At 41.2% G+C, this 137,817-nt stretch overlaps 3 protein-coding genes across 3 annotated transcripts; 1 reads left to right on the top strand and 2 right to left on the bottom strand.

The window, feature by feature from the left end:
- Positions 1-15,555: 15,555 nt before the first annotated feature.
- GPR119 (G protein-coupled receptor 119) lies at positions 15,556-16,563 on the bottom strand. The gene has a single exon (XM_044235655.1). The coding sequence runs from the start codon at positions 16,561-16,563 to the stop codon at positions 15,556-15,558; it is 1,008 nt and encodes a 335-aa protein (XP_044091590.1).
- A 19,275-nt stretch (positions 16,564-35,838) lies between these two features.
- On the top strand, positions 35,839-46,474 carry RBMX2 (RNA binding motif protein X-linked 2). The gene is made up of 6 exons (XM_044234986.1): positions 35,839-35,963; positions 36,162-36,277; positions 37,394-37,445; positions 42,878-43,007; positions 44,811-44,988; positions 45,431-46,474. Exons 1-6 carry the CDS (start codon positions 35,959-35,961, stop codon positions 45,937-45,939), a joined length of 990 nt encoding a protein of 329 aa, XP_044090921.1. The 5' UTR covers positions 35,839-35,958; the 3' UTR covers positions 45,940-46,474.
- A 10,246-nt stretch (positions 46,475-56,720) lies between these two features.
- On the bottom strand, positions 56,721-125,242 carry LOC122896730 (fibrous sheath-interacting protein 2-like). The gene is made up of 23 exons (XM_044234778.1): positions 124,947-125,242; positions 124,466-124,591; positions 121,741-121,902; positions 120,946-121,035; positions 120,440-120,579; positions 119,187-119,328; positions 118,177-118,287; positions 117,630-117,750; positions 110,300-110,365; positions 106,618-106,718; positions 104,203-104,257; positions 102,993-103,084; positions 101,006-101,066; positions 97,715-97,751; positions 92,554-92,587; positions 80,914-89,758; positions 70,406-79,776; positions 66,951-67,442; positions 65,808-65,908; positions 64,651-64,697; positions 61,669-61,712; positions 58,643-58,709; positions 56,721-56,894 (listed from the first exon to the last, which is right to left on the bottom strand). Exons 1-23 carry the CDS (start codon positions 125,061-125,063, stop codon positions 56,749-56,751), a joined length of 20,568 nt encoding a protein of 6,855 aa, XP_044090713.1. The 5' UTR covers positions 125,064-125,242; the 3' UTR covers positions 56,721-56,748.
- Positions 125,243-137,817: the final 12,575 nt, after the last annotated feature.

Below are 137,817 nucleotides of genomic sequence, written 5' to 3'. Positions count from 1 at the left end.
TGCATTCAAATATTTGTGGATGGAGCTAGATGGTATTGGTTATTATGCTAAATGAAATAAGTCAGTCAGAGATAATTATCATATGATCTCACTCATATGTGGAATTTAAGAAACACAACAGAGGATCATAGGGAAAGGGAGGGAAAAATAAAGGTGAAATCATAGAGGGAGAGAAACCATAAGAAACTCTTAATCATAGGAAACATACTCATAGGTAGAATATAAGAAATGCAGAGGACCATAGGATAAGAGGGGGGAAAACTGAATGGGAAGTCATCAGAGAGGGAGACAAGCCATGAGAGACTCTTAACTCTAGGAAACAAACTGAGAGTTGTTGGAGGGGAGGTGGTAGGGAATGGGGTAATTGGGTGATGGGCATTAAGGAGGGTATGTGATAGGATGAGCACTGGGTGTTACATGCAACTGACAAATTACTGAACACTACATCTGAGTCTAATGTACTATATGTTGGCTAACTGAATTTAAATTAAAAAATTTTAAAAATTTTAAAAATCATAGGAAACAAACAGGGTTGCTGTAGAGGAGGGCTGCTGGATGGGGTAGCTGGGTAGTGGACATTGGGGAGGACGTGTGATGTTGTGAGCGCTGGGTATTATATAAGACTGCTGAATCGCTGAACTCTACCTCTGAAACTGGTAATGCACTGTATGTTAATTAATTAAATTTAAATTAAAAAATTAAAAAGTATTTGTGGAATGACTAGTTTAGCTCTTCATCTTTATCCATTCATTGATTCGTTCAACAAACATTTATTGTGTGTCCTAGTTGCTGACAATATAAAAGTAAGTTAAGAGATAGTCTCTGTTTTCAAGCTTGCATTATAGGAGAAAGAGATATGTAAGTAGATAATTGTAGGGGGTACTGAGTACTATGTGAAAGATGAACAAAGTGCTAGAAACAGAGAAGGGAGCAGCCAGTTACCTAGGGGATTGGCCTAAGGCTTCATAGCAGAGATGGCATTTGAGGTAAATAGCAGATGTTTCCATGTGGATAAGGCAGGGAAGGACATTTCAGGTGGGGAAATAGGGGAAAGTTCAGTGTAGCTAAAATGTAGAGCAGTGGTTTTCAAATGCTGCATGAGGCAGAATCTTCTGGAGATCTTGTGAAAATGTAGATTTTTACATTCCATTGCCTGAGATCCTAACCTTATTTGGCGCAAAGGCATTTGCTTTCATCAAAAGTACTTGATACAGGTAGTCTTTGGACTACACTTTGGGAACTTGTACAGAACTGTGGGCTGGCATGAAATGAAACACGAATAGTGTGACCAAAAGGGTCAGATTATGAGGGATCTGTATATGCACTAGTAAAGAGTTTGACTTTTTTATCCTGGAGTTGAAGGATAGGCAAAGTTTAAAATAGGGGAATAATATAACCAACCTTTAATTTTTAGGAAGATAACCCTATTGTGGAGGGTAGCCTAGAGGGGAGCAGCCCAAAAAAGGTTAAGACCCACTGAAACTACTCCTTTTTATGTACAGATAGATAAAATATGGTCCACAAAAATGAAGACAATTTGTCCTAAGTCACACAACTGGGTTGTGGCAGATTGAGACCAGCACACTTCTCAGATTTCTTCTGTTTCATTCTACCGCTCCATAGTGCTTTCTTAACTGTCAGTCTAAAACTACCTTTTTAAAAATAATTTTAATAGACTTTATTTTTTAAGAGAAGTCTCAGGTTCACAGCAAAATTGTGTGGAAGGTACAGAGATTTCCTGTGTACCCTTACCCCTACATAATGCACAGCTTCCCCCCATTGAAATTCATCACCAGAGTGATTCATTTATTACAGTTAGCGAATCTACAATGCATGTTATTATCACCCCAAAACCATCATGTACATTAGGATTCACTCTTGGGGTTGTGCATTCTGTGGGTTTTGACAAACATATGACATATTTCCACCATTATAGTATCATACAGAATCATTTCACTGCCCAAAAAGTCCTCTGTGCTCTGCCTATTCATCCTTCCCTCCCCCCTAACCCCTGTGGTCCACGGATCCTTTTATTATCTCTATGTTTTTGCCTTTTCCAGAGTGTCATACAGTTGGTATGTAGCCTTTTCAGATTGGCTTTTTCACTCAGTAATATGCACTTAAGTTTTTGTCTTTTCATGCCATGTCTTTTCATGGCTTGATAGTTCATTTTCTTTTTCTTTTCTTTTGGAGGTACCACAGTGTATTTATCCATTTACCTACTAAAACATGTCTTGGTTGCTTCCAAGTTTTGGCAATTATGAACAAAGCTGCTATAAATAAATATTCATGTGCAAGTTTTTGTGTGGATACAAGTATCAGTCATTTGGGTAAAAACCAAGGAGTACAATTGCTGGATGGTATTATAAGAGTTAAGTTTAGTTTTGTAAGAAACTGCCAAACTGTCTTCCAATAGTAGCTGTACTATTTTGCATTCCCACCAACAATGAACGAGAGTTCCTCTTTCTCCACATCCTTGCCAGCTTTTGGTGGTGTCAGTGTTTTTGATTTTGACCATTTTTTATAGGTGGGTAGTGGTATCTCATTGTTGTTATTTTTTCCTCTGTCAATTGTCACTTTAAAAAGTTTTTAACTTTAATTTCAGGAGAGTTGACATATAGTGTTATATTAGTTTTGGGTGTACAATACAGTAACTCAGCAATTCTATACATTCCTCATTACTCATATGATAAGTGTACTCTTACCCCCCTTCACCTAATCCACCCATTCCGCCACCTCCCCTCTGGTAACCATCGGTATGTTCTCTAGTTAAGAGTCAGTTCCTTGGTTTGTCTCTTTGTTTTTTATTTTGTTCATTTGTTTAGTTTCTTAAATTTCACATACGAGTGGAATCATATGGTGTTTGTCTTTCTCTGACTGACTGATTTCACTTGGCATTATACTTTCTAGCTCCGTCCATGTTGTTGCAAATGGAAAAATTTCATTCTTTTTTATGGCTGAATAATATTCCATTGCGTATATATACTTTTTAAGACTACCATACTGGTCAGATACTCTACTCATTCCTGAATAGATGAGCAAAATGGAAGCCATTTTTTCACAAGGGTATAGACTGAAAGGTATATTGGAAATTGGTTTTCTATTTACCTCAGCTTAAATGTTATTCCTGTGGGAAAACCTTACATTGATTTTCTGTCTACCAATCTAAATAACTTTCTTCTTTATAATTTCTTATATCACATATTTATAACTACATACTATTATTTGAGTTATTATTTAATATCAGCATCTCCCATTAGTCTATAAGCTCCATTAAAATAGGGATACTTTCCTTCTCTAGAAGGAAAGGAAAAGTGAATTGGTGGAAATCAGAGGGGGAGATGCAGCATGAGAGACTGTGGACTCTGAGAAACAAACTGAGGGTTTTGGAAGGGAGGGGAGTGGGGGGATGGGCAAGCCTGGTGGTGGGTATTAAGGAAGGCATGTATTGCATGGAGCACTGGGTGTGGTGCATAAACAATCCTGGAACACTGAAAAAAATAAAATAAAAAAATAAATAGGGATTCTGCTGGTTTTGTTTATTGCTGTGTTCTCCATGACTAGCACTGTTATACATATTTGGTAAATATTTGTTAAATGAAAAAATGAATTTATCTGTATGAAAAGATCTGATAAAATGCCCAAAACATGGCAAAAATTAAACAAATACTGTGGGATTTAAATGGAATGAAATGACGTTTTGAATTACTAGATAAGGATGGGATGATAAAGAGTAGGTTATTTTTTTAAGATTTTATTTATTTGACAGACAGAGATCACAAGTAGGCAGAGAGACAGGCAGAGAGAGAGGAGGAGCAGGCTTTCTGCTGAGCAGAGAACCCGATGTGGGACTTGATCCCAGGACCCTGAGATCATGACCTGAGCCGAAGGCAGAGGCTTTAACCCACTGAGCCACCCAGGCGCCCCAAAGAGTAGGTTATTAAGGGTAAATAGAGGTGTTTGGGGAGGGAGATGCACCTAATCTTTTATTTATTATTGTTATTGTTATTTTATATAGTAAAGTAGGCTCCACTACCCAGTGGGGAGCCCAACACAGGGCTGGAACTCATGACCCTGAGATCAAGACCTTAGCTGAGATCAAGGGTTGGATACTTAACCCACTGAGCCACCCAGGTGCCCTAATATACCTAATCTTTTTCAGTGATTATCTGCTCATTCATTAAACATATATCCCTGCCTCATAGAGCTTATTGTGTACAGAAGGGAGACATAACAGAAAGATTAATGAGTAAAATATATAGTTTATTGGATGGTGATAAATCATTTATAGAAAAATGAAGCAAGGGAGGAGGAATATTGGGCAAGGTCACATACAGAGAAAGCCAAATTTAAGTCTATAGAGGGGGTGAGAAAAGGAGCCAATCTAGGGTTAAGGCAAATACACAGGCTCTGAGGTGATAGTCTACAGAGAGTCTGATGACTCATGCAAGAAGTAATGGTGTCTTGGATGAGGGTAGCAAAAGTGGAGGCTGTGAGAAGTGGTTGAAATTCATATATTTTGGAGAAGAGCAAATAATGACCCACTAGGGCATGGGACACGGGTTGTAAGAGAGAAAGTGAGCAGTGGTAAGGATTACTCCAAGGCCTGGGTCTCTAGAAGGGCAGTATTTTTTAAAAAAATATTTTATTTATTTATTTGACAGCACAAGCAGGGGGAGGGAGAAGCAAGCTCCCTACTGAGCAAGAAGTCCAGTGCAGGACTCCATCTTAGGACCCTGGGATCATGACCTGAGCCGAGGGCAGACACCCAACTGACTGAGCCACCCAGGTGCCCCTAGAAGGGCAGTATTGCTGTAAAGACGGAGAAGGCTCTGGAAGAAACAGGTTGTTTTTGCTTTGGTCAGAAAAGTACTAATTTTGTCTTGTACATGTTAAGTTTGAAGTGCCTACTAGATTTTAATACAGATGTGGAGTAGGCAGTGAAACATTGAATTGTGGAGTTCAGGGGAGAGGTATGGGCCAGGGATGTACATTTGGAAATCATCAGCATATAGGTGGTGCTTTCATGATAATGAAATCACCAAGAGAGTGTCAGTAGCAAGAGAAGAGGTCCAAGAACTGAACGTGGGCCGGTCTAGCATAAAACAGTTTGGGGAGGACATCACAGAGGACACTGGTGATGACTAACAACCAGTCTGAAGTATATTAAAAAAAACAGTATTTTCATGGTAGAGAACAAGTAAAGGGGCAGGAAGGGCCAATTATTTTCAATGTAAAATTTGAAGAAAAAGTTTGCAGCTGATGATCTCTTTATCCAAATTACCAAAGCTTTAAAGATTGATGCCTTTATAGTAGTCATAATCTCAGGTAGGTAATTCAAATTGAAGAACTTGATTTGTTATTTTTATTTTAGGTGTATTATCCTATCCTATTCTTAGTCATGGATTAATGCAGTATCTGTTCAGTTAACAAGTATGATGAATAGAGTATTTTGACTGAAGACTACAGTGAAACTATAATGAAACAGGGTACTACAGTAAGGGTGCCTCAGAGTTATTAAGGGTCTAACAGTTACTAAGAGCATTTGAAGGGGATTATTTTACATGTATGAAGAATTCAGTGTTTCACAAAAATATTCACCATAGGCTTCCTTTAAGTAACAGCTCCCCATTGTATATTTGAATTGCCATTTTTGATTGAAAAATAACTTTTTAGGGATGTAACAGGTGTGAAAAAGACCCACCAGTGTCTTTTGAAGGTAGACTGATAAGGGAAATATTTGAGTTAGTGAGTACAAGGAAACAGTCTTTAAAGGGACTAAGGACTGGATGAAAACCCTTTTTCAAAAAACAAAATAAGACAAACTCTTTGTACTGTCAGTTCAATTTATGTGTAAACCTGAAACTCTTCCTTTTTTTAAAAAAAGATTTTATTGATTTATTTGACAGAGAGTGAGATCACAAGTACGCAGAGAGGCAGGCAGAGAGAGAGGGAAGCGGGCTCCTGCTGAGCAGAGAGCCTGATGCAGGGCTTGATCCCAGGACCCTGAGATCATGACCAGAGCCGAAGGCAGTGGCTTTAACCTACTGAGCCACCCAGGCACCCCAAGACTTTGTTTTTTTAGAACAGTTTCAGTTTTCAGATTGAGCCCTGCGTCAGGTTTTCTGCTCGGTGGGGAGCCTGCCTCCCCCAACCCTCTCTCCCTGCCTCTCTGCCTACTTGTGATTTCTGTCTGTCAAATAAATCAATAAAATCTTAAAAAAAAAACCAAAAAACCAAAGTCTACTGGGGCACCTGGGTGGCTCAGTTGGTTAACTGTCTACCTTTGGCTCAGGTCATGATCCCTGGGATGGAGTCCTACATCGGGCTCCCTGCTCAGCAGAGAGTCTGCTTCTCTTCCTTTCTCTGCTTTTCCCTTCCTGCTCATGGTCTCTCTCAAAAAAATAATAATAATAAATAAATAGTCTTTAAAATCAATAAAAAACAAATTATTTTTTCAAAAATGCTAGAATGAAAGAGTGTAGCACAAAGATGAGCAGGCACCCCTAATTTGAAGGAGAAATAATGCTTTTCCTAGGTAAAAAGCCCAACATATCAAAAAGAAAGCCAGACAATAACAGGAGTTGGCGAGGATGTGAAGAAATTGGAACCTCGTACATTGCAGGAGAGGTTATAAAATGGCATAGCCCTTTTGGAAGACAGTTGGGCACATCCTCAAGTTAGACATAGGTTACCATTAGACCCAGTAATTCTGTACCCAAAAGAATTGAAAACAGGGACTCAGATACATGTACATGTTCATTGCAGCATTTTTCATAATAATGTAAAGATGGAAACAACCCAAACATCTATCAACTGATGAATGGATAAACAAAATGTGGTATATCCATACAATGGCATATTCAGCAGTAAAGAGGTGTATGAAGGGCTGACACATTGCTACAACATGACAGAACCTTGAAAACATGTTAAATGCAAGAAGTCAGACACGAAACTCCACCTGTTGTATGATCCCCGTTTTATTTATTTTTAAAGATTTTATTTATTAGAGAGACAGAGCCCATGGTGGGGAATGGGGAGGAGCAGAAGGAGAGGGAGAAGTAGATTCCCCACTGAGCAGGGAACCCAATGCAGAGCTCAGTCCTCAGACCCGGGGATCACAACCTGAGCCAAAGGCAGACACTTAACCAACTGAGCTACTCCTGTACAATTCCAGTTTGGTTTTTTAAAATAATTTTTAAAATTTTTAAATAAACATATAATGTATTATTAGCCCCAGGGATACAGGTCTGTGAATCATCAGATTTACACACTTCACAGCACTCACCATAGCACATACCCTCCCAATGTCCATAACCCCACCACCCTCTCCCTACCCCGCTCCCCCCCACTCCCAACAACCCTCAGTTTGTTTTGTGAGATTAAGAGTATCTTATGGTTTGTCTCCCTCCTGATCCCATCTTGTTTCATTTATTGTTTTCCTACCCCCTAAACTCCCCACATTGCATCTCTACTTCCTCATATCGGGGATGATCCCAGTTTTAAATAGAATGTCCAGAACAGGCAAATTTATAAAGATAGAAAGTAAATTAGTGATTGCCTAGGGCTGGGAGAATTGGGGAGGATGACAATGGGTACAAGGTTTCATTTTGGGATGCAATGATCTAATATTAGATTATGGTTGATGGTTGCACAACTCTAAATATACTAGGAAACATTGAATTGTACGCTTTGAACAGGTGATCTTTATGGTATGTAAATTACATCTCAATAAAATTTTTTAAAAACCTAGCATGTGGTTTAGCTTGATTAGGATGGCCAGTGAGGAATTTCAATGAAGCTGTTTGGTAACAAAATAAAGATTTATTCATATTAACTCCAGAGGATCACGTGGGTATTTTCCTTTAGAATGAGCAAATCCATTGTGTTACCAGCAACCTGAAGATCAAACCACTGACATTTCTGACCCCAGGTTTGAAGAGAGAAAATGATGGGCAAAATCTGTAAGCTGAAAGATGAAAAACTTTCAAATTTTTTCCCTTTCTTTTGAGAGGCTAAAGCATGAGGCAACTCAGATGATAATAGCTAATACTTATATGGCTTTTATTATGTCAGATACTGTTCTAAGTGTATCATGTTTATAAAACTGTTTACATTCTTTCAGACACTCCAGGAGGTAGATACTATTCTTATTTTTAGATGAGAAACGGAGGTACAGAAAGGTAGAATACTTTGTTCCTAGGAAATGACAGACCCAGGATCCTAACCTGGGCAGTCTGGCTCATGAGCCATGCTTGTAGTCACTATGCTAGAGGTGTACCGATTCAGCCTAGTCCAGGGTCACTTAAAGTTTATGGAAGGTGAGCAGTAAAAAATATTGATTTCATTAATGCCCCTATCTTTATAGCACCCTGGGAGAAAGAAGGTCAGTAGTTGTTGTGGTGGGTCACTCTTTGACACTTCATTGTAACACTGGCTTTAAATTATTTTCTTGGAGACCTGTAACTGCAATTATGTAATTTTCCTCTTATTCTCTACTTTCTACTTCCCTCTCTTTTCTCTCTTGGCCTTTCTTCTCTACAACTTCCTTCCTTGTGAACCCACCCCTTCTTTCTCCAGTCTAAGCACAGTTCACCATACACACAGGAACATGTTTTTGTTGTATGTTGTACTGTTGATTGAAGAACTTATAATTATTGATACAGATTTCACTAGTTTGGAATGGAACAATTTGCACATGGGGCTAGACTTCTCACCCTCTCTTCTCTAATGCAAACAAGTGTGGTGTTAGGCTTATAAACAGATTTATGGGAGGAATTATTAAACTTACCGAAAACCTGATTATAAATACTTATTTTCTATTTACTAAAGTATATCACTTAAGGGGTAATATTTTTTGCTAGCCCAGCATCTTCAGGATATTGCATGTAAGTTAAAGTCATAAAATTGCTTTTTTAAAAAACAAATATCTTCTCATAGTAACTACTCCGTATTAATTCCTGAGATTTCACTAGAGGATTTTTTTTTTCCTCTAATAACTTCCTCAGTGTCAGAATTCAGTTGTATTTTGGGCTGAGCCAAAGTCACTGTAGACACTCTTTTTGCATCCTTGTCTTTCCTATTTATTTAGCAAATAAGAAAAACAATTTAATGCATCATTGTTTAAGATGAGTAAGAGAGGGGCTCTTGGGTGGCTCAGTCACTTAAACGTCTGCCTTCGGCCCAGGTTCCTGCATTAGGTTCCCTGCTCAGCAGGGAGCCTGCTTCTCCTTCTCCCTCTGACACTCCCCCTACTTGTGCTCTCTCTGTGTCAAATAAATAAAAATAAAACCTTAAAAAAATACTAAGGGACCTGGTAATCTTAAAGTAGTAGTTGGAATTTTGGATTATGAAATAATCCACACTTGAAATAACCTCATAACCATTTGGATATAATTTCTTGGTTTAGTTTTCTGACTTCTTTAAAATTTTTGAGAGAGAGAGAGAAAGAGAGAGCATGCCAGTAAAGGGGGTGGGAGGCAGAGGGAGAAGGAGAGAAAGACTCTCAAACAGGCTCCACACCCAGTGCAGAGCCCAATGCAAGGCTTGATCTCGTGACTACCAAAATGAAGAGTTGGGTGCTCAATTATTTGAGCCACCCAGGTGCTCCCCAGTTGTCTTACTTTTTAAACCACTTCCGAGATGACATGACACCAGTTTGCTTTTCTATAGAAAGTGCTTTAGTATCTGTTGAATGGCTCAGTGGGCAAATGTGCAAAAATATTATGAGTGGTAAAAGCACGGTGAACAGTTTTATAAGACAGTGTGGCATTTTATTGGGCCAACGACTGTTACCTCAGCATGTTTATCAGTTTTTTAGTGCCTTAATGTCAACATGACCCAGACAGAAATGGAACTGAATAATGGATTTATTATAGTAAATAGGAAATATGATTCAATCGGATTTTTGGGCAACATGCACCAAATAAAAATAAACCTAAGCAAATAAAGAGACCCTCCTCAGGCTCTTGGTCTTACATGACTTTGGTCCTCTCCAGTGTGCTGGAATAAATGGATCCTGCCTGCCCTATTGTGTAGGAGGCATTTTAAAGAACCAGGAATTGCTTTGCACATTAAAACAGACTCTGAGGGGCACCTGGGTGGCTCCGTGGGTTAAGCAGCTGCCTTCGGCTCAGGTCATGATCTCAGGGTCCTGGGATCGAGTCCCACATCGGGCTCTCTGCTCAGCGGGGAGCCTGCTTCCCTCTCTTTCTCTCTTTCTCTCTCTGCCTGCCTCTCTGCCTACTTGTGATCTTTCTCTGTCAAATAAATAAATAAAATCTTAAAAAAAAAAAAAAAACAACAGACTCTGAGACCCTTAACAGCTGCATTGGTTGTTTCTAGGACTCCTCCTGAGAGGGCTCTTTGAGCCCAGCAGCTGATTATGGTCTCAACAGCTTGTAAATCCATGAACATATGGCTGGGTAGTAGCATGTTAAGCTCATGCACTTTACACTGCAGGGTTGATCCATTAGGTGGAGCACATCTTCCCTTTCAGCAACTCAGCAAAATTATGGCTTTAAGGCTTCAAGTGCATCACGACGGTTCTCCTGGCTCCATGTGATTATGTTTTCATATTCTCATGCCTACTTAGCGTTTTATGGTGTTGCACAAAGCAACTAACTCAGAAAATTTGAAGAGTGAAAGCACACTGAAATTGATACCTGGATACTACACAGTGTCATATTGATGATGCAGTTTAAGAGTTATTCTTCAACTGCTGTGTCCCGCTAGTCCAGATTTCTAAATGTGCAGATTAACTCTAGCAGTAGGACAGATCAGTAAGCTTCTGTTTGTTAAAAAGAAGCAGCAACAACAGCAACTGGTTAACTCTCTGGTATGGTATATGCCTTCAGGAAGCCATGTACGTTTATTTCTTTGAGATCTTCATATCAGTGTGGTCTTTTCATTCATGGCTCGCTCTTGACTTCTCTTAGCAAATATCCTAGGCAAACTTTACACTTTAAGAAGTGCCAGCAAAAATACGAATCAAAATTCTTATATATGTTTAGTGCTCCTTGACCTAGTAATACTTCTTTGTAGGATTTATCCTAAGAAATTAAACAGATGTGTCAAAGATTTATACACAAAGGTATTTATAGTGGTATTATAACAGTGAGATATTGGAAATAAATATACAACTATAGGGGAGTGGTTAGAATATTATATACTCATATGTTGAAATAACATGCAACCATTACTAGTCATGGTTTTTAAAAATTTATTTATTTTAGAGAGAGTGAACATCAGGAGGGGCAAAGGGAGAGAAACTCCTCTCTGAGCTCAAAGAGGAACACGGGGCTCAATTTCAAGACTCTCAGATCTTGATCTGAGCTGAAACCAAGAGTTGGGTGCTTAACTAGCTGCACCACCCAGGGGCTCCACAAGTCATGATTTTGAAGAAAAGTTAATTACATAGGAAAATTTGCACAATATAACATTAAGTGAAGAAAGCACATAGAGAATAATGGTGATCATCTCTAGATGGTACAGTTATCGGTACCTTTATGATTTTCTGTATTTTCTAAAAATTTCTGAAATGAACGAAAATTATTTTTATAATCAAAAAGGAATAATGAACCTCATATATATACATATATTACATATCTCTGAAAGAAATCCCAGCAAAGCTGGGGCAATTTTAGCACCTAGCTCTTAAAAAATGTTTGCAGAGTAGGTAGACCGGTGGACAGGTGAATGAATGAATAACAGTTGACACTTGCAGGTAACATTAACAAGTTTATATGACTGTAGAAATAACAAATGAAGATTTGTTAATTAAAAGGAGAAGATTTCAGACCAGTTTGAAGGATGGCATAGGAGGTACTGAAGGAGTCACAAATTAAGCACGTGGCGGATGGAATTGTGGTCTGGCCTTGGGTCCATTGCTGCTCTTGTTGCCTAGCTATCAATGCCATGTTTCCTCTTATTCTGTGTGTGCCCTTAAAATATATCTCCTGCCTGCTATTTTCATTTGTTTCTATTCAGTTTGGCCACTGACTGAGCAAGTGTGAATGAAATCAAAGTCATGAGTTCATTTTCCATTTGAATCAGTAAATACTTTTCCATATGGGGAGAAGATATCCTAAGGCCAACTCAAAGAGATGGGCTTTTTAGACAAGTGGGAGCATTTGGTAGATCAGGGCAACCAGCCTATAACTCTTGTGAGACCACTCAAAATGCCCCCGAACAGAGGGTTGTGCGTTCTTATGTTCTTGAGAGTGGTACTCTGAAACAGGTGTGCTGTGCATAATGTCAGCTATCCAGAGAAGTAGTAGAAAACTTAGTCATATCACAGTTTTTATAACCAATTCACAAGCTCTTTATGGTAATTATAAATGAGACTGATTGACCTATATTCTATCCTTCAAGGTTGTAATATCTTTTGGCTATTTTGATCAAATTGCTAAACAGGATCTGGTTTCTTTGCAAGTTCACCAGGAGACAATATCAAATGCATGAATGAAATCTAAATGTTTTCTCCCCAACACATTCCTTTATCTCTGCTGGGGCCTGTGTCAAAGAGCATTGCATAGCGTTCTGTATCTCTGCTCTTGGTGGCTTATTAAATACTGTGTCCATAACAAGAGTTACTCTTAAACCCCAGTGTGTGATAATAGTGCCTTGTTTGTATCTGCTGTTTCTTGATCCTGCTCAGGTATTACATTTGCTATTTGTCTTTTTCAACCGGAGTCCTCTTTCATCACTCATTATCAAAAACATTCAGGAGTTAAGGAATTCAGTTTGGAGCCCAAGTGTCCTTGTCCTGGAGGCCATAATATCTATAGATAGGACAGACTCCCTAAATTGGTCAGCTGAATATTTTATTCTCCAGGATTTTTTTTATTCTTCAGGATTTTTAAGGATGAGGAAGAGAACATTCTCTGAGTACTAAATATCTGCTGTAGTTTAGGCATTTTCCCATACATTATCCAAGCTAATCCTTTCTAAAACCATATAAGGTAGGCATTATTACCCCAGTTTTGCAAATGAGGAAACTGTAGCTTTGACAGTTTAAACAACTGAATCATAATTTAAACACTGGTCTATTGGACTTTAAAGCCTGTGAGTTTTCTACTCAACATATTGCCTCCCAGGGACAGCACGGTTTCTTACACTGAACCTAACAACACAGCAGTCATCTAGCTTCCCCTCAGCTCCTGCCTTTCTCCTGTAACTAATTTCCATTCCACGTTGCTTGTGTTACCTTGGCAAGATCAGTCTTTTGCAGCAAGGCTAGGAAATTAAGCTTTGAACCACCAGTAAGGAGGAAGCCAGCTTCCCATCTTGTCCCCAAACCCAGTTGCTATTTGTGTTTTACATAGTTCCCAGTAACTCCTGACCCAACCCAAGAGAGTGCCTTATTGCTGGCATAAATGACACTTGCTGGGTGCTCAGCACTTCAGAGTGCATTGGGTTGCATCAGCCACTTGAAAGCCAAAAAGTTCTCCAGTTGTAGGAGCATAAAGCCTGCTGTGGTGAAGGCACATATGATCCTCCTCTGGGCCGGAGTGGTAAACAGAGCAACTGCAAAAAAATGTCTACCAAAGGAGAGTTGGTGTGTATTAGAATAGGTCAGTGAGCAGCCGGCCATTTGTGCTGAAGATAGAGGGTGAAAATAGAAGGGAATTTTCCGGAATGTGGAAATGGAAAGGAAGGATCATTAACCTCCAAACAACTGAGGGTAGCCAGGTGGGAGTTAATCCAAGACTGAAGGGGAATTAAAACCCAAGTGCAAGATATCATGGTGTGGTGCCATCCTGCGGAGAGGAGGATGGCCAGATTTTGTGCTCGTTCCGAACATTATAGTTTCAGATTTAAATGAAAAATGAATTTCTTGGGCCTCTTGGCATTGACCTGTACACACTGAATTCAAATGCATCCTCAGGCCATCAGTTTAGACATATCAAGGGGTTAACCTTCCAAGGTTATTTTGGCACCAAATCCCAGACAGATTTAATCCATTCTCTCTTGGTTTCTTCTTGCCTTCTTCGGTTGTCCACTCAGCAGCTTTCTAGGAGATAATCTAGTTGAGGGCCTTAAGAGGCAAACTTTCTAGGAATCTATGTGGAGACCAGGAGATTAAGAAGGGGTTACAGGGAAGCTCAGGGAGACTGACGATATTTCCTAGGTTTCTTCCCTACTCTGCTCTTGAATTGCTGCTGCTAGGGTTGCCTAGAGGGAGCTTGGACATAATTTCTGGCTGCCAACAGTCATTTTCTATACCCACAGAAAGCAGGAGGAGACACTGCTTCCTCAGCTGGTCTCCTGGGATATGTTGGAGGCATCCTTCTGTGCCACTGAGTTTCTTAGGAAAATGAGGATTTAAGAAGGTCAAGCTCAGGGGCGCCTGGGTGGCTCAGTGGGTTAAGCCGCTGCCTTCGGCTCAGGTCATGATCTCAGGGTCCTGGGATCGAGCCCCGCATCGGGCTCTCTGCTCAGCAGCGAGCTTGCTTCCCTCTCTCTCTCTGCCTGCCTCTCTGTCTACTTGTGATCTTTCTCTGTCAAATAACTAAATAAAATCTTAAAAAAAAAAAAAGAAGGTCAAGCTCAGAGGAGAAAATTGAGTCCGAGCTGTGGAGAGCTTAGCAGTGCCTTTCTTCGTACTGACCCCTTTTGCCTCTTTCTTCCCTTTGAGTATCTCAGAATTGGTGGTTCAGTATTGTTATCAGCAAGTAAGAAACAACTGAGGGGAAGGGTACCACAGTTACAAAAGTGGTGCATTGGGAGGGGTAGTAGCAGAAATCACCACAAGATTGGCTATTTCCGAAGAAACAATGTTTTGAACACCATGAAGTATAAAAGAAGAGCGGCTGTAGATTCTAATTCAGGTTCCTACATGTTAGGCAAACTTACCACCTAAAAAGTCTGATTCACATCAGGGAGGGCAGGACTAATCACTTTATTATAATCAGTCACTATAGTAACCACCTCGTTTCTCTAGAACTGTGCTATCCGCTATGGTAGCTACTAGCCTGTCACTACTGAGCTTTAGAAATCAGACTAGTTTGGTTGGAGATGTTCTGTAAAGGTAAAATACACATCAGATTCAGAGATTTAGCATGAAAAACACAGTGTAGTAATTTTATATCAATTACATACTGAAATATTTTAGATACATTGGGTTAAATGAAACATTAACATAAATTTTGCCTAGTTTTTTTTCTTTACCTTTTTAACATATAGTTACTTGAACATTTAAAATGATATATTACTTGCATGATATTTCTATAGGATAGTGCTGCTCTAGTGCATTCAAAACTAGGATTTGATTTTTTTAACATCATTTCAGTAGTACATTTCGTTAAGTAAGTATACCTGTACAGGAGAAACAGCGTCATTGCGAAAGAAAGATTGGGAGGAATAGAGATTTGCAGATGAGGAAATGGATTACAGAAAAAAGTCAGCACCCTACCTCAGTTCCTCTCAGTCTGGGGTGAGGGGTGGCCAGCTGCCTGAAGCAAGTACTCATTCCCCTAGCTCCATCTGATTTCCTAGCTGGGGTGCAGAGAGGGGAGGGAGCAGGCACTTAGAAAACTCCCTGCCCTTACCATCTTAGCCATCGAGCTCTGAGAGGGAGATAATGGCGATAGGATAGGAAGTTTCCCTGGGCCCCTTCGGACCACCATATCTGGCTGAGAGAAAAAGGAGACACGAGGCGAGCCCCTTCTTCACTCCCAGGGCCATCTGGTAGAGCTGCTGTCGCACCTCCTTCTGCCAATAGGCGTAGATGAGTGGGTTGAGCAGGGAGTTGCCCACACCGAGCAGCCACAGGTACCGTTCTAGCACCAGGTAGAGGTAGCACTTCTGGCAGGCCGCCTGCACAATGCCAGTGATAAGGAAGGGGGTCCAGGACAGAGTGAAGCTCCCAATGAGAACAGCCACAGTGCGGACGGCTTTGAAGTCGCTGGGATTCCGTGGAGGCCGGTATGCCCCGCTCATGGCTCCTGCGTGTTCCATCTTTCGGATCTGCTGGCTGTGCACGGAGGCAATCTTGAGCATGTCACAGTAGAAGAAGACAAAGAGGAGCAGGGCTGGGAAGAAGCCAGCGCAGGAGAGGGTCAGCACAAAGCGTGGGTGAAACACAGCGAAGAAGCTGCAGGTGCCGTGGTAGGTAGTCTGCCGGAATGTGGGGACTCCCAGGGGGAGGAAGCCAATGAAGTAAGACACCGACCACAGCCCGGCAAGGCAGGCCCCAGCCACGAACCCATTCATGATCTGGAAGTAGCGGAGGGGCTGCTTGATGGCAAGGTACCTGTCTAAGGCAATCAGCATGACCGTGAGGACAGAGGCAGCGGCGGAAGAAGTAACAAATGCCATCCGAAGGCTGCACAGGGTCTTCTGTGTGGGCTGAGCTGGGCTGGAGAGCTGGTCTGTGACTAGGCCAGAGATGGCCACACCAAGCAAGGTGTCAGCCACCGCCAGATTCAAGGTGAAGCAGAGACCGACACCATCATTCTTGTGGATCAGCAACAGTACAGCTGCGGCCACTAGCACATTGACAGCAATAATGAGGGAGGCGAGGACAGCAAGGATCACTCCAAATGGCAAAGATGACTCCATGTCTTGAAGTGGCAGGATTTCCACTTACCGGGGCATGCTGTCTCTCCAGCTCCAGTTCTCACGGGCTGGGGGAGGAAGAGTGTTGTTCAGAGCCACAGCTAAGCCCTGGCTGCCACTGGCCGTCCGCGCTGGCAGCTTGCCATCTGTGAGATCCTGCCAGTCCCTACGAATCTCACTCTTTCAGTCCTCAGCCTCTTGCCTCTCCCGCTGTCTGAAGGCAACAATCCCAGTGCGGACCTCCCCCTGGACCCTGAGCTAGTCCCTCCCCCTCCAACACCCGAGTTACTAGACAACTCCCAAGTACCTGGTGCATACTGTCTCCCCAGGCTCTCTCCCTTCGTTGATGCTTCAAGGACTTTTTTGGAGGGACTGGGTCACTCATCAGGTCTCCTGTCTGGCAGAAGATATGCTTGACTCTAATCACACTTGTTCTTTCTCCATAGTTTGATATTAAACTTCCACTTCTTCTTTTCCTAAGCCTCAAGGACCAGCTTAACAGCTAATCTCGGCTTAATGAAGCATTTACTTAATAACGAATTCTCAGTCACTACTATTACTGCTTTCAATCAAGCAGGATGGCCATAATCAGCTGAAGTGGGAAGTGAGGGCAGGCAGGCAATTTCAGGGCCCAGCATGCTTTCAGGGGAGTTACCACACATTTAAGCTGTTTGTTTGTTTGTCTGCCTGTTTTAATCTTTTGTTTCCTAACACCCCAGATTCGAATTCTCTCAAATAGCATGTGCTGTTCCCCCTCTTTCTCATCCCTCAGAACTCAGCTGATTCAGGAAGGCAGGAAAACAAAAGGAGAGAATTGCTAATAGTAGTTATTAAGTTTATTATTTTTTTATTATGTTAGTTACCATACTTTATTCTGTTTAGAATAGATCCCACTCCCCATCTAAAGCTGCTCTCCGGGGATGCCTGGATGGCTCATTCAATTAAACATCTGGCTTTGGCTTAGGTCATGATCCCAGAGTCCCGGGATGGGCTCCCTGCTCAGGGGAGCCTGCTTCTCCCTCCGCCTGCCACTGCCCCTGCTTGTGTGCTCTTACTCTCACCGACAAATAAATAAATAAATAAAATCTTATTTAAAAAAAGCTGCTGTATGTTGTGTATACTCATTGAAGACATGTCTCTGATCACAAGTAGTGGCTGCCAGCCTTGCCCTTCTTGATCCTGTAGACCCAGTGTCTGAGACATGAGAAGAAGAGGTGGGCTGCATTCTGGAAAGCGTCTGTTCGCGTGTTTGGTTGTGGAATTTTCCATTTTCCATTGCGGATAGCGTTAGGCTGGAGGGTGGCAGTGTTGCTGAAGCAAGTGAGATGTGCTTAGGGCTCGGTGCTGTGTCGGTCACTCCTATTTTAGGTTGTATATCCATTTGTTCGGGTACATTAGAACTAACCTTTTGCCTGCCACTCTTGGATACCAAGAAGAGAGGGGTGGGGAGAAGAGTGGTTTGAAGTGTATTTACTCTGTTCAGGTGAGAGCACAAATGGGAAAGGTTAGTGTTTTAAGTGAGGGAGTGGAGAGCAAGGTACAGAGTTGGAGGCAAATATTATATTCCAGGATGTTTTGACAGTCTGAGAGGGCCTCTGACAGATGTCTCATCTACAAAGGAGCAGAAGGGCCATGGTATGGGGGCTCAGTATCCCAGCTGCAAGTCTGAGAACAGTTGTTCTTTGGTAGCCTGCCACCGCCCCCCCCACCCTGTTTGGAAGCTGACTTTAGTTGCTTGGTACCTGGCCTGATACTATGCTTGGATTGAAGGCTGTGCTCTTGTTTCTTTAGCACTTGAGTCCATGAGTCATTTTGAAGCCCATGCTCAAACTGGAGAGTGTGTCAGAATCCCATGAAGGGGGATGTGCACGTTTGTGCCCACATTCTTGGGCCTCACGTAGAGTTTTGGATTATTTATGGCTCAGGTGGGTCTGAGAATCTGGATTTCTTTTTAAAATTAACATATAATGTATTATTTGTTTCAGGGGCACAGGTCTGTGATTCATCAGTCTTACACAATTCACTGTGCTCACCATAGCACCTCCCACCCCCCCGACCCCTCCAGCAACCCTCAGTTTGTTTCCTGAAATTAAGATTCTCTTAGGGTTTGTTTCCCTCTCTGGTATCATCTTGTTTCATTTCCCCCTTCCTTCCCCTATGATCCTCTGTCTTGTTTCTCAGATTCCTCATATCAGTGAGATCATATAGTAATTGTCTTTCTCTGTTTGACTTATTTCACTCAGCATAATACCCTCTAGTTCTATCCATGTTGTTGCAAATGGCAAGATTTCAATTTTTTGATGGCTGCATAATACTCTATTGTGTATATATATACACCAAATCTTCTTTATCCATTCATCTGTTGATGGATATCTAAACTCTTTCCATTGTTTGGCTCTTATGGACATTGCTGCTATAAACATCGGGATGCCCCTCTCCCTTTGGGCCACTACATTTGTATTGTTGGGGTAAATACCCAGTGGTACAATTGCTAGGTCGTAAGACTGCTCTATTTTCAACTTTTTGAGGAACCTCCCTACTGTTTTCCAGAGTAGCTGCACCAGCTTGCATTACCCCCAACAGTGTAGGAGAGTTCCCCTTTCTCCACATCCTCACCAACATCTGTCATTTTCTGACTGGTTAGTTTTAGCCATTCTGACTCAAGTGAGGTGGTATCTCATTGTGCTTTTGATTTGTAATTTTCTGATGCTGAGTAATATTGAGCATTTTTTCATGTGTCTGTTGGACATTTGGATGTCTTCTTTGCAGAAATGTCTGTTCTTGTCTTCTGCTCATTTCTTGATGGGATTGTTTGTTCTTTGGGTGTTGAGTTTGATAAGTTCTTTATAGACTTTGAATACTAGCCTTTTATCTAATACATCATTTGCAAATATCTTCTCCCATTCTCTTGGTTGTCTTTTGGTTTTGTTGACTGTTTCCTTTGCTGTGCAAAAACTTTTGATCTTGATGAAGTCCCAATAGTTCATTTTTGTCCTTGCTTCCCTTGCCTTTGGCAATGTGTCTAGGGATACAGTTGTGTTTTAATTTGTTTCCGTGAATTTTAATTCTTCCTTAATTTCCTGGTTGACCCATTCGTTCTTTAGTAGGATTCTCTTTAGCCTCCTAAATTTGAGTTCTTTCCAATTTTCCTCTTGTGATTGAGTTCTAGTTTCAAAGCATTGTGATCCAAAAATATGCAGGGAATGATCCCAATCTTTTAGTACCTGATTTGAAACCTGATTTGTGACCCAGGATGTGATCTATTCTGGAGAATGTTCCATGTGCACTAGAGAAGAATGTGTATTCTGTTCCTTTGGGATGGAATGTTCTGAATATCTGTGATGTCCATCTTGTCCACTGTGTCATTTAAGGCCTTTATTCCCTTGTTGATCTTTTGCAGATGATCCGTCCATTTCAGTGAGGGGGGAGTTAATGTCCCCTACTTATTGTATTATTGTTGATGTGTTTCTTTGATTTTGTTATTTTTTTAAGGTTTTATTTATTTATTTGACAGAGAGAGATCACAAGTAGGCATAGAGGCAGGCAGAGAGAGAGAGAGGAGGAAGCAGGCTCTCTGCCGAGCAGAGAGCCTGATGAGGGACTCGATCCCAGAACCCTGAGATCATGACCTGAGCCGAAGGCAGCAGCTTAACCCACTGAGCCACCCAGGTGCCCCTCTTTGATTTTGTTATTAACTGGTTTATATAATTGGCTGTTTCCATGTTAGGGGCATAGATATTTAAAATTGTTAGATCTTCTTGTTGGATAGACCCCTTAAGTATGATATAGTGTCCTTCCTCATTTCTTATTATAGTCTTTGGCTTAAAATCTAACTTTTCTGGTATAAGGATTGCCACTCCAGCTTTCTTTTGATGTCCATTAGCATGGTAAATTGTTTTCCATCCCCTCATTTTAAATCTAGAGGTGTCTTTGGATATAAAATGAGTGTCTGGCAGACAGCATATTGGTGGGTCTTGTTTTTTTTTTAATCCAGTCTGATACCCTGTGTCTTTTGATTGGGGCATTTAGCCCATTTACATTCAGGATAACTATTGAAAGATATGAATTTAGTGTCTTTGTATTGTCTGTAAGGTGACTGTTACTATATATTGTCTTGTTCCTTTCTGGTCTATATCCTTGTAGGCTCTCTCTTTGCTTGGAGGACCCCTTTCAATATTTCCTGTAGGGCTGGTTTGCTGTTTATGAATTCTTTTAGTTTTTGTTTGTCCCGGAAGTTTTTTATTTTATCTCTCCTTCTATTTTCAGTGATAGCCTAGATGATATAGTATTCTTGGCTGCATATTTTTCTCATTTAGTACTCTGAATATATCATGCCAGTCCTTTCTGGCCTACCAGGTCTTTATGAATAGGTCTGCTGCCAATCTAAAGTTTGTACTATTGTAGGTTACAAACCTCTTGTCCCGAGCTGCTTTCAGGATTTTCTCTTTGTCTCTGAGACTTCTAAGTTTTACTATTAGATGATGGGTGTTGACCTCTTTTTATTTTGAGGGTGGTTCTCTGTGCCTCCAGGATCTTGATGCCTGTTTCCTTCCCCAAATTAGGCAAGTTCTCTGCTATAATTTGTTCCAATATACCTTCTGCCCCTCTCTCTCTTTCTTCTTCTTCTTCTTCTGGGATACCAATTATTCTAATTTTGTTTCATTTTATGGTATCACTTATCTCTTCAATTCTCCCTTCACAATCCAATAGTTGTTTATCTCTCTTTTTCTCAGCTTCTTTATTCGCCATCATTTGGTCTTCTGTATCACTAATTCTCTCTTCTACCTCATTTGTCCTAGCAATTAGAGCCTCCATTTTTTATTGAACCTCATTAATAGCCTTTTTGATTTTGACTTGGTTAGATTTAAGTTCTTTTATTTTTCCAGAAAGGGATTCTTGAGTATCCTCTATGCGTTTTTCAAGCCCAGCTAGTATCTTTATAATCAGCATTCTGAACGCTAGTTCCAACATCTTACTAATGTCCATATTGATTAGGTCCCTGGCAGTCAGTACTGCCTTTTGTTCTGTTTTTTGAGGTGAGTTTTTTTTTTCATTTTGTCATTTTGTCCAGAGAAGAATAGATGAATGAGAGGACAAAATGTTAAAAGTGTAACAATGACCCCCGAAAAATAGACACTAAACAAATCGGAAGAGACCTTAAACCAGGGAGAAAAGAAAGGAAAAAAAAGAATATGAGCAGGCTGGTGAATAGAACAGAGCCACACACTAGATTTTGGGTGTTATTTTGGTCTGTTAGAAGAAACTGCCTCCCAAAATTTTAAAGAAAGAAATATATATATATATATATATATACACACACACACAAAAATAAAGGTAAATGGGATAGAATATGACTATAAAGATAGAAACTTTAAAAGATTTTTAAAAAGGAACTGATGGGGCGCCTGGGTGGCTCAGCAGGTTAAAGCCTCTGCCTTTGACTCAGGTCATGATCTCAGGGTCCTGGGATTGAGCCCCGCATTGGGCTCTCTGCTCAGCAGGGAGCCTGCTTCCTCCTCTCTCTCTGCCTGCTTGTGATCTCTGTCTGTCAAATAAATAAACAAAATCTTTTAAAAAAAGGAGTCGATAAGAAGTTGGCTGAAAAGAAAGAAAAAAATTAAAAGAAACAAACAAAAGAAACAAGCCATACACTAGATCATTAGATTTAAGGTATATTTTGGTCTGTTAGAAGAAACTGTATCCCAAAATTTTAAAGAAAGGAATACTTACATATGTACAAAAAATAAGGTTAAATACAATGAAGGGATAGACTATGACTGTAAAAAAGAAAATTTAAAAAGATTTTTAAAAAGGTATTGAGAAGATAAGATTTTGGTTGAAAAAGGAAAGAAGAAAAAAATCAAAAAAAAAAAAAGAAGGAAAATTTTTAAAATTAACTTTGAAAGACCAAAGAATCATCGGGAATAAGCCATGAATTCTATGTGTTTTATTCCCCTAGCACTGGAATTTTTTTAAAAAATTTATTTATTTATTTGACAGAGAGAGAGAGAGAGAGATAACAAGTAGGCAGAGAGGCAGGCAGAGGGAGAGAGGAAGGGAAGCAGGCTCCCTGCTGGGCAGAGAGCCCGATGTGGGACTCGATCCCAGGACCCTGAGATCATGACCTGAGCCGAAGGCAGTGGCTTAACCCACTGAGCCACCCAGGCGCCCCACTAGCACTGGAATTTTGCAGTTCTCATTGATCGGTAAACTTGGTCTTGCCTTGATGTTCTTGCTGATCTTCTGGGGAAGGGGGCCTATTGTAGTAATTCTGAAATGTCTTTGCCTGAGGAGGAATTGCACTGCCCTTGCCAGGGTCCAGGCTAAGTAATCTGCTTGGGTTTGCTCTTAGTAACTTTTGTTCCCTGAAAGCTTTCTGTACAGCTTTGGAAGATAAGAATGAAAATGGCAGCCTCCCAATATCTGGCCCTGGAGGAGCTGAGAAATGGGGGTCCCACTCCTTAGTGTACCTTCAGAAAAAAGCAGTCAATCACTCCCATCTCTATGGTCTCTGGCTGTACTCTGTTCACCCAGCCTGTGACTGAACATTTCTATCTCTGGCACATGGACCTATTTGGAGTCTCCAAACCCAGCAGATTCCTGCAGCATACTCCCACGTCACTCCTCCCAGTAGAGGAAGGGGAGGCTCGTAGGATCCACTACTTTGAAGAACAGTGGCCCAACTGTACCATGGATCTCAGTTTATGGCAACCCTGAGCTGGGAGCGCACTCCTCAACTCTGTCTTTGCAGGCAGCTTTCCTGCTCTGACACTTGGGAGCTCTACCGCACTCAGGCACCCCCGGTCTTCCTGTGTCACTGAGGGTCCTGAGACCACACTATCCTAGTGGCGGTTCCGCCGCCCACTTAGCCACTGGAGTGATGTCCCTCTGTGGACCAGACCTCTTAAAGTTCTGATTTTGTGCTCTGCTGCTCTCTCACTTGCCAGAAGCCCGCTGATGGAGGCTCCCTCTTCCCACTGTCTATCTTCCCGTATATTGCCTTGGGTTCCACTTCTCCGCATGTCCTACTTTCCAGAAAGTGGTCGCTTTTCTGTTCCTAGAATTGCTATTTTCTTTGATCTCCTGTTGAATTTGTAAGTGTTCAGGATGCTTTGATAACTATCAAGCTGAATTCCTGGGACCAGATGAAATTTAGGTCTCCTACTCCTCTGCAGTCTTGCTCCCAGTTTAAGAATCTGCATTTCTAACAAGCTCCCAGGTGATGTTGATGCTGATTCGGGGACCCCATTTGAGAATGACTGCTCTAGTGAAATGGTTCTTAATCTTAGCTGTGCTGTGGAATTACTTGGGGATTCTGAAAATATGGATGTTTGGGTCATATACCAAGAGCTTCTGATATCATTAGTTTGGGGTGTGACCTATGCATCTGGAGTTTAGAAATCTCCTCATGTGATTCTAATATTCAGCCAGTGATGAGAACTGCTGTTCAATGGTAGAAGCACAGGTGGCTGCAGTCAGGAAATCTGGGGGCCAGCCCAGCACTATCTCTGACTTTGCTTGGACAAATGACTTCACCTCTCTGACTTAGCACTGGCTTCCTTATGTGGTAACATGGGGACAATAATTCCGATGTCATAGCATTGCAGGGATGAAAATATGAGGTAAGATGGATAATTTGTAACTAATCTTGATACTCAACATGGGGTTGAACTCACAACCCTGAGACCAAGAGTCCCATGCTCCACGGACTGAGCCAGCCTGGTACCCCTGAAGTATAATGGATATTAAAAGGCTTCATGAACTGTAAAATGTTACACATGTATCTTTATGGAGTGTCTTCTAGCCTCTTGCTAATCAAAGTGTGTTTCAGATCAGGAGCACTGGTATGACCTGTGAGCTTGGAGAAATGCAGAATCCTAGGCCCTGCCCAAGACCTACAGAAGCAGAGTCTGCCTTGGAGCAAGATCCCCAGGTGATCTATGTACACATTCAAGTTGTCCTTTCCTCCCTCCTACTTTCAGGTGCTTGGTTACATGAGTTAACTATTCTGCTTCACTGTCACAAACTTAGTGGCTTAAACCACATAAATATACTATCTTACCATTCTTGAGGTCAGAAGTCTGAAACAGGGCTTACAGGGCTCAAATCAAGGTGCCGGCAGGGCTGGATTCCTTTGGGAGGCTCCAGGGGAAAATAGTTTCCTTGCCTTGCCTTTTTCTGCTTTTAGAGGCTGCCTGCATGCTTTGGCCTATGGCACATCACTCCAACCTCTGTTTCCATAGTCACATCTCCTCTGATCCTCCTACCTCCTTCTTTTAAGGAACCTTGTAATTGTATCGAGTCTACCTAGATAATCCATGATATCCTCCACGTGTCAAGATCCTTAACTCAGTCACATTTGCAACGTGACTTTTGCTAGGTAAGGTAAAAAATATTCACAGGTTCTGGGGATTAGGACATGTACATCTTTGGAGGAGCATTTTTCTGCCTACCACACCAGTCTTCTCTGCTGTTCATGTCTTCTCTATCCATCCCTGAAAGATGCTCTTCCTTTGCTATGTCCTAGACATTTATTTGTTTTAGCTGTCAGCACTCTCTTGTTTTCTGTCTTGTCCTCTCAGGCACCCACAAGCTGATTTAAACTAATCTCAGCAGCTTTGGAGAATAGTGAACTCCCTGCCATTGGAAGTATGCAAGCAGAGCCTGAATGCTCACCTGTCTGGAGGGCAATAGAGGGAATTCTCTTGGTGGTGCAAAACATCTGCAAAATGTTGTTATTCCCACTGAGTTGGCTTTCAGTCCCTATGCAACCTGTTTTTGAAGGGGCCCCTGGGAATCCTTACCCCCCTTAGGCCCCTCCCTTCATTCTTAGCTTTCCCCACCTCTGCATCCTCCTTGAGCTTTTCTGTCTCTTTTCTCACACTATCACATGGACTCAGCTATTTGTCCTATGGCTGTGCCCATGCCAGAGGATCAACACCACAGAGAACACGGTTCCTTCCTGGAAGCTTGGTGGTCCAGTCCTCATGGTCCTGAGGCTGAGGGTTCTCAGAGTCTACAGAGTGGAGCACTGACGAGGTAAACAAGCTGGGGTTGACAAAGGGGAGGAAGGTGAAGGATGAGAGGGCTTATTCTCTGGTCAAACTGTCCCATAACCAATGAATTAAATGGTCATAGTGGGTTATAGTGGGCTTTCACCAAGGATGCAGCGGGGTGCTTCATCTACCCTGAGGGCACGGGACCGAGAACCAGAGCCTTCACCTGGAGTGGGAGTGGAGGAGGAACCAGGCTTCAGGAGAGGTCGCCTTCAGAGCTGGGCCTCTGGGAGAGGAGCTCTGGGAAGATACCTGATTCCTTGTTGTGCGTAGACCAGCCATTTGCCTCTATGGTTTAGCTGCATCTAGCCCAAGGACAAAGGCAGCAGTGACATTTAATATCTCTTCATGAATGACTAGACTGGACCTCCATTGCTATTAGATATTATGCAGTGGTATGAAAAGAATGGGATAGACTTGTGTGTCCTAACACAGACCCCCCAAAGCATATTGTTGATTGAAAATCAAGTCACACATCAGTATGTAGAATCTGGACCTACTTATGAAAATAAAACCCCACACCTCAGTTTTGTGTGTGTGAAAAAATGCATAGAAATCAGAGTCAATGCACGTTAACAGAGAGGGAATAACTGAGGAGAGGACAGGGGTTGGGGGTGGTGTTCAGAGAGTGACTGTCACATTGACTTTGAATACTTCTGACTTGTTATATATTTTCACAGCGAGTACCTATTTATATAATTTCAAAAGGAAAAAAACCTCCTCAACCTCCTCCCCATTCCAGCTCAGGAACCACTTTGCCAAGGCCCTTTGCAGACCACACAAAAATGTATGTGGCACACACATACCTTTTATCTACGAATATATGTAGTTACGTATTTGCTTTTTTTTTTAAAGATTTTATTTATTTATTTGACAGAGAGAAATCACAAGTAGGCAGAGAGGCAGGCAGAGAGAGAGAGAGAGGGAAGCAGGCTCCCCGCTGAGCAGAGAGCCCGATGCGGGACTCGATCCCAGGACCCTGAGATCATGACCTGAGCCGAAGGCAGCAGCTTAACCCACTGAGCCACCCAGGCGCCCCGTTATGTATTTGCTTTTGCTCATATTGTTACTTGCCTGTGCTATAGCTGTAGAATGAGGTGTGTGTGTGTGTGTGTGTAGATTGGGAGAAATGGTATGGTAAAACAGGGTGGGAACATCAGTACTTGAGGCTTTAGTGTCTTCTTAGAATGGGAGACACTTTGAGGAAACAGCCTTAGATTTCTCGGACTTCGGAGCCTTCTTATAGCAGTGATACCAGCTAACATTTATGGGGCCTTTATTTTTTTAATATTTTATTTATTTATCTACAAGAGAGAGCAGGGGGGAAAGCAAAGGGAGAGAGACAAGCAGGCTCTGCTCTTAGCACAGAGCCAGATGCACGGCTCGATGCCACGATCCTGAGATCATGTCTGGAGCTGAAATCAAGAGTGAATCGGATGCTCAACTGACTGTGCCATCCAGGCACCCCTTATGGGGCCTTTAAATGCTGAGTCTGTCCTAAATATACAATGTATTCTCCTTTTATCCTCACAAAACTTCTGTAAGGTAGGTACTAGTAATATCTTGATTTTACAGATGGGAAAACCAAGTCCTGCAGAGGGTGACTTATTTGCCCAAGGCTGCACAGTTCATAAGCAGCAGGTGTTGAAAACAGGTCAGAAGCCTGAGTGGAACAGCCACCAAGAATTTGTCTTGGTTCTTATCAGCCGTAGAGACTACATGTTGTCCCCTTTTCTTGCAAGTTTGTGTCTCTGTGCCTTTGCCCATCCTATGACCTCTGGCCTTCAAGCTGACAAGTCTATGCTTTGGGTTTCTCCACTGGGGCTTGAGCTGAACTTAAGCAGAAGACCCTTCCCTCTTTTTTGGTCAGCAAAGTCCAGTGATTGTGGAAAATGAGGATTAATTTTTACCCTAAGCCCAGTGAAATCTAGGACTCTGGACTCACATATACCTCTCCATTTATCTTCCCACTCCTGCTTTCTGTTCTTGCTAGTGCCTCTTTCATTTAGCACTTTATTATCTTTCTTCTTTAAAGATTTTATTTATTTATTTGAGAGAGAGAGAAAGCATAATGGGGTAGGGGCAGAGGGAGAGGAAGGAACAGATTCCCCACCGAGCAGGGAGACTGATGCAGGACTCCATCTCAGGACCCTGGGGATCATGACCTGAGCTGAAGGCAGATGCTTAACTGACTGAGCCACCCGGGTGCCTCCACTGTGATGCTTTGATGTGAAACTGATTTTGGACTTCTGACCTTGAGTACTGTAAGGTAATAAATTCATTTTTTATCCTTTATTATTTTTATTAACATATAATGTATTATTTGCCCCAGGAGTACAGGTCTGTGAATCATCGGGCTTACACACTTCACAGCGCTCACCATATCACGTACCGTCCCCAGTGTCCGTAACCCGGCCCCCCTCTCCCTACCCTCCTTCCCCCAGCAACCCTCAGTTTGTTTTGTCAGATAGAGTCTCTTATGGTTTGTCTCCCTCCCGATCCCATCTTGTTTCATTTTTTTCCTTCCCTGCCCCCCCCCAAATCCTCACATTCATGATGTTTTAAGCAATAGGTTTTGTGGTGATTTGTTATATATTGCTATATATTTGTTATATAGAAAACTCATACATTGAACTAAAGGGTTAATATGAGGAGACAGTTTGAAAACTGAGTCCTGGCTATATTGCTGTTTGGCAGTGCCTGATGCCTGAAAGAGATTTGGCTGTGATATGATTTTGAAGGTTTTTACTTATCAGGAAAGAGCATCTCAGGGCACCTGGGTGGCTCAGTGCATTAAAGCCTCTGCCTTCAGCTCAGGTCATGATCTCAGGGTCCTGGGATTGAGCTCTGCATCAGGCTCTCTGCTCAGCAGGAAGCCTGCTTCCTCCTCTCTCTCTGCCTGCCTCTCTGCCTACTTGTGATCTCTGTATGTCAAATAAATAAATGAATGAATGAATGAATGAATGAATGATCCTTCTAGGCACTTCTGGGTTGGTCTGATCTTGTTGCATCTTAGCTATGCCTTCATGCAGGCCAGAGGGGCATGGCAAGTACAGAGATGTTTTCATTCGCCACCCAGGGCTCAGAAGTTTCTTGCCGCTTTTATTTATTTATATTGTTGGGACTAGAGCATGGAAAACCTTCCCTCCCCCTGCAGATTAGGAGTTGGGTAATGAGGTACCAATAGTTTTGGTTCATTCCCATGGCTTATGCAGTGGGGGTGGGGTGAAGGGAGAAAGTATATATTCAATTAACATTTCTTGCGTTTTTCATTGAAAGTCTTTATTGAAGGTTATTCAGGGTGTTCTTCAAGAAAGACTGCACTCCAGGGGCCATTCTAGCGTGGTTTTATATTGCAGCCCTCTGGCTCTCAGATGGCCATTTCCAGCTTCTTTCCGAGGAAGATCTGAGGGTAAGATTTGGGGGTTGCAGAAGGGGTGGAGGGATTGTAACAATGGCCGGGGGTATTTGGAATTTAAGGAGATTATTATTAATGTTAGTAATACCTTTAACACACACACTTTCCGTGCATGAACTCCTTTAATCCTCATAATATGCCCCTGAGGTGATATTATCACCAATGCGCATAGAAGTTAATCGAAGCTAATTAAATCCCCTGAAGTTCCATGGCTAGCATGTGATGGAACTGGGATTTGAACCCAGGCCTGCCAAGCCTTGGAGTTTATATTTATCTAACCACGCCAGCTGGTCTCTCTAGAATTGTAATGTTGTCACACAAATGTAAGTTACTGACCAGAGGCAGAGTGAAAGCTTTATGGCATCACCCTATGGTTTGCAAACTTATGCCCAGCCTCGTGACAGATGCCAGCATCCACTTTGCACAGGAGGAATGCAGCCAGCCTACCTCCAGTGTCACTGGGCCTTGAGCCAGGACATAGCCCTGTCCCGTGTCTCTGAGAGCTTTGCCTGCTTCTCAGTTTGTCCCTCTGATCACCCATCTGCTCTGGTCTCTACAAACATGTGTCTCAGTTGTCTGGCTTCTTTGCCGCGTGGCCACCTACCCCTTTCCCTAATCTGTGGACTGTTTCCTACCCTCTGGATCAGTGTTTTGTGGCACTCCTGCTAACTGGCTTCTTCCCCTTGGTCTCAATATGTCATCCTATGATGTAGCTCAACAACAGAACACCCTAGAAGAAGTCTACCTCAAAACAGTGAGAATCACTGAGAGGGGAGTAAAAGCTGATAATGCAAGGAATATTTTGGAGACTGTAGGGTAGGACACTCACTAGTCATTGGCTTGGAGATCAACCTGCTTCAGTGCCACTGTGATGATGTTTTAGGAACTCCTGCTCTAGGTAGGCTCCTGTCATCCCTCAGAATTCCTTTTGTATTCAGCTCTAGCTCCTTAAGCCCACCTCTACTCCTCATCCCACCTGGTCTAATAACTCTCTTCAGTTCAGTTCTGCTCGCATGGTCCTTAGGCCTGTAGGCCAACGGGGACTTAACATCGTGCATTTAGAGTAAATGTGATTTGTCATTATAGGTGGGCTCCTATGGGAATCAGAGCCATCTACTGCCCCAGCAATTTCTTCTTTACTCTTTTCCTTCTTCCATGAAACTGGATTCTGTTTTTAAAGTCAGCTCATCATATCCCTTAGCCACTTCTGGATTTCACGTTGCTTGAGGTTTGGAAAGCCACTGATTTGGCCTGGGCACTGGAGAAAAGTAGAACAACAACAAGCAAGTGATAAAAGGACATCTGCTATATATCTTCTAGAAGGCATGTTCACCCCGGAAGTGACTTGGCCTTACTTCCTCAAGAGTCTGGGATTCTCTGTCTAGCTCATCAAGATTATACCTAAGAGTCAGATGCTGGGAGCAAGCAGCTGTGCTGAGCCTTGGGGGTGGGGGCGGGGGAGCCAGCAAGGCTGTGATGTGCTTCCAGTTGATCAATATCTGACTCACATAGCTCATGCCAGTTCTGCAACTGTTCTTGCTAAGCTTCGCAAACTGCTTTGAATTATGTATGGATGACAGTGTTCACAGATAATGCTTAAATGCTCGAACGCAGTGGTCCTTAGCTGTTGTTTTCTGAACCATGGAACCATTTTGGAATCTGTTGGAAGCTATGGACCTTCTCCTTAAAAATATACATGTTCCTGTAACAAACACATCATACAAACAAATGCAGCGTCCTTATACACTCCATGAAGCCCATGTTGGATTCAGGTTAATATCCCCAGAAGAGATAGTAAGATGGTGTTAACAGAACCCATCATTTCTTATTCTCTGTTCCTCCAGGCAACCTATAATTAAGGATCAGACATTGTTTTGGACCAGATGAAATAAGTAGGCATAAACATTGAAAACTTTTTTTTTCTCTTTTTAAAATTTATTTATTTATTTTAAAAGATTCTATTTATTTATTTGACAGAGAGAGAGAGCACAAGCAGGGGGAAAGGCTGAGGGAGAAGGAGAAGCAGGCTCCCCACAGAGCAGAGGAAGCCCCATGTGGGACTCGATCCCAGGACTCTGGGACCATGACCTGAGCCAAAGGCAGTGGCTTAACCAGCTGAGCCACCCAGGTGCACCAAAATGAAAACTTAAAGGTGCTTCCACCGTGAGAACTTTTCTGCAGTGCTTGACAGCACTGGTCACCTTTTGCTCTCTTCTTGAATCCTACTTTCCCCAGCTGCTTCATCTTCATCTGTCCTCCTCCCCCTTGGTCTCCATTGTTGGCTCCTTGGGTACTTTAGACTCAACAATTTGCCAACCAAATTCATCTGTTTTCTCCCACACCAGTCTTCCTCTCTGCCTTTCAACTGTCCCCTGCCTTGCTGCAGCTTTCGTTGACACTCTGTTTTCCACTCCCACTGACCCCCCAGCAGTCAGAATTAATTGATTCTTCTACTGGTTCCAATGACATTTCACTCACACCTTCATTTTGACCCTCATCCTTTTGTATTCTGTTTATTCACATATGCAACTATCTGGCAACTTTGTGAGCTGTTCAAAGGCAAGAATTAGGTCTTGTGGTCTTGTTTACTTTAGTATCCTCAGTATCCAGCCCAGCACCTGAGCTCTCATAAACCTAGGATATGCCTTTCTTTTGGCGTCATCTGTGTTCTTTATGTTTTAAAATATATTTTTTTTAGCTTAAAAAATACCAGCATGGGCCACCCTCTTCTTAGCTGCTCCCTGAGGCAAACCACCATCATCTCTTGCCTGAATTATTGCAAAGCTTCCTAGTCTCCCTGACTCTACCTACTCTCCTCAACCCCACAGTTTGCAGCCAAGGTCATTCTGCTAAAATGTAAGCCAGATCAGAATCCTTTGTTGGCCTCTCACCTCACATTGAGTCAAATCTAAAGTTGCTACTCAACGTGTCCCTGCCTGATCTCTTCCTCTTACCCCCACCTATCCTATGCATAGTGGCTAAGGATGCAGACATTAGAGCCATACCACATGGATTCAAATCCTTGGTCTACCATTAACCAGCTGTGTGACACCAGGCAAATGACTTGGCCTCTCTGTGCCCCAATTTCCTCATCTGCAACATGGAATAATAGTATCTACCACATAGGATTGTTGTGAGAAATAATTGTGTTAATATATGGAAAGTACCTAGAACAGTATCTGGTACATGGTGGGTACAGAATCAGATTTTGTTAAATAAACAAAAATCTGTCATTCTCTTTCTTGCTTGCTCCTCTCTAGCCACTTGGGCCTCTTTATTGTTTCCCAAACACACTCCTGTCTCAGGACCTTTATACTTACTGTCCACTCTGCCTGAACATTCCTCTTCCAAACACCCCTATGGCTTGCTCCCCATTTTCTTCCAGGTCTCTATCTCCATGTCACCTTTTAAGAGAGGATTTCTTTGACCCATCACCTTTTTAAAATAGCAAAACTTTGTCACTCTCTGTCCCTAACCCCTCATAGCACTTTTCAATGTTGGATGTGTATTTATATGTTTATTTTCCTTCTTCCCCAAGAATGTAAACTTCATGAGGAAAGGAACTCTCCTTGTCTTGTTTATTATTATAACCCTAGCACCTAGAACAGTGTCTAGCATGTAACAGTTGCTCAATAAATATTTGTTGAATGAATAAGAGACAAAAGTGAGAAGAAAAAAGGTCATGATTCTCTGCCAAGATAACATGGCAATAAATAATCTAAGTGATCGGACACCTAGGTGGCTCAGTTGGTTAAGCATGTGCCATTAGCACAGGTCATGATCCCAGCGTCCTGGGGTCAAGCCCTGTGTTGGGGCTCTCTGCTCAGAAGGGAGCCTGCTTCTCCCTCTTTCCCTCTCCCTCTGCCTGTCGCTCCCCCTACTTGTGCTCTCTCTGTCAAATAAAATAAATAAAATCTTTAAAAGAATAAGAATACAAAATGTAAGTGATATCTGGATAAAGGGAAGAAAATTCTAATAGTATAGAAAGAAAAAAAGGGAAAGTAAAAGCCTCTCTTTTCCTTTCCTCATCTGCTTCCCTAAAGGTAACCATAGCTCTCTGTGTTTTCAATTTCATTAACCAATAGTTGTATTGGTTGCTTGCTATGCGTGCAGAAAAGTGTTTGAGGTGCTGAGGGCTTAAAAAGGAAGAACCTTTATTTTTCAGGATCTCGTACTCTTTCTGGGGAGATAACATGAAAGAGTTGTGATGTGCTGCAGAGTTCAGAAGTGGGAACCACCTCTGTGGACTGATGAGGTCAGGGTATTTCCTGCTTGAGAGATGCCTGGATGGGAGTTTGGAGCTTGGGCAGGTTTCAGAGAGAGAAGAGCAGCCTAGGGTGGTGGGGATTTCCCATCAGGGTGTCTAGGTTGGATAATGAAAGGAGCCCCTGAGGAAATGGATAGAAGTGAAGCCTGGCTGAAGTTGAGGCTTTGTGTTGGGGAGCAGTGGGAGGAAAGACTGGAAAATAGGGGACAAGACAGTTCTACAAGTACTGAAAGACTAGAAGCATGTGGTAATGAAACAGAACTGTAGGGGCGCCTAGGTGGCTCAGTCAGTTAAGCATCTGCCTTCAGCTTATAGCATGATCCTGGGGCCTGGGATCGAGGCTCACATCTGGCTCCCAGGTCAGTGGGGAGCCTGCTTCTCCCTCTGCCCCTCCCCCGCCATTCATGTTCTGTCTCTCACTCTCTCTCTCTCAAATAAATAAATAAATTAAAATAAAAGAAACAGAATTGTTACTGGATGAGATGAATTTTATAGACATTCCAGTAGCACAATTATTAGGACTTGGTATTGGATAGATATCTTTGGGTAAGGAATAGGGAAGACTGAAATATGAAACCCCTGTTTTGTACCTGGACAACCAGGAAAATCGTGATAGCATTACTTGAAATAGGGAAGTGAGGAGGGAAAGTTGTTTTGGGATGTGCTATGGTGGGAAGTGAAGAGATGAAATTGGCTGGACATATTGCTTAGCCTTACCTTGAATGTGAGGATTGCCTTTGGCTTCCTTAGCATTGGCCAGATAATCTAGACCTGAGCTCTCCGTACAGTGCCTGCTAGATCCATGTTACTGGTGGAGATCACTAATAGCCACCTTGAATAGCAAACCTTGGTCCTCCTCTCAGATACTAAAGTTCAAAGAGTTCCCTGGATCCTCATCCCCTTTCCACTTAGACTGGTGGAAATCTCTAGGCATCATCTTACCTACCAATTCCTACCAATTGGAAGCACATTGATGGAGATGTCCCAGGTAACCTGGGATGGTTTTCAGTTCTCCCAGGTTCAGAATATCTCTGCTGAACCCACTAGCTAGGTAGCAGTCTTCCCATGTCCTCCACCAGCCAACTAAACTGTCCTTGCCTTTGGTTGGTCTTAATCTCCTCTTTTGCTTCAGCTTCCTTTTGAAACTTCCTATTTCTCTTATTTTACAGTTGCCTGAAGAATCCAGCCAGATAATGCTTACTAGTTTACCACTTTGCAGTGTCTACTTCAGTCCTACAGCTAAGCAACCTAAGATTCCCAGAAGCAGATAAAACCTGTATGCAATATGTCACTGTTTAGTTTTATTTGCCAAGTTAATTCCACAAAGTTAATGAATAGCTGGGTTGGACTGGGAGAGGGGCAAAAACAGAATGAATGAAGAGAAACTGTCACTAGTGGGGAGTCTTCTGGTTTTCAGCAGGACATGGGTAGATGTTGAGTCATTGAGGGTACAGTAGTCCTCATCACCATCATTATCATCAAAGTACTTTATGAAGTGCCTAATTCCTGGGGCTCTGAGCTAGGCTTACACAGAGAACTACACAGCTCTGGAACTTCACTTTTAGACCATGCATGGTCTGATACCAGTTATTGATGATGACACATACACTATGGATTCATAACTTCAGTATGGCTTAAATCACACATTATATGCCACCATCTCTTCTCTATAGGAGGTTTCCTGGTTATTTTAGGAGTGAAGTCTACCAAGCAAATATATCTTGTCTCCTCAATGATATTATTTAGTTCCCTTGGGCAGAGAACCTCACCTTACATTCCTGTCTGCAGACATGCCATACAGGACACATACAGATGCTCAGTAAGGACTGATTAAATCAACCAGACCTGATAGATAGAGGCAGAGTACCTCCTTTGAATCTCAGTTTCTTCCTCTGTAAAATGAGGAGGGTTAATTGTATGTATAGATTCTATGAGGGTGGTTGTGAGGATGGAGGGCCAGTACATGTGAATTGCTTAGCACACAATCTAGCATCTGCTCAATTATTAGCTTTTTCACTATTTCTGCCTCCTGCTTAAGTAGGAGCGAGACAATGGAAAAGGGTGGGTGAGGGTAACAGCGCTTAACACAAGTCTGGGTATTCAACGCAGTCTATGGAGGCACAATGGTCAGTTGCCTATGCATTTGAATTTGAGAAAGAAAAAGATTTACCCTCTCACATATCTTCTTATCCCTGAACAGGAATGCTTTGATGGATGTGTGTGTGCGTGAGCAGTTGGCTGGGACTGAAGCCCGAGTAGGGATTTGCATCGAGAGCAAAGGCTGGGGCTAAAGTCGCCATAACGGGCACCCTTTTTCAGGCTTTATTCAGCAAACATTTATAGGGAGCCCAATCAATACCACGCGTAGTCCAGCCGCTGAGGGTCCTGTAATAAACCCGGCTGACACCCGTGTCCCCGCTTCACAGAGGGACGAACCGAGGGACTAGACAAAAACCTCCCGGGAGTGCAAAACCCGCCGAGGAAGGAAAATGCTTTCCCGCGCTAGTGCGTAGGAGCCACGCCCCGGCGCAGCCAAGCTCTTCCGGCGCGACGCGAGCTCCGCGGAGTCCAATGGGAGCGTTTCGCTGGGGCCGCGCAGGCGCGGTGCAGACTCTCCCGGAAGTCAGTGTCTCGGTGCTGAGCGCGAACTTGAGAAGATGAAGTAAGGCCTCAGTTTACCTCTGAAGAAGTAGGGACGGGCCGCGGGAGGTGGCCCACCAGGACTTGGGTGGTAGAGCGTCTGCCGGGCCGAGGGGCAGGAGAGGTGCAGAGACTGGAAAATTAGTCCCTTAGTTTTGCTCTCCCTTACCTCTGGCCAGGCCGCTCTTAATGTCCGTTTTTCTGCCCGCCCCCCCCGCAGTCCTTTAACTAAAGTGAAGCTGATCAACGAACTGAATGAGCGTGAGGTCCAGCTTGGGGTGGCAGATAAGGTGTCCTGGCACTCCGAGTACAAGGACAGCGCCTGGATCTTCCTGGGTGAGGTCCACATCTTTTTCCCGCGCTGCTCCTCTCCTGGCCTGCTTCCTAACCTTTCGGCATTCCCGCCTTTCATTCCTCCCAGCATTCATCACGCACTTTTATTTCCTTCTGCTGGCTGCCCCGTAAATCCGTTTTCCGTATCTCTTTTCTCTCCCATTTCTAGTTTGCTTCCCCTGTCACGTCAGTTTCCATGATAGTAACCCTTTGCCATTCACTGTGGTAACAGTCTTGCCACTTGGTTTATTGGTTTCAGAGACCATTGTTATACCGCGTCCCCCTATTACACATCTAGGAAACTGGGATGCAGGGAAGTTAATGGACTTCCTTAAGACCACATGGCTAATAAGTGGGACAGCCAGAACTATGGGATTCTAGAACTCATGGTCTTAGGCACGATCCTGTATGATTTCTAGTCCCCTGCCCTTTCCCCTGCCCTCAGAATTCATTTTCCTCATCTAATTAGCTCCTGCCTTCTGTCCATGGCCATATTGTTATATCTATATTCACTTTGTGTCACTGCCAGTAATATGACGGTTTGTTTAAAGAAGTTATTGCACCAGATATTGTGCTAAGCACTTATACTCATTGTTTTATTTAATTCTTACAACAGTTCTGTGAAGTAAATACTAAAGTCCCCATTTTATCGATGAGGAAGGAGAGATTTGCAGGGGAATTTATGTCCTGTGAAATGCTGAAAGTTGTCTATAAGGACAATTAAGAATTTTAAAATCCCTAGTCTATGTGAGGTGGGGTTAATATTTTCATATTTAAACTGATTTTTGGATCTTAGCTGTGAATTTTTGGGTAAAGAGCAGGTGTGTTCGAGATATGTTTGTGGAAGTAGAGTTTTATGCCAGAAACTATCTGCTTTGTCCCTAAGATTTTGGGTGTGAGGAGTATTTGGTTAGTGGTGACACCGACTTTTCCACAGTTAATCACTCCTTTTGCTGCACTAGTACTGCACTTTATATATGCTTCTGTCGTATCATCAGACTAAATTCTTTGAGAGCGGACTCTCTGGCTTACTCTTCTTTGCACCCGCCAGTGCTGGGCCTAGTGCATGGTATGCTTGTAGACACTTGGTAAATGTTAAATGTGGTTTTTTTCTTCTAGGAGGGCTTCCTTATGAACTGACTGAAGGGGACATCATCTGTGTGTTCTCGCAGTAAGTCCTTTTTCATTTCCTGCCTTCTAGGTCATCAGAGTATGCTTCCATAATGCATTTTGTGGCATCACACAAAATCCATTTATTTTATTCTAAGCTAACTGGCCTCCCTGCATGGGGAGGGCTGGAGCTTCTCCTTCTAGTCTAGATCAGCCCCAGGACATGGTTGTAGAACTCTTCCAGTGTGGGAAATCCAAGAAGTTGGATGATTTAGGAGGCTGTCTTGGGATTCGGGTCTATTTTTACTGCTTTTTCAGTGAAGCTTGTTCAGCCTGGGCCTACACTGGAACAGACTGGAACTCACAGGGCTCCTTGGGCTCCTTGGGCTCCTTGGGCTCCTGCAAACTAAGGGTAATCCAGGATCACAGGGCCCTCTGGCCTACATCTGTGTGGTATTGTAGGATTAGGGCAAAGCACAGAGAAATGGGAGAAAAAGCAAAAAGATTTAGTCAGTAGTTTGTTTTCTTAGTTTATAGATGAGTGTAAGGTTAATGAGCAGAGCCATTATCTCTTTACCTGGAAGCTGAGAATTACAGGCTGATTAGGAACAAGAATGACAAGGTGAACCTTATTTTCTTCGTTCTGCTGTGAGATGAAAGCCGCAGCATTGGGTGGGAGGGCTATTGAGGAACAAGAATGACAAGGTGAACCTTATTTTCTTCGTTCTGCTGTGAGATGAAAGCCGCAGCATTGGGTGGGAGAGCATCTTGGCAGCTTGCACTAGTAGTGGCAGCTGGTAGGAGAGGGGCTAGGCACAACCCAGAGCTACACAGAATGGTTAGATAGTCCATAAGGCCAGAGGGGCCCTGAGGGCAGAGGACTGTTGTAGAAAAGTTGGACAGCATGTACAGGCAGAGGACTGGGGTAGAAGGGTTTGGGGAAGCAAACAGCCAGCACACCATGGGAGAGACCTTGCCGTGGCAGGGGATGGTTGGGCTGTCCAATAGGAAAAGGACCCTTACTGGTTGGGCAGCATGTGGGGGAGAGGGCCGTTGGGGAGAAATTGGGCAGCACACATGAGAAGGCCATGGGAGAGGACCTCAGCAGCCCATACTGGCAAAGCACCCGGAAAGGGACAGAGGCTGTTTCCTCCTACTTTTGGGGAGCTGGAAGTTCACAGCAGGTGCAACCTGTAACTTCCACCCCTTATGATACCTCTGCCTGGTCCACCCTTCCATCTAGGGGGTGTATTTGTCTTACTTGCATTGAGTGATGATCAGCTGGTGTGTTTGTCTATTTTGGCTGTACACATCGCTCTCCATGAAGGTTGCCTTTGCCATTGGTAACAGTAGTTTTAAAAAAAAAATTTCCGATTATCAAGGTAATGTATAATCATTATAGAACATTTGGAAAAAGGAAAAGCATGAAGAAGAAATTAGAATGTACTTTAAAGAAAAACTGTTAACATTTTGGTGTATTTCTTTATCATCTTTTTTTAAATGTTGGGCATTATTTGCTGTTATAAATTGTATTGCAGTATACATTGTAGTACATACATCCTTTTTATGCATTCCTGATAATTCCCATAGTGAAATTACTAGATCAGTATGTTAACATTTTTATTTTTTATTTTATTTTTTAAAGATTTTATTTATTTTATTTATTTGACAGATCACAAATAGGCAGAGAGGCAGGCAGAGAGAGAGGGGGGAAGCAGGTTCCCCGCCTAGCAGAGAGCCTGATGCAGGGCCCAATTCCAGGACCCTGGGATCATGACCTGAGCCGAAGGCAGAGGCTTTAACCCACTGAGCCACCCAGGCGCCCCGTGTTAGCATTTTTAAGATGTTTTATAAGTATAGCCAAATGGCTCTCTGAGAAGGTTGTACCAGTTTCTACTCTCACTAGAGTGTAGTGAGAGTACTCTTTATTGAATCCTAATTGACAGTGGCTATTTAAAAAAATATATTTGTCATATGGTTTCTCATTATGAGTTTACTTTCCCTCTAATCAGTGAGGTAAAACATCTTTTATAGATTTACATGCCATGGTTTCTCATTTATTTTAAGTTGTCTTTTCTTGTTTGTTTTCTTCTATTTCTTTCTATTCTTGCTTGTTTTCTTCTGTTGGTGTGTTCCTCATTTTCTTAGTGATTTTACAAAAGCTCTTAATGCTTTTAACTCTGTTATACCACTTGTCATGTATTGTGGTACTGTGGACTTACTTTACTTAATTTGATGTATTATACTACATTATCATCATTATTATTTCTTGATGTTCAAATTGGCATGATTTGGTCTGTAGGGGTCCTTTTCAATGAGTTCCTATATTATCTTTTCTTTTACTTTTTATTTTGAAATAATTTCAGGTTTAAAATAGGAAAGTTATAAAGTAGCATAAAGAATACCTGTTTCCCCTTCGCTTAGATTCCCCAGATATTAACATTTTACTACATTTGCTTTGTTGTTATTTCTCCCCATGTGTATTTGTTATTTTGTTCTGAACCATTTGAGAGTTAGTTGCAGACATGATGCCCATTTATCCCTAAATTCTTCAATATGTATTTCCCCCCACAACAAGGGCATTCTCTTGTTTAACCTCAGTATGGGGACCAAATTCAGGAAGTTAACACTGATACAATATTATTATCTAATCCACAGACTTTATTCAGCTTCACCAGTTGTCTTGATGATCTTCTTTATAGCGAAAGGAAAAAAAAACTGCTTTGTGGTCCTTTATCTGCGATAAGAGTTGTAAAGATTTTCTCGAATTTTGTATTTGTCTTTTGATTTTGTTGTGATTTTTTTCTTGCTGTGCAAAATTTAAAAAAATTTTATTCATGTGTTTAAATTATATGGTAAAATTGATTTTTTTAGGGAGTGTACAGTCCTGTGAGCTTTAATACGTGTATAGATTTGTGTAGTCACCCCCATAGTTAGGATGAATAACAATTCCATCATCCCCAAAACTCCTTTGTGCTGACCCTGTATAGTCCCACACTCTAGTGTTTTATATGGTCAGATTTATCAGGGTTTTTTTTATTGCTTCTGGATTTTGAGTCATAATTAGATAGTATATCTCCCCACCCGCCCATCTGTGTTCCCTTCTAGTACTTGCATATTTTCATTTTTATGAATTGAAATATCCGATCCATTTAGAGTTAATTCTGATGTATAGTATGAGACACAGATCCAATTTCATGGTTTTTTTTTTTTAGTAGCTCTCCAGTTGTCCCAACATTTATAAAAACATTCATATTTTCTCCCAGCAAATTGGGATGTCACCCTTATCATATTACTAATTTTTCTATATATACTTGAATCTCTTTCATGGCTTTCTCTTCTGTTCTGTTGGTCTGTCTGTCTCTTCATGTGCCAGTAGCACACTAGTTATTCATAGCATTTTAATATCCGGGAGAGTTACTCCTCAGTGTTCTTTTTTTAAAGATTTTCCATCTACTCTTACATGTTCATTTTTCCATGAGAACTTTAGAATCAATGGATCCAGCTCCAGGAAAGTGATACACAACTTGTACTACATTAAATTTCAATATTAACTTGGGGGAAGATGTTGCTGTCTTTATGATGTTGAGTCATCCTACCTAAAAACAAAGGATGTCTTTATATTTGTTTAAAACTATGTGTGTCTTTCAGTTTTAAAAAAATTTTTCTCTATATAGACTTTGTACATTGCTTGTTGTTAAGTTTATTTCTAAGTATTTTATCTTTTTTTGTTGCTAATACAAATGGGGTTTCTCTTTGTTCATATCTTCTGATTATTGTTTGTAAGAAAGTGATTTATTTTTTTTAACTTTATATCCTGTTACCTTACGGAATTATTATACTGCTTGTTTTTGTCATCGATTCTCTTGAGTTTTCTATACATATATAAATATATACATAAATAAATCTTCAAATAGAATGAAAAAGCTTACTTTTTCATTTTTTACATTTGTTTTCTCCTGTCTAATTGCACTGGCCTGTACCTACAGTATTAAACAGTGTTAAATAGCTCCTGTCCTTAGTTGAATCAGCCCCAATACGGGTTTCCCCCGCTATCTGAAGGTAGAGTGTTCCGTGAAAGCTTTCTAAGCTACAGTGGCATAAAGTGATGAAGCAGTTACCATATCATAAAAGTGAAAATCCTCTTCAGCTTTCTTTCGGTTAGTGAAAACAGGTACTAATGTAGGTCTTTTGTAAAAGTGAAGGCATAAAGTGAACATTCAGGTAGCGGGGGAAACCTGTATTTTCTGTTAGGGAAGGTGCTACATAGCTGGCCAGGCTGTATGTATGTGAACATGTTATTAAGTAGCCATCAATTCTTATTTTATTTATGACTTTTTTATGACTGTTTTACTTTTTAGCTTATGAATCTTTCACTTACCTGGAATTTAATTCTGTATAAGGAGTAAGGTAGAGCTTTTTTCTTTTTTTCCATTACTTTGTGCTTTTATCTTTATTAACTCCCATTGGCTTTCCTTCGATTTGTTTTCTTTTACATTCATTCTGCCTTTTTAACAGTAAAATTCCTAAAGGTCACAGATTTTTCTGATTGTGATTTTAGTTGCATCCTGTAAGTTCGGTATATATTCTTCTCATTTTTGTTGTTTTTTAAGTAGTCTGCCATTGATTTTTTTTTCTTTATTTCGCTTTCATCCATTTGTTAGCTAGGTTTCAAGTTAGCTAGTAGCATATTTTTTTATATCCATGGGGAGTCTGCTTCTCCCTCTGACCTTCTCCTTGCTCATGCTCTCTCTCACTGTCTCTCCCTCAAATAAATGAATAAAATCTTTAAAAAAAATATGATTTCTAGCTGTACTACATTGTGATTGGAGAACATGTTCTGTTCTGTTTTTGGACATTATTGAGGTTTATTCTGTAACCAATTTTAATACATGTTTCGTGGATTCTTGAGAAGAAATTGTCCTGTTTTTGTAAGATTCAAATATATGTATCCAGTAGTCTGACATTAATATTTATTAACAACATAATTGTTACATTGTTATGTTTATTTATATTTATGATATATAATTATATATTGATATTAATTCCTTTGACCTTATTTTTGTCAACTTTATGTGTTATAAACTTAAGTGGCATGTTAAAATATCTCATTACTTTTGTTATTAGTTTCTCCTTTTATCTTTAATAGTTTCTTTAATTAAATTTTTGACTTGTGAACTTATGCGTAAGGTTTCATGACATATCTTTGTAATATATTAGGACCCTTTTCAGTGTAAAAGAGCTCTCTTAGTCCCATTTAAATATTTTTTGGCCTTGAATTCATCTTTGATCTTAATACTACCACCCATAATTTTTGTAATTGGGTGTTCCTGCTCTGTCTTTGTCTAATTTTAATTTTTAACCTTTTTATGTTATCTTGTTCTAGATGTGTCTCCTATACAGATTATATTATCTGAATTTTGTTTTGTCATTCAATCTGGACGTTTTTGCATTTTAAATCAATAGTGTCTTACTCTTTTATAAAATAAATAGATATGGGGAGATTGTTAACATTAATCTGGTGCGGGACAAGAAGACTGGGAAATCCAAAGGATTCTGTTTCCTTTGCTATGAAGACCAGAGGAGCACAATTCTGGCTGTTGACAATTTTAATGGGATCAAGGTGAGTGTGTTCACTAAACAGGATTTGGCTGGACTTTTCCTGCATGTAAGGGTTCAGTTTAATTTCCCACCTGATTGCCACAGGTACAAGGACAGTACTGGTCACCTGGGTGTCTTGAGAGGGTTGCCGAGGTGCGGGGACATACGGACCAGGAAATGATCCCAGGAAATAATTTCCCCAGCATACGACCCTGCTAACGCTTGTTCCTTTTCCTCATATTCATCTTCCCAGGAGCATAGCTATCATGCCCCCCAACTCCCGGCCAAGCCTCTGGCTTCACACCTTTCCGTTCTCATACCCACTCTCATCTCTGATGTACTGGGCAACAAAAAGACTAGCAAATGCTGCTCTTCCGTGCTGTGCTCTATTGGGATTTGGGGCTCTCGTGGCTTCATGCTCTAAGACAGAGCTTTGTGGGTCTGTCCTATATCTCCACTGACTTCACATTACTGGGCCCTGGAAATTCTCTAGTTAAAAGTGTGATGACAGATTCTACAAAAGGAACTCATTCTGAAGTTGTTTCTCCTCTGTTCCCTCTCCACCCCTGGCCTGAGAGAAGGTGATGGGCAGGTCAGGCCTGTCGGTGCTCTACCTGGTCCCTGTGCTTATTTAGGAAAAGCACTGCAGTTGGATAAGCACTGTCATTGGTTGGGGGGTTGACCTTTGACCTGGAGAGTTTGTCACTGATTGCACCAGTGTGGAACAGCTGGAGACTCTAGGACAGGGTGGAACAAGGTACTAGGCTTAATTTTTAAGAGAGCCAGCAGTCAAATGGAGTCACCAGAAAAGGGAGGTTTTCAAAAATGTTTTCAGAAGGGGAATAGGAAAAATGACTGACTGCTCAGGCTTAAAGGTAAGAATAAAAATCTGCTCTTGTGTGGGAACAATAAAAGCCGGACTTTTAACATTTTGGATGATTTTCCCTATAGAATAGGTCTGTATCTGCCTGAAGTTTTTAAAGATTTTATTTATTTATTAGAGAGAGAGAGACAGAAGGAGCTGGGGAAGGGGCAGAGGGAGAGGGAAAAGCAGACCCCCTACTGAGCAGGGAGCCTGCCGTGGGGCTCGGGGACCATGACTTGAGCCTATGGCAGACACTCAGCTGACTGAGCCCCCCAGGGGCCCTGCCTGGATGTTTTTGAAGTGAGGGAGGGGGTAATATTTTGTTGTTCACCCAGAGAGTTCTGATTCACAGCAAAAATATCAGTGTGAGCCGTTCCAGTATGGTGGGAGTAGAGCCAGGTGTGAGGGCTTAAGAAGAAAGATCTCTTTCCCTTCCCAGCTATTGGTCTGCCTTGGCCGCATCCTAATTGCTGTATCAAGAAAACAGCTGCATCACTGCACTTGATTTCAGGAATTCGTTCTAGCTGCCAGGCCACCTCATGTCTTACTGTGAATTAATGTTACAGACTCCGGGTAATTCATTGTTCATGCACGTAAATTCTCAGTTTCCCCTTGGGCCAGTACTGCCCAGCCTTTTTTCACTTAACGGCACATGTAGAACATGAAGGCTATTGTGTGGCACACTGGGGTAGACTGTGAGGTACAAGACTGCCTGGTACAAGAGCCTCAGGGACTCCAGCTGCCCCAGGCCCCAGCTGGCTGCCCCAAGGGCTGAGGAAATTATTACCTAGGTCTGTGTGCTGTGACACACCAGTTGGGCAGGTCTGCTTTAGAGATTTCCCCAGCAACAGAATTAGCAGGAAGGTAAAGGGTGTGGTTCAAAGGTATGGCGTTCTGCAACTGGGTTAAAGAGCTCAATGGGAGGGCCATCTCTGCTGAAGCATTGCCTGTCTGTCTTAGATCAAAGGACGAACTATTCGAGTGGATCACGTGTCTAACTATCGAGCTCCTAAGGACTCAGAAGAAACAGATGATGTGACCAAAGAACTCCAGGAGAAGGGCTGTGGCGCTCGCACCCCCTCAGTGAGTTCAGCTGAGGGTTCTGAAGATGACAAACCCACAAAAAAACACAAAAAAGGTAAAGCGTTAAGACCCAAGAGAAGATTCTGGGTAGTCTTAGTGTTTGTTCTTCCCAGCGTTCACTGAGAGTTGATAATCAGTTCTTAAGTATGAAGGGAAAAGGTATGGGAAATCTTACTTTAATTGGGAAAGTGGAAAGACTAATATTACAGGCTGAATTCTGTCTCCTCAAATTCGTATGCTGAAGTGCTAATCCCTCAGTACCTCCGAATGCGACTGTATTTGGAGGCAGCATCTTTAAGACGGTAATTAAGGGTGAGAATTGCCTTATACAGCAACTTGACATGTCAAGGGGGACAGCCATCCAAGTTGGCTTCTCAGAGACACGTTCTGGAAGTGTAGAGTGTGACTGCCTCACACGGGTGCCAACAGGCTTTCCTTGTGCACACCCTCACTCTCCTCCATCTTCCTCTTACTCGTTGTGCCCCTTTTTCCTCCAGACAAAAAGGAAAAAAAGAGAAGAAAGAAAGACAAAGAGAAGACTGACCGGGAGGTACAGGCAGAGCAGCCACCCTCCTCTTCACCACCCAGAAACAAGATGGTAAAGGAAGAGGATGACCCCGACTCTAAAAAGCACAGCAGCAAGAACTCCGAGAAGGGCCGGAAGTCAGAGCTCAGAGAGCTGCGAAAGCACCACCCCAGCCCGCCCGAGGTCAGGGCCACCTGCCGCGGTGGCGGTGGCGCGGAGGACCGAGAGAGGGAGCTGAAGAAAGAGAAGGTGAAGCCTGAACCTAAGTCCTCAATCAAGAAGGAAGAGAGAGAAGAAAAGAACAGAGATAGAGACAGAGTTCGAAGCTCAGACACATGTTCCAGCCGGCCCAGTGGGCGATCTGAGGGGCGGAGTCAGAGAAGTAGAAGTAGGAGCCGAGAGAGGTCGAGCAGGCAGAAGAGGGCCCGGCACTCCCGGGACCCGGAGTCCTCCAACCCCAGTGACCGCAGGCACCACTGAAGCCGCGGCCTGTCCCGCTGCCCGGTAGAACTGGAAATGAACGTGCGGTTTTAGGTGCGGTCATGTTCAGTTAGGCTTTTACTGTTACTGTACGTAAACTCTCCGAGGCTGCTTTCTTCCAATCCCTTGAGTACTAGAGTCACCGAGAGCTGTAGCTTTAACAGCCACAGAGCCTGGAGTTTTGAGTAAACTTCTTGTTCCTGGGAAATTGCTCAGTACTTACCAGACGAGGTATCCTAGATTTGGTTTCATAAATGTGTCCCTTGAATTTACGACCCCCGTTCATGATGAAATTGCTAGGAAAGGGGGAAATACCAAGCAGTTCTAGAATTCTAGTCTTTGTGCTAGAGGTGTGGGTGGCCTTTCCATGGGCAGGTACAGCCATAGCATGGAGAAGGGTGGTTTGACGAGGTCTGGACAACTTGATATGAATGCAACAGTGATTCTTAACACCAGGCCGCTCCCTCTGCTCCCCACCCTCCTTTAAAATTTTTTTTAAAAATGTCTCTTTTTTTAACATCCACGCACCTCCTTGCTATTTATTTATTTATTTATTTAATTTTATCAAGGTGAAATTCACATAACATCAAATTAACCATTTTAAAGGGAACAATTCAGTGGCATTTAGTACATTCATGGTGCACCAAACCGCCACCCCTGTGTAGTTGTAAAACCTTGCCACCACCCCAGAATGAAACCCTGTGCCCATAAAGCAGTTACTCTCCATTCTCTCCTCCTCATCCCTGTCGACTACCAATCTGCTTTCTGTTTCTGTGGAACTACCTATTTTGGACATTTTATTTAAGTGGAATCATACAACTTACGGGCTTTTGTGTCTGGGGTCACTTGTGTGTTTTTGAGGTTCATCCATGTTGTAGTATGGGTCAGTACTTTGTTCCTTTTTATTTTTTTAAAGATTTTAGAAAATTTATTTGTGAGAGAGAGCACACATAGGGGGAGTGGTAGGCAGAGGGAGAGGGAGAAGCAGGCTTCACGCTAAACAAGAATCGATCCCAGGATCCTGGGATCATGACCTGAGCTGAAGACAGACGCCTAATCAACTGAGCCACCCAGATGTCCCAATACTTTGTTCCTTTTTATGTCTGAATAATATCCCACTGTATGGATAGACCGCATTTGGTTTATCCATTCCTCAGTGGATGGTCATTTGGGTTTGTTTATGCCTTTTGGCTAGCCAGCTCCCTTTCCACGTTTGTGACATACCAGCCTACCTATGGGCCAAGTTTCCTTTTCAAGTAGCCGTCCTTGCTGAGATAGGAATGTTTTGTCAGCTTATTGCACATCTCTCTGGTCTCCTTGGCAGTTTTTTTCTCATCTGGAGAATCTTGTCCTTTTATTTTATCGATCAGTCCCTTAGGAGTTAGGTAGGAATTAGTTCCCAGGACCTTGGCACCACTGCTGAATCACTAAAATGGAACTTCTGACCCTTCAGAACAAAGGAACAGAGCTTTAGTGAGCACATTAAATTAGTTGACCTCCTATCTTAGTTTGAATCCAAGGTTAGATGTGTGAGAGATTATTTTTTAGGAGAAAGTGCCCATGAAAGAAGATGGGAAAGGAGGTTGGAAGAGTCTGGGAAAGCAGTCAGACTCCGATAGAGGACTAACCTTTGGAGAAGTGGGAAGGCAGGAAGGAAGGTTGGGGAGGAAAAGTCTCAGACTGCTGTGGAGTTCTGAGAATGTGTCAGCAAGACCAATGATACAGTGAGTCCTTGAGCCAAAGCACCTGTCAGGAGGAGTCCCACTAGATCCGCCTGGGGAAGCAGGAGTCCTTGGTGTTGGGCCTTCATCAGCCGTGTGGCACTGTGTTTATGTGTCCATTGTGCTGGTTTTGTGGTAACCACTGACAAAGGACCTGGCTCAGTCATTTTGTCTGCTGGGCAGTTTAGTGCTTCTTCCATAGTGGATGCCCTGATGGCTGTTAGCATGGGATACAGAAATGTTCACACTCTGCCTCCTCCCGCATTTCAGTCCGCTGTCTTTACACCAGCCCTCCTGGTCTCTGATCTTCAGCCCTGGTCCTTCCAGTCTCCCAATGAGATGGCCAGGCCATTGGCCACTGCCCAGGAGTCTGTATATATCCAATGAATATTCTCACTTTAGGCCCGTTCTTTTACACCAAGTCAGTTGCACTTCTAGAGGTTCTGTCCATTGGAAAATTTTCTTCTCCACCCCCAAATGTGGCTGTAATGCAGATACCATTCCTCTTCGTTTTGTGCCCACATACTGAGCTGACCCAACCTGGAAACTAAGCTCAAGCTGTTTTCTGCCTCAGCTAGTCATGGAGGAATCCCCATTTGGCTATAGGTGCAAAGATACAGGGGCTACCTTTTTCTGCATCTTTTAGGTTCTTAATGGTCGCACTGATCTACTGTCTCTCCTGAGATGTAATAGTGTTTTGATTTATGTATTAGTTAGTGTTATACCAGGAAAACAACCAGTAGGTTATATGTATCCTGCTCTAAGCCAATTCCTAATGATAAAGCATATAGGCATACCTCGTTTTATTGCTCTTTGCTTAATTTTGCTTCATAGATAGCTGGTTTTTGTTGTTATTTTTTTCTTTTTCTTTCTTTTTTTTTTAAACAAATTTAAGGGTTTGTGACAACGCTGTGTTGAATTAGTCTCAGTGTCATTTTTCCAATAGCATTTTCTCACTTCGTTTCTCTGTCAGATTTCAGTAATCACAATATTTCAAATTTTTCATTATTATTACATTTGTTAGGGTGATCTGTGATTAGTGATTATGATTCACCGAAGGCTTAGATGGTGGTTAGTATTTTTTAGCAATAAAGTATTTTTAAATTAAGGTATGCTCATTGTTTTTGTTTAACACATAATGCTGTTGCATACTTAATAGACTACAGTATAGTGTAAGCAAGTTTTATATACACTGGGAAATGAAGAGATACAAGTGACTGACTTGCTTTATTGTGGTCTGAAACTGAACCCCCCATAGCTCTGAGGTGTGCCTGTGTGTGTGTGTGTGTGTGTGTGTGTGGCAAGGAATTGAATTACGCAGTTATGGGAACTGGTTAGGCAAGTCTGAAATTTTATAGGGCAGACTGACAGGCTGAATGCTTTGGCAGGAGCTGAAACTGCAGTCCACAAGCAGAATTTCATCAGGAAAATCACAGTTTTGCTATTAAGTTCTTTGACTGACTAGGTAAGGCCCACCCTGATTATCAAGGATAATCTCCTTTACTTAAAATCAACCAGTGGTCGGGGCGCCTGGGTGGCTCAGTGGGTTAAGCCGCTGCCTTCGGCTCAGGTCATGATCTCAGGGTCCTGGGATGAGTCCCGCATCGGGCTCTCTGCTCAGCGGGGAGCCTGCTTCCTCCTCTCTCTCTGCCTGCCTCTCTGCCTACTTGTAATCTCTCTCTGTCAAATAAATAAATAAAATCTTAAAAAAAAATAAATCAACCAGTGGTAGATGGTAATCACATCTATGAAATACTTTCATAGCACACCTAGATTGATGTTTGATTGACTAGTTGGGTACTAAAGCCTGAGCCAAGTTGACACAGAAAAGCAACCATCTCAATTTATTCTTGTCCCTGGTGGAGGGGATCTGTTTCAGAGGTTTGACTTTCCTCACTGTGACAGCTCTTGCCCTGCAGGCCCAGGATCCACGTGGGCATTACTCTCAAGTGCCAACTCAATCTTCTTATACCCTTGAGGAGTAGGACATGACCACTAGGTAGTTCTGCAGGCCCCCTGTGAATCTTGTTTCAGGCCAGGACTTCAGTCATTGCTCAGCCCTGAATTCCCCAGCCTAACAGGGCTATGATCACGCTTCAGGTCTGTAGGTAATCAATGTCAGCTTCAATCTCGAGTCCATATTCCTCGAATGTCTGGCTATTCTTCCCCATGTATATACATGGAAGTAAATGGCTATAGTACTTGGTGGAATGGGGCAGAATTCCTTGTCCTTCTAGGGACCCAGCTACCTCTTCCAGGTCAGAAAACAGCTGAAGTCTGAAACTGAGCAAGGAATTAGGACTTTTTACTGGGGAAAACCTCCCTTAAACCCCTGTTCCTGCCCTGTTTCCTTTCTCAGCTTGTAGATTTTTATACCCTTGCTGGCTGTCCCATCTCTATTTTTTTTTTAATTTTTTTTAAAATTTTTTTTAAAGATTTTATTTATTTATTTGACAGAGAGAAATCACAAGTAGACAGAGAGGCAGGCAGAGAGAGAGAGAGAGGGAAGCAGGCTCCCCGCTGAGCAAGAGCCCGATGCGGGACTCGATCCCAGGACCCTGAGATCATGACCTGAGCCGAAGGCAGTGGCCCAACCCACTGAGCCACCCAGGCGCCCCCATCTGTATTATTCATAGGGACACATCGTCCATCTGCCATTGCTGCAATTCCCTAGGTAAATCTCCCTTGGCTGCCTGTCAGGCCTTGTGGTTTGTTTTAGTATTTGGGGCCTCCTGGCTTCTGGTGGGTAGCAGCTCCACCTGGTCTGTCTTTCTCCGGACCCTGATGGTCTCTTACTGCCATCCCTGGCCTACAGAGGGGGTCACCTTTGAATAGTGCTACCTGTGCCCCTTTTCCCACTGCCTTCCTGATGGCCTTGGTAAAGGAGGCGTCCTCTGCCTCCCGCCATGCCCCCCTCGCCGCCTACCACCATGGAATACTACCCTCTCATGGGGTTTTTGACCTCATGCAATCTATCCACTGCACCGTGTCTGCTTCCCTCTGCCTTTTCATTCCTTCTGCTGTTGGTCAGGTCAGCTCAGGCGTTAAGACTTTGCTCAGTAGTAGCCATCACGTTCTCCAGGCCACTAAGAACCAACCACCTTAGTAGAAACTCTGTACCCCCTGAGGATCTTTGTCGGGGGATTAAATCTGTATTCTGAGAATGTGTTCCCAAGTCTATGAATTTTTGCTTTTCAGCCCCCTTTTGATATAGCGCCCTTGAAGTCCAACCCCAGTGCTTCCTTGGCTCCTGTCAGTACCTGTCAGCTAATTCTTGCAGCTCTTTGGTGTATACTTTCTTCTCTTAGTTCAGCTAACGACTAATACTGCCAGGTTATGCTGGAATTTACTCCTGGTTATGAGCTTCGTAACCAGGAGAGGGGCCAGGGACAGCTTCTTGGAGGGGGGTGCGAGTTGCCTCATCGGAGCAGGCTCTGCGGCATCTTCCAGCCCAGAGGAAATGCTAGCTGTTAGGAGAGAAGAGTGGTCCCCTCTGCAAACTGAAGCCCGGGTGGGGGTCGCAGACCAACACCCTGAGGAGTGTCTGGCCAGACGTTCCCACTCCATGTCTCAGGATCCCAGGATTTTCCAACCACATGGAATCCTGTGGCCCTGACTTGCACAAAGCAGACACGCCACATATTAAATATTGAGGATCCAATCTCCCTTGAGTTGGGCCTCTCCATTATGTTCTCTCTTGGTCTGCTCCTCCACTGCAAGAGAAAGGGGCTTTGTGACGTCCGCAGAAGCCCTCTGGCTCTCAAACTTGGTCTTTAGCTACTTATTAGCTGTCTTTCATTTCCCTTCCCTCGGCTACAGTGTGTCCAGTTCAACTCCACAGTGTCCAGCCATCTCCACCGTCCCTCTAGGCCTTATTCTTCTCCTGGGTTTCGAAAATCTGAATCACCCCATCTGCCAGGCCATCCCCAGGGTTCCCAGGTCATCTCCAGAGAAATCTTTAGTAGCTGGACTGCCGTCCCATGCCTGAGACTATCTGTGCCCAACACGTCCATCAGGACAGTGTCCGTCTTGTCCACCAGGCAATGCCTGGTGCTGTCCCCGACCCGGTCTTATCACAGCCTGTCTTCTTGGACCACCACTGGTACCACTCCTGGTAGATTGGGTGCTCCGAGGAGCAGGTGCCAAAACGGGATTAGGCACAGAAGAGTTTTTCTAGGGAAAATGCTTGTGAGGGAAAATGGGTGGGGGCCAGAGGAGTCCAGGAGAGCTGCCAAACAGACTAGATGCAGGTCTAAATCCTGTGGAGGAGAGCAGGAAGGACAGAGGGCTGGACAAGAAAGATCTTGGAATGTGTGGTGCAGTTCTAAGAACATCTGGCAAAGCAAATGCGTCTGTTGGAAGAGGCAGTGTGCTGTGGGTCGCGAGCATTCTTGCACATTCTTAGTGAGCGTTTTTAAGGCAAGGCTTATGGATCTCCTAGTACTGAGCCATTTCTGTAGGGCAAGATGACCACAGTGTGACTGACTACTGTTCAACTGCGTGCTGCCCCGGGGAGGGGCACCGGTTGGTTTGCTCATTTCTCAAAAAGCCCCAGGCCCTTGAGTCCGGGCTCCTCAGCTGACATGCAACCCACCTCGTGGGTGGCATCCACCCGAGCCCACTACATTGTCCTTGTGGGACTTGGGACAGGGAAACTGGCAACACTATGCCAGTACTCCTGATGCTGTTTGCTGTGCTGTAATAAACTGTCTTCCTCTAACCCATTAAGTCTCACGTCTACTTTCCGCACCTGCGATGTGGACAGGCCTAATCCTTGCTGTCCTTTGTGAGGCCGGAGGAGTTCTCTGGGAGCATCCCTGACTCCAAGTCGCCTGTGAAGGGAGTCCTGTGTCTCACAGGAATGGGCTGTCTTAATATCCCTGCCACATGCAGTCACTGACGGAGAGCAGCCTGTGGGAAGTTTGGCCTTGGTGGAAATGCAGGGCTAAGGGATGGCAGCAGCAGCACCATTGGATTTCAGAGCCCAGCAGCTGTGGCTGTTCATCACTCGTGCTCCCTGCAGTCAGAAATCTGAGAGGCGCATGTACACCCTGTACCAGGCCAAGCCTGAAAGAACCAGCTAGCAAATGGTTTCAGTGGATCATTGGGAACAGGGAATGTTTAGCTGCTCCTTTCATGGATTCACTTCACAAGAGACAGTTGGAATTCGTTGGTGGACAAATTCCCAGTGATCTCAAGGCTAAACAGCCACAATGAATGAAGTGCTGACTAAGGATGTTTTTTGGTTCTTGCCACAGCAGGATTTCTTTCATGGTGGCCTAATTACCACCCTAGTCCGTCTGTCCGTCCCTTTTTGCTTCCTCTAACCTATTGGGACATGTACCTAATAAGTATCTATCTCAGCAGTTTATGGACTCATTGGGTCCTAAATTGGACATAATCCATATCTGGTACAGGACATCCCTTCTGTAAACATGTTTTGAAGCTCTTTGAAAGGAATAACCTGGTCATTGTCTAAGTGGGCTTCTAGTGAAGTGTAAAGTGCTCTGCTCTGTGCTGTTAGGACCAAAGAATAAAGTTAAATGTTTCCTGATGTCTTTTATTTTATCTGAAAATGTAAACTTAGAAGACATAATTTTGGGTGTGATTATTTGCACTAGAAGGGTTTAACGTAGCGTTCTTCCTTTACTAAATAAGTGGCTCCCGATTCCTGCAAGTGTTACGGGAAACTGCGTCATAAAATAGATAAGAGCAGGTCATAGTTTTCAGTAGGAAATAATCAACAATTACATTGACGATAAGCATTTGCTATTCTACAAATTAAGTATGACCAAGTATGTTATCAAAGATACATTGGTCCCTAGATAAATCATTAAAAATACTGAAGTGTTGTGCCATATCCTATAAAGGGGCAAAACCATACGACATAAGTTAATTGTTACTCTAAAGTGCATGTGAAAAAAAAGTTTTAAGTAAAGTATATGTGTATCATGCAGATATATGGCTGTTGTGATTACACATTTAATTTAAGGCCAGTGTACTCTCTACAATGAACTTCAGTCAAAAATGTGACTACTTTTTGCCAGCTTAGGGTTTAGAAGAATACTTTGGGGATGATTGGAGATGACTTAGCTTCTTTAAAGAAGCCATTTTAAAAAAGTCTGAACTGATGTTTTCCTTTTCGTCATGCTTTGTAAGAAACTGAGGTATTAGATATCATTCCATTTGGTTCAAGTAGCTTAAAAAGTGATGTCAATGATGATTATGATGTTTCTTCAGGAGAAAGGCATTTATTAGCAAGTAGATAACAACAGCAAAAACCTTCACGATTATTAAAGTAAATCTCTTTTTTGGATTTCTTTATTAGTATGCCAGATGAGTACCAAATCGTAAAGTATATTCTGGCTGTTGTCAGAGCGCACATCTTATTTTGCAGCTGGTTTTGCTTACTTCAAATGTGTATTTCTACTTGTTTAGGTTGCCACTATCCTTATCGTTTTCAGTGGCTGAAATTCTTCTGTCCAGTTCCTCCTGCTTGGGTTGTTTTAATTTTGCATCATAATTAATACTATTATGAACATTTTTATACAGATTCCTTTTAAATTTTTTCTTTTTGTATTATTCCCTCGGACCACATTCCCCAGTGGGGAGTTACCAGATCCAAAAGTGCAGACAGAACCATAGCTTGCCTTATTGTTAGATTGCTTTCCAGAAAGATCAAGTTTGTGGAATCATTAGCACTTAAATATAATTTAATTATATTTAAATATAATTTAAATATAATTAGCACTTAAATATAATTTTCCCACTACATTCTGGACAACACTGGATTCTATCATTTTTTACTTCTATGGAAGGTATATTGTGATAACTTCAGGTTATTCTAATCTGCATTTGCTTTCATTGCAAGTGAAGCTGTGCATTTTTACTTTTAGTGCTTTCATCTATTTCTTTACATTTGGATGGTTCCATTTTCAAGAAGTGTAGCTACCAGCTCAAGCATGCTTAGTGTATTTTGGCCAGCAGGCTTTGAATCACTATGGTAGGCATCTTTCCTTCCATTGTGGTTCTTACCTTTTGACATTTAGTTCATCTGCCCCAAAAAAAAAAAAAAAAAAAAAAAAAAAAACATTGTTTAAAACAAGCGCCGACTTTATTTGAAGCTACAAATGCAACCATAGAAACAGACCAAATCAGTGGCTCAAGGAAATAGTATCTGTCAAATCTCATGCTTTCATTCTCTATCTTTCCTTCCTTTCTCACCTCACTCCATTTCTTCCTTTCTCTGTTTTCTGCCTTTAGGAGGGATCCATTGGTAAAAGAGATTGCTCCTGGAGAGGAGAACCAGGTAGCAGCTAGAAGAACAGAGGTGAAGAGGCTTACTTTTCACTCAACCATTTGTACTTTTGACTTCCAAACTGGATTTATGTTACTTTACAAGTAAAGACAAATTAAATCCATATGTAAGGTCAGTATTTGTCATTATTGTGAACCATTAAAAAATGACTTTAAAACTTAGGGTGCTGCATGTGATGAATTTCAGTATGTAGGGGCAGGAATGAGGGAACAGATGAAGGCAGCCAATTTAGGGATAGGTGACATTTGTGCAGAACTGCCCGCCATTTTATTTGCAAAAGGACTGTAGGTACAACATAAAGGAAATTTACTTGCTTGGAAATATTTCCCCAGGGAGTTTTGGATAAGGCTGGGAACTTCCTCTCACCTAACTTTTTGCATAAAGCTGGGGTATGAGAATGGCTGGTTGAGTGATCCTCTTCCTGTTGACTGAGTGGATAGAGGGAGGCCAGAGTGGTGGTTTCAGTACCCGCGTGGGGTTTCTGTCTCATGGAAGTAGTTTCTAGCCAAGCACTGTATTTGAGGCCAGTTGGCAGGTACAGGTTCTGATTTGCTCTTTGTGATTCCTTGACTTTGGTGTTCTAGAAAGGGCCTATTCTTTATCAGTGGGGGGCTTTGTTTTGTTTTGTTTTGTTTTTTAAAAGACTTTATGTGTCAGAGCAGAAGCAGGGGGAACAGCAGGTAGAGGGAGAAGCAGGGAGCCCAATGTGGGGCTCAATCCCAGGACCCTGGGATCATGACCTGAGCTGAAGGCAGACACTTAACGGACTGAGCCACCCCGGCATCACCATCAATGGAGTTTTGGCAAATGCAGAAGCACAGATACGACTGGAAAGCATGAGCTCCCTCTGGTCACATCAATGGCTCATATGTTTTGAAGGGACCAGGAGGATGACTGGAGGCTTCAAAGCCCCTCTGAGGAGTCAGATCCTTGCACTGCCCTAGGTCTTTGGGGATAGACTATGGAAATGAACTTTCAGGGAATTCTTCAACCTAATCTGAGTGGGAAAGTGCCCATGATGCTATGCACTAACTAGACTGACACTATTCAGTGAAGGAGCCACTAGTTCTACATGGCTATTTAAATGGAGATAAAATGAAAAATTCAGTTCCTCACTCATATTAGTGACTAGCCAAGAGCCATGTGGGGCTAGTGGGTACTGTACTGGAATGAAAATGTGTGTGTGTGTGTGTGTTTGCCATTTCCATCATCATAGAAGATTCCATTGGACGACTCTGAATTCAGGCATGGTGGCATCGTATGCAGCTCTGGGGACCAGAGGTGAAAGCCTTCCTGGTGCTTTCCAGACCTACCTGATCCTACGTGCCCTTTGAGAATTGCCTCAGTTCCAGCTCCTCCAGGAAACTCATACCGACCACTCTAGCTCACAACCGCAAGTCCCTTCTTTGAACTCCTAGAGCGCACAAAATATGTGATGACTCACATATTTACTGGTGTTACCGTTTTGGTTTTAAGTTAGTCTCTTTCCAGCAACACTTCAGTGCCCTCAAAAGCAGAGACTGAATCCTGTTACCAGCTGAATCTCAATGGGAGGCAGAGTCCCTCTTTTTGTGCCAAATGCCTATCAGAAACATTTATCAAACCCTTCTTTTCTCCAGCTGCCGTTGTGTATGTTCTTCGCTCTTATTTATTTATAAGAATTTAAAAGTATTTATAAGAATCGGTGTGTAGGACACCATGTCATGTTTCAAAAACCATTTATTTTTTTGAGGAAGGTCAGCACCCTTATTGATGTTAGGTGCTGCGGACTCAGCTTCTGTCCTGGTGAGGGGGCGGTGGGGGTGAGGAAGATTTGGAAGCACTGGCATTAGATCTTGAAAACACTTTGGACAGAGCTGTTGATACCTTCTTCATCATTTCAGACCCTTGTTTGGAAGTGCTGGGCTTACCAGCATCTGCGAACAAACCAAAAAGAGAACTGTGGTCATCTATTGGGCTTTCCAATTAAGACTGTGAGGCTGGGGTTGATGATTTAGGATTCAGAAAAAAGCACTTAGGTAATAACGTTTGAGTTTTAAAGTGCTTTCACCGTCTTTTTTCAAAAGTTTTTTTTTTAAGATTTTATTTATTTGAGAGAGAAAGAGAGTGAAAGCATGATTGAGGGGCAGGATCAGAGGGAGAAGCAGACTCCCCGTTGAGTGGGGAATGCGATGCGGGGCTCGATATGGGACCCCGGAATCATGACCTGAGCTGAAGGCACATGTTTAACCATCCAGATGCCCCCCTCTTTTTAAGTTTTTAATTTTCATTCCAGTGTAGTTAACACACAGTGGCATATGAGTTTCGGGGGTACAGTATAGTGATTCAGCAATTCTGTACATGACTCAGCACACATCCTGATAACACACACTATTTTCTCCTTCTGACATGCCTGGGAAGGAAACCAGAGACATTCAGTGAGGTCGGATGCCTCATCTCAGAAGACCTTAGTGACTTTAGATGAGGACGGAAGGTGGCCAGCGTGCCACTAGAGTGCAGGCTCCGATGTGCTGCTCTGTACTCCCCACTCCCTGATGCTTCTTGAGCCAGCTCAGCGGCACCTTCTCCCTCATGCCATCGATAGCTATCCAAAACAGCCTGAGGCACTGATTCCCCATGAACAGGTAACTTCCAGTTCTCAACAGTGTGGGCATCCCTTTCAGAATGTCCAGGTCAAAGCAGCAGTGCATTAAAAAATGTTATCATCTCTGACTCGCTTTGGGTACATTTTCAGTTGACTGACCCCAAATGATCTGTTTGTTGTGTGAGCTATAAAGGACTTGTGGAGCCAGTAAGAGTCTCCATTTGGACCCATTTTTTCCTGCACCACTTGTGCAAATCATATCATAGTTTATGTTAACAGAATGATTACTGTATCTATAAGGACAGAAACGAGCATTTATCTGTGTTGCTGATGCATGATGACAGGATGTCATGAAAAGACACAGGGCAATAAAGCACATACTTTCTTGTTTCTAGTAAATGACAAAGTTCTCCTCTAGCTTTTGCAGTTACCTAGCTTTTAATCTTCTCCAGCAGTATAACCTTGGGAATCTTAACAATTGATGATTAAAAGTAAGGTAGGAGACAACAAATTTCCTCCCATATAAGGGGGGGAACATTTAGCTTTTCAAATTAAGAATGCAGTACTGGATCGTGCCAGTAGCTGACAAAATAAGAACCACCTAGAAATCAGGAAAAAGTAAAAATCTGCAGAGGTAAAGACAAAGTCTGGAATGGAGAGATACACAGTCTGAAAAAGCAAGCCAACAACTTTTAGTTACAGGACGAGCCATGTGCTATAAGCATCCTGGGTGATCCCAAAGCAAATGAGCTGTCACTGACAACACCTAGGGACACTGCCCTGGGACATGGTGCTTCACCAGGTGGATGTGAGAAAAGCACTTAGCAGAATGCCTGGTGTGTGGCTGAGACCTGATACATGTTACTGCCCGGAACCGGCCCCCCTTTGCTGGGAGGTTCAACTGGGAACTGTGTAACAACTCGCAAACCACAGTCTGTCTACACGGTAAGTAATATTGTTTCAACCCCACATTGGTGGCGGGGGAGGGTGCAAGGCAGGAGCCACTCACTGCAGGGGGAGTGAATATATTTAGAATGACGTCATTGAGAGGTTTACTAGAAAATGATAAATACATTGTACCTGAAATGCCATCATTTGAAGAATACAGGCTGGCCAGAGCACTTTCACGTTGATAGAGGGTGATAAACTGCCAAGACAGAGGTGAAATACTAGCTTAAGCCTCCGTCCTTTGTTGGACAGCAAACACTAGAAATGCCTAGAAACCCTCAAGGGACAAAGCACAACCATGTGGCACTCATACACCCCAGTGTTGGTACTCTGCAGTCTCAAAGAGTTATTCTCTGGGATTTGGGCTGTTTCTAGGCATAACTTCTCATGGCACCCAGGACTGGCCCCAGACTTGGTCACGCACTGCCCCTGTAGGATCATTTCAAGGGCCCAAGTGTCCCAGGTTGAAGAAAGTGCCAGCCATGCATTCCCCCTCCCTCCTGGGGCTTGGAATAAATGGCATGTTTTAGATCCTTCTCTGAGAGAAGATAATGATTGGTGGGTCTTTAGGGGAGAAGGGGAAAAGGGATGTCCATGTCACTGCCCCAATCTCCCTTTAAACTTAACAATTGTGAGGTGTGGAGCAAGTCAGTGACTAGCGTGCGGCTGCAGGAGCGTGGATCCTGGCTCTGCTCTATGGCTCTTTATCACCTGGGATACAGAAGTGGCCTGACCCCAGAAGGGCACAAAATAGGCTGGGAGAGGTGGTCAGGCAGCAGGGTGGCCACCGCGCGGTGGTGGCAGTTATAAAGGAAGTGGCCAATCCATGCACCGAGGCATAAATGCATGCACGATGAGAGAAACTGTGTTTTGTATTGATGGTGTGGAGGGCAGAGTATTACTGTAGACGTTTGACTCTAATTCTTCTAAGAAGATTCGAGGCAATTTATGGATTAAGTCATTGCAAAACAGGATATTTAAAGGGATCAGCTGGGACGGGGACAACCTAAAGAACTGGTTCTGAACACTAGCAGCACAAGAGAACCAGCTGGATAAATATTAAAAATAGGCACGCTTTGGCCCCACGACAATTGAACAGGAACCCTTGAGGGTGGGGCGAGCGTTTATCTAAGTTGCTCAGAGGACTCTAATGTGCAGCCAGGTTGAGCTCACTTGATAGAAAGGAAGGCGGGGGTGGGGAGTCGGGGGACAGATGCTTCTGAATGGCCTGACATGAGTAGGTTAAGTCAAGAGTTTGCAACGTTGGCCAGCCATTAAAATCACCTGGGCACCCTTTAGAACTCCCAAGGCCCAGGCTGCAACCCAGACCAATCAGAATCTCTGGGGCTGAGGCCTGGGGATCAGTTTTTAAAGTTTGCCAGATGATTTGAACGTGCAGCCAGGATCCAGAACCTCTGCTCTGTGTAGTAGTTCCCAGATATGGTATATATCCGACTAATGGGGAGAGGGCTAGGGAGCTCCCAACACAGACACTAGATTTGGCTCTGATGGTTAAGACTTTTCTTTAAAAAAAAAAAAAGTTTTGTTGGACATCTACTATTATTTCAGTCCTGTGTTAGTAATGAACAAAACAAAGCCCTTGCCATCACGAAGCTTATATTCAAGTGAATATAAAGTCTGCCAGAGAATGAGAGCAGGAATATTTGTCTGCTTTCTTTACTGCTGAATCTCCAGTGCCTGGCACATAGTAGGCACTTGATAAAAAATTATTCAATGAATGAATGATTGACTGAAGAGTGATGTTAGTGCTATGAAGAAAAATAAAGCAGGGTAAGGGAGGATAGTGTGTGGGTTTCCATCTTAACATGGGGTGGTCAGGGAAGGCCTCACAGAGATGGTGACTTTTGAGCAAAGACTGGAAGGAGAGGGGGAGGAAGACACACAGCCATCTGGGAATTGTGTGTCCCTGGCAAAGGAAGAGCTAGTGCAAAGGCCCTGAGGTGAGAGCATGCTTCACATTTTAGGAGAGCAGTAAGGAGGCCAGTGAGGCTGGAGGAATGACAGTGAGTGGACAGAGGGGTAACAGAGTGACATATGAGTAAAGGGGGTTGGGAAGAGAGAGGATGGGCAGCTCATATAGGGCCTGTAGACTACGGTAAAAACTTTGGCATTAAGGGAAACATGATGGCTTCTTTTTCTATGCCTGGCACTGAAGAGTCAATGTCCTCATGTGTACACTGACTAATGTTTACCTGGAGCTGAATGCAAGTAGGAATTTCTGTGCTACTTGATAAAGAATGCTGAATATCTTAACGGATCAGGCCTTTCTAATTTTACACTGGGAAAACAGTCAGCAAGTGAGAAGGACAATCAGCAAGAAGAATTACGATGAGCCAGGGAATCAGCTTAGCAATGGAAAAGCCTGTCAGCAGGCCTCCGGACAGGCCTCTAAGTGATGCTTGAGGGTCAAATAGACGTTAGTATTGCTAAGTGAGAAGTCTCTGGAAAACTGATGATGGATGTATGAGAGGGTGTATGTACACGCACACTGGGGAGCAGTTAGAGTAAACCTAGAGGAAAGCAAAAGTGATACAAAACAGAGAAGAGGTTCCAGGCGGATCTATGGCTTCAGCCATTATTGAAAACTTCCTAAGAGCACCCTAGGGAAGGGAAATTTCTTGGGATCACACTGAGGAGTCGGCCAGAATTTTGGAAAGCTGCCTATGAAGGGTCATTGCTCAGGAACATTTGGAAGTAGCTGGAATCAGCACTCATTTCGCTCAAGCAGTGCCCCTTCCTCTTTGAAGCGTCTGTTTTCTCCCTGCCCACACCAGGTCCCTTGCCTGGACCTACCTGGGAGCGCACTGTGACTCACTCCCATTCAGCTTTTCTCTAGAGGCTACAGGAACCAAACTGAGTGGCATTGCTCTAAGGTGCTAAGGGGGCTGTGGCTTACTTTGTGTATCTGCATAAAGACAATAATTGAACCCAAATGTGAGGATTTCGATGAAGGGATTTTCAGGCACCAGGGGCTGGCCCCAGCTGGGAGAGCTTTGTGTGTGGGAAGGTGTGGACAAGGGAATGCTTCCTGAGACCCCCTCAGCAAGACACACAAGCAGTCCCTTGTTTTCAGGGAGTCCCTTATTTCTGTCGGGGCTTCACTAGCTCACAATAAGGGGCCGGTGAAAAATATTTACCTTAATACTGCTTGCATTCTCCAGATCCGGAAATTCAAAACTTTCTGTGGTCAAAATACAAGATTGGAAAACAGTTATTTCAGAGGCATATATAAATTTTGGCACGAAAATTACTCAATAGCTTTAGTAAAGAATTGCAGAAATTAGGCAAACAGAAAAGGCTGAAAAGAGGTGAGATCCCTAGAATTCTGGGTACAGGTCTTGGCTCTTTACTCCCAAACTGGGAAAGATGGTGCATGGTGTGGTGGAAAGAGCACAAGCCAGAACAACAGGAAAGGCAGGCTTTGGCCAGCTTATGGATCCTTGTACAACCATTCAAAGTCTGTGTGCTTCTTTGTTCATCATAAAGTGAGAAATGAGGCCAAGGGTGATTTCTGGGGATATAGTGGACAAAAACCCCTCCCCACGTGGAGCTAAATGCTGGGGGAAGGAGACAGCCAACCAACAAATGAAAACATACAATCTCTCAGATAGTATAAATGCTGGGGAACAAATTCAAGCAGGGCAAGAGGATAGGGAGTGCTGGGGAGGCAGCGAGTGCTGGGGTTGCAATTTCAAAGAAGGTGCTCACAGGTGGCCGTACTTAGAAGATGATATTTAAGCAAAGATCTGAAGGTGAGGAGTGAGCTATGCAGATACCTGGCAGAAGAATGTTCTTTGGCAGCAACAACTGCAAAGGCTCTGAGAAAGGAGAATGCCTGGCATGTCTGAGGGCGTGTGTGGCTGCAGTGGAGTGATTAGGCGCGAATAGGAGTGATGAGGAGTAAACAGGAGAGGTGGCCAGAGAGGTCATGGGGAGGGAGAAATGCTGTCCAGACCATGGGGAGCTTTGCAAGCCATGGCCTTTACCCTGTGTGAGGTGGGAGGGGAGGACTTATTTTTATCTAGATTTATTGTGTTTATGTTGCCCCCTGGCTCCCAAGTTAGAATGAGGGTAAGGACTTTTTCTCTCTTGCTCATGGCTTTATCTCCAGAACTCAGAACATATCTAGCACAGAGAAAGTGCTCAGAGATTCTTTGTTGAATGTGATTGAGCCAACTGGACAGGTGCAATATTACTGAAGGATATAGGAACTAAGCATAATGTAGTGCAATGAAGTTGAGGAAAACAATGCAATGGATTTAGGTTTAGGAGACTTAGGATCTATACTTCTATACTCTGACTCAGTGTATGACCTTGGACAAGTCATTTCCTGACCCTGAACCTCAGGCTCTTCATCTTTAAAATGGGGTTATATTAGATGGCTTCTTTCTGGCTCTAACAGCCAATGATGATTCCATACTGCAGGCTGCACGCCATTGATATGTTATCTCATCTTCTGCCTATGACTTGTTCATGGAGTTCTGGCAAATTTAACAATAATCTATGGTTCTTTTTTTTTTTAAAGATTTTATTTATTTATTTGACAGAGATCACAAGTAGTCAGAGAGGCAGGCAGAGAGAGAGGAAGGGAAGCAGGCTCCCTGCTGAGCAGAGAGCCTGATCTGGGGTTCCATCCCAGGACCCTGGAATCATGACCTGAGCTGAAGGTAGAGGCTTTAACCCACTGAGCCACGCAGGCACCCCTATGGTTCATTTTTAAAACTAATGTTTCCACTTACAAATGAAGAGGATAGCTTTCTTGAATAACCTTCTGAGTGAGTTGCAGGCTTGAAATAATCAAGGTCAACTCCACTCCTGCAGTTTGTGTTTCAAAGCCACCTTTATAGTAAACATTACACTCCAAACTCTAGGCCAGTGCTGCCACTGTGAGAACCACATTGATCCTTTGCAGTTTAAAAGAATGGGGAACTTGGGCACCCGGGTGGCTCAGTCTGTTGAGTGTCTGCCTTCAGCCTTTGGCTCAGGTCATGATTCCAGGGTCCTTGGATCAAGCGCCGCCTTGGGCTCTCTACTCATGGGGGAGTTTGCTTCTCCCTCTCCCTCTGCCCCTCCCCCTTTTCATTTTCTCTCTCTCTCTCTCTCTCTCACTCTTGCTGTGAAATAAATAAATAAATAAATAAATAAAATCTTTTTTTAAAACACCCTGGGAGATGGTCATATCACATGGGAAAATAATTATTTGAAAACTGTATATTATTTCATGCTTTAAAAATTCTTTAAATTTGTGTAGTGAAGTGCATTGTACTCCAAAAATACAGAATAGGAGACTAAAAACTCAAGTTGTAAATATTTAAATGAGTCAGTTCTAACAGAGACAATTGGGGGCACCTGAGTGGCTTAGTTGGTTAGGAATCTGCCTTTGGCTCACATCATGATCCCAGGGTCCCAGGATGGAGCCCCGCATCAGGCTCCCTGCTCAGTGGGGAGTCTACTTCTCCCTCTCCCTCTGCTGCTTCCCCATGCTAGTGCTTTCTCTCTCTCAAAAATAAATAAGTAAAATCTTAAAAAAATAAAAAGCTTTTAAAATATATTTTACTGGAGCTAAGCTAGTCCTACAAAGCAAGGATACACTCAAATAGAGATTAAATCCTCGTAGCTTGAGCTCTAGTCCACATTTAGATGTGATAAACCCATACTTCCTGGGTATTTCCTACAGGAGCATGGCAATTTTAAACCCATAATATCATACCATGTACTTTATACCAAGATTATTAATGAAACTTAGTGATTCATAAAAAGTAAATTGGAAGGGGAGGTGAACCATGAGAGACTATGGACTCTGAAAAACAATCTGAGGGTTTTGAAGGGGCGGGGGGTGGGAGGTCGGGGTACCAGGTGGTGGGTATTATAGAGGGCACGGATTGCATGGAGCACTGGGTGTGGTATAAAAATAATGAATACTGTTATGCTGAAAATAAAAAATAAATTTAAAAAAATCATAAAAAAGTAAACTTGTTTGCTCATGTTAACTATTCCCCCAAAGTAGGTCAACCTATTAGAAAACTTAGTGTTAACTTCATGTTCCCTAATAGGAAAATTTGTCAATGCAAACAACAAGGTCTTTAAATAGTATCTAAGAAAAAAAAAATCAATCCAACCTTCTGTTACTTTGGCACTTGGGTCTGAACGACGATCATCCTCATCACTAAAAAAGGATAAAAGACATTTCATTTTCTATGTATTTAATATATGAAGGATGCTGGCTAAGTAAAAGAACAATCTGTCAAAATCATTATTCATATAGAAGTAAATCTAGAATGGTATGTCTTCGAGTTCTCAAAGCAAGTGAAAATGACTGCTACAGTGACTTTTATTTGGTTTTTATATACGCCCTCTTCTTTTCCAGTAGCACAAATAATTGAGAGGCACCTGCTTTACTACTTATGTATGTTACAGCAATCATGAAGGGAGAAAGGATTAATGGCAAGCCAGGGGTAGGTGTCCTAAAATGGCATCAGGCCAAAAAGAAACCTTAATTTCATTGTGCCAAGTGGAAAAGAATATAGTTATAATCAGGTAGACTTTTCTCCTTATACCCTAGTTTTCTCCTGATACAAAGTGCTATACCCTTCCCAGTTAGTGAATATTCTTATAAACACTGGAACAATTTTAGGCACTTTTTAGAAAAAGGCTATTTTAGAAAAAGTATTAATCAGACTTCAAGTGTACATGTACTTTTTCCCCTGTTTGTCTCCTATAAATACTGCAGAGTCCATCCTTTCTCTTACGGTCTTCCCCAATTTGGATGGTCTTGTCTAAAGCTCATCTACCCTTCAAGGCCCAACTCCAACTCCACTGCTTTTTAGAATTCTTCCCTGAATGCTCCAACTTACATAACCCCTCCATTTTGGGGATCCCTGTGACAGAGCCACACTGTTGAGTGTTTAGGTACATAAGGAAAGTAAGTAGGAAGCCCTTTAGGTGGGCCATTAGTGCAGGAACTACTGTTGACCCAGGGCCTGTCTCTTAGGTTCCAGAATCTAACACGTTAAAGACTTTAACTATACTAACTAGACTACTATACTAGAAAGAAGGAAGTAGAGACCACATAAATAGGTATGGGAGAGAACACGGAAAGGGGAGGCCCAAGAAGTAACCACAGAGGAGAACGAGGGGAAGGAGTGAGGGGAGTTTGAGGGGCGAGACACTGGCTTTCTCACATGATTACTTGAGGGGCCCATGTTTCACATCAACATAATTTTCATTTTGGATTTCTATTTTCTTAGCCAACTCATATTGCTTTAATTGACTGTACCTAGAAAATGAGGGCAGATCCTCTTCATTGTATGAGGATGAACTCATAATTCTATGTAAGAAGTAATATGGTGGTTCAGTACTAGATTTCCTTCCTTCTCTCTGGAAAAGTACAAGTCAGATAATTATAAAAAGGAGATTTTGTAATAACTTAAGTAAAATATGCCATAATGTTTCCTTAGTTATCCATATAGCCAGCACTTCTGATCAGGCACACTGTGTTTGCTCCTAAAATCTCACATGGCTTCCTAATAAATAGATCTTAATAAACAGATCTGAGTTTGTGTTGAGGCTATTGTCCCGGTGAGTCTCTGAATTGGCCAGAGTTGTATCCCTGTGTTGTCTTTTTTCTGGCTCACTGCAGTTTCTGGGTCAACCTGGAAATCACTGCAAACAGATAATCCAGGGGATTGTCTCACCAGGATATCCTAAATCATGTGTATCTTCCAAATGCATGTACAGTGCACTGTTTTTGGTGAGGCTAACCCAAGAGGATGATAAGGCCAAATCAATCACTAGAAGGATACAGAACCGGGAAAGGAGCTGTGTGTCAGAGTGATGGTGGGACTTATGGACGGAGGAATATTCAACATACTTTGAATAACTTGCTATGTTTCAACAAGTTGGGTAAATAATTTTTGAGAAAAAATTTGGTTAAGGAACTTGCCCAAACGTCACAAAGCTACTAAGTGGCAAAGCCAGAATTCAAACCCAGATAGGCTGAATTTGCATGAATCTTTTTACTCTCCTCCAGCCCATCTTCTGGTCCTGCCCACTGGCATGGAGTTTCTGCAAACAAAACTTCCAGTGAATATTTTTAGGCTAGAGTACCAAAAAATTTAAATCTATGATTTTAAATAATTAGATTGCTTTTCTCCTAAGTGGTTTCCTTTTTCTGTTTTTCTTGTCCTTCTAACTAAACTAGGACCCTTTCTGTGATCTATTTTTCTTTAATTGAGGCTTCTGACTTCATCCGTTAATCATTTCCCTTTTATTGTAAATATCAGCAAAGTTGGGAGAGACTGCCCAGATTCAGTTTATGCACTCTTCTTCCTACCAAATGAAAATTACTTCAGCTAAGTTTGTGAAACTCTATACCTTCTCTATAGAAACCCGGTCACTGAGAGTCCCGTTGGTCACTTACACTTAGTTGTGTCTTTCTCTTCCAAAAGGAAGAATCTATGCCAGTCAAAGGTTTGGAGGTAGTCACATCAACATTAGAAACAGTTCGTTGTGTCTCCTCAGATTCTGTCCATTGATTTGGTGATGCTTCAGTATCCAGTGTAGTTACAGTGGATTTGCATTGACAACATTTTCCTAGTGACAAAAATTTTTTCAGATTTCTTTTGCTCTTCGGTGGCTTGGAAAAAGCCATTGTGTTCACAATGGGCTTCATGTCTTCTTTTACTTGATCGTCCAATGGTTCTTCTGGAAGTTCTCTCAAAACGTCTTGTAAAACAACTTCATCTTCATCAGAAGTTAAGCCCTCTTCTGCTTTATTTTCTGAAACTTCCTGATTAATATCATGAGTTACCAAACGAATGATAAGATCTTTTTTGCTGTGGACATCTTTTAAAAGCTCCACTTTGGTGATGTCAGGCTTTATTAAGTTCTGAAATGAATTCCTACTAGCAGTCTGGAATTGAAGAGAAAATTATTAAAAACTACTGCCTCAGTCATTTTTCCTATGGTTCTATAGTAATAAAGCAATTTTCACTTGCTTTTCAATTTAGTAAAATTATCCTCAAATGCCACTTACTGGTAAAGTGGTGATAAATATATATATTTTTTCCCTTTAAATATATCACTATTCAAATATATATATTATATACATATTATATATAATATATAATCTATATGTGATCTATATATATTATTATATATAAATATATACTATATATTATATATAGTATAATATAATATGTGAAATGGTAGTAAATGTGGTGGAATTGATATTCCAATCAACAGCTACAAGCTGTTATCTACAAGCATCATGAACTTCTTTTCTGAATTTATGGTAAATAAAACTAAGGTGTACACTAAATAATACTATATTCATAAAATGTATATATAATATAGTATAATATAATATTATATATATATTTGAGTAGTGATATATTTAAAGGAAAAAATAAATAAAAATCATAAGCAATATTTGCTCATTTCAGTAATCCTTTTTTTGCATTAAAGAATAATGTCATCTAGTCCAAAGAAGGGAACCCTAGTAAGTTTTGTTCTTTTGGTTCAAGTTTTACTTTTTACTTGTCAAGAAATGCAAAATGCACAAATACTGTAATTACATTCTGTTTTCGTCATTTACCTGGAAAGCTCTGTGACAGACTTAGATAGGACATCTTTTTCTAAACTTCTTAGTGAGAGAACCAATCATAAGAACAACCTAAATGTAGATATTTTCATGAACAAAAGTCAAGGTATTGGCTGACCTGGATTTTAAAATATGATTGTGAAAGACTTTGCATGTTCACCCTCCACACATTCTAACCCTTGAACATATTTTCCAAAGGGGGCTTCAAAGAGGAACTCTTCATTCCTCCTCACCTCCCTGGTCAAATGTCACTTTCCATTTTGCAATGGGAAAGACAGATCAAGGAAAAGACGGTCATTAGTGACTTTTCCATTTCTGTAGCCTTTGATCATGCTGCAGAACCTTTACATTAATTTGGGTTATCAATCTTAGATCTCTGTAAAACTGCAAATCAGAGTTTCAGATAAATGCTGCCCTACAGTGGTAGCTCTTGTGCAAAACAAAATGAAAGAAGAAATCCTGTAAAAAACTGAAACATAATCAGGTTGATGATCTGTGCTGGTGGAGGGAAATAGTGGTTCAAAAGCTCAAAGTCGCCCTGATGGCTCCAGGTTGTGTCACTGTAGGAGTCTTTGATAGGCATGTGTCTGGTGTGTTGGGAAGTTTTGGTAACTCAGAATAGCAAATGAAGCATAGCTTATGGATTCCTGACCGAAGACTAGCCTTGGAGCTGCCTGGGTTCCTTAAATTGGTCTACTGTTCTTTTTGAAACCTCCATGCCTACATTTGGGATGGACGGCACCACTGTCCACCTCGCTGCCAAGATTCTGTCTGAACTGGGCTAGCTAGGTCCATTTGCTTTCCCTGAGACAGCTTTTGCTTCACTTGTGAGTAGCAGCAGTGGTTGCTTTGGATTAGCTATTCTCTTCCAACTCTCTGTGGGCTATAAAGAGATAGTTAAAGTACTGATAAAGGATGTGAAAGAAGAAAGCAGGTAGCCAAAACTGACAGATGATTAAGAGGTAATGACTTAGAGGTAATTGTCTATAGTTTTGACACATAGATCTTGTGCCCAAGGAATTACTTATATATAAATGAAAGCTACCAAGTAAATGATAATTTTGAGAACTGAGAGAGAAAAGAACATTTTAGAACTGGAAAGGACCTTCATCTGGTTCAAGAAACTAAGGACCAAGGGGACTCCATCAATGTCTATGACAATCTGAGTATCTGAGACTAAACAACAACAACAACAAAACCTGTAATGTATTCACCAGCTCTGAGACTTAGTTCATTGCACTGGAAAATAATGCTAAGGAAAATAGGGTCCTAGGCTTATGCTCCAAGCCGGCTGCTTCTGTAGAGCTTTGCTCACTTTGTAAATCACAGACTATATCCTGAGTGTGACTGCACACCATCATCCTTGCAAGAGGCTCATTTATATGGAGGGACTTTGGTATTACATGAGAATGTGGGGCTGGATCAGTGTAACAACTTCATCTCCCGGAAGGACCATCTCTAGGCCCTAGCGCCCTAAGATCTGTAAACAGAACTACTTTTTCAATAGTTATATTGTACCAAGAACAGTGTTTTGGTGATTCAAGCCCCTTTAAAGCATTTTTAAAACCTAAATATAGGACTGCAGAAAAACTAGTTCATAAAAATAGAGGTATGAAGACAGCTGGGTATAGAACAAGGGTAGCATAGGAAAGAAACTGGGTTCCTCCTGAGTGTGTCAGAGTATAGGGTTCTGTGAAAGTATTATGTAATGGAAGTGAAATAAGAAGAAACAAATGAACTGTAAAGAGCCTGCAGTCTGATGTTTGTTGATGAACGTTGCTAAGTAAAACAATACTACTGCGGAGACTTAAGTCTGAGGATTTCAATCTTTAACAGGTTGACCTGTTGTTCTAACTGGCCCCTGTGGACCCATGTAATACTATGATAATGTATATCCATTAAAAAGAACTGTAGAGATTATAAAAATTGCATTTCTTCTGGGTTGCCAAATGAGGACTACAGTTCCAATGAGTCCTGTTTGCTGGTAAGGGTATTTCCCTGTATTCCCATTCTTCAAGAAATGGAGGTTTGGTCTGACTGGCTAATGGAAAATAGCTTTCCACCTTTACACCGAGCCACACTGCTGACAGGTGAGTCCCAGGAAAGCAGAGAAGTGGCTGAATCAGAGTGTCCCAATTCTACTGGGCTGGGCAAGAGAAAATTGACAATATTTTATAAATGCACCCCCACAGACCTGCCTGAAGAAGGAAATCACAGGACAACCAGGTCTCAGTAACTACTCATCTCTTTTCACCACTGCGTTTAGCACTTACCTCTAATGGTTTTACATTCAGTCGTCCCACTTCATCCAACGAAATGCGCCTTTCTCGCTTTTGCTTTCCTGCCTCAGGTGTGCCCATTGAGTGACTCCTCCCGCTCGCGGACACTCTTCTCAGTGCCTCAATGCTGCATCCGGTTCTCGTTAAACACTCCAACTGCAGTTTCTCAAGAGGTTGTGTTTTTATAGAAATGACTCCTAGGTGCTCTGCCACAATGTCTGGATCGATATTGATTGGTTGTTTCCCACGGTGAGGAATTATTTTAACTGGAAGTTCCTCTTCAGTTAAATCTTGACCTAATTCTTTTTGCTCTAGCTCAGGCCCTCTTTTAACTGCATGGTCATACACCTTTTCGACAATTCGACCAAGATCCAAATCACCAAAGAGATCAGCCTCTGAATCTTTTGAGCTCATCATTTCTAATGGACAATTGGAAACTTGACGGATGAGTAAAGAAGCTACCTCTTTAGGGAAGACACTGTTTGTACCTTTCATGTCATAATAAAGTTCTTCATGAGTTCCAGATTGTTGTAGTACCTGATTATAAACAGACTCGACTATCTGAGAAATAATTTCTATACTTTCTGGACTTAAAAAGGTTTCCTCAGGATTAGCAGCTACAACACTAATGTTATTTCTGGAAATTTCAGCTGTCACAGATTTTGTCAATTGAGATGCAATTTTATTTATTTCAGACTTTGATAAATTTTTTGCATCTCTGCTTGAGGCACTTGGCAGCTTTACTAGTTTAGCCAAGAACAAGGCCAGCATTTCCTCTAAAAACCTAGCATCTAACACAGTCTCTTTTTTTGTTGAAGGCTTTTTCTTTGACTTAAGGTCATCAATGATCTTAACCACTTTTTCCATAATTTTGACAGCTTCCAGAACTAACTCTGATCTTGATGCTTCTTCTTCTACTTGAGGATGAAGTTCTGAATTGGAAATTTCCTTCACCATTAAAAATCCTATTATATCAGAAAGGACATTGCTTTTACTCATTAAATCCTTATACACTGCAATATGGGAGCCAGAATGCCTTAAAAGACTGTTATAAACAGAAGTGACTACTTTTTCAATAGTTGTGCTGTCTGCTAAAGATACAGTGGGTGATTCTTCGGCCTGTGGAACTACTATAATTTGACTTTTAGAGAGATAGTCTTGGAATGAACTTAAGATTTTTGAGATTATTGTTTGCATTTCAGCACGTAGAGAATTGTTTTGTTTCTTGCCCACTTTTGGAAACATAGATAAAAGCTTTGACAAAAAATTTACAGCAATTTCTTCTATTATGTGAAAAGGCAGTTTATAAACCTGTGATGGCGGAGACCAGAGAACTTCAGTGGTTTGGATAACATCTTTAAGGATATTTTCAACAACACTGTCAACTTCTGTACACTGATGTGGTGTTAGCTCTCCAGAAAAATAGTTCTGCAACTGGTTGCCAGCCACTTCCTGTACAACTAAATTAACTATGGTTTCTGAAAGGATTTTGCAACCACTGCTGACACAATTTTGTATGCTCTTCTGAGATCCAAATTGTGGTAAGAGATTATTATAAATAGTCTGAACCACTAATTGAATAATTTCATCATCATTAGGATGTAAGGATTCTACATACTGTACAATCATATCATTATCTTTGGAGATCTCTGTCATAATTGTATTTATTAACTTCATTTGAAGGAAATACAGTTCTGTGTACAAATGATCTTCAGATATTTCTGCTTTTGCACTGGCTACTGTTGAGAAAATTTTTGATAGAAGAGAAGAAATTATACTTTCTAAAAATTCATAAGGCAGCATTATGGTATATGGTGATGATGTCTGACATTCTTTGCAGGCTGTTTGGACTACCTTGTGGACCTTTTTCATAACCTCCTTAGATTCTAGAGGCAAACATGCTCCCTCTGGAACCTCTTCATAAAGTAGCAAGTTTAGCTGATGCTGAAAAATTTCTTCTATGACAGTATTAGCTAGCTTTCTTGCTAAATTTCCACCATTACTATTTATGTCCTTATAAATGGAGTCTTGAGATCTATATTCCTGCAAAATATTGCATAGAGAGGAGTGAACAATCTTGTTGACTAACATTTTATCACTTGATGGTATGTTAGCCATAGAAGGTGCCTCATCAGAAGAATCTACCTTAGTTGCAGCTGCCATTTTTTTCTCACGAGGTGCTTTATTCACAGATGGTTCTTTCTGCCTGAGAGGTATGTTGGGAACTGATGAAACTATATCTGCAGATGGGAGGAACTGACTTCCCTGACTTGGGTTCAGTACTTTAATTTGAGCATCTGAAAACTCCTTTAAGAGGGAATCAATCAGTTTCATAGCCGTGTCATCGAGTCCAGTTTGATTTACATTTTTGGTTACATTTTGACATGCATCATCTTTGCCCAGTAAGGAATTAAAAACCAATTTGTTAACTATTTCAGAGAGAACATCTCCTAAAAAGTTAGCAGGAAAAATCACACGGTTATTTTCTGGTGGATGGTCTGGTTTACTAGGTTTACTTTTGATCTCTTTATCTTCACTTTTTTTATTCTCTTCCTCTTTTGCAGGAGCATTGTGTTTACCTGGATTTGTTGAGGTAGGCTTGGCTAAACCCTTGCCATCTGCTTGAGTTAAATATACCGCTTTATCACCTAGAGGAATTGGGGATTTTGAATCATCTTCTGGTTCTTGGAAAGAAGACATTTCTAAAACATTTCTGTAAATGCTTTCAGTGAAAATTTGGACCTGTTTAAGACACAAGGTCTGTTTGTCATCTGTAACTCCGTAAGCTGGAGAATCTCTCTTCTCTTGGATCTTTCTATCTCTCACTTTGGATTTCAGAGATGGTAGTTCAGAAGGTCTATCATCTTTTTCTAATGAACTCCCTCTTTTCTTGTCACTCTTCCTTTTATCCATTTTTAAAGCTGGTTCCAGCGCAACCTTCTTGTTTTTTGTATCATCAGTAGCTGATGAAAGATGTTGGTATACCTCATCACGTTGCCCTTTCTCCTCTTTTACACCCAAAGTGTGTTTTTTCTTGCTTTCCTTCTTTCTAGGGGTCATACTCAAATCTGGCCCCTGAGTATCTTCACTTTCCGTATTAGTTGTTGGGAGAGTAACTTTTGATGCCTTCTCATTCTCTTTTCCAAATGACCTTTCCTTTTTCTTTTCATCCCCTTTCTTTTTATCTGCCACACCTCCAACTAACCCTGATGCTAGGATAGTCAATTCACCCTTCATAATGCTAGTTATAGTGGTACATATTGGCTCCTGGATGCTACCTGTCTTCATAGATGTCTTCTCCTTTTTGAAATTCTCTTTTCGATAATGTGCTCCTCTACCTATTTCTAAAGTGTTCATTATGTCTTTCAGGCCTGAGGTTAGAGGACTAAGTGTAGGTAATTTTTCTAGTGAAGAAACTGGGTTCTCCCTCAAGCTTCTATTTATTTTTGTAAAGGTGTTATATGGTAGGTGTTGAACTTTTTGGATGATGTTATCCACATTTAGAAATGAAAAGAAGGTGGAAGACCAGTCTCCTGAAAAAAGTGGTTGAATCTTGAAAGCAGAGATTGCCTTTTTGGCTAAAGCAGCTATCATCTCTATAACAATGTTACTGCTATCGTCTTTCTGAACATTGTTAGATCCATACATTTCTATGACCTCATCGTACACAGAGTCAGATATTTTATTGACTGTCTCTTTATCTATTGGTGGGAAAGAAAACATTTTCCCAGAATTTGCTAGGACTTTAATTTTACTTTTCCTAAATTCGCCTATCAGGCCATTTGCAAATTTTACAGCCATGCCCATGGGGTCTTTTTCTGATATTTCTTTGTCCTTAGGGTTTTCAGCAATACTTGGGAGAGTATAAAATTTGCTAACAAGGTCAATTATGACATCTTCCAAAAATGTAGCAGAATACACAGAAGCCTGTGGGAAGCATGTGAGTATTTTTTCTTTATCAGGATTCAAGGGTTCAATGATATGGTCATTTTTGGGTAAGTTACAGGGAAGGGATTCTTCATCATATAAAAACGGCTGCAGATGGTGGTCCACAATTTCTTTCATAATGAAACCAGCTATTTTCCTGAGGAACAAGCCTCCGTTTTTGTACGTATCACCCTGTGCTTCATTTTCTAATTTAAAATTTTTCATAATATTGTTACATATGGAGTCAACAAAGTTCTCACTTGCCCCTAATTGCATACTTTCCACATGCTCCTCTGCTGTGGCAAGTCTAATTTCATGTTCAGAAATTTCTGTTATAATTTCATCAGTCAGTTTTGAAGCTGCATTTACAAACTCATAATCTAGTGGCACCTCTTTCTCACTGAGTTCAGTTTCATTCTCACATGAAGGGAATATATGTGCTAGAAGCTTGAAAGTCATATCTTCTAAAAGGGAACGCGGCAGTACAGTGATGCATGACGGAAAAACATGGCTATCATCGTTGATGCTGTCAAGCACATTTCTGATGATCTTTTCATCTTGGAGGGAGGAATAGGAAGAAGTTGATAATTCTCCCAAAACTAATGACTCCACTTGATAATTGTAAATTTCTCCTAATAGCAAATAACATATTTTTTGCCCCAAACCAACAGCATCACTTTGTATAGCTTTATAAATATGAATCAGAGATTTATAATCATCTAATATTTTTTCATAAATTAGGTTGACAGTTTTTTTGACTATTTCTTTATATGCCTCTGAAAAATGCAGATTTTCATCCAAGTGATCTGCAACTAAAATTTCTGATGTGGTGAATTCTAGCACAATTGATTTTACTAATGTTGTAACAATGTTAGTTACATTAGTTTTTGCTTTACATGGGTTTTCAGCAGCCAAGAAATTATGTGAAAATACATAAAGGATTCTGCATAAAAGCTTGGAAATTACGTCCTCTGAAAAGATAGCTGAATTTACAATAAAAAACAATTCTCTTTGTTGAGGATCTGTTGCTCTCTGTTGATAAGTTTGACCCACTGTACCTGAAGGAAGAGTTTCATCTGCAGATAAAAATGACTCAAGATGATGGTTAAATATTTCTTTTATTATATAACTTGCTATTTTTGTAACAGGTATATTACTTATGCCTTTTTTATCTTTTTTAAGAGACTGGTATAGATTTGAATGAGAAATATCAGCATAAATGGCATCAACCATAGCCTGGATATCTTTCTCTGAAATTGCATTTTGTTTTTCATTTCCATGTTTAATAATGCATATTGCATGTTTAGAAATTATTGACATGATCTCATCAATCAGCCTCACAACTGTGTTGCGGAAGTCTGACTGCAAAAAGTCTGGGTCTTCTGCACTGCAGTTCAATGGATTTATCTGATCTAAAACCTGAGTGACAATTTTTTCCAAATTTGTATGTGATAATATGGTGGTATATGGTGTATAAGTCTGTCTTTGGAGTCTTGATTTACTAATAGCATAATGAACTCTCTTTATCAAAGTGTCAGCATTGAGTCTTGAATATGATTTAAAAGGCAGCTTTGCTATGAAATCTGGATGAATTTGGAAATCAAAAACTTCAGCCAGGATAATTTTAGTTACCCTTTCAGCCAATGTTTTTGTATCATTGAGAAAGTCTGTATCAGGTTCCAGTTCATATTCTTGTAAAACTTTGCTATATGCCATGTCAATAATTTCAGTCACTACTTCTGTATGCACTTGTGGCAAACACAATTGTTCCTTAGCATTTTCTAGGATGATAACTTGAGCTTTTGAGAATTCTTCTGTTATGAAATATATGAGTTTTTCAGCTGTTTCCAACAGTTCTTTTCCTGAATCTCTTAATGAGTTTGTTTGGACAATACCTAATACCCTGTGGAATATTTTGCTTAAAACCCCAGAAATCACATCTTCCAAAAAGGCTGAGGAGTAAATACCAGCAAAAAAATGCTGCCTTCTCACATCATCAAAGTATGTATATGATGGAGGAAGTAATGACTTTCCATATACAAATGGATGGAGATGCTGTTGACAGATATTTTTAATGATAAAACTGGCTATTCTATCAATAAGAACATTGTTGCTACTTATATCGTGCTCAACTGTTTCTTGAGATCCAGAGTTTTGCAACATATTTCTAAACACAGAATCAACGAGATGTTGAGCATCATCCTCTGAATAAATAGATTCGGTCTCTGAATAAATAGATTCGGTTTCTTCTTCATCTTTTGAAAATCGAATTTCATGTTGGGAAATTTTCATCCTGATATCACTAATTAGCTTTGAAGAGATTTCATCACAATTAATTCCTGATCTACCTTTTGGAGTTTTGGTGTATGGAAACACGTTATATGTAGAAGGAAAGATTCTAGATAACAGCTCTCTAATTATGTCTTCTAAAAGTGTGTATGGAAGCAAGGTGTTATATGGAGATAAATGCTGGCTTGGCTTGATAGAGTCACTGCTGCCACTAAAGATGTTCTGAATAATGTTCTCTGCTGTTAAAGTAGCATAGGAAGAAGCTGACAAGTCCCCAGAAAATAGGGGGTGAAAAAGATAATCAGAAATAGCTGCTACAATTAAATTGGTAACATTTTCTGCAAAAATATCACTATCTTTGAATTCTTCTTTATCAACCTCAGTGGTTAGTCCATGCTGTTGCAGAACATTCTCATAAACTGAATTGACAAGTTCATCCACAGTGTCTAGATCTACAGTGGGGAAACACTGCTTTTGGTCATCACGAAGAATGCAGATTTTAGCATTGTTAAAATGGGTATTTATTGAGTTAACTATTTTTTGGGTCATTTTATCCAGTTCACATTCAGTGTTATATTTGGGGTTAAAGACCTTTGATAATAGCTGGGCAACAATATCTTCTACAAATGCATTAGGATAAAAGCCCATACCTAGTGATGATGGCTTCTGGGGTCTGTGTGACTCTGTGACCTCACTGAGAGCCTCTTTAACCATATTTGATATTTCATCCAGTGGAGTCACTGAACAAGGTAAGCCCTCTCCACACAGAAAGGGCTGAAGGTGACTTTCAATAATCTCTTGAATAATGAGACTGGCTATTCGGTCAATCATTATTGGGCTTTGGCTTACTATATTTTTCTGGACTGACACAAGGGAGTCAGACATCTGTAAAACATTATTATAAACAGACTCCACCATATTTTGAAGGCTTTTTTCTGTATATAGATGTTGACAATCATATTTAGTGAGCCAAATCTTATGCTTTGAAATGGAAGACAAAACCTTGTTTATTATACAGGTAGACAGCTCATTAAAATCTGAAGTCAATAAATATTTCTTTCCCAAGCACAAAGCTTTGTAGGGTGGAGAAATGAGCTGAGATAATAGCTTCCTGATGACATCTTTTAAAAATGAGTGTGATAACATGGTAGTATAGCCCGCTGAATGTTGGCCTTGGTCATTAAGTTCTCTCAGGTTGTTTTGAAGTTTCTGCAATATATTTTCAGCTTTAAGAGGGTAATATGAATTGGGCATGAGCTTTCCTATGAAGCACAGTGGGAGTTGGTAGTCTACACTCTGTCTCAATATGCCCTTAGTTATCTGTTCTGCTATTGAGGTGGCAGCATCTGTCAGATGACTGCCACCAGTAACTTGTAATGCATATTCCCATGAAACAGCACTATTAACTGAGTCAGCAATCCTTCTAACGGTTTCTTTATTGATTGGTGGAAAACATATCCTTTCTTCAACATCCCGTAAAACGGTGACTCGAGCATTGTTAAACTCATTGACCACGGAGTTGACATCTAATATATTTACCTCATTGAGCTGAGCTTCAGTGATGTTTACATGTTTGCTCTGCAAGGAGGTGGAGAGATTAAGGAAAATGTCTGCAATTATTTCCTCCAGAAATGTGGCAGAGTAAACTCCTGTGTTCATGCCTCCTGGATATTGCATGTTAAGAATAGCTGTTGCATTCACTTCCTTTTTACCTGGTCTTTGAAGAGGTGGTAGAGGAGAGAATTTTCCTGGACATTGCTTACCAAATGGGGCTTGCATTTTGGAATGAATCACAGTGAGGTTATTCAGTGGTTCTCTCAAAGGCTTGCTGTCATAATTTGTGAATCTTACAGAGCATTTATCCTGTCTTGAGTCTTTTAATTTTGGCCTTTCTCCTTTTGGGAAACCAGGGAGTCTTTGTCTTCTTCTATACCTTAAATGCTTGTTTGCAAAAAGTGGACTTCTGGGAGGTCGGTACATACCACAGGACAGTTTTTCCATCAAGGATTTTACCAAGGTATTGGAAGTGATACTAAGCATAGATTCTTGATCTATTTCTGCTAGATTTTCCAAAAGGGCTGACACATTATATTCTTCAAACGCTGAGCCATGGTCCATTGTTCCCCTGCAATAATTCTCTATGTTTTGAAGTATGTTGAGCAGTTGACCTTCTGTTGGTATTTCACCAGAAAGAGGACCATCTGTAAGGAGATTGTTGGCTGTACATTCTTCCAAAAGTATTTTAATAAATTTCTCACATACAATGTTCAGAAGAAAAACTGATTTTGGGGAGAGCCCTGGGTTATTTCTAGGTATTCCATGATTTTGCTGGTTATCTGAAGATAGGAATATTTTTCGTGATATTTTATCAGAATCCATATCCCAATTTGGGCATTCCTCTTGCAAAACCAAATTGAAAATATTGGAAATTTTATTGACTACTTCTTCGGATTCATGAGTTTTTAGGCTACCAAACAGAGTGCTTAATTTGCATGCCAGAGAATTTAGTTTATTTTTCTGTACTAGTTGATTAATTCGGTGAGTAGGAGATGATTTCCAACCTCTATAGCCTGTCTGTCTTTTCATAGATTTGGTTTTGTTGCGAATGGGCAAACTATGTGTTTTAAGCCTGGAGAGTGGTTTCCTTCTACCTCTCCTGTCAGGCTGATACTTTATTCCTATTTCCTTGGACAGAACATGGATCACTCCAATTAAGAGATCCTGAAAAAGATTGTCGAAGTCAGCCACAGCTACTCTTGGGCAGTATATATATTTTGTTTTCACAGAAACCACTTCTTGTGTAATGTCTGCCTTTAAAATGTCACTATTAAAAAGGATTCGAATAATGATTTCAGAAATGCTTAAAGCAAGTCCTCTGATGGAAACTGACCGACTTGCAAATACTTGTGAATGAATTAAAATAACCTTGCTAAAAGCTGCATCTTGGTTTTCCAGTGACTTCTGTTTTGTTCCACCATCTTCAGTACAATCAGAAATGCTAGACATTATATAGGAAATAACTAATTCAGTGAGATGTTCACAAAATTGATAAAGTGAAGTATCATAGTTAGTGTTTCTTAGAGGCTGCTTTGATTCATATTTTTTCCTTAATGGTGTGGAAACAGTAAATACTTTTTCATCAAGAGGACCTTAAAACAGAAAACATTACTATTTTTAACATGCATTAAGAGAAAATGTTGAGCATTCAAAATACTAGCAATATTTTATACATGAATTTTACCTAATTCAATAAATAGAAAAACCTAGTCAAGAAATTTCAGAACTGAGTTCTCTTCATATCTCTATTTCCCACCTGTGGAACCTTACTTCAGCCATGAAGTTAAGAAAATAATCTAACAGAATTCACAGTGCTGGTTTCTTCCTTGTATAGCTATGTTTCCAGCTTTAAAAGCTGGAAATTCTAGGGCAGAGAAATGATTTTCAGCTTTAGCTGCAAAGCCCTAGTGTGATTCCAATGACTAGAGACCTCATATAATTCTTGAAAATATTTTCAGCTGTTTATCTAATTATCCAGTATGGGACTATATAGTATAGAGTAAATTGAACTGGATGAAATTGCTGATGTTTGACATTTTTTGACACAGAAAATGGTTATTTCATATGGTTCAACCCAATATATGCATGTATCATATTCATAGAAAGGGAGTACAGATATCCTATTTGTAAACATGGATTTGGAGTGTCGTACTTAAAAAGAACTTAAGTCACAGCACTGGAACATGAACACAACAAGATGTTTAATGCCATTGTTCTTATAAACTCGATCATCAATGACTACAAAGAATTTAACTGTATATATCAAAAAGAAGTTGGATCATTACAGTCAACTATGTATGAAGTTTGACTGTAATTTAAGAAGTCATTTTTTTAGAAAAGTACATGAAAAAGAAAACCCTCTTTGAACTTCTATTTGAGAATTGCCTGTTGAGCAGCTATATGTCCCAAGCAAGACAACTGATTTCATCATATCATAGGCAAACCACACGCCCAACCAAAATATCTCACTTTAAATTATACCCATTTAATTTCATCTGTTGCTAGCAAAAACTGAACCATACTCCTCCAAATAACAATTAGGTAAATGTGCTCAACATTTCTTTCTTTTAGCACACTGACCCGTTAAAAATATAGTTAAATAGCCACCCCAAATCCAAGGCCATTTTCAGAGAAGCAATGAATGCAGCTTCTTGGATGTGAGGTGACAAAACTCATTGCCTTTTTTCTCTAAAATGATGCCAACTTTTTATAAGTCATCCCTCACTCACCTCTGGTTTCAAAGTTCTTGAAATGTGTGACCACAGCTGTAGTAACGTATCTTGCTACTAGATGGATTTCTTTTGGTCCCAGTTCCTGATCTGCAAAAGCAATGACTTCAGCTTCTTCAGGAGGTTCTGGTTCCTCTAACTTTGGGTACCTATCTTTCCACTTTTCCAATAAAGTGAAATCTTCTCCACTTGCTACAAGGCTTTGGTTTTCTTCTTTGATTTTAGAGTTGATTCTTTTTTCCCATATTTTAAGCAAACTTTTCTCATCCTTTTGTTCTTCAGACATCATAGACAAAGGCCCTTCCTTTGATACAAAAAATGGCTTCATTGTTTCTATACTTTCATTAGAATATGGGGTTTGACTTGGAAGGCCATAACTTAACAGCATGGTATTGACAATATTTTCTGCAGCTACACCTATTTTGAGTGGAGAAATGGTTGTCTGTATATGGTTTGGCTTAACTTGCTTGGGGCACTCATAGTGAAGATCTTTGGGATTTTCACCTTCCATTTCTGTGAAGGACATGAGGTGCTCTAGTGCTGCTTGCACAGTGTCACTGGATTTCTGAAATGGTTTTGGTAATGGGAGAGAGCTGTTTCCTTTCACGACTTGCTCAAAATGGCTAAGGCCTTGGGCTTCACTTCTAGAATATAATGGTTTCAGTTCTGATTCGAGCCCTTCCAATGGCTCTGTGGTTTTAAGTGTATCCTCTGCAGAGTATCTGATATTTGAAGGTAGATTAGAAGAAGCCTTCTCCTTTACTTTTCTATCTTTCTCTGAATAAAAAGATAAGCCAGGGATTTGTGGAAGATCATCCCTGCAGCTAATTCCCTTTGACTCTGAAGTGAACATTCCCATCCCAGTGGCAGATCTGGGCCAGTTGGCTGTGTAGGCATTTTTGGCTACTTTGAGCAGATTTTCCTTTGGATGGCTTTTGATCATCAATTCACAGAAATGAGTACACTGGTCCATCAGTGTGCTGATGATCTGACTTGCCACAGTGTTTTTTTCAAATATGCTTATTGAAGATGGCTCCATTTCACATTTTCCTTTGTCGACCTTGTTCTTTATTATACCAAGCATGTCATTGACAGTATTAGCAGTGTAAGTAAGCAGTTCTAAATGGAACGAGTGAAGCTGTCGAAGGGTATTATAGTGCATATTCTCCTGGGAAATCATACTACATGATTTAGATCCGTTAGCAAACTTATTCCGTGGTTGCAACTCGGGCAATATTGTTTTCATGAATGGCTTCTGTTGGACAGCAAAAAAGTTTTCAATAGGTATTTTCACAATTTCAGAAAAAGCATATGTAGAGATATGTTTAAATTGTAGGTCTGCAAATGATTCTAAGGTGTTCAGAACCCCTTCCATGAGCTCTTGAGCAATTTGGTAGCTAGACCCCTCATATATTTTGTCTTTCGGCTTTGTGTTATAAATTGGTACATTGTTGAGGTTGTTTGTTCTTAAAGAGCCACCTTGACTTCTAGCTGTAGTTTCTTTCTTGCTTTCTAGCATTTCTTTACCATCTGTTATGAACATCTGAGTCATGAAGTACATGTCTAATTTTTCCAATAGCTTTTTAACAATTTCCTGACCAAATATACTAATTTGTCCTTGGGAATTCTCAGTGCCAGAAGCAGCTCTTTTAAAGTTATGGTGCCTGCTTTCATAACCCCCAAGAGGTGACAAATTTAAAAGTGAAACAGATTGTTCTAATTCCTTTGTTTTCACTAAAATTTCATTCAGAACAGACTCAGCTACCATCAATAGCTTGTATTTTTCATTGCCCATGTCATTTGCTTCTGTTTGCCGTTCATCAAACATTTGTGTAAAAATACCTTCTTTAGGGAAGATTTTCTCTAGCTGGGAAGAAACATTCTCCAAAGAGAAATGGACTTCTGGATTTGCAAGAGAGATTGTCCTAAAATTCCTATGTGAAAGTTTGAGATCATGTGAGTGTGAAGCTTTTATCTGGTCAGCTGAATTGTCATTTTTCATAGCATATAATCCCTGCAAAACTGCATTAACCATCTTACTTGCTGTCATGATTTGATCAGAAGTTAAAGTGTCTACATTTACCATTAGTCTATTTTGCCTCACCTTTTGAAATTCACTCACAATTTTTTCCAGGATATTGCTTACTATATCCTTGGCATACATTTTAAATTCTGCAGTGGGGAGTTTTGTTCTCACGAAGGAGTTTTGGGCATCCCCAGCTGACAGCCGGTACGGCAGACCAATGGCAGTACTGGACTGACTGCCTCTGAAAGTCTTCTCTCTAGGACTTAACTTGGACTGACTTTTGGCTTTAGCATCACTAGGTCCTAGCTGTGGTTTTGTTCCACATTTAGGCAAAGAGATAACTTCGGATTTTGCTTTGAAGTTCGTTTTAAAACTTATATTAGGGCTGTCTTTGAGACTAGCATTAGAACTGCATGGCCTCGGAGACTGCATTCCATCAGACTGATCTTTAGGGGACAAATTCTCTTCTAGATTCAGCAAAACAAAATTTGTGATCTTTTTGAGAACCTTTTGGACCAATTCTTCACCCACTCGCCATGGAGAAAATTGCAATAAGGTGTTTTCCAAGGAAGTGGCACTTCTCACGCCTGTGGAAGGACAAACTCGTAGTATCACATGTTCAGGGGGAACACTTCTTTCTGCTTGTTTTGATTCCTGAAAGCTTGGTGGTTTCAACAGTAATTCATCATGGCCAGATGCTTCCAAATCTTCCCTGGTCTCCTTCTTTTCATATAAGGATGTCATTACGATTGAGAACATTTTTCTGGAAACACTTTCAACTATGTCATTTGCAACACTGCTTATATGTGACTGTAAGGTTTTTTTCCGTGCTGCTGCTGTTTTCATTTTAGAATCAAATGTAAAGTGGGGGGGTTCAGTAAATGGAAGCCAATGGTCTATGTTTTCCATTACCCTCTGATACACCTTCTTCAAAATTTCCTTAACTGCACTTAACAAAGCAGTTTTTTCCTGTCTAGAGTCTCCATTTCTAAATATTTCTTCCAAAACCTTTCTCAGGTTTTCTGCTTCTGATATAATTTGGTTTTGATATGGGTGTTTTGGAAAAAGAGACAATTCAGTGTTGTCATCCATCTTTCTTTGACCTGTCAATATTTCATTTTGTACAACTAGTTGTGTAAACAGGCTAGGATTCTGCTGTGAGTAAAACTTAGTTGCCTTCAAAGATATTTTATCATGTAAATTCCTTAAGATGTTGTTGACAGTTTCACTCGCAATTATATTTTCTTGGAATGAAGTGTTGTTTGGATATGAATACATCTTTTGGATTTCTAAATCTATGTCATTTTTTATGAGCATCAAAATGGTACTGGCGATTATGTCAGCATATTCCCTAAGACAAGCTTGTGATATATGAACTGCAGGTCCATGTTTTTGCCTGTAATTAGCAAATGTGTCATCTGTGACCTCTTGACTGAGAACGGTTCTAGCTGTTGAGATTTCTAGGATATTCACATCCGATGGCATTTGGTGTGCTTCAAGAAGTACGCTGATTTGTTTACAATTTGTTAATTCTGGGCCAACATATGTTTTTTCTGTAGTCTGAGTATCAAGAGTAAGTAGCATATCTATTCTTTCTGTGGCAAAAGATTTTAATCTATTAGAAATGGCTTTAGTAATAAAGTGAACACTTTCCTCACATGGGTCAGCAGATTTCTTGGCATCTTGTTTTTTAAGTACAGTTGTCTGATAATCATCAGAATAAACTGATTTCAGCTGTGCATCTCTTCCCTTTCTTGCAAATAGAAATCTCCCCTTTTCCCCCTCATTCATTGAGTCTGTAACAGTAGATCGTTGATGCTCTGCTTTGGGAAATGAATCAGAAAATGCCAGGGGCAATTTCAGAGAAATAGAGTCCTTTGCATTTACACCAAGCATGATAGCAGAAGTGAGATTTTGAAGAACAATATCCACCATATCATTGGAAATCATTGTGACACACGACTTAGGAACTAAAAGCATTGGAATAGCTTTATTTGCATACTTGGGGTTTATTTCAGAGTTTGCTTCTAAATGTTTCCCACTTACGCTAAATTTATTAAGAGTGGATGCAGTAAGTAGGAGATTATTCTCGTCCAGTGTTTTCTCACAGATGTCACTTAAGATACCCTCGATGGTATCTAGTATTTGAAATTGAAGTTTTTTTTGATAATCACTTTTATTGAACAGCTTTCCAACAATATCTTCTGGCTGACCTGGCTCAATCTCTCTGTCAAATAGTTTTTTTTCATATTTGCCTTTAGTAGACACAATACTTAACACTGTGTTAACAATCTGGCTTGGGATACTGCCAGAAACCACAATATTATGGATTAAGAATGGACTTTTTATTTCTTTATCTAACTTATGTTTGATTCCTTGTAAAATTTGTCTAGCCACTTCTGTTGCATATGAATTTAATTTACAGGCAGTCAATTGACATATTGATGTGGTCTTTCCTGACTTGTCATGATCCATTGAACAATAAGAAAATTGATCACCAGAATATGAATCTTTGGTTGATAGCCATGGTTGGCTGGAAGCAGTCTCATCCTCCTGTAGAGGCAAAGCCATTGGAATTGTGAAATTGATGTGAGGACGAAAGAGAGCTTTTACTTTGGAAGTAGCAAATGTTTCTAAATTTGTTAATACTGACTGTATAATATCTTCAACTACATTCATTTTGGTCATTTTACCACCACTAAATGTGGACTGAAATATACATGGATTTCTGTCCAGTATGGTAGACTGGAGAGAGGCCTTTTCTTCACTGTCATATTCAGGAAAAGAGATAATTGCTGGACAGGTGATAATGTTAGATCTATTTTCACTTGCATTTCTCTCTGCCATGACAGCAGAATAAAGTTTTTGAAGTATGGTTCTAACAACATTATCTGCAACAGCAGTTACATCTGCCTCAGACACTAAAGGAGCCATTATTTTATCCATAGATTGAATTGATTTTTGAGCAACTGGCTTATCACCAGGATGAGGAATGTCACATAAAGGGGACTGGGAGAGAGTAAGCACGTTTAATTGATCAATTAAGTCATTCTGAAAAATTTCATTCAAAATATTTCTTATAATGGGTACAACTGGGGACTTTTCTGGTTCTTTGAGTTCTACTTCAAATTTTTTAAATGTTCTTTCTAGCTCCCATTGCTGAAGAGATTCTGATTTAGTTTCTTCTGTTGGTCTTTCCTCTCCAGCACTTTTTTTCTCTGTATCTGCAGGATCTTCTAGGTAGGACTCTGGGTCAGCTCCTCCTGGAAGAAAATTTCCATAGGTTGGCCTGTATCTATAATTTTCAATCCCTTGCTTTTTTGGTTCAGTTTCATTAAATAATTGAAGAGGCTCTGCATTTAAAATTAAATCGACTAGATTCTTAAGCATTTCTTTCTCCTGTAGTGGCTTGGTTATGCCTGTTTCCAAATCTAGTAAGCTCACATTTAATTCCGTTTGAATAGCCTTCAAAATAGTACTTGATACTGTCTTTGCATGCATGTATAAAGCAGACTCCAGTTGTTTTTCACGTGTGTTTGCACAAATGTTGAAACTTTCACTTTCCCAGTACTTCTTGTTGCTCTTTTTATTTCCATTAATTATAGTGCCCAGAGTGTCTAAATTTCTTTTGGCAAACCCTTTCAATTTAGCAAAAACCATTTCAAAGATATCAGAAGCCATGACTTCCAGTTTATTTGGGTGCTCTTCTTTTGTGGTCCCTGTTTTGGGAGTGGTTGTCTTTCCGTTGTTGTTAGTCACCTCTTGACAACTTGGCTGGATCATACTGGACAACATGCTGGCGATTATGTCAGAGCATCTGCCCATTTCCTCAATAAGCAAAGCAAATGATAGGCTGTCAGTATCCATATAATCTGAGATAGCTTTAAATTCTGAATTTGTGAAAATGTGATCCATCTCAGCACTACAGAATTTTCCAATGATACCTTCTAGAATTGTATAAGAAATGAGCTGAATATTAGACTGTAATTCAGTGGTTATTCTCAAATTCTCCTTGATCCACTCTCTGTTTGGTTCATCAGATCGTGGACAACATGGACAGTATCCTATGAGCTTGTGTAACATGTCACATAAGGTATCCCCAATTCTATCTAACACTTGCAGTCTGGTGCATCTGTGAACTTCCTCTTGCACATGAGGGCACTGAGAAGGCACACGTTGTTTTTGCTCAATCTTAGCAGTTTCATACGAGATTTTAGACCTTAGCTTATCTGAAGGGAGCAGAATATTGCTTTTACCTGTATTTCCACTTAACAATTCACAAATGCAGGTTGCTAATGAACTTATCATAATGTCATTATTTAGCTTTGTGACAATAGAGTCTAATTCCTTTTCACTGGCAGCAAAATCTCCTGTATCTATAAAGTCTTTGGGAGGGCCACACTTCCCAAGCTTTAGATTTTTCTTATTGTATTTGAGCTCTTTCTGGATAGCATCCAAAACAATTTTTACAACTTTAGTTGTGTAAGTACTAAGGTGAGATTGAAATGAAGATTTCTGGTCAGGTTCAGGTTTTGAATGACCAGCATGGCTTTCTAGTCTAAAGCAGTTTTGCAATTTTGGACAAATAAATGAGTTCAGCTTCTTAAAAACTGTGTAAATGATCTTATCATTAATGTGAACTATAGGTTCAGGTGTTGATTCAGTTTCTTCAGGTTCTAACCAGGGATCTTTTGTATTCCTTTTACTCTCAAGCCATATTTTTAATGGCTCTTTATTTAGTATGTCAGCATTATCTAGAGATATTTGAGGTACTGATGAATGTCTGATAATGTGACTATAAGCTACGTGAAGTATTTTTAATACAGCATCTACAATTTCTTGAGCTACTATTTGGATTTCTGATGTACAGAACATCTGGTTCATCCATTCTTGATTGGACAGATCTTGTGGGCTTCCTGATGTAAGAAGTGAAGCTTCCTTATTTTTATAACCTGAGTGATCAGAGGGCCCAGAAGATAGGTCTTGGAGCACCTGTGCTAAAATACTTGTAATTATATCCTCTGAGGCCTTTTGTATTTGATGCTTTTCATCTTCACAGAAAAGCAAAAGGTCTCTATTCAAACATGGCTTGTCCTTAAAAAGGTCCTTATTATTAAAACCTGAGAGGTCAGTCTTTAATCCCCAATTGTGAAATGCTACCTCATCTCGATAAGTAGGCTTTGTATGTAAGTTCATATTTCTTTTGTACTTCAAATCAGCATTTTCCCTTGTGAACCTGCGATCAGGAACCTGTTCTTGTAATTTTGCTTTTTCATCTTTGATTGATGAAATCAGTACATTTTCCACAATCTTGTCTATTTCTTTATTTTCATCTTCAGAATAAAGAACCATGCCAGGAACATTAATGGGTGGAAAGAGGCATCCATGTCTAGGATGATAAGCTACTCTGGTACTGCTGAGTCTGTGCCCTTCTTCAGTGCCAGAAGGACTACTCGGTCTGGGGTGTCTTCTCTTTTGGACATCTGTTTTTGCTGGTTTCTGATGTAACTGAGCCAAGAGATCATCAAGTAGATGATGGATGATCATTGTTTCCTCAGATGCAATGACTCTCTCATTATTAAGTCCAATTTGTATATAACTTAGTATAGTGTTGATTGCTTCTTTTATGTAACCAACCAGAGAGGATTGGGAAAAAATATTTGACACCAAGTTTTGTATGTCTTCTTTGCTAATCAAATTGGCGGCATCAGGTTCAGCACTGGATTTACTTTTGCTGGCTCTTTGAAGGAATGCATATGTTGGATCTTTTTGGTGTTGCTGGTAAGCAGGTTTGGTAGTGATCTCAAGATGAGCAAGTTCATTTTGCTTAGAAGATGCAAGAGATGTCAGCTTTTCTAAAATCACATGAACCATATCCTCTGCAATACCACTCATGTTCTCCATAGTATAAGGTGGTGAAGCTTTTGAAGTTTTTTCTTCTGGAGAAATGAAATGTTCCCCACTGGCTGTTAAGTCTGATTTAAAGTGAACTGACAAATTTTCTTGTGAAAATACCTCAGTACATTTTTTCTCAACTGCAGACTGTAGCTTCTCAAGCACAATTTCCATAATTTCAGCAGCTGCTGAGGAGATATTGACTTTGGAGAGCAAGCCTCCTTTGTCAATGTCAGTTTGATCAACCAAAGTTTCGGCCGTAACAGAAGTAAGACTGGGGATGGTCTTGGTTAATTCAGACACCATTTCATGAAAAATATTTTCTAAAATCAACTCGGATTCCTCTTTGAGGTGATATTTAAAGTTATCAAAAACATTCTTTAACTCCTGCATCTCATTTACAACTTTTGCTCTTTCATCAGAAGATGGCGGCTCTTTTAAGGCATCTGTTTCAGCGATAGCATCTTCGGATTTCTTTGTACCGGTTTCAGTTGGTGCAGAAAGGTGAGTATCGGATTTACTGGTTTTAGGTTTAGGGGATTCAGTGGTTTTATTATATTTAGGTTCAGAGTCTTTATGTTTTCCTTTTCTGCGATGTTTTTTCCCCATTGCTCTTTTGTCTTTGTGGGCAGATGGTTTTACGGGTGTTGCTGGTTGTCCTATTGACTTGTCAGCTGTGTCTGCACAGGCCTCTGCCTGAAATGTCTCTGCCTGAATACATGTTTCATATAGAAGCATTTCACTGCATGTGCTACAGCAACTCACACTATCTGAAGAGAGGGTAGAGTCATCAGGCATTGGGTATATAATATTTTGCAACCTTTCTTCATATTTTGTGATGGCTGGATATAATATACTGGTCACTGCAGCCACAACCCAAGTCATTATATTATGAACTATACTGTTCAGTTCTTCTGAAGTTACCTGGAAAGGAGGTAAGCAGGACACAAAGGAAATCACATGTGGATTTACTCTATTGTAGGGACAGGGGCTAACCTTTAATTCCTTGTGTCAAACAATGCATAACTGGAATCTAGGCATGGTGTATAGAGAGAACATAGGAAAGGATCTTGGAATAAGAGATTAATTTCAAGTTGGTTTATACTCTGTAGCTGTGATTTCTTTGAACATGATTCCCTTTGATTCAAAATCCCCTGAAACATTGATTTTGAGCATTTATTGCTGAGCACAAATGTCTTCCTGGTTAAAAAAAATAGCCAAGTGGGTGTCTAGGCTCATAGAAAACAATTGCTCTGGCAAAAAGTAAGACTGTGTTGATGATCCAAGCATTATTTCCTTTCTTTTCTTTTTTTACAGTTTAAAGTAATTTATTTAATGGTTAACATAAGTGAAAAGTGATGGTCTTAATGATCAAAAGAAAAAATATTTTGTATATCTGAAATAAAAAATGACTTAACTAATATTATTTACTATATAGTAAAAGTGATCACCATCATCATTATTTTTCTGGGAATTAAGGACTGCACTTGTTTCTTAAAAATATGAACCAGAATTACCTTTGACAAACTATTTCATGAAACAGACTTGCAGTCAAAACATTTATATGCCTTTGCAGAAATAGCCTCCTTTTGTGTAGACATCTGTCCAGCTAGGAGGTAAGGGTGAAAAAATACCACAGCAGAAGGGTCAGGCTGTGGGCTCTGTGGCCCACTGGTTGCTGCCTTCCTCTGTCAGTTCACTGTGTTTTTATGCAGGCAGATGACTACAGCTACTTGTTAAGGTTTAATGAATAGTCAACAATTAGCACTAATGATTTAGTGGAAATGAATAGGCTTTGGGTCCAACAAAAGATTATCAGCACAAACTGTCTTGGAGAGGGAGGCAGAGGATAGTTCACATTAATCTTGGTCAAAAACGCTGAGCTAGAACTGGGCTGGACTCAAAGGGCCAGAAGGCTGGGCAGTAGAGGGAATTTGGGGGTCTCCTTCCCTGTGAGCTGAAGTAGAAACCCGGGGACCAGACCTGAATGGCCTTTTTCTCTGTGGTTAACTGCCCTCACTGTCACAGCTTAGACTGGACTGGAGGCAAAAGCAAACTGCATCTGCAGATCTCTGTATGTGTTTATGTACTTCTCACTGCAGATGTATTTTGGGAACATAAAAATCCTCCTGCCTATAATAAAATGGTATTTGTCTTTAAGTTATTGTTGCCCTCAAGACAGTCAGACCAAGAATGCATACCTTCTGCAGAAACTCTTATTTCTCAAAGCTGTGGATCCAAGTCAGTGGCAGCAAAAGCTGGATGCCTGGCATTCTGGCTACGCACTGTTCTATATCCTGGCATTTGGGCACCAGACACCCTAGAATGTGGTTGTTGCCTCCCAGTTACCTCCAAAGTTGGCTTCCAGATTGTTCAGGTTTAGGCCAGTATTCAGTGAAAAGTTAACACTTGATCAAATGTAGCATATCTCTCCTGATCCATTAGAGAAGGTTTGAGAACCACTTCAGATAAAGCTATTTTTTTCCACGCCAATTCCCAAATCTTTTAATGCATTTTTATTGTGATTAAATACACAGCACATAAAATGTACCATTTCACCATTTTAAAGCATACAGTTCAGTGGCATTAAGTATGCTCACAACGTTATGTAAACATCACCACTATCTAGTTCGCTTAATGCATTCTTTGTCACCTTTTGCCCTGACTAGAAAATGGCTACTGAGTGTAAAAAACATAGTTCGGAATAACAACATATGGTCAAAAAACATTTCTTTTACATAAACATGTCCTGAGCAAACACTTCTAAGAATAACAGCTAACCATTAATAGGTAAGTTACTTACCTTCTTAGTCTAAATTGGTCCAGATCTGTTCTAATACATATGAGCTAAGAATTTCAATATATATTATTTTCTTAATACCAGAGAAAATGTACAGTAGATCTACATTATTACTCTTAAGGCAGCTGAGAAGAGGCATTTTCAACCTTGATATATAAAACAAGGGCATTCCTAAAGTTTTTAATGAAATAAAATGCGATAAATAGAATCTGATTTTCAGCTTATTCCCACTATACTATTAAACCAAGAAATATTCTTTTGGTGCCAGTATGTCTAGTTCTTTGTGTTTGTTGCATGTTCTCTGAGTTGAGCAGGTATTTATGTGAAAGAGTGTGTATGTGTGTACTTCTCCCCTGCACCCCTCTTGTGTTCATGATTCCTCTGTCTCCCTCAAGAGTTGAGGCTCATCAAATTCACCCTCATCTTTGCCTAGTCCAAGTTGGAGTTCTCAACCGGGTCCCTTCTTTTGATAGAGTACCGTCCCAAGATTTTTCTTACTCCAGGGAAAATTAGGAGACAGATCCAGGCTGTCTCACATCCTGGCTCACGTGCCCAAGGGACAGGGTGCTCAGCCCTAAGCCAGATCTCAATGGTCTGCAAAGGCATTTCCTTTTGTGGCTTCCCATTATGGAGCAGGTTTGTGGTATCTGATGCTTTTCTTATGATAACTAAACCTCCTAATGCTCCCCCAACCTATCCTCCTGAGCCCCCTGCCCAAAAAGCCAATAACAGTAACTTTGGACCCCTGCAAAATTCAAGATTAACTGAGAGTGAAAGTCAAGAAGAGAAGGCAAAGAGGGAAACTGACTGATGGCAACAGATGATTTTGCTCATTAGTTGATTCACAGACTTTTCTCTAACTTCATATGAAAAAATATCCTTAACAAGTTGCTTTATCAGTGAATTTCATCATACATACTTTTTTTTGACAGCAATCTTGATAGTGGTGTTGTCTGAAAGGTGAAGAGAGACTGATTTTATTACTTCTGATCAATAATTTATGTAACTCCCCCCACCCCCAATTCCTAAGCATCGAATCAGATTATTTCCTTTGTGCTTGGGAGATTTTTTTTTCTCCCTAGCAATTCACAAAAAAGAATTAAGCTTTATTTTTTGTCTAATCCCATTTAGCCTCCTACTTAGATACTGGCCTGTGGGTACAGGACATGCTCCATTACTCACAGGAGTAGAATGATAGCTGAATAAATGGTAGAATAGTAAACAGCTGCTGCATAAACTAACATCTGTCTGGTATTACTATTCATGAACCACGTAGTGTTTGTTTCAGAGTGAGTTGGGAAGAGCATGGGGTTGGGGAGAGAGGGGGTGGGCTAGTCCTTTCTGCTTGCTCTGCTTGATCAGAGCTTCCTGATAATGTGTTTTCTGCCCACCTCCTCAAAACTCCTAGTCTCATCCCCTCACCCAACAATAGGAAAAGATCCATGGATGATTCTTGGTAACAATGGATTAAAATAATGTGTTTCTGATCATATGTAACAGCAAATCAGAGGCAGCCCTTTTCTAGGTATCGTAACATTCTATTCTATGCTTTTTCCTCTTTTTTATTTTATTTTTTAAAGGTTTCATTTATTTATTTGTCAGGGAGAGAGAGGACAGGAGCACAAGCAGGGTGAGTGAAGGGCAGAGGGAGAAGCAGGCTCCCCGCTGAGCAAGGAATGGGATGGGACTCAATCTCAGGACCCTGGAATCATGACCTGAGCCAAATGCAGGTGCTTAAATGACTGAGCCACCCAGGCACCCCTTTTTCTCTTTTTAAAAAGTTTTTATTTTAATCACCCAGTGCTCATCACAAGTGCCCTCCTAACTCCCCATCACCTATTTCCCCCATCCCCCCACCTCCCCTCTGATAACCATCAGTTTGTTCTCTATAGTTCTCTATAGAGTCTGTTTCTTAGTTTGCCTTTCTTGTTTCCCTTTGCTCATTTCTTTTGTTTCTTAAATTCCACATGTGAGTGAAATCATACGGTATTTGTCTTCCTCTGATTGATTTATTTCACTTGGCATTATAATCTCTAGCTCTATTCATGTCATTGCAATCTATTCTATGTTTTAATCAAAACTATTTATTATCACCTACTACTTGAGACCACAAATATATTTTACTAAATTGTAGCCAGAGAATAACACAGTCATGTAAATTATAGAATTCTAAAAAGTTACAAAAAATAAGGCTTAAGACTCTAATTCTGATTTATTTTCATATTTTCCTGCCTAGGTGGATCATTTGCTTCTCTTCTTCTCGACCTTCTTAAAGGAAAAAGCACACTCTATCTTCATTTTTACTTGGCCTGCCCTTACGCTATCAAAATTACTTTTCCCCCCAAGGCCCACAATTCAATTTTGAAAAATATAACCCATCTCTGAAATTACAACGTAATTCCTAGTAGGAAAAGAGAAACTTCCAGGTCTCAGCTAGGGTTAGGGAGCAATAGCTCATCCTCAGACAAGTCCTCTTTGCAATATGGAACCTGGAACATGAGTGCTGATGTCAGTGACACAGTTCCTATCCTTCGGCTTCATTTATTTTTCTAAGACTTAGTTTCTCAGGGCAACTCTAGTGCAATTTCTTCTTGTAGGTCCTCTGCAACCTAATGCATCCAGATTCTTTTATCTGCTCTACCGCTGGCAGCAAGTGGAACCCAGTGAGTCCTGTGTATTTGTTGCTACCTGTCCTCACAGGCTTTCTGCCCCAAAGGCATACACTTAGATAGCAGGAAATAGCAAAGATCTGAGAACAAAACTAACCAGATAAATGAGACGGCCTCATATAAGGCCACTAGAAAATAGTTGTGATATCACATACAATCTACAACTCACAATGAATGATCAGATTTTTGTTGGAGTCAATCAAACAGAAATCAAACAGAAACATGCAAATGAACTTGCTGTTATATTGGAAAGTTCCATCACCGTTCCAGGAGTGACATGATATTCCATCTACTTCTCCCTAGTCTTAGGCAGTTTTCCTCCACAGGCTGACGCTACTAGGAAAGGGTCTAAGGTTTAGGTCATTTGTACTGCTAACTTCCTATTTCTTAAATAAAGAGGGCAGTGATATTAATGACCGTTAATCCAGAAGCCCCAAAGAGAAAGCACACTTTTTTACAGTTTAATTTGCCATGTCACAAAACTATAAATATACCTTTCTTTCTTTTTAAAGATTTTATTTATTTATTTGACAGAGAGAGGTCACAAGTAGGCAGAGAGGCAGGCAGAGAGAGGGGAGGGAAGCAGGCTCCCTGCTGAGCAGAGAGCCTGATTGTGTGTGTGTGGGGGGGAGCTTGATCCCAGGACCCTGGGATCATGACCTGAGCTGAAGGCAGAGGCTTCAACCCACGGAGCCACCCAGGCGCCCCTATAAATATTCCTTTCTGCTTCTGACCTTCTCCTCCATACAAGCTCACTTTAGTCCAGAAGATGATTTAAAGACATCTTCATATGATTGGCCAGCCGCCCTTTGGGGATTAATGTGAGGAGCCTAAATTTCAGTCTGCCTAATCCTTGTGCATATCTAATTTTTAATCTAACCGGTGGCCTTCTACTTGTATCTCAGGTGCATAACTTTGAGGTGGTGCCTGATACCTCCTGCTCATCCACACACATAGTCCATCCTATTGCCAAATCCATTTACTCATTCCAGTGGCTAAAGGGGAATTTAAAGCAGCACCTCTGTACCCTAACATCAGTGGTTTAATCTGAAAGCCAAACCTGGGTGGTACCACGGGTCGCCTTCCTGTTTCCTGACATTTCATCCAATGCCCTGTACCCACTTCACTCTCTGGCATTCCTCAAGTCTCCCTGTCTTTTGTCCTGTTGCTGTATAAAGCACAACTGAGGTCAGGTAGTGCTTGATTCATCTTGGTATCTAATACCCAGAACTATACTTTGAACACAGTAGGTTCTCAATAAAGTCTGGCACACAAATTCCCACTTAACGTGTGTTAGATGCATATTTCTCTCTATTCCAAAAGGAAGGCCATTGTGCAAGGCCACAAATCATTAATGCCCGAACTTCTGTAACGGGCACCTATTTAACTATCTTTCATTTGTCCTACATGCTCCTGTTACAGGTGCTCAGCAGAGAGAGTGACTTGATAATACACATCCCTCTCCTCAAAGCCATTAGACCACACCATTCGGTGGATGAAATACCTCTGAGAACGGTCTTCTCCTCTCATCTTCCATCCCAATCAGAAGAACATATTCGGTCTCTAAATGCAACGCTTAATTATTCTGTTTACCCCACTGCTATCTTATCATATTTGCTTCCTTTTGTCCTGATTTCTTTGGTTTCTAATTATATTTTGTTAAGCTTACTGTGTATGGCCTTTGTGTAAGCCTTAGGAAAATCAGAGAAGGGAGAGAGGTAAGTAGTGGAACACATGTGATGCATCCAGCATTGAGGCTTGGGAAGCACTGAGCTGCATCGGAGAAAGGGCCAAGTCCAAGCCCTTGAACCTGTGTTCCTCTCTATAAGGTAAGGGGATGTGACGTGGGAGCAATGGACAGAGCCAGACCAGATGGTCTTGTTAGCCATGTTTTATTGTGCTCTGGCCTGGAATGGTCCTAGGTAGAGCTAAAAGTAACCCTGTGTGTTTGAGAGGAAAGAGGAAGAAGCTCCCAGATTATGTGCAGAGTTCTTCATTTTAGCTGAGCTAAGATTTTTAGCAAAAGGGTATCCAGAGCATTTGCTTTTGAAAAGAGTCAAGTGATCCTGTAGCTGTGTAGTCTAGGGTAGTGGGAAGGCAGGAGGAAGAGGGAAGGAAGAATTAACATTTTCTAGAACTACATAATTATCACTCCTCACCTTTATTTCTTTAAACTGTCCTAATATTGGGCTAGTCAGTTTCCTTCCTTCAGCCTCTTTGCATCTTATGAGCACTCAGTGAGGCAAACTGACTTCATTACTCCTAAACATAGTCTGAGGGGTTTGAAGTGGCGGGGGGGGGTGGGAGGTTGGGGTACCAGGTGGTGGGTATTATAGAGGGCACAGCTTGCATGGAGCACTGGGTGTGGTGAAAAAAAAATGAATACTGTTTTTCTGAAAATAAATAAATTCGGAGAAAAAAAAATCCTTCTTCTAGGAAGCTTGCTCTGAATGTCAAAACTATTTACCACCACACACTACTTCACCTTACCCAACCATTTTCATCAGAATTTGGAATTCATAAAATCTATCCTGGACCTCATTTGGTTTGAGGATTTAGAAGATGATGGTGTTTGATAAGTGTGTTCCATCAGGGGTTATGTGATATGCATGGTATATTCAAGTTTGTGGGGAACTGCACTTTATTTTTTTAAGACTTTATTTATTTGACACAGAGAGAGAGAGACAAGCAAGAGAGAGAACACAAGCAGGGGGAGTGGGTGAGGGAGAAGCAGGCTTCCCGCTGAGCAGGAGCCAGATGGGGATGCGGGCCTCCTGCCTGGGATCATGACCTGAGTTGAGGGCAGATGCTTAACAACTGAGCCACCCAGGCGCCCCAAGAGTTGCACTTTAGCAGAATAAGTGGCCACCAAGCTTTGAGGGCTGAAAGGCACCTAGGCCAAAAAAAAAAAATCTTCTCCACTGTCCTTGATTTTTGTATCATTAGAGATTCATTACTTTAGATTACAGTACAAATATCCTCAGATGGGGTAACAGAGTAAGTCATTAATACTACATGGTAAACTAATTCATCATCATTAGAGAACCAATAACCTCAAAAGGCACAAGTCATGTATGTTTGAATGTGGAGAGGGGAAAAGAATAGATCTAGATCCCAGAAAGTTACCTGGAAAGAAGAGGTAGTACTACCTGAAAGGGGAGTGAAGGCCCTAGAGATTAGGGGAGTACAGAACAAAAGCAAGACTAGAGGGAAGGTGAGAGAACATAAATAACCTTGCCTCCTTTACAATTTTAGCTGAGTCCCGAGAGGTTGCAAAACATGAATGCAAGTAGGAGTATAAGAACTGAGGATTCCGTGGGAGCATCTGCCCTCAAGCAGCACTCCTGTGTAATTATTAAAATGTTCATTTAAAATAACGCATTAATTTATTAAGCTTTCTTAGATACTTACTTAATTGACGAATCATGAGAAGAGAAGTTTCCTTGAGCTACAGATGAATTTTCAGAGAGAAAAAGAAAATTACTACCTGTCGGTAGCCTTCCCAAGCTACTTGTAAAATGGTAATTAACATCTATTAATAGGTCTTTACTCCCTGTTGTCACTGCTGTGTTTAAACCCTCCAGGGACTGCCAGGGAGGCATAAAGTATGGTTTACAATCTGCGGCCACTGCCTATGCCCACCTCACCAGCCGCAATCTCTGGCCACTATTCTACATATATTCTGGGCTCCAGAGATCCTTAACAACAATGCAATTCCCTTTGCCTTTGCCCTTACTATTTAGTTTGTAACTCTAACATCGCACCTTTTAACACAGGTGTTGGGTCAATGTTTATTAGTCTAACAGTCATTATTCTCTTCCTATTCAAATACCGTCTAACATGACTTGCATGCCATCTAGCAAAGTTCCATAAGCAGATATTAGAAAATATTTCTAGATAATTACAGTAAAGCAAGTCTTCATGTAGAATATCTCCATAGGAATACTAGAATGGTGTATATCCATTATACACATACATCACTAAACAGTCTTAGACAAACAGAATGCTCTGAATAACAGAAAGTAGTATTGCCACTTAGAGCCAGGTCAAAGTCAAGGAAAATTGCTATTTATCTTTCTCCTAAGAAATGTAAAGTGTATTGGGAGTAACCAGTAAATTCCAATGATCTGTTTGAAAACATTTACTTAAAATTCTATGTGCCTTCCTGAGTTTCTTTGTGTATGAGTATATTTGTACATGTGTACAGTTTTGGAAAGGACAGAACTGGAATTAATAGTGTATCAACCTGAAAAATTAAGTGTGAAGATAATATTGCTGTGGTGGTTTCAAAATATGTTTACAAATTCTTTGGTAATACTCTCCCCAGGAAGTGGAGGTTAACTCTATTCCCCTTGAGTGTGGGTTGGACTCAGTGACTTGCTTCTAATGGACAGTCCAGGGCGGAAGTGATGGTATATAACTTCTGAAACTGGTTTATAAAATATATTGTGGTCTCAGCCCCTCTACCTTGGATCACTCAGTCTGGGGGAAGCCAGAGGCCATATTATGAAGATACTCAAGAAGCCTTACATAGAGATCCACAAGGTGGGGAACTGAGGCCTCCTGCTGACAGCCATGTGAGTGAGCCATCTTGGAAGTGAAGCGTCCAGTCCCAGTTAAACCTTTAAATGACTGTAACAGCCCTGGATGACAACCTGACCATAACCTCATGAGAGACCCTGAATCAGAGCCGCCCAGCTAAATTGTTCCTGGATTCCTAACCATAGAAACTATAAGGTAATTTTTTTAAGCCGCCAAACTTTGGGGTGATTTGTTACTTAGCAATAGATAACTAATGTGACCGTTAGAAAAAACAAGTAACTCTTCTATGGTTTCTAGGAATATGGTAGATTCAATGTCCTGAGGAGCCTGTGTGAAACCTGTTACAAATGCAATGGGAATTTGATACGTATACAATTAGAGTGTAGAACTTCAATGCACTTCTTTGATAGCTGGACACATTTGCAGACAATAAAAAAAAGGTCTAGTAGATGGAAAAATCAGTAAAGACGTAAAATCAATAAACGTAATTTAATATCCATTTAGAGCTTTCCATCCTTCATATAGAGAATACACATTATTTTGGTATGTCCATGGAACACTATCAAATTGCAGTCACATATTTGGTCACAAAGAAAATCTTAACAACTTCAGTGTATTCAAGATTTACAGGCTATATTCTCTGAATGTAATTTAAAAAGCTGTGACCCAAAATATTAATTTCTTGATAATTAAGAAACATACTTATGGGTAACTCTTGGATTGAAGAGGGAATTAATAGGACAAAGTATAATCTACTTCAAAAAGCTGAACTAATTTTTCTCCTCCAAACTAGTTCATCTTTCTGTACTGCCTTTCTATTGAATAGTACCACTGTTCGCTACCCATTTAGTTGCCCAGTCTAGAAATCTGGGAGTTGTCTTCAATGCCTACATCTCCCATATTCAGTCAGTAACCAAATCCCATCCATTCGATGACCTTAGTTTGAGTCAAATCTGTACCCTCACTGTCACTGAGTTTGTTCAAGCCTCATTTCTAGCCCTAAGTATTGTAATAGTGTCTTTAATTGTAGTAAGCAGCAGCAGGGCACTGTGGCTAGAACTTGTTAAGACAGACAGACCTGGGTTAAAACCTTGGTTTTGTCATGTACACTGTGAAACCTTGGGCAGGGTAATTCACCACTCTGAAACTTAGTTTACTTATATGTGTAAAATGGTAGATAAAAATACTTCTGTCCTCCTTAGGTTGTTCAGAGGGTTAAATGAGAGGATATAAAGAGTTTAGTATAGTAACTGGCATATAGTAAGTGTTCAATAAATGCTATTATTTTTATTGTCTCATTGCCTCTAGTCCCCTCATCTCTAATTCTTTTTCCCCCTTTTTAAAAAGATTTTATTTATTTATTTGACAGACAGAGATCACAAGTAGGCAGAGAGGCAGGCAGAAAGAGAGGGAGAAGCCGGCTCACAACTGAGCAGAGAGCCTGATGTGGGGCTCGATCCCAGGACCCTGGGATCATGACCTGAGCCGAAGGCAGAGGCTTTAACCCACTGAGCCACCCAGGCGCCCCTCTTTTTTCCCTTTTTAGAAAAGACAAATTCTGATTATATTACAACCCTGCCAATATTCTCCAATAACTGCCCTTCAGTAACAGGATAAAAGGTCGATTTTTTGGCATAGCCTACCAGAAATTTATGATCTAACCCTTCTCTCGCAGTCTAACTTCATTTCCTGCAATTCTCTAGCTTGAACTTTTAGATAAAGACATTCTGAGAGAATCTGTATTTCCAAAAGCGTACTATGCTCAAGTGTCTATATCTTGGTAAATATATTCCCTTTTCCTAGAAGTTTCTCCTACCATTTGGGTGCTGAGAGAATTCTTTCATATTCTTCATGCCTCAGCCCAATTGTGGCATCTTCTGGACAAGTTTCCCTGGCTTCCCTATGCTTCCCCTGAACTACGTACATACCTCCATCATTATACTTCCCATAACAGGTTGGGAATACTGGCACAAGTATTCCCCACTTAGCTGTAAAATACAGCATTAGGAGCAGAGCTTTTCTGTTTTATATGGTTTCTACCTTGTAAGCATGCAGTAATTAGCACAATGGCTGTCATGTAGTAGAAGCTCAATAAATGTTTATAGAATGAATGGGTGAGTAGATTGCAGGATTTACTTAATAACTCTTGCTATTGTTTACCTGACTTAGAGTTAAAGCTTGGTTTCTTGGCCTTTTTTTCATTAACATCAGCATATGTCACCTATACATGCCATAAGAAAAAAAAACAGTGAAAATCCTCAAAGGAGTTTTAAAAGGATTTGAATGTCGGCTATTTCTCAAATTCAAAATACAGAAATATAAGAAAATGATTTAAAAGTTCATTTGTGATAAAAGTAAATGTTATATTTGCTTTATACCACATGTATTACAGAATTCACAGGTTTATAGAATTCATTTCTATTCTAAAATTAACTGAGGAATGCACTTAGCAGCATGGAAGGTAATTGAACAGCTAAAAAGATAATGTGTGCTTTTTAAACAAAGTTAACTATAGGGGACATGATTTTAGAAAAAAAAAAGAATCCATAGTAGGAATACATTGACTAAAAGTACAGAAGAATAAATATATAAAAATTAAAAAATAAACAATGAATTATGGGTCACTGAAAAAAAAATTAAATTAAATTAAATTTAAAGAAAAAGGAAGCTGGAAGGCAGAGAGCGGGTTTTCCACCGGCATAGGATGTGACTCTTTGATTTGGCCAAGAGCTTTATATACTGAGATAATTGTATAGAAAGATAAATCCAACAGAGTAGACTTCAATTATTTCCCAGGTCTGAAGGCTAAACACAAGCCACCAGAAGTACATTCTCTGGCATTGATGGAATGAGTGAAGTAAATTGGGAAATCATATTCTATTCTGTCATAGTAAAAGTGGTCATGCTATTTCTCAAAATAAATTAGGTTTCTGTGGCCACTTGATGTAGTCATATTGTTCATGTGTATTTTAAGACCTCCTTTAAAAACAGTCTAAATTTGTTTATTGACTTTTTTGGAGGCAAACTATGTAGGACGAGGTTTGCCATCCGTGTGATGCAGCGAAGACTTTGTGCCTGCCTCTATAGAGAGGCTAGTAAAAAAAGTAATTCCTGATGTACAACTAACTCAAAGTAGTGAAGTTTCTTTTCTTTGGAAACGAAGCATAGCCATTATGGATGTGGACACAATGATACAGTGCCCTACACGTGGCAGGTGTTTGACAAATATTTGGCTATACAGAGAAGCACCTTGTGGCTAACATGCTACATTTGAGCAGCTACATAGAATTGAGTCTGTTGCTTTCTGTGCATTTCATGTAAGATGCTGGAAATGATGCCACTTTCTACCTTAGTTGTGAAGGTAGACTTTTGGGAAGACTTCAGTGAATTTCCTGCTTGATAACATCTCTTTCAAACCACGTTAACTTTTTAGAAGAGCTGAGCCAGTTAATACAGTGCTAACAGAGGCAGGGATGTGCGGATTTGATTCTTAAAATGACAATCTGGCAGTCCACAAAGGCAATCCATGTTGTGAGTAGAGGCCGCACCCTGAATGCTGCCAACTTTCCACCATCAGATGAGTGATCACCGATCAGAGGGGACAGGGCGAAGCAGCATGGCGGTCTCTGCACAACCCGTCAGCACTAAAAGAAAATGAGCCTCAAAGCCCTATTTGTTGCTTTCTCTGCAGGGCACGGGTCTGTACTTTGAAACTCTTGAATCTCAGCATTTAGGAAGCCTCTAACCTAAGGGGTAAGTGGGAGCATTCAAGTTGCTCCTGGTGAATCTCTATTTAAATGGAAGCAAATATAACATTCAAATTTTGGATCTGTTTAACACATTTAAAGTCTCGGTCTTACTACTTTTGCTGGCTTTTAACTTGTTACTGATATTCCCTCTGCTTACATTATGACAACACTAACATAACTCATAGCTATGAGCTTTGGAAGTCTGAAGTAGCACCGTGTTATCACTGTGGGTTTGCATTTCAATTTTTATACCATCTTTCTATAGCGTGGTTAATCTCAAGGAATAAGGCTGTTTTGAATTGTCTCTCAATGAATGAAACTGTGTTATACCAATCTTAATCATAATTTCACACTGCATTTGTTCTGTCTGTATCTGGGACAAAAGAAATATTACTTGCCTCTTGTTTCAAAATAGCCTGTAGAGAATGTTTGGGGACATTTTCTGTTTTAGCAGAAACACCCGGAGCTTGAAGGGAGCTACTTTTCATTCCTGGGGGGATAGAAAAAGTACCTTTAAATATGAAAAAATGATTTGGTTCTTGTTGCCATAATGTCTGGGGTTACTGTAGCAGGGATGTATTCATTTATGCACGTAAAGGTTGTATCTCCAAAGAGAAGATGCCTTCCAGTGTCTTACCACCACCATGAGGGACAAGCCCGAATTCCCTAACTTCTGGCCCTAAATTACTCTGCCAGCTGAATCTCCCACCACTCCTCCTGCTCCAGAATGAACTGCTTTGCTTTTTATTTGGTAAGCAAGGGGGAACCATCAAGGACTTGTGAATAGAGGAATTATATGTTCAAAGCTGTATTTCAAGACGATTACATTCACAACAAACTGTAGCACAGACTGGCAGAAGGAAAAAGAGACCGGAGGCAAGTCATTGCGGTAGTTAAGGGCACGGGTGGTGTGAAGGGAAAGGAGGGGAAGATTATGAGATTGTCAAAAGGAGCTAGATTGGACAAAATGTGACAACTTTTGGATGTAGAATACGGGTGATAAGAAAGAGTCAAAGGTGACTCTGGCTTTGTGCCTGAGTAAGAGGAGGAACAGAGAATAGCTTTGGGGGTGACTGGAAGATGATGAATCTGGTTTTGTGCACACTGGATTTGAGGTGCTAATTAGCCACGAGGCAGAGATGTCCCAGTGGTCTTGGTGTGTGTATAGAATATGCATGGGGATTTTTTTGCTGAGACAGAGACTTAGCGAACCTCTAGTCTAGCTGGGGACATGGGGAAGTGGATGTATTTTTACATCTGGGGAGAAAGGGTGGCATTAGAGGACAGAGACTTTCCTGGGGAAAATTCTCTGCACAAATCGCAGCACTTCAGAAATTTATTCTGCCTATTGATACAGGCAGCCACAGCAGAGACTCTAACTTCTCCCTGGTTTGCAAATTCCAAAGGGCCTGGTCACCCAGCAGTCACTCCAAAATGTGCGATACTGACATTTACAACCATGAATAATTTTTGTATCTTCTTTAATCAAAATAATCACAGATTTTTTAATCAGGGGAAAAGCATAACTTGGAAAACTACATGACAAAACTATATAATTATTTAACTAAAAGATAACAGAGCAATTATAAATATTGTTCATTTCCTTACCTTTATCATTTAAAGTACGTGATGTTTTAGTCATTTCTTTATCTTTCTGTATGCTCTAACATTCGAGAAAAAAGCATTCATTAGTAATTAAGCTTCTAAAAGAGACTTGCTGGCTCCAGAGCAATCAGACTGATACAATATCTCCCTTTGCTTCCCATCCCTTACCTCTCTCCTAAGCTCTGGTCTTAATGCTAATACATAGGATCAACCTCTTTACTGAATATTTCTCACAGATACCTAAACTAGTTCAAAATGAAGCTTATCATATACCCACGTACTCCCATCTTTCCAAACTGGCTCCTCCTCTGTCTTCCATATTTTTGGTTAAAGACCTAACAATCCATCCAGTAATCTCTTCTAGAAAGCTTCGAGTTACTCCATTTATTTCAGATAGGACCAATCCCAACCAGTCTAACGCTTACTGAGCACCCTGCTTGGGATTAAAATAAGATATACAGTTCCTGACCTCAAGAAGTTTATTATCCAGTAGGACAGACAGGAAAAGAAAATACGTGTTCTGACACAGAGGCCAGCCTGAGCCCTATCGGAGCACAGAGAAAAGACGTCCCACTTCAAGAGAACCTATATGCAAAAATTTAATCTTCATCATCATCATCCTCTCCCTTTCTCTCAATTTACATGTCTATTGATTCACCAAATTCTGACATAGTCTGACTCTGAAATATCTTAAATCTGTGACCTCTGGTTCACCCTCATTGCCAGTGCCATATCATTTTTTTTTAAAGATTTTATTTTTAGGGATGCCTGGGTGGCTCAGTTGGTTAAGCAGCTGCCTTCGGCTCAGGTCATGATCCCAGCGTCCTGGGATCGAGTCCCACATCGGGCTCCTTGCTCGGCGGGGAGCCTGCTTCTGCCTCTGCCTGCCATTCTGTCTGCCTGTGCTCGCTCGCTCTCCCTCTCTCTCTCTGACAAATAAATAATCTTTAAAAAAAAAGATTTTATTTTTATTTGACAGACAGAGATCAAAAGTAGGCAGAGAGGCAGGCAGAGAGAGAGAGAGGAGGAAGCAGGCTCTCCGCGGAGCAGACAGCCCAATGCGGGGCTCGATCCCAGGACCCTGGACCCTGGGATCATGACCTGAGTGGAAGGCAGAGGCTTTAACCCACTGAGCCACCCAGGCGCCCCGCCAGTGCCATATCATTTTTATCTGGACCATCCCAGTAGACTCAAAACTATATTCCCTCTAATCTCCTCTCTCTCTCTCTCTCTCTCAAACACTATATCTATATCACACACTTCAACTAGATTACCTATTTTTAATTTTTTTAAAAAAAAAGACATTTCTCTCTCTCTTTTTTTAAAGTGTCTTTATCTGGGGCTCAGTCAGTTAAACATCTGCCTTCGGCTCAGGACATGATCCTGGAGTCCCGGGATCCAGCCCTAACCCTAACCCTGCTCAGAAGGGAGTCTGCTTCTCCCTCACTCTCTGCTCCTCCCCGCCCTGCTCGTTCTCTCTCTCTCACATACTCTCTCTCAAATAAATGAAATCTTTTTTTTAAAATAAAGTGTCTTTATTTAAGTAATCTCTACACCCAACGTGAGGTTTGAACTCACGGCCCCTGAGATCAAGAGTCACACGCTCGACCAACTGAGTCCAGCCAGGAGTCCCTAGATTATCTTTTAAAAACCCTTATTTTTTCTTATTCTTATTTCACATCTCTATTCAAAAAGCCTCAATGGCGCTCTACTACGGAGAGGCTAAACCCATTCTCCAGCAAAATAGACAAAGCCTTGGCTGCAACCTGTCTTTTCAGTCTTCTCTCTGGCCCCGCCCTGGCTCCGCTGGCTTGAACTGTTGCTCTCACTTAACACTTTAAAACTGTCTAATAGTGCCTCACCACAGCCTCGCATTCTGGTCATGTGGAAACTTCCTACTCACACCTCAAGACCTAATTTGATGAAGCCCTTCTTTAATAAAGCCTTTTTAGACTCCGCTAGGCAGGACTAGGCTCTATATCCTCTGTGCTCCCCCTGCATTTTGAACAAATCAAAACTTTCCTCTTATTTCATTGGAAGGACTTTTGTTTATATGTGTCTAAATCTCTGGACAGTGAGTTCTCATGAGTAGTGATGACGTCTCTTCCATGCCTGTGTCCTATCTATGTCAACTGTTTTGCCTCTTTCCCCTCTTCCAGCTTTGCATGGGCCCTGGCCCATAACAAGTTCTCAGTAAACATTAGCTAGCATCAGTATCGTCAAATATTGAAGTCAGTTTCTGCTAAACTGTATGGTACATTTAGCATGAAGCTGACTCAGAACCTTCTCTGCTAGGGAGAGGAGCCAGACCTGTGTAGGACCCCATTATCTCTGACCAGTCAGTACCATGCCAGTGAAGGGGATATCCCATGGAAATAAGTTAACCAGATAAACTAATAATCAATACAAAGCATCTACCTTTAGTTCTGTTTTGTTTTTCTGTATATCTTGCTGAGAAGATATGAAGGCTGATGATTTTTGGGTAGGAATCTTTATAAAACTATGAGAATGGCTTGGTTCTAAAAGTAAATGAAAGAGAAGTCATATAATTTTAAAACAATTTTATCAAAATGTAATGGAAGTACAAGAAACCACAACATTTAAAACATACCATTTGTTCCATTTTGACATATGTACAAACCCATGAAACCATCACCACAATCAAGACAACCTTTTCCACCACCCCCAAAAGTGTCCTTGTTCCCCGTATACTTTATCCCTCTCTAGTTCTCCCTGTCTCCCGGGCAACCACGGATCTGCTGTCATTATAAATTGTTTGCATTTTCTAGAGTTTGCTATAAGTGGAATCAAACAGGGTGTTCTCTCTCTCTCTCTCTCTCTTTTTTTTTGGTCTGGCTTCCTTCATTTAGTATATTTATTTTGAGATTCATCAATGTTGTTGCCTGCAACAATGGTCTTTTCCTTTTTCTTACTTCATAGTATTTCACGGTATGGGAATGTACTACATTTTATCCATTGGCCCACTGAAGGGCATATAGGTTGCTTCCAGTTTTCTTTGGCTATTATGAATTATGCTGCTGTGAGTCTTTATGTGGACATATATTTTAATTTCTTTTGGGTACATACCGTGGAGGGGCATGGCTGGATCACATGGTAGTTTAACAAGTTAGGAAACTCTTTTCCACAGTCGTTCAACCATTTTACACCACAACCTGCAGTGCCTGAGTTCTAGCTGCTTCAAGTCCTTGCATATACTTAGTTAAATTCAGTTATTTAAGTTCTAGCTATTTTAATGGGTATGTAGTGGTATCTCATTGTGGTTTACTTTGTATTTCCCTAATGACTAATAATACTAAGCAGCATTTTCATGGGCTTACTTGCCACCTGCATGTCTTCTGTAAAATGTTTGTGGCCTTTTCCCTGTGCTTATTAGGTTGTTGCATTCTATATATTACATGTTTTTCTATACTTTACATTTTTTTTACAGTAAGCATACCTTGTAGTGGTAGGTCTGGAGACCCATCTTTCATTGTGCTTACTTTAGGGGCTTGTCAGTTGCGAAACAGCCATATGCAACCGGGCTATTGTTTCAAAATTTTATGTGATTTTCTCATTTTTGACTCCCTAAGTACAAGAACTCTGCCCTAGTCTTCCATAGTCATCCACCTGCTTGGGGGTGGAACTAGGGGAGGGGAGGTTAGAATTTTTAACAGGAGGAATGCCAAAATAAATACCCAAGTAATATTTAGGACCTGTCATTCAGAATAGGATGACATAGCCAAGACGGTGTGCTTTGCAAGCCATGCAGCTGTCTTGAGAACTCCCCAAAATTTAACCTTCTTTTTGTGTAGCAACAGACTGGAATACTTAGCTCAGAAAACTCTCTCTTAGTGTATTGGAGATACCCTAGCCCACCAAGAGTCATCTGGACTCAGAAAGAAGATATGACTTAAGGAAAGGTTGGGCGGGGTCACTCCTTTAATAGCTCAGAGATGGTGAGAAAGTGAAGGGTGGTGGGAGAGGCTGAAAAATAAAGAACTCAGATGAGGCTTCATATTTTCTTACTTTGGGCCTTTGTTGCTTCAGACAAGTGAAGTTAGCACACAGAGAAAAGAACTATTGCTTTGCTCCCCATTTACGACTCCAGGATGAAATCTCTTAGGCTACCTCGCACTTGCTGCCTCCTCCTCCTCACCTGGGACATGGCCCAGAAACGCCGCAATATAGTATGGTCAAATAGAGCAAGGCTTTCTCTGAGGTCGGTCCTTTCTCCTTCCCTTCCCTTCCTTCCCTCCCTTCCTTCTTTCTCCCTCTCTTTCTTTTTAAGTTCACTGTTAGTGATGTATCTAATTGACATATAAAATTGTAAGATGGTTAAGGTGTACACTGTGGTGATTTGATATACATATATATTGTGAAGGGACCCCATCCATTTAGTTACTTAACATTTTAAGTTCTTCTCTTAAGCAAATTCCAGTTCTATACAGTGCTGTCAACTATAGTCACCAAGTTTTCCATCAGCCCTTCAGACTTTATTCATCTTTATAGCTAAAGTTTGTACCTTTCTACTATTTCCTCTTCCTCTTGAGGTTTTGCTTTCTTAAGCCACTCTTGGTTCCTATGTGAAGGACATGGCCTAGAAAGTGCTGGAGAGTCTAGCTGGGGAGCTTGCCAAGGGGAGTCGACTGGGGTGGAGGGAAGAAGGCTCTGCCCTGAGTGCTTACAGAACAACCAGCCAGAATGGTCTTCCCTTCTGGGGGATGGAAGAAGCCCAGAGGGATGGGAAAGCCCAGAGGGCTCTAAGCTCGGTGAGACCAGACCATGAGTCCTTGCACAGATGGCTGAATTCGACTGTGAATGCTAACAGGCCAAGCACTACCTCAGTGCAGGTAAGGACATGTCTCTGGAGACCAGAGGAGGCAGAGGACGTTTCATCCAAGCACCATGACTTCATTCCACCTCATGAGGTCGCGGAAACCACTGTTCCCCGAACTTTAATGTGCATATAAAGCCCTGGGGATCCTGTGAAAATGCAGATTCTGATTCCGTAGATCTGGGGTGGGGCCTGAGAATCTGCATCTCTGATGAGCTCTTTAGGTGATGCCCATTCTCCTGACACATAGAGGAGTAAGAACACAAGCCACACCTCTGACCCCAGACATGTGGACATCATCTTTGGGAAAGAAGCAGAAAGATGGGGGAGGCTCCCTGGAAGTCTGGGCCACTATGGGGACCCCACGAAGGCAAAGTCCAAAGAAGTATGTTAGAAAAATTGGGGACCGAGCAAGAAAACAAAAGGAAGGCAGGTACTTAGATCCAGCAAACAGCACTAGCCCTACATGTACTAAAGAAGCCTACTCAAGAAATAGGTTGATATTTTAGAACGACAACACCTGTTACTGTCAGCCTGTTCAAAAAGGAACAGGAGACGGAGAATGGGCAGCAATGAAGAGCAGGCTCCACTGCCGCAGAAGAACATGTGGCAGAATGAAGTATTTCTGCTGCCAGCGAAGTGACAGAAGTCACTTCAGGCCAAGCAAGTCCAAAGTCTGAGGAAGGGCAGGGTTTTGAGAAGGAGCACTGGCTGGGGTCTTGGTCCTCACTAGGTCCCCACGGCCACTGGCTTCAGGAACCTCCATGGCACCCCCAGCCATCTGCAAGGATGACTCTCCAAGGGAACGCAACACAAGAGACGCAGGTGAACGCTTCCCTGGGAGGCGGAGGCCCAGCAAAGAGAGGCGGCAGTGGCAGTAGCAGCCAGCGAGGAACAGGTTAAAAAAAAAAAACAAAAAACCCTCGGGGTCTTGTTGGTAATGGAAAAGGACAGAAAGGAGATCAGGAGCAGGGACCTGGAGAAGCAGGGCTCTGAACTGAGCTGTGGACTTGTCAGCTGCAAAATGTGGGCCGCACGGCTCCTGGGCATGCGGAGGCAATGACATGAACTGAGCGTGTAATTAGGGAGTCAGCTCCAGTCGGCAAGAGAGGCTGACTATGGGATTTTTCCCCCCCAAAATCCACCATTCACAACAGAGGGCAGAGGGAGGACTTCTCTGCACTGTAAGTAGAGGAGGTCAGTGCCAAGTCCCATCTTCCCACAAATTACTATTTTAGCACTTCTAACTGTAATCATTTCAATTACGTTTTTGTTCCTGGTGGGATTGCTGGTCACTGGCATTATCACTCGTTTTCTTCATCTTTGAAGAAGCTTAAAGAAACACAAGAAAATATTTTTAAAATCATGGAAATGAGAGGCGCCTGGGTGGCGCAGTGGATTGAGCTTCTGTCTTCAGCTCTGGTCATGATCTCAGGGTCCTCTGCTCAGCGGGGAGCCCGTTTCCCCCGCTCTCTGCCTGCCTCTCTGCCTACTTGTGATCTCTCCCTCTGTCAAATAAATAAAATCTTAAAAAAATTTTTGTAAGAAGTTGTGGAAATGACAAAATTATCCAAGATAGATTCTCTTTATTCTTTCGGGCTGGATAGGAGGAGAGCCATATCCTAATCTACGCATGGAGCTGTAGGGAGGAATTGGAGAGGGTGAGTAGTGGGTTGATTCTCAGTGGGAGGCCCTTGTATCCCCTAGGGGAGCATTAGGGAAGGTCTGGAGACATGGTGATTGTTACAGATGTGGTGAGGGAGGGCTACTCCTGGCATCTCATGGGCACAGGCCAGGGACGTTGCCGAACATTCCATAAGGCAAAGGACGGCCCCCACAACAGCACCATCCAGCCCAAGATGTCAGTAGCGGCAAGGTTGAGAAACCCAAGGAGAGATGTGATGGGGAGGCAGGCCAATTGCTTTTACAGTATTATCTTGTGGAATTAAAGCTATACTCAGGGAAACAGAGTTGTCTTCTGGGAGAAGGGAAAAACTCCATCCCTCCAGCCTGCCCAATGAGAACATGGCCTTTTCTCTGTTTTGGGGGCCTGGGAGGGGGCGGGCCCAGCAGTGGAGCAACCATGCTGGGGACCCCAGGAGAGTGCTCGCCATCGTCCTTGGCTCTGCCTCTGAGCTCAGTCAGAGGCAACAATGCGTGTGGACCTCAGCTGGGAAGGAGGTGACCCAAGTTCCTGTTTCTCATCATTGAGATAGACAAACGGATTCCAAACTGTGTGTGGTGACTGGATTTCTGCTGGAGTTTTAAGATGTACACCCATGGGGCAACTGTGTGGTTCAGTCAGTTAGGGGTTCTGCCTTCAGCTCAAGGCGTGATCCCGCAGTGCTGGGGTGGAACCCTGGCCAGTGGGGCTCCTGCTTCTTCCTATCCCTCTGGCCTTCCCCCAGCTTGCCTGCAGGCATGCGCTTGCTTGCTCTCTCTCTCTCTTTCTCTTGCAAATAAATAAATAAAATCCTAAAAAAAAAAGGTGTGCATCCCTTTGGGTCTCTGTGGTAAGATGACAGCATTATTAGAGTGGTAGAAGTCTGTATCGTATGTGAAAGAGCTCTCTGCATGCTGTCACCTACATGATACTGTGAATATGATTTCGTTTTTACATTTTCATCTTTTTTATATTTTCCTTTTTAAAAACCATTTGAGGTGGCCACGCTTTAAGATGCTTACCTGAAACTTTTTTCCTACCTCAAGTAGCAGTTAACAGTTAAAGACGAAGCAATACAGCCACTCAAGTTATTTTTTTAAATTTATAACGTGTTAGTCACCATAAAATACATCATGAGCTTTTGATGCAGCATTCCAAGATTCACTGTTTATGAAATGATTTTTTTTTATCCCAGAGGCCGAGGTTACAGCCTTATCATTTCACTGAACTGTATTATGACCTTTTCTTACTTTTCTTACTAACCCTTTCCTAAGCTTTCATTCTTTTCTTCCTTTCATATTGTCTGTTCTTACCGGCTGGTCCTTTAAAAAGTTTCTCTTGCACACGTTTTCTCTCTCATTTTTTTTTTTAAAGCCCTTTATAGGGGCACCTGGGTGGCTCAGTCGGTTAAGCAGCTGATTTTGGCTCAGGTCATGATCTCAGGGTCCTGGGATGGGGCCCTGAGTCTGGATCAGCGCTGAGCGGGCAGCCTGCTTCTCCCCCACCTTCTGCCCCTTTCCCCCCATCCTGCCCCCTCATGCTCTGTCTTTCTCTCTCAAATAAGTGAAAAGTAAATAAATAAAATATTTTAAAAAGCCCCTTATTTTCTCTACTCCTTTAAAAACTTTTCTCTCTACTCCTTTTCCTCTCTCCTGCTTCCCTTCTCTCCTCTTTCCTGCCCCATCCTAACCTTGCTCTGTCCTCTCCTATTCCGCCCTCTCTGATCCCACTCTACCCTGTCCTGCTCAATCTTACCTTCCCCCGCCCTCTTTTATCCTACGCATGCACTCTTTTGCTGTTACTGTTTACTGGCCCACTTTAAAGAAGTTTTCCATTTCCTTCCCTTTCTAACTCTCTCTTGTATGTACTCTTAACTGGTTTCTCCTTTTTCAAATCAGGCCTTTCTATCTAGGTATCTCTATTTCTACCCATGTCTGCCTGTCATCTACCCACATTTACCTACCTAGATATCTATGCATCTTTATTATATTGTATCTTTTATTGACTTTCTTTTTTATTGAAGTAGAGTAGACACACACTTGACTTCTACTTTGTAAATCCACCCCTCCCCCACCATCATACACACTTGCCCTTGCTGTACCTATCAGCCCCTCCCTCTCTCTCTCCCATTGTCTCCCTCTCGCTCTATTTAACAATTTCCTCTGTGGATTCATTGCTCATACACTTGCCTTTCCCCCCTACTCCTGCTCTTCCTTCTTTCATCCTCTTTCCTACATTCCTTCTCTCTCTCCTCACCCCTCACCCCTCCAGTCTCCATTTCTCCCCCCTCCCCCCTTCCCTCTGCCCCCATTTCTCCCTCCCTCCTCCTCCCATTCTCTCTTTACTCTCTTTGTCCTGGCTCCACTTCCAAATCTTCTTCCTTTCCTTCTCTCCTCTCTTTCTCTCCTTCTACCTCTTCCATATATTCTCCTGTAGTGGCTTCCACCTTCCCTCATCGCTCCAGCTACCCCTCCCCCAGCCCCACCAGCCCGCTGCCATCCCTCCGTCTTTATTTCAGTTTTTACATGACTTTTGTTAGATCACTTTCTCCTTCCTCTGTACTTCATGGTCTTACTAGCTCCTCCTTTTCAACTCCTCTGTGTGCCACTCTAATATTTGTTCTTTTTATTTTGCTATTTTCCTAGCCTCACCCCAGTTTTAGAATTCTTCTCTTTCTTGCCTTCTTCTTTCCCTCTTTCCCCTCCCTTTTCCCCTCCCCTTCTACCTCTCTACCTCCATCTCCTGTGTCTACGGCTCCTTCCAGCTCCTTTCACTCTCCTCCTCTGTATTGCTTTGTGGCTTTCGGTGAACCTGAACTTCTGTCTTCCCTCCTCCCTCCTTCCCTCCCAGCTTATCCCTACTTCTTGCCTTCCCTCTCTCCTCACCTCCTCCCTCCCTTTCTTCTTTTTCCTGCTTCTCTCCTCCCTCCTTCCCTCCATTCTTCATATACTCCTCTATAATGGTTCCCCTTTGAAATTTTCCCCCCTCACTCTCTCTCCTCTTACCTCTTAATATTGTCTTTTGTACGAGACCCTCCTCAGAAAACCCTGTCTACCTATCTACGTGGTTCCCATCCATCCCTTCACCCTTATTTTTTTTTAATATTTTATTTATTTGACAGAGAAAGTGGCAGGGGAGAGCGGCAGGCAGAGGGAGAGGGACAGGCAGGCCCCCTGCTAAGGAGGGAGCCCAATACAGGGCTTGATCCCAGGACCCCAGGATCATGACCCAAGCCAAAGGCAGATGCTTAATAACTGAGCCACCCAGACCCCCTCACCCTTATTTTTTTTTAATCTGACTTCCCTTTAGATCTTTCTACCCTCGGTTCCTCCCTTCCTCCCCCTTCCCTCCCTTTCTTCTGGATACCCTTTATTTTTCTTAGTCCCTTTCTTTCGTTGTCTCTTTTTCTTTCCTTTCCTTCCCTGCCTGCATGCCAGCCTTCCTTCTTCTTCTTTCCTCCCTTCCCTTCCTCTCCCGCTTGCTTCCTTTATCCTTCCTTTCCTCCTATTTCCTTCTTTCTTACCTTCATCCTTCTGCTCACCCTCTCTCTCCCATCTGTGTTCCTTCCTTCAATTTCTCCTCCTCCTTCCTTTCTTCCTGTCATTCTTCTTTTACTCTTTTTACTACTCCTCTTTTTAAACTTTTTTCCCCTTCCCCTCTCATTCTTTATGCATCTTTTGTCCTGTCTTCACTGCTGCTTTCCCCTATTTAAAAGTCAGTTTTTGGGGGGGCTCCTGGGTGGCTCAGTTGGTTAAATATCTGCCTTTGGATTAAGCCCCACAGCAGGCTTCCTGCTGAGTGGGGAGTCTGCTTCTTCATCTCCCTCTGCCCCTCCCCCTGCTCATGAGCCTGTGCTCTCTATCAAATAAATAAATAAAATCTTTTAAAAAATCAGGGTTTTTTTTCTACCTGTACACCTGCCTAGCTGGCTATCTATACAGCTATCAATCAGCTTTGTGTCTTTGTTTTACTGTCTTTCCTTACTTGCCTTCTAGGTATTTTTTAAAGATTTTATTTATTTATTTGACAGAGAGAGAGAGAGTGAGAGAGGGAACATGGGGGCGGGGGGGGGTGCGTGGGAGAGGGAGAAGCAGGCTTCCCGCTGGGCATGGAGCCTGATGAGGGGCTCCATCCCAGTATCCTGGGATCACGACCTGAGCAGAAGGCAGATGCTTAAATCTCTTGCATATCACAGTTGTACTTGATTTTCTTACTTCACTTGCCTTACACTTTCACACCCCTCCCCTGTAAGTAACATTTCCCTACTGACTCATTTTGTATAAACTTTTCTTCCTTTGCTTCTTCTCGCTCCCTCCCTTCCTTTTACTTTTTTTGTAGCTCATTATAACTACTTTCCTTCTCTCTCTCTAATTTTGTGTGTTTTTTGTCCTTACTCCTGGTTTCTCCTATTTGAAATCCTGTCTGTCTGTTGTCCGTCCATCCACCCATTACTGTTGAGCTGTCTCATCAATTTACTTGTCTTTATTTTACTCTTATTTTTAAGTAATTTTTTTAAAAAATATTTTATTTATTTATTTGACAGACAGAGATCACAAGTAGGCAGAGAGGCAGGCAGAGAGAGAGAGGAGGAAGCAGGCTCCCCACTGAGCAGAGAGCCCGATGTGGGGCTCGATCCCAGGACTCTGGGATCATGACCCGAGCTGAAGGCAGAGGCTTTAACCCACTGAGCCACCCAGGCGCCCTACTGGCTTTTCTTTTTAAAAATCAGTTCTATCTACGTGTCTGTATATGAATGTATGCATGTAAGTATGTATGAATTGATTGACTGATCCATCCATTTAATTTTAATGTATTTTTAAAAAGATTTTATTTATTTGTCATAGAGAGAGAATACACACAAGCAGGCTGAGAGGCAGGCAGAGAGAGAGGAGGAAGCAGGCTCCCTGCTGAGCAAGGAGCCGGATGTGGGACTCGATCCCAGGACCCCAGGATCATGACCGGAGCCGAAAGCAGCAGCTTAACCAACTGAGCCACCCAGGCGTCCCAAATTTTAATGTATTTTTAAACTAACTTCTTTTTAAAAAGTTTTTAAAGTAAGCTCTATGCCTAACATGGGGCTTGAACTCTTGGCCCCAAGATAAAATCACGAGCTCTCCCAGCGGAGCCTGCCAGGTACCCCTAAACTGACTTCTTTTAAAAATTTAATTAATTAATTTTATTTCACTTTTTCAGCGTTCCAAGGTTCATTGTTTATGTACCACACCCAGTGCTCCATGCAATACGTTCCTTTTTAGATCTCTCTTTCAAATCCTTTCTCACTCCCGCAATATCTCTTTTTCTTTGGCTTTGTCCTGCTGACATCCTTTTTAAACTGTGTTCTCCATCTTCCTTTCACTTTCTTTGTTCATTTACTTTTCCCCTGTATGTCTGTTTCTTCTCCCTTTTCTTTCACTCTTTTTCCTTTGATGGTTTTTCTTTCCCCTTTGTCTAGTCTGTCTCTAATCTCTTTGTCTTTGTTTCCCTCCCACCCCACTCATCCAGAGAGAGAGAGAGAGAGAGAGAGAGAGAGAGAGAGAGAGTTTTATTACTGGTTTCTTCTGTTCAGTTTTTTCTTTTTCTCTCTTACTCATTCTTTCCCTCTTCTTTTCTTCATTTCATTCTTTCTTTATGTACCTTATTTTCTTACTGCCTTCTCCTTTTTAATGTTTTTGATCTTTTTTTTGTATCTATCTCTGTTTCATACTTGGTATATTTTAAATGACTCTTCTTTTTTGTCTCCTTTAAAAAAAAAACCTCCCCCCCCTTTCTCTTGCTAGCTTGTTCTCTTTCTGTTTTGTATAATTTTTTCCTTACTAGTCCTCAGTTAAAATTTTTTCTTTTTAAAAATATTTTCCTTTGTCTCCCTCTGTTTCAGTCTATTTTTTTTATTTTTTTTAAAGATTTTATTTATTTATCAGAGAGAGAGAGGGAGAGAGAGCGAGCACAGGCAGACAGAGAGGCAGGCAGAGGCAGAGGGGGAAGCAGGCTCCCTGCTGAGCAAGGAGCCCGATGCGGGACTCGATCCCAGGACCCTGGGACCATGACCTGAGCCGAAGGCAGCTGCTTAACCAACTGAGCCACCCAGGCGTCCCTGTTTCAGTCTATTTTTTGGTAATGTTTTTCTCTTACTCTCTCTGTTTGTCTCTCCCTTTATATACATTTTTCTCCCTCTCTGTCATCTTTTTTTTTAAGATTCATTTATTTATTTGACAGACAGAGATCATAAGCAGGCAGAAAGTCAGGCAGAGAGAGGGGGAAAGCAGGCTCCCCGCTGAACACAGAGCCGACGCGGGGCTCGATCCCAGGACCCCGGGGTCATGACCCGAGCAGAAGGCAGAGGCTTTAACCCACTGAGCCACCCAGGCGCCCCTGTCATCTTTTTTTTTTAATTGTCCCCTCTTACTGGCTCCCTTTTCATTAATTAATTTTTTAGAGACAGTGAGGGGGAGTGGGGAGTGGGGCAGAGAAGAGGAGGAAGAGAATGAGAATGCTAAGCAGACTCCATGCCCAGCACGATCCCGACACAGGGCTCAATCTCGTGACTCTGAGACTGACGGGGACCTGAGCTGAAATCAAGAGTCAGATGCTTCACCTGTTCACTGCACTGAGCCACCCAGGTACCCCCGGCTCCTTTTCAAATCTGTGGTACAGGCAGTGTTGCCTACTAAGCCACTTTACAGAAGTGTTGAATTTATTATAACGTATGTAACATTGTGTGTGTACCTTTACAACTTGAGCTGTAGCTAGGACGTGGCTGGCATAGTGCTTGGCACAGGTAGTGTGAACTGGGATTTCCCTTTCCAAGGGTCTTCTGACCTCACCGCATAAACACACCAAGATTTTTGTTTTTGTTTTGTTTTTACAAAGCCACCAATGTTTAGTATATAGATATGCATCCTCTACTTAGATACCTTATCATTTATTGTCTCTCACCTTCTCTTTCATCCTGTCCTTTGTTTTCAAATACATTTTCTTCTGGTCTGTCTCTCTTCATGTCATCTCTCTGCATTTTTTGTAAATGATAAGCAATTTTTTTCTCTAGAAGTGCTTGTTTCTAAAATATTAAAAATATATATTTAACATTTAAAAATTTAATAGCAGTTTGCCACTGGAAATGCAAAACACATATTTCAAATATGATGGCTACTTGAAGGGCGCCCTCATTACTATTTTGAGATTTCTGAAGTCACAATGAGTACAAAACTAGGAAGATAGTAAGGGATAAGTTTCATTTTGCTGTCCAGCATGAAGAAGAATAAATTGTAACAACTAGATCCAATTTAAGTCATTGTGCCCTTTCTGGAGACTGGTCCCATTTCAGAGCAGTCCTTGAAGTCCAGGTTCAGACCAAACTGGGTTTCTCCATCAATAGCTGTCCTCGTGAGTTTAGGCCACTTTTGATAATTCACACTTTAAAATATCAAAACTGGCAAAAACTTTCCCTCAAATAGCCCAAGTTATCAGTAAAAGCTCACTTTACCTTCCGGTGAGCTTCCTCCCTGACTTTTTGACGTTGTTCCTCAACTTTTGCTTCCCTTTTTACTTCGTCTCCAATCTTTGTCAGAAGTAACATTTCTTTTGTCTTCCATTCCTAAGGAGCACAATGTTATGGTAGTTAGCTGGGGTTCTGTTTCATTATCTTTTTTTTGTGTGTGTGTGTTTTGTCAATAAGCAAACTAGATCAAGTCAAGGGCCTTACAAAAACTGGGAAAATCTTATGTTGGCTTTAGAATGGGCTTCTCTTACTGCTTTTTAATTGGGAATATGTTGGTGGATGCAATAGAATGGCAAAAGGAAGGAAGTTATTTTGCTACTGGAAACTTACGTCAAGTATAAGCCTGGCTTCAAAGATGGATCTAAGAAGATGTTGACAAGAGGGTTTTCTCTTATTGCCTAAGGGGCGTATCATACGTAGTCTGTTGCCTTTAAATATATTTTGGTAGAGAAGATAAATAAATAGGCGTGTCTGAATTTTGAGGGAATACAGCCATGATTATTTTTCACTAGGGTGAATTTCTAAAACTTTAAGAGTAGATGGGGTGTTACTATAAATGCAATACAATTTGTGGTATCAATCTCACTATGTTAAGTAAAAGCTTGTCTATTATAGTAGTGATAAAAGATTAATAGTGGTTTATTCTTTGAATTATTATTATTATTATTTAAGATTTTATTTATTTATTTGACAGAGAGAAATCACAAGTAGACTGAGAGGCAGGCAGAGAGAGAGAGGGAAGCAGGCTCCCCGCTGAGCAGAGAGCCCGACGCGGGACTCGATCCCAGGACCCTGAGATCATGACCTGAGCCGAAGGCAGCGGCTCAACCCACTGAGCCACCCAGGCGCCCCCGAATTATTATTATTTTTAATAGTGGTTTAATTTTTAGACCGAAAATAGCTTCAGGTAATTTGGTGGCACTGCTAAAAATGTTTATCAATGCAGCAGCCATATGTAGTTTCCCCTTCAATGTTTAAAATTTGGTTTTCCTCACCTCTTCAATTTGTCTACGGAGACGAAGCTTTCTTCTAATGTGGTCCTGACGTTGGTGTTGTTCTTCCTTCATCCTGAGTATGCTCTGCTTTCCTGCTGTGTGCTCAACCTTGCCTAATTCCCTACTAATCATATCCAAGTATCTAAAGAAAAGTGCAAATATAAGTGAAGCTAAATTGAGTGTTTCCCTTATTATGGTATTATCAGTTTTGATATTCTCAAACTACCTTCTGGGTTGCTTTTTAGTTCCTGAATACAGAAAATGTAGAGTTTTTCAGGGACCTTGAAGCTAACTGATCCACCGGCTCACTATACTGTGCTGAATTTACCAGACCCTGTTACGCAGGTCGGTTATCGTGGTTGGGACAATGGCAAAATGTGGAACAGAGTGATTAAAAGCATTTTACATAGAGATTACGTACAGCCCTGTAGTTTTGGGAATGTGAATTTGCAAATACAGCTGAAACCTGTTCAAACTAAACTGAGTTCAAAGCACAAGTCGATTTGAATTTCCTTTAAAAATAAGTGGGTACTGGCTTCTCTGTAATTCCCAAGTTCCTGAATGACCTTCCATGTACAGAGAGGTCGGCGGACTCCCCGTCTGGGACCTTGGTGGATCAGCATGTATTGTGGCATATCATGTGACATGAACCCATGGACTTCAAGAGGCAGGGGAAGGGGAACTGGCCCTTGTCCCTGATAAAGGAGAAAGAGAAAGAACTACAGCTCATCTCTCTGCCTCTTGGGGCAAGGGCTTGGCCTCTAAATAGTAACACTGAATGTGTGTGGGTGGTAGCTAAATGAACATACATAATTGATTGGGGAACAACACCTTTTTGTATTAGCATCAGATAGAGTTCTAGGAACTCTCCCTTTCTGACCCTGCAGTGACTTCCTTCAACTTAATTTTGAAACGCACTTAACACACCTTCTCTCTCTCTGCTACTATGGATGTGGGTTTCCTAAGCTCATGCATTTGGACTTTGGATTTCTTCAAATTCAGTTTGGCTTACCTCTTGGGCTTCTAGTAAGTCCAGTTTCTCCAGTAGAAACTCTCCCCCCAAGCCTTGGTACCAGGGCCTTCCCAATCCTGTTACCTCTTAATCTCCTTTCCTTTCTCTCCACATTGAAATTATAGGGGCCTCAACAGTGTCTCATCCTTTTTTGGGTCCTGATTTCAATTCCTTCTAGTACTTTTATAGCTTTCTGGGGTCTAGAACATGTCCATGAAATATGTATTGACTTCAGTCATACCTGTGCCTTATTATCAGCTCTTGGTCTGGAGATGCTTGTGTACCTTCCTGTAACAGCCATTCTTGGAACTGTTCATTTCCACAATTTTCATAGGCTCTTCTGGTTTCATACAATTTATTTACTTGTTTTTCAATCATTTTCTGAGAGAGAAAAAAAATCAAAGTCTTTATACTGGTTAAAAATAAACCTGTCCTTTGATAGGCCCTCTTAAGTGTAGGGCTTGGGAAACCTTCTGTACTTTACAAATGGTTAATTCTTTAAACCTGCATTTAAGTCTAGTGTGGCTCCATTCCAGGTAAGTGAAAATTCTCTCTGTAAATTAAAGGCGAAGGTCTTATTTTTATCTCTTATAAATCGCTAGGGATCTTATTTGATTTGTTATCTTCATAATTCTAGGTCAGGTAATTATAAGTAAATATCCTGCAGAGAACCAAACCTTTCTTCCAAACCCTACATAAAAACTATCTTACAGACCCCAAATAAAACAAATTTAAGTATTAACTTACTTGTTCTCTTACATATTTTCTTTCAAAGTCTAATTTTAAAGTGGTCAGATACTGCCTGTACTTATTCAATTCTTTCAAGGTACATATGACCTATAAAGGCAAAACCAAAAACCAAAGATATAAATAAAAAGTTGCAACAATCATCTTTCCAGAGAAGAGTGACATAGGAATATTCATTTTAGTAGCAATTTTAGGACAAAGGGTAATAGCACAGTTTGGTAGCAATTTAGAAAGCAGTATCTAAAATTGTTGTATCACCAGGAAATTTCTATCTAAATAGTATTATTTCAATAATATGGTTCATATCATAATCAGAAATTTATAATTCTCAATGTATTTGTTATTAAAACGCCAGTATAATAATGCCATTTAACACCCCTCTAATTTATTTCATCATGCTGTTTTCTGCTAGGTCTCCATTTTGTCTCTAGCCTTCTCAAGAGGTATAGGAAATATTCCCTGATAGGTATACTGTGCTCTTATTACTTTTAAAGCCAGAGGAAAGTCACTACACTACAGCAGGGAGAAAATACCTAAATAAAAACATCTGTATGTATGTCTTTACATACTTGAATAATTTGGTGCTTATCTTTTGCTGTTTTCAAAGAAAAAAAGGTCAAGAAGGAACAAGTAGTCTTATTTAGAAATCCAAATATGAGTAGTTAATTGAGCTTTCTAATAAATATTCTTTATTGTTTAACCAAAGCTGATACAGGCTCCTAGTGAAGTACAGAACTGAGGGTCTATCAAGTCCCTAGGTTTCTACTGGTTAACAGGAAGGAGGCTTCAACCTACTTTATTATTGCTGGTGATGTAACCGCCCTTCTTTAATCTCCTTAGGATATCCTTTCGCTTATGGTATGCTTTTAAATGGGGATCATGCAGGCTTTTATAGCTGGTTTCCAAAAGTCGGCAGTAAGGATCACTCAGGTTAAAGTCATAAGAAGGGTGATAAAGCTGCAAACATATGGATCAAAAGTATTACATGTGTAAAACGAATGAAATTGCACTTTTAAACCTCAAGTTGTTGAAATGACTAGGTTGGTCAGTGAGAATGAAACATGCAAGCAGAACCTGAAGAGAGGGGATCTGGAAAATGAATTGATTTAGGTAAATCTAACTGCCTTTCTCTTCCCCTCTCCTCTACAGAGCTGTCTTTAGGCTGGTGGTGGTAGCCTCAACCTCTGTCTAATTCATGAACGCTGAGGTGTGGCCTTAAGAGTCCTGAAAGGCAGGTGGAATGCTTTATATATGGGCAGGGGGAAAAGACGAGAGAGGCAGGATAGGGTTCTAGCTTTCTTCTTCCATTTAGAAGCTTCCTTTTAAAATTTCTGACTGCTTGACTGATGGCAGCCTCTTGTCTTTCCTAACGAACCTATATCAGGAAACTGGATTCCCTCAGTACCAATGTTTCCTTAAAAAGGCAGAGAAAGACATCCTTATGGGCAATGATTTAATTCACAGTGAGACTAGACAGGAAGCCCATATCTTTCCTAGAAGAGAAGTGATCAAAAGTGATGGCAGCTGAAACACTGCTGCAATCAGCAGACTGATTATTGCTGCTTCTTTTAGTTGTTGACTTTTGTTGGTAACAGACGTGTTGACTAACCCTGGGCTACTGTCCTATCAAGAAAGAGACAAATCCGTTTGTTGAGGCCAGGTTAAGCTTTCTATCGTCAATTACAATGATTGGTTTCCCTGATCTGAAGAGTCTATTATTTCATCACTATATGCCAGTGGGAGGTCACTAGGGAGACTTTTAAAAGTATGTAAATTGTTCTCTTCACTTAACATGTTATCTTTTCTTGATAGCACAATGTCTAAGTTAATTGGCAAAGTATTTACTATTAGCATTCAATAAAAACAATTTTAGGAGTCTGTGAACAGTTGCTACCTAAGTATAGTATACTAATAAGCAAATTAATTTATAAATACATTATCTGAGAATAAATTTGGTATCAGAATGTCATATAGGATCACTTGTCAGGTTTGAATTAATGCATAGCTAAAGACAGGTAGGTAACATTGTTACCATTTTAATTTGACAGAAAAAAAGACAGTCAAATACCATCATTTTGCTTCTATCTGCATTCAGAACACATGAGGGACCTTTAAATTCCCTGTTTCCGTAGTGATCTGCTAAAGTAGTCTGCAGTTCAGGAAGCAGCAAGGTCAAGTAATGGAGTGTGGCCTAAGAGTCAGAAGACAGTGGTTCTGGTCTGAACTCTGCTATTACCTACCTGTGACATTAGATAAATCCTAGCTTCACCTTACAAGGTGGTCATTAGGGTAAAATGAGTTAAACAAACAAACAAAAACACCTAAAGGTGTAAAATATTAACTCTTACTTTCTTGAGGAGATCCTGCTAAAAGACAAAGATTCCACAAAGTTAGTGTTCAGGGTAGCTGAATTTAGTGCCTGATCATGATCAAATGCATATATTTTGGGGTAATCAATATAATAAAGTACAGAGATAATCAGTATAATTCAGTATAGAAAAATCTGGAAATAAGAAGTAGTTAACAAGTGTACAACAGGAACAGGATAGAAATATAGCAAATAGAAGATGTTTGAGGAAAAAAAAACCCAACAGATTGGGCTACAGTTACAAAGTAGGAAGCAGTGTTATTACTAGTAGTGAAATAGGTTTTGAATATGTTTCAGGAAAGCTATCTTGCGGGAATGTGACTCAGTCAATTTCTGTGAGGTTGGCATTTATTTAGTAGAACACTATGTTTTCAAAAGAGAAACTCTATTATAGTTTTCCAGCAATAAAACCTAAAAAAAATCATATATATCAAACAATTATCAGAAATACCAAGAAGCCCCTATTCATCCTTTATGCCGTGCTAGACAGTGCAAGAGTAAGGAAATTAGAATTATTTCTGTAGAATCTTTTGCTATTGTGATCAAAACACATTCTCAACTAGAAAGTTCTGAACCTCCTTCAGGCTTGGCCTAAATTCTGGACAGAGCACAGGGTGTTAGGCAGAGGACTTATAACAATATGAGTGTGGCACACTGCATCACTAACAGTGCTGATTCAGTGCTGAGTAAGATAGTGCAGACCAACGGCATGTAAATTCTATGGAAAGATGAGAGAGTTGGGTGTTGTAACACTTGGGAAAGGCTCTGTATAGTATCTCTTAAAGGGTGGCTCAGACTGAAGGTCAGAAAGGAGAGAAGAGTGCCTACCAGGTTGTGGGAGCCAGGTGGACAAAGGCACTGATGTAAGAATTAGCAACGTAAGTGTAGGTAGGCAGAGAAGACCCCGCTCAATCTTTGGGAACTGAAGCTCTGGGCTGGAGATAAGGCTGAACTGGATGGCTGAGGCAGATCATGAGGTCTTCCATCATCGAAGTGAAGTTCAGGCACTAATCACTTCAATTCATTTAACTTAACTGGGTGTGTTAAGTGGAAATTGACTCAAAGCGAAATCATAGCAGTGTTTCAAGTTTAATAGCGAGCTATTGAAAAGGGTAAAGAAAATCACTTAAGCACTATTAAAACTCAGTTTACCTTTTCATTTATATTTGTAGTATAGAATATATTGTTGCTTCCTGGGATAATGGGCAGCTTGACCCCAAGAGGAAGATCCAATAGATTAGCTACTCCGACTTCTGGAATGTCTTTTTTGCGCGAGCCCTGTCAGGTACAGTGAGAAGGTCTGGCTATTTTTAAGAACTGTTTTTTTAGTTTACACCAATCTACTCACATTAAAATGGGCTAATACCTCCAAGGACACCAAAGAATTGTACACTCAGGATTGAAGGAGCCCGCCCTGCTGACAACCCGGAAGGCCTCCCAGCTTCCCCCGGTTACCAGCCAATCTCTTGGCCGCGGTCCGCTCTCGCTACTGGCTGTCGGCCCTGGGAGTCTGAAGCAGAGTGGTCAAGCACCCGCCCCTTTCCCCCCACACCTCGCTCTGCTGAGGTCTCCGCCCCTTCCGTCCGCCCGCCTTCCCGAGACCCCGCCCAGGAGCAAGGAGGAGGGTGACTACCGATTCGCCGCCACTCGCGGTGTCGCAGTGCTCTCTGGCGCGTGTTAGGCTGCTGGCCGCCGCCTTAGTGGCAGCGGCTTCAGCAGCCTTGTAGCAGTTGCTGAGGTACAGATCCATGGCCGTCGGTCAGCCCCCAGGGTGCCGGGAGCTGGGGCTGCAAGCCGTCTTCGTTTGTCCGCTTAACTCACACCTTTCCGGCTCTACGCTCTGATCAAGTTTGCAGCCCAGAGGGTGGTCGCCAGGGTAACGCGTCCCCTAAGCCACGCCCCCCACTGTGAGGCGCTCTGTCCTGGCGGTCTTACATCCTCCACGCGCAGAGGCCTCTGGGAGGAGAAAGGGATGGCGGACTAATGGCCGCCGGAGCTGCGCCCCACCCACCTTTGGCGCATGCGCAGTTCTAAGAGCCTCAGAGTTTGGGGAAGGTCCAAAGGTGTGGTGCGAGAGCGCGCGGTGGAGATTAGGTTTCTTTCTGAGAGCAACACCCCTCCTTTGAAGATTTTAATTCTTTGTCAGAGAGAGGCAGAGTATAAGCAGGGGACAGTAGCAGGCAGAGGGAGAAGCAGGCTCCCTGCTGAGCAAGGAGCCCCACGGGGTACTCCATCCCAGGACCCTGGGATCAGGACCTGTGCCAAAGGTCGACATTTAACCGACTGAGCCGCCCAGGCGTTCCAACACCCCTTATTTATACTAAACCGGAATGTACCAACTTTTGTCAGTGGGTAGCTGGCTGTAATTCTTACAATTCATCCTGGCCCCCCAACAAGCTATGTGATTCTGTTCAATACATGTCCACCAGTCATTGTGTAGTTTGTCCTAGGGCCAGAGGCCTGACTTTCCACATCAGCTGACTTTATAGACACCATGACCCCTCTTTCCCTAGGTATACTCTCTCCAGTTTCCACATAGGACACAATAACTTTTTTAGGGTTCAATGCTTTCTTCCCTTGTCTTCCCTTGTCCTATCTTGGGCTCTTCTCTCTCTGGCCTGCTCTCCTTCCCTTTCTCCCCCTTTCTCCTATTTCTTTCTACCTTCTCATTAGCTTAGCCAACATTTCTTGAGTACCTGCCCTATGCCAGACACTGCTGGGTGCTGAGGATACGACAGTGAGTAAAACAATCCCTGCTGCCTAGGAGTTCACCAGATGGTAAATACATTCAGGGCTGGTGTGTCAAGAGTTTGTACTTTGTCTCCATGTCTTTTTATTATGATAAAAAAAACACCAGGCAAAACATAGAATTCACCATCTTAATCATTTTAACTGTACTGTTCAGTACATTCACATTGTGCAACAAATCTCCAGAAGTTTTTCATTTTCCAGAACTGAAACTCTATACCTATTAAACAACTCTCCTTTCTTCTTTTCCCCCCAGGCCCTGGTAACCCTTTCTGTTTCAATGAATTTGACTATTTCAGATACCTTATATAAGTGGTATAAGTGAAATCACATGCTGTTTGTCTTTTTGTGATTAGCTTATTTCACTTAGCATAATGTCCTCCAGGTTTATTCATGTTGTACCGTATGGTATGATTTTTTTTTCCTTTTTAAGACTGAATAATATTACATTGTATGTATACACCACATTTTCTTTATTCATTCAACCATCAATGAACATTTATGTTGCTTCCACCTCTTGGCTATTGTGACTAGTGCTGCCATGAACATGGGTGTACAGATGTCTCTTTGAGAACCTACTTCAAAGTTTTCTTAACTATATATTCAGAAGTGGAATTGCTGAATCATGTGATAATTCTATTTCTAATTTTTTGAGGAATCTCTGTATTGTTTCCCATAGTGGTTGCACCATTTTACAGTCTTACCAGCTGTACACAAGTGTTCTAATTTCTTCATGTCTTCACTATTATTTTCTGTTCTTCTATTTTTTTCTCATTTTTTAGACAGTGGCTCTCTTATTGGGGTGAGGTGATAGCTCATTGTGGTTTTGATTTGCATTTCTCTGATGATTAGTGAGCAGCTTTTCATATGCTTGTTGGCCATTTTTTATCTCCATATGTTTGGTCTACTTCTTTGTTTTCTTGGGCATTTAGTAACGATAACTACCATTTTTTGAGAATTTACTAATTTCAGGTGCTATGCTAAACACTCTTTTAATCCTTACAACACCTCATCTGTGTTTGCTCCGTCTTTGTAGATGAAGACATTGCTTACAATGGTAATGGCTATTATGTGATGGAACTGAGATTTGAATCCAATTTAACTGACTTCAAAAGCTGTGTTTTCTCTCTCTCTTTTATTTTGGAACACAGTAATCAAAAAACTCTCAACAAACAAAAGTCCAGGACCAGGTGGCTTCAGAGGTGAATTCTACTGAACTGGTTCAATTTCATTGCTAGTAATAAGTCTGTTCAAATTTTCTATTTTTTTTCCTGATTCCATTTGGAAGGTTTTGTGTTTCTAGGAGTTTATTTCTTCTAGGTTGGTTAATTTTTGGCATATAGTATTTCTTGAAATTCTCTTATAATCCTTTGTATTTCTTTGGTGTCTGTTATTTCTCCTCCTTCATTTCTGATTTTATTTATTTGTGTCCTTTCTCTGATGAATCTGACTAAAGTTTTATCAATTTTGTTGATTTTTCATAGAATCAGCTTTGGGTTTCGATGATCTATTCTACTTTTTTTAGGTCTCTATATCACTTATTTCTGATCTAATTTTCATTATTCCTTCCTTCCACTGACTTTGGGATTTTTTTTTCTTCTTTTTCTAGCTCCTTTAGGTGTAAGGTTAAATTGAGATTTTTCTTGCTTCTTTAGATAGATTGTATTGCTATAATAGTCCCCCTTAGAATAGCTTTTGCTGCATCCCAAAGATTTTGGACTGTTATAGTTTCATTTTCATTTGTCTCCATGTATTCTTTTACTTTTTGACTTCTTGGATGACCTGTTTATTGTTTAGTAGCATGTTATTTAACCTCCATGTGTTTGTGTTTTCCTAGATTTTTTTGTTGGGGTTAGTTTCTAGTTTTATATCCTCATGGTTGGAAAAGATGCACAATATGATTTCAGTCTTTTTGAATTTGTTGAGGCTTGTTTGGGCTTAACCTGTGATCTATTCTGGAGAATGTTCCATGTGCACCTGAAAAGAAGGTGGGTTCTGCTGGTTTTGGATGGAATGTTCTGAATATATCTGTTAAATCCATCTGGCCCAGTGTGTCATGCAAAGTCACTATTTCCTTGTTGATTTTCTGTCTGAACTTCGTTTATGTCTGTTAATAGTTGTTTTATGTATTTGAGTGCTCCCGTGTTGGCTGCATAAATATTGACAATTGTTATATAGTCTTGTTGGATTGTTCCCTTTATGGTTATGTAGTATCATTGTTTGTCTCTTGTTACAGTCTGTTTTAGTCTATTTTGTCTAATATAGATATTGCTACCCCAGCTTTATTTTCACTTCCATTTTGATGGTAAATGTTTTCCCATTCTTTCGCTTTCAACCTGCATGCGTCTTTAGGTCTGAAATGAATCTCCAATAGGCAGCATATAGATGGTTCTCATCTTTTTATCTATTCAGCCACTTATGTATTTTGATTGGAGCATTTAGTCTATTTCCAATTGAAGTAAGTATTAACAGGTGTGTACTCATTGTTGATTTGTTACTTGTTTTATGATTGTTTTTGTAGTTCTTCTCTATTCCTTTCTTTTCTGACTCTCTTCCCTTGTGGTTTGATGACTTTATTTAGCAATATGCTTCGATTCCTTCCTCTTTATTTTTGCATATCTATTACTGGTTTCTTGCTTTGTCGTTATGACACATTCCTTACCAATGACATATTCCTTACCAATATGTTGACATATAACATCCTATGCATAGGAGTGCCTGGGTGGCTCAGTCAGTTAAGCATCTGCCTTTGGCTCAGGTTGTGATCACGGGGTGATGGGATTGAGCCCCATGTTGGGCTCCTTGTTTGGTGGGGAGTCTGCTTCTCCATCTCCTTCTGCCTGCTGCTCCCCCTGCTTGTGCTCTCTCTCTATGTCAAATAAATAAATAAAAATCTTTTTTTAAAAAGTCCTATGCATATAGTTATCTATATAAGTTGGTGTTTGCTTAAGTTTGAATCCCTTCTAAAGGGACTACATTTTTACTATCCCTATGTTTTATGTATATGATGTCCTACTTTACATCCTTTTATTTTGTGAATCTCTTGACTGATTTTTATGGATATAATTGATTCTGCTGCTTTTGTGTTTTAACCTTCATACTGGTTTTATAAGTGATTAATCTATTACTTTTATTATGTTCCTATATACCTGTGAGATTTTTTTCCTTTCCTAATTTTCTTACTCCTGATTATGGCCTTTTCTTTCCACTCAAAGATTTCTCTTTAACATTTCTTATAAAGCTGGTTTAGTGGTGTTGAACTCCTTTAGTTTTTATTTAGGAAACTATGTCTAATTCTATTCTGAATGATAGTATTGCTTGATAGAGTATTCTTGGTTGCAGGTTTTTTCCCTCTCAGCACTTTGAATATAGCATGCCACTTTCTTCTGGCCTGCAAAATTTCAGCCAAAAAATCAGTTGATAGTCTTATGGGATTTCCCTTGTATGTAATTTTTTCCCCTTGCTGCCTTTAAAATTCTCTCTTTATCATCACTTTTTTCCATTTTAATTATTATGTGTCTTGGTGTGGACCTCTTTGGGTTGCTTCTGCTGGGGGCTTCCTTTACCTCCTGGTTTTGGATGTTTATTTCCTTCCCCAGATTGCAGAAGTTTTCAGCTATTATTTCTTCAAATAAATTTTCTGTTCTCTTTTCTGTCTTCCTTCTGGGATCCTTATAATGTGAATGTTATAATGTTTGATGATGTTATGCTCCACAAATAAGTGAAACCATATTATAATCGACTCTCTCTGCTTGACTTATTTCACTCAGCATAATCTCTTCCAGTCCTGTCCATGTTGCTACAAAAGTTGGGTATTCATCCTTTCTGATGGAGGCATAATACTCCATAGTGTATATGGACCACATCTTCCTTATCCATTCATCCGTTGAAGGGCATCTTGGTTCTTTCCATAGTTTGGCGACTGTGGCCATTGCTGCTATAAACATTGGGGTACAGATGGCCCTTCTTTTCACAACATCTGTATCTTTGGGGTAAATACCCAGGAGTGCAATTGCAGGGTCATAGGGAAGCTCTATTTTTAATTTCTTGAGGAATCTCCACACTGTTCTCCAAAGAGGCTGCACCAACTTGCATTCCCACCAACAGTGTAAGAGGGTTCCCCTTTCTCCACATCCTCTCCAACACATGTTGTTTCCTGTTTTGTTAATTTTGGCCATTCTAACTGGTGTAAGGTGATATCTCAATGTGGTTTTAATTTGAATCTCCCTGAGGGCTAATGATGATGAGCATTTTTTCATGTGTCTGATAGCCATTTGTATTTCTTGATTGGAGAAGTGTCTGTTCATATCTTCTGCCCATTTTTTGATGTGTTTGTCTGTTTCATGTGGGTTGAGTTTGAGGAGTTCATTATAGATCCTGGATATCAACCTTTTGTCTGTACTGTCATTTGCAAATATCTTCTCCCATTCCGTGGGTTGCCTCTTTGTTTTTTTGACTGTTTCCTTTGCTGTGCAGAAGCTTTTGATTTTGATGAAGTCCCAGAAGTTTATTTTCGCTTTTGTTTCCTTTGCCTTTGGAGACGTATCTTGAAAGAAGTTGCTGTGGCTGATATCAAAGAGATTACTGCCTATGTTCTCCTCTAAGATTCTGATGGATTCCTGTCTCACGTTGAGGTCTTTTATCCATTTTGAGTTTATCTTTGTGTACGGTGTAAGAGAATGGTCGAGTTTCATTCTTCTACATATAGCTGTCCAGTTTTCCCAGCACCATTTATTGATGATGTTGCTGAGTTCCCTTAACCTATACTCATTTTTTATTATTCTTTTTTCATTTTGCTGCTTAGCTTGTTTGCTATTATTTTGTCTTCCAGCTTGCTGATCCATTTTTCTGCTTCCTCTAAGCTACTATTGATTCCCTCTGGTGTACTTTTAATTTCAACTATTGGGTTCTTTATCTCTGATTGGCTCTTTTTTATATTTTCTCTTTGTCGAAGGTCTCACTGAGATCCTCTACTCTTTTCCCAAGTCCAGTAAGTATCCTTGTGGCTATTACTTTGAATTCTCCATCAAGTATATTGCTTATTTCTGTTCCCCTTTGGCTCTTTCACTTTGATTTTGTTCTGTTCTTTTATTTTGGACATATTCCTCTATGTCCTCATTTTGTCCAGCACTCTGTATTTGTTTCTATTAGGATAGTCAGTTATGTATCCTGATCTCGAAAGCAGTGTCCTTGTGAAGAGATCCTTTAGTGCCCCATAGTGCAGTGTTCCCTGTTCACCTGAACCAGGTGCTTCAGGGGTGTCTCCTATGTGTGTTGCATGTGTCCTACTCCTGTGGCTGAGCTGCCTTTGCCTTTAGTCCAGTCAGCTGCAATGGCCCATGTTGTCTGTTGTGGGCAGGGTTTTGTCCTTCTGCTCTTAAGGGGCCAGTCTGAGGCTTCTTTGGGCTTATAGTTGAATCAGACCAGTTGCATGCCCTCAGCTCATTTGAAGAGACTGTGGTGGCACCAAACCATCGGGCACTTTCCCTGCATTGACCCCTGAGTGACTTTGTGTGTGTGTGTGTGTGTGTGTGTGTGTGTGGCCTGCGGTCAGACCAGATGACTGACCCATCTGTCAGGTTTGCAGTGATCCCAAACTACAGGGCTTTCTCTATGTGCTGCTCCCTGTGAGGTTTTTGTTGGTGGGTAGGGCCAACAATCAGATCAGATGTCTGCCCCCGGCCTGCTGCTTGGGCTGCAGTTGAAGTGGTATATGTGGTTATCTTCCCCTCTCCTCAGTGCAGGAGTCACTTTGGAGTGGCACTGGTCACTGTCATGGCTGCTTGCACAATGAGACTCCACTTTGGAGGGACCCCTGCTGAGTGGGGCAGTTTGGGCTGGAGTGGATCCTTAGGAGAATGCACGGTTGGGGGTTTGCAGGGTTGGCAAGCTAGGTGGAGAGTGTTCATGCTGGTTCCCAGATGTGTCTGGGTCCAGGCTGGGAGGAACAGGGAGAGAAATGTTGCCCTTCAACTCTTTAGTTCTTGAAGAAGTCTCCTAAAGATTCCTGCCCTTCCAGCATATGTTCTGAGATTAGTAAATAAATCTCCTTCCCATATACCCCAGATACTTTCCAAACTGCTTCCTTTTTGCTGTATCTATCTGAGGTTGTCTGTTATGCTGTCTCTTTAGGGGTGAGGACTTATTTTCCTATAACCATCTGGCTGCCCATGAGCCAAGGCTGCTGATTTTTAAGGTACCCATAGTTAAGCCCTACTGGTTGTATAAACTAGTGAAGTTAAGCCCTACTGGTTTGCAAAGCCAAATGTTAATGGGGACTTGTCTTCCCAGTGTAGTTCTTCCATGTGTGGGGTGCCTGGTGTGTTGTCTCTTCCTCTCCCTTCTCCATGATTGTGGTGTCCCTCCCACTTGTGGTTAGTCTCCCCAAGAGTTTGATTCCCAACTGGGTCTCTGCCCCTCCTACCTTCTTGATATGGTCTCCTCTTTATGATTAACTGGGGAGAGTCTGTTTTCAGGTTGTTTTCTGTGTTAGTTGTACTGATGTGGCTGTAATCTATGTGTATCCATGGGATGAAGTAAGTTTAGGTTCCTCCTACTCTGCCATTTTCCCAGACTCCCTCTGAAAGCTGTATTCTTAATCAATGCACTGCACCCTTGCATGTGTTCTTATTTTAATTCCACATATATAATTAAAGCTTCTACATTTAAAACTCTAGCCTGGTGATATACTCTACTGCAAGCCAAACATTTCTACATAGATGTCTGACAAGCAGCTCAAATTGACTTAGTCAAGATTCAACTCTACCTCCCTTCAGTGAAATATAACAAAACAAAAGTCTCATCATTCTTCCTGTATTTCCTCTTTCAGTGACTGGTACCACTTCTATCCAAGCTAGAAACCAGAGAATGCTCCTAGATGCCTCTATTTCTCTGCAGCTTTGACATGCAATCTATCCCAGAGTCTTGCTGTTTTTATCTCCTAAATATTTCCTGTATCTCTTCCCTCCTTGCCATTTCTTCTACCACTGCTCCGGTTAAGTCACTCATCATTTTTTGTCTTCACTATTATCATAACCTCATTATATCTCTTCCATCTTTCACCTCTCCAACCCATCTTTCATTTTACCATCAAAGTAATCTTTCTAAATCGCAAACTGATCATGTCTCTCCCCTGCTTAAAACTTCTAATGATGCTCAGGAAGAATAAAAGCAAAGCATAAAATATCTTTGCAGTATGGTCTTCCAAGACACTATTGCTGTACCACTTCTCAAAATTGACCCCACAGTAATACAGAACTGGTTTTAGTTGGTCCTCTGCATGCAGCCTGCTAGTTGATAACTCTGTACCTTTTCTCATGTTGTCTCTTCTGCCTTGCATGACTATGTTCCTTTTTTGCATGGTTAATTCTGGGGCCTCAGTTGGAATGACTGGAATAACTGGGTTCTCCCTTCATGAGTTTTTTATATTTTTGTCGTCTAGCAGATGAGGCCATGCGTCTTCACATAGTGGTCGTACAGGTCCCAGCATTGAGAAAGGGCAAGCTCCAAAGTACTAGTACTTTCAAGACTGTTATTGAATCACATCGGTCAAAGCAATTCATGTGGTTAAGCCTAGGAGAAGATTAACCACGGGCATGGATATGGAGAGGTGTTTTTCACTGGAGGTGGTTAATATAACAATATAGCACATTCCATTCTCTGGTCCTTGTGGTTCATGTTCCTCTTATATGCAAAATCAAGGGCAGAGAGAGAGAGAGAGAGAGAGAGACAGCTAGACAGATGGACATAGAGAGAGCATGCACCAGGCGAAAGCTATGCGGTTACAAAAGTCCCCCTAGGTTAATGAGGGAAGGAACAGAGATGCCACCAGCTCAAGGTGTTGGCACGGCCATGCTCCCTCTGAAGCCTTCAGAGGAGTTTTTCCTTAGTCTTCCTAGCTTCTGGTGGTTCGCAGGCAATCTTCGGTGTTCGCTGGCTTGCAGCTGCGTAACTATAGTCTCTGCTTTTGTTGTCACGTGGAATTCTCCTGGTGTGTCTCTGTCTTCATGTAGTCATCATCTTTTTTTAAAAAAGATTTTATTTATTTATTTGACAGAGATCACAAGTAGGCAGAGAGGCAGGCAGAGAGCCAGAGGTGGGGCTCGATTCCAGGACCCTGAGATCATGACCTGAGCCGAAGGCAGAGGCTTTAACCCACTGAGCCACCCAGGCGCCCCATGTAGTCACCTTCTTATTAAGACCCCAGTCATATTGGATTAGGAACCCACGTTACTCTAGTATGAAATCATTTTAACTTAGCTAATTATATCTACAATGACCCTGTTTCCCAATAAGATCACATTCTGAGACACTGGTGGTGAGGACTTCAATATATCATTTTCTGGGGGCTACAATTCAACCAATAATAGTTTGCTCTTTGCCCTCTCTCTCTGCAAATTCATGGCCTTCCCACATGCAATCTTCCCCATTCCGACAGCCTCAGAATTCTTAACGTATTTCAGCATCAAGGCCAAGTTCAAGATCTCATCTAAATATCATTAAACTAGGTATGGGTAAGACTCAGGATATAGTTCATCCTGGGGCAAAATTCCTTTCCAGCTGTAGATCTGTGAAACGTAGAAAACAAATTATGTGCATCCAAGATACAGAGATGGGACAGTATAGAACAAACATTTCCATTCCAAAGGGGAGAAATTGGAAGGGGGAAAAGGTGTCATGGGCTTAAAGCAGTTTGCAACATAACAGGGCAATCCCATTAGAATTTATAGCTTTAGAATAATTCTCTGTGGCTCTGTTCACTGGGCCCACCTCCTCAGCTCTGAGTGGTAGCCCACCATCTGGAAAGAAGAGATGGCTTGGCCCCTAGCTCTAGGTGGCCTCCCTGACCCCACCCCTGGACAATAACCCTACCCACTAGGCCTTGGGTGGACCTCCCACCCATTTAGTCTTGGGCAGCTACCCTACCCTCTATAGTTGAGGAGGTGGCTCTTCCCTCTGGAAACAAGATGGTGACCTGGACTTCTTAGCTCTGGGAAGAGGCCCCAGTCCCTATGCCCAGAAGGGAGCTCTGATCTCTGGAACCCAGGACATGACCAGTCTCATTATTGCCCCCTATCCCTACCCCAGCCACCCCCTCACCCGTGTCCTGAGTAGTAATGCCACCCCATTCAATCTAGATGGTGGCCCCACCCTCTCATTCCTGGGCAGTGGCTCTGTTCTCTAGAAGGAAGTGGTGGCTCTGCCCTCTGGAACGAAGGAGGCCTGATTTGCCCAGGTACCTGCGTCAATGGCTCCTCCAGTCATTCTTTCTTCATTTTGTCCCTCTCTGTTCCTTCTAGTCCATGCTGGTAGTGTTTGGGAGCAATAAAATTCTCGAAAAATTTGCCAGCCTCCCCTGCAATTCACAGAAGTCCAAGCCATCAGAAAAGAAGGTTCTCGACAGATCTTAACTGGATAACTACATCTCTTCCTAGCATCTGTTGGGATGGTTGATTGGATCCCCGAGTCACACTCATAATCTCTTTATCAGAGATTGTCCAGCTGCGTCTTTTTGTTCTCTCCAGAGCATGCTTTCCCATTTTTTTTTCAATGTGGTTAGACTGAGAATATTCCAAATCTTTAAGTTCTGTCTCCTTTTTGTTTAGCAATTCATTCTTTATCTCTTTCCTTTATCACCTTACTACAAGCAGTAAGGAGAAACCAGGGTGTGCTTTCCATACTTTGCTGGGAAGTTTCCTTAGCTAAGTTCATCACTTACAAGTTCCACTTTCCTCCCAATAGTAGAAAATAGTTTGGCCAAGTTTTCTGCCACTTTATAATAAGGATCACTTTTTTGTCCAGTGTCCAACAACTTGTCTGCTGTTTCTGTCTGGGACCCTACCAAAGGCACCTTTAGCATTCGTATTTCAAGGCAATCTAGATTTCTTCTATTATGAACCTCAAAATTCTGCCAGCCCTTACCTATTAGCAATTCCAAAGCCACATTGTTAGGTATTTGTTACAGCCTTATAGTATCCCACTTCCCAATACCAAAATCCGTTAGTTTTCTGGGGCTGCCTTAAAGTACAACAAACTGGATGGCTTCAAACAACAGAAATTTATTCTCAGTTCTGGAGGCTGGAAGTCTGAGAACTCCAGGTATCAGCAAGGCTGTGCTCCCTCTGAAACCTGTAGGGGAATCCTTCTTTGTCTCCTCCTAGCTTCCAGTGATTTGCCAGCAACCTTTAGTATTCCTTGGATTTCAACTGCATAATTCCAATCCCTGCCTTCATGGTCATGTGACACTTTCTCTGTATGTCTGTCTCATTTGGCCATCTTATAAGGACACCAGTTATATTGCATTAGGCGTCCATCCTACTCAAGTATGATTTCATCTTAACTAATTACATCTGCAAGGTACTGAAGTGTTATGGGTTAGGACTTCAACTTTTATCTTTTTTGGGGGGTACACAATTCAACCCATAACAGAGCTTAGACAAAGTTAAGAGATTCTTCTTTTGTGTGGGCAGCCTGACGTGAGCTGCTGAGAATCAGTGCATGGGAATCAGAGCAAGGTAAGGAGGGCATCCACACGTGTGAATGGCATGGTATGGGGTATCAGACCCTGAACAGCAGGATATCTACTCAGGAAAAACTTGGGCGAGGGGAGTATGAGGCCGAGGAAGATGACCATAGCATTTATGAGAAGTGTGCCAGGTTTCTGAGCCTGAACAGGGCGAGCAAGGCTGTGCTCTACATGGGACCAGGAGGCGAGGAGTCTGATATGGGTTGCCAGAGCCTGATGGGGTGAAAAAGGCATCCATGTAGGAGGGACGACCTAGCTTGAATTGTTGGAATCCAAGCAAGGTGAGGAAGGTGACTATCTGTGTGGATAGTCTGGTATGGGTTATCAGAACTGCCATGGGATATTATTGAGATAATTGGCAGAACGTGAGATCTGAAAATTTTCATGGTTACATTGTGATTATGTAGGAAGATATCTTTGCTCATATTGAGTACTAAAGTATTTGGGGGCATCAAATCAGCAACTAGGAAAAAGCTCTGAATTGTACTTGTCACTTTTCTATAAATTTCAAAATAGAAAATAATTAGAAACTCTGAAACAAATATGGCAAATATTATAATCCTAGAGACCTGAGTGGGATATGCACAGGTATAGTTTTCTATCTGATTATAACATTTCAAAGTAAAAATTTTTGAAAATGAAAGGTGATACATGCTTATTAGAGGAAAGAAGAAAGCAAGCGTGAACTCATCACTTAAAGTGAATACTAGGTACCTTCCTTTATGTTGAAAAAAGAGAATGATTAAAGTAAATTGAATTCAATGGTATAAGCTTTTGAAGGGCGGGTGATTTTTTAAAGTTAAAATCAGGTTATTTTCCCTTTTTCACCTCTAGAGAAGTTGAAGTCGCTTAAGGCAGAGAGCATCAGACTTAAGGTGCTCATTCACTTGCAAGTCACGGCTGGAGCCACCAGAGGGCGCACTATCATCAAAGACCCCACAAAGTTCTGAAACTAAAATACTGTCAAATTTTTTGAAATCAAACAAAAAAGGAACTTCCGTCCATCTCTTGCAGCACCAGCATGGTATGCTGGCATCCTTTTCATTTATCTTATGTCTGACTACTTTCTTTTTAGAATGAGAGGGCGTAGTCTATGGTTTACACCGCAGCTGTCAAAAACCTTGGCTTTTCTATTTAAGTCTAATTCTACTTCTCTGCCCTAGGTAGTAGCATGAACCCACTTGAGGTTCTGTAGGTTCTCATAATTTTCTCACATTTCCCCGGGGGTGGA

The sequence above is a fragment of the Neovison vison genome, chromosome X (assembly GCF_020171115.1).
Source record: "Neovison vison isolate M4711 chromosome X, ASM_NN_V1, whole genome shotgun sequence".
NCBI classification, from domain to species: domain Eukaryota; kingdom Metazoa; phylum Chordata; class Mammalia; order Carnivora; family Mustelidae; genus Neogale; species Neogale vison.
Note: the sequence above shows the minus strand (reverse complement) of the source record. Positions and strands in the feature narration are given on the sequence as shown.

What these genes read in the sequence shown, in the direction of transcription:
- GPR119 (XM_044235655.1), bottom strand. Translation starts at nt 16,563, where the DNA reads ATGGAGTCATCTTTGCCATTTGGAGTGATCCTTGCTGTCCTCGCCTCC.
- RBMX2 (XM_044234986.1), top strand. An exon ending in ACAATTTTAATGGGATCAAG is followed by an intron (nt 43,008 to 44,810) that starts GTGAGTGTGTTC and finishes TGTCTGTCTTAG; the next exon opens with ATCAAAGGACGAACTATTCG. An exon ending in CACAAAAAAACACAAAAAAG is followed by an intron (nt 44,989 to 45,430) that starts GTAAAGCGTTAA and finishes TTTTTCCTCCAG; the next exon opens with ACAAAAAGGAAAAAAAGAGA.
- LOC122896730 (XM_044234778.1), bottom strand. Translation starts at nt 125,063, where the DNA reads ATGGATCTGTACCTCAGCAACTGCTACAAGGCTGCTGAAGCCGCTGCC. An exon ending in TCTCATGATTCGTCAATTAA is followed by an intron (nt 92,588 to 97,714) that starts GTAAGTATCTAA and finishes TTCACCTTTCAG; the next exon opens with ACAACACCACTATCAAGATT. An exon ending in TTCAAATGATGGCATTTCAG is followed by an intron (nt 56,895 to 58,642) that starts GTACAATGTATT and finishes GTTTGTTCGCAG; the next exon opens with ATGCTGGTAAGCCCAGCACT.